The sequence below is a fragment of the Amblyomma maculatum genome, chromosome 1 (assembly GCF_055883805.1).
Source record: "Amblyomma maculatum isolate TAMU_Amacu chromosome 1, ASM5588380v1, whole genome shotgun sequence".
Classification (NCBI taxonomy): Eukaryota; Metazoa; Arthropoda; class Arachnida; order Ixodida; family Ixodidae; genus Amblyomma; species Amblyomma maculatum.
This window is the reverse complement of record NC_139344.1, coordinates 149,068,806-149,185,950: the sequence shown is the minus strand read 5'-3', so window position 1 is coordinate 149,185,950 and position 117,145 is coordinate 149,068,806. Positions and strand designations below refer to the sequence as shown.

Below are 117,145 nucleotides of genomic sequence, written 5' to 3'. Positions count from 1 at the left end.
CGGCCCGTTACCTTGCAGCTTACCAGATGGCACAACTTGTCGAATCCGCTGATTCGCTTGTTTTGAAGTTCTGTCGCAGCTGGCTGGAGTCTTTCATAGATTCCTAAAAATGGAGGCAAGTTCAGATATTACATTATTTATCAAAGTACAGACCAGGCGTACAATATTTTTTTTTTTTTACAACCCAGATAGATAAATATGGAACTATGTGGCTAAATACCCTTTCAGGGCAAGTAAGACATGGAGGAAAGCTTTCTGTGGGAATGTGCCTAAAGCCTGTTCACCATGGCCGGACTCCAGCGGCGGCCTAAAGGCGTCAATCGCCTCAAGTGTCTCGAAGCTGCACTAGTACTGCTACTCCGTGCACGCAGGGCAGCTACCCTCAGTGGAGCCCTGGATTAGGGGAACCGACCCTGAAGATGAAAGACTCCATCAAGCCGCAAAAACCACTGTAAAATTGAGCAAACGTTTTCCGTCCATCGATCCATCTGGGTGCAGCTTTGGATTTCCCCTCAGTTTATCGCAAGGAGGTTATATGAAGTTTTATCACATTCTACATGACGCTGGCGGTAACAAAGGACGTTCCACGTCCGCCGCTATGGTTGAGGGTGTCGTTGGTGAACACTCTCAAGGTTCGTATACAGACAACTTAAATACCCAAGCAAGTAGCAGGGGGGACAGCGGCCGATGTAGCTCAGTTGGAAGAGCACCGGATGCGATATTCGGAGGTCGTGGGTTCGGTTCCCACCATCGGCACGTTGTTTTTTCTTCTACTTTGTGTTTAATTAGCTTTCCCCTAAACAGATTACATTACTAATTTCTGTGATTATCCAAGTAAACAGAAAAAAATAATAAAAAAAGACAAAGTGCCATCCCCAACGCTTTCCTTGGCCTCGCCGACTGTTGGCTGCTTTCCTTCATGTATTATAACGAGCACCCTCATTTCCCCCTTAATTGATCTGCATATATATATATATATATATATATATATATATACACTCCTTGGTTTATCGCAATGACATAACCTTTAACCTCAATTTCCCTAGCTTCCCTTACGGCGTAGTTCGCGTGCCCATTGAGAACTGTGCCAGATACTGCGCTTTCCTTCCCACAACAACCAACTTAAAAAGCAAATCGCGGAGCGCTATCAAGCTTGTGCATCCAATCATCTGTCATCACGAAGTTTTGATGGAGGCGAAATGAAGTGACGTTCCTGTACTGTGCGATGTCGTTAAAGATCCCTAGGGGGGCCGAAATTACTCCGGAGCCCTCCACTACGGCACCCGCTTCTCTCTCTCCACTTTCACTCCCATCTTTCCTTACGACGCGGTCCAGGTGTCCACAGAACAAGTGCGACAGATACTGTACCTTTCCTTTCCTGTGAGCAGTGCTCTGGGCCCCACGCGGGAGTTAAAATTTTGGTTGAAGTTTTGCTTATTTAAAATTATTGCTTGCTGACGTATGTACACTATTGAGATGCCGGCAAACGACGGTTTAATGCGTCGTGACGCTGGCCAAAAATCAATCATTACGGTCAGATAATCACGTAACCGCCGCACACAATTACCCCGTGAGAGAGTAGTGCTCTTTTAAGGAATTATTTTACCGAAATAAAAAGCTAACAATTCGACCAATTAACTGCGATGCCTCTGGCTCGTTTGGTACATTTATATATTAAAAACGAACCTTATTTACTGTTCAGCAAAGTAATTATTGAAGTAATACAAACGCACCAACGCTCCACCGTTCTTGAACGTTGACACCTCCATGGTTGTTCCTACAGTAGTTTACTTCACCACTGCATAGTGCTCTAGAACATTGGGCAGTGTGTCGACCGCGCCGCGAAATGCATGGGAGCGAGGGGCCGCTTTTACGATGACGGAGGCGCCGCAGAGCAGAGGGCGCCACCAGCAACTGGTAAGGTAAAAATTGGATAAATTCGATGAAAAAGAAAAAAAAAAACAGAGTGTGGAATCATACCGAAAGTGGAAAATGCAGATCAGGAAGGAAGATTTCTTTGATAACTCAAGAGGCAGTGCCCTACTTTTTGAAGCTAGATCAGGGTGCCTTAGAACACGCAGCTACAAAAGGAAGTTTAACAATGGAGATGACGCATGTGCTGTATGTGGAAACTCCAGTGAAACAATTGACCATATTATACTCGAATGCAATGGTATCCATCCGGAAGTTGATGCAGGCACAATCACTGTTCCTGAAGCTCTGGGGTTTAGAGATAACAGTGGCCGGGTGAAAAAACCGGCGGTGGAAACTAGCAAAAAACGGCTGGAAGATTGGTGGCTTAAAAGCAGAGAAGTGACATAATGTTAGTAATGTAGAAGCAAAATTTAATAAATAGAATGATGGTTTAGTTAACCATTCTAAATCAATAATTAAGATATATGGAGAAAAATGAGCATGATAGCTACTGCTACCACCCCGTTTCAAAGGGGACGCTCCTATATTCCATCCATCCATCCGTGTCAGCCGCCCGGGCGCTGTGCGGCAGGGCGGATACCGCGCACACTGTACGTTCTCGTTTGCTTGTACGTCGTCTCAGTATGCTGGCATCAAGATTTTACAAATATGCCGGTTAACGAGGCTCAGTACTGTTAGCAATCATCTAATCAATTTTCTATTTTGGCCGTCGGCAACACCTCGGGGAAGCAACATGACAGCAGTTGTGATCTAAAGGAAACAGCTTGGAGAGGGGCGTACGAATTCAGACAGCACAGCACGATTCAGTCGCCATACAGCTTTCTTTAGCATTCCTAAAACACCTAATTCTCATTTTGGAATGTACTCATTTTGAAAAGAGGGTAGTTTGGAGACAGGATGTATGAAGAAGTCAGAACGTGCAACACGTGCTTTAGAGCGCTGACTAAATAAAGCTGGTCATCGGTAAACCATTAATTAAAACAGTCCAAAATGGTATATTCCGTTTCTTCACGTGCAACCATGCCGACTACAGTTCGTCACCTGAAGTCACAATAAAAGTCGGCATTCAGTTCGAATGAATTAAATGTGGACTACCCCGCATGGAGGTAGATATATAGCAAAGACATGAAAAACGAGCGACACACCAGGTAAGCTGGCTATTAAATAACGGAACACAGTGGGTCAGGAAAGGTGGATGAAGTGGGAGGTGAAGGTAAAAAAAAAAACGTAATAGATAGATAGATGTATTTATTGAAAGGAAAAGGCCGAGATGTTGGCCGGAATAATTCAAATCTGGCCTGCTACTCTGCACTGGGGAAGGGGAAGGAGAGAAGAAAGAAGGTCATGATGGGTGACGATGTGGGAGAATGCATATGAAATATATATATATACAGACACAGTAGCTTGTTTTACAAGCGCGAATCAAGTCCGCTGGCGCACAAAAAACGGCAAAGAGCACGCACTGCCTGGGCACCCTTCCCCTTGTCCTGCCAAGCGCCCAGCAGCAGTTCCTCCGACAGAGGCCTCTTGTCTAAACGCTTCAAGGAAGCCGCTAGCACACTTCTTTCGTGCGCATACGCTGGGCACACCAATGATATATGGTCCACAGTCTCTGGGATGCCACAAGTTGAACATTCCGGCGAGTCCATCTGTCCAATTAAATGTAAGTACAATTGTGCATGAAAGCCACGTTTAAACGAAGTCTATGTAGTAAGCATGCCTGATGACGCGAAATATCACGCGGAACATAAAATTTTAATGTTTGATCGAGCCTTCTTAAACGAATGTGTCGGGCGTCTGGCTGGGCCCAGTAAGCTGCTGTAGAATTATTCACACAACTCGTAAGAAGGAACGTCGTATCACCTCTTGAAAAAGGCACAGCTGTTTGGAGGCCATTGATGAGTGCGCTTTTCGCTTCAACATCGGCCTGTTCATTCCCATGGAGCCCGCAGTGGGCAGGGATCTATTGAAACATTATCCTGTGGCCTTGCAGCTGGGCAGATTTGGGGAGCTCCATAATGTTTAGTGCCAGGGACTGATAGGCAGTGTGGCGCAAGAAGTTTTCCAAAATTTGTAATGCCGTTTTTGAGTACGTGAACATACACCATTTTTGAGGTGGTTCCCCACATATGTAGCGAATAGCTTCCCGAATGGCTACAAGTTCAGCAGCGGTTGATGTAGAGGTATGTCCCAAAAGGAAATGCAGAGTCGTTTTCTGAGTTGGTATGACCACAGCTGCAGCGGATGCCTGTACGTGCTGACACAGATCCATCGGTGTATACGTGAATATAATGAGGATATTCTGACCAGATGTGCGCCAGAGTAAGTTGTTGAGTCCACTAATTGGTACCACTGATTTCTTTAGTATTCCGGGAACACGAAGGTGCACCAAAGGTTTATCCATCGTCCAAGGTGGTTGGGCGGGACGATATGGGAGGGCATATCCTGTCGGTACTTGCGACTCATGGCAGCGGAGTGCACTTGTAAAACTGCAGTCTGGCCTTTAATCCAGAATCTTGCTGAGTGGGTGAGAACTGTGTCTTGTAAGTGCTCGTAAATATACACGAAGTGGTTCGTGCGACAAGTATATGGATATTGGGCGAGCATATGCCTCTTCAATTGTACCTTTGTTAGAGGTGCATCATAGGCAGTCCAAGGCATATTTTCAGTGCCTGCGATTGTACGCTCTCTAAAGTCCGCAAGCATGAAATGCTCATACTAGAGAGTACAGGAAGACTGTACCGGATGTAAAACGTAAAACGTAAAAACGTAAAAAAAAACGCGTCACCTACCAAGGAGGGATAAAGAGGCGGAAGGCACGCGGCATCGTGAAAAGAGCGACCGCGAATGTGAACAACGCCGCTGAAAATGGAGATATATGAAAGGCAATAAAAAAAAAGGGGAAACAACCGAGCTAAGAACCAAATGAAGGCCTAGCTGGGAAGAGAAAAGCAGTGCACAAACAGGCTACAAGCGGGGCGTGCAATCGAACGAGTGTAAAGATATAAGTGTCGAAATTTAAGAGCGTACAATTTTGTGAAACTGTACACTAATATAAAAACAAACCTTTTTTTTTTTTCCGAGAAGTTGGAACGTTCTTGTAACGGATAGCTTTAAATACTCAGAGATGTGCGCAATATACTAAAGACATTTAATCTCAATTCGAGCAACCGGTAATATGCAATCATTGCCCCCAGAAAATCACTCTAGTCCTGTTTTGGTGCAAATACAAAATAAAAAAAAAAAGATAGATTAAAAAAAAAAAGAACAATGTAAAGATAAAGGACGCAGAGGTTATAGTGTGCGCTTATAATTCGCTTCCGCTAGATCATTCTTATAACCTCAAAATGCTTAGTTTACTATATATGGCGGGATATGCAGCTCTTAACATTGTGTGATTGAGAGGTTGCTCGGTTTGTCACCAAGAACAAAAACTGGGCCATAGGCTCGAAGCTACAGGTAGCAATTCACCCAAAAATTTGACTCGGGTGGTCCGAGGCCTTCGCACTTCAGATTTTGCAACCTTCCTGTAAAGTGCGGAAGTTCAAAAATTTTAGCGGGACCAGAAAGCTCACACTTGAAATAAATAAATTTCATGTGCTTTTGAGGCTTCGCTCTTTGCAAAGTCAGCGAGCTGCGACAAGAGTTCCCAAAGGGAAAAATAATTAAGTTCCCTTGAAAGTATTTCACGTGTAATATCAACCTTGTTATAGTTTTCCTGGGGGAGCAAATATAGCCTGATTAGTTCTGCAAAGAGTAGCCAGCAAGCAGTCCGATTATAGTTCTGTAAGCAGTAGTTGGCAAGTATATCTAATCGATTATTCATATTTCCGTACCACACACTCGAAAAATAAACACGCATCAGTGTCCGCATTTAAAATCGGCCTTATATTAATAGCTTCCGCATTCATTTTCTCTCGGTGCACGCCAAGAACTGCATCATAGAAGATGCGCAATTATAAGTGCTTTTATTTATTATTATTATTATTTTTTTTTTTGCTCCGCATATCTACCATTTATGCTAGTAAAGCGTCCGCAGTCAAGTGCCTACTATGAAAGTATTCTCTCGTACGTGATAGAATTAAATTTTCATATTTTATCTGAAGTATTGCCCAGCTATACTTGACTATTTTTTTTTTCATCTGTACAGCTGGTTCACCACTTGGTGAGCGGCACGTCAACAAATTAAATGTCCGCGATATATATATCTGTTAATCACTAACAAAGAATAAATGCTTGAGTCGCGTATACGTCCTTTTTTTTTTTTTTTGCGGTAAATACCGGACTGCTTTAAATTAGTGCGGTTATCAATAAATGTGTTTTCCTCGCACACTGTATTTGTCATTTCTATGAGCGGTGATTAGGGCACAGAAAGAAGACCGATTATAAAGATATATAGTACAGATTACTGACAATTTATGGATAAACGTTGTTATATATTGATAAGCACAAGCTACAAAATGTAAGCAGGTGTTCTTAAATAAGGTTCGTAAAAAATAAGGTATTCCTAAAGCGGCCTTACAAAGCACAAGCTTTGATTCACATGTATACTGTTTTTCTCCGCGTGTTAGTAGCGCTCACGGGAAGAACGAATAAAAAACACCACGCTCCGTCGGAAACATTAAGTACAAGTGTCTCATCTGGACGATTTATGACTGTCCGCAGGACGAATAAACGTTGAAAGTTTCAAATAGCGATTCAAACATCGCGCGCTGCACCGAAGAGAAACCCAAAGCGTGCACGGCGTCTCCAAGAGACGTAAAGGAATTTCAGTGATTATTTAAGCACCTGGAATAACTAGCTTCTTTATTAAATATCGCATTAATTGCGTAGCGTGTGAAAATAGCTGCATTGAGAACCGCGCCCCACCCTTGCCCCTCCTCTGTACCCGCCGCTATCCCCGCGGCCGCTACGCGCCGAGCGGCGATCCTGGCACCCCTGTTGCACGTCGCGTCCTCTTGCGGAAGCCGGTTGCTGTCATCGCAAAAGCGGCCCGCTCTCCGGCGCCGGTCGTCACACTGCCCAATATTCTAGAGCACTATAACCGCTGGAAGTGAGATGGCTTTCTGCAATACTGGGCTACTATTTTTCTTTTTTCTTAAACCGTGGATGCTATGCCTGTAAAGTTCATCAATTTCAAAAAGCTCTTTGCGTGTTTCTGTGTTGTGTTGGTGAGAAACTTTACGTTACGGCCGTGTGGGGCCGCTGGAACTTGAAGCTCAAAAGTACTTTTTGAAAATACCAACGACCGTGGTACCGTACTTGCACACACTGCACGTGGCACATGGTTGACGTCGGTGAACGAACTCGTGGTGAACGTCGTTGACTCGGTCAGGAAGCCACTAGCAACTTCGTACATTGTAAGCTGTAATCACTTTCTCGAGTGTGTGGTGTTAGAGACAATGATTGCGTCAGCATAATTGGAAGAATTTCCTGTTTACATTCGCCGGTGTTTTCGAACATCCTCGACGGGATGTACGGCAGTGTCATGTAAACTTGTTTTAATTTCTCGCAGCGAGCTGAAAACATCTTAAAGTAGCCCAGTTAACTGCATGGAACTGTGCTGATAATTGTAAATTCTGGGGTTAAACGTCCAGAAACGCATATATACTGGCTATGAGGGACAATGGACGCCTGATTAATTTACAGCACTTGTGATGAAAAGAGAATCAACTGTAGCATCAGCTGTTGCGGTATTTATACATGCCAATGTTAAGTACATGTGTGTTCTGCAAACATATTTTACAGTAGTTAAAGAATCCCCAGGCGGTCAAAATACATGCCAATGTTAAGTACATGTGTGTTCTGAAACATATTTTACAATAGTTAAAGAATCCCCAGGCGGTCAAAATTTCCGGAGTCGTCCACTACGGCGTCTCATAGAGTCGCTCCGATTTATATAGCGTGTTGCACAATTAGAGGCGCGATGTAGAATGCTTCTCCCAGCTAAACCGCGGAATCCTCGCAGTTCAAATTTTGCACAGAAATGGTATTTTGTTGCTAGTATTTTTTAATACCAAATTTGTCTGGGGTACTGGGGGGGGGGGGGGGGGGGGGTAAGAAGTCAGATGTTCCCATCTTATGCGGCGGCGACGACGCCAGACGAGCAGCTGTCCCAGCGATGGTACCGGTGGCGCCACCTCATGCTGCTTACAACAACTCAAACGTTCTGGTTCTTCCCCTCGTTTGCTGCTACAGAGTTGTTGTAAGCAGCATGAGGTAGCGCCACCAGTACCATCGCTGAGGCAGCGGCTCGTCTGGCGCTGTCGCCGCCACATAAGATGGAAACATTTGAGTTCTGTTGATCGAATCAGGCAAGTACCCCAAACAAATTTGGTATTAAAAAATACTAGCGACGGAATGCCCATTCTGTGCAAAATTTGAACTGCGACGATTCCAAAGTTTAGCTGGGAGAAGCATTTTACATCGCGCCTCTAATTGTGCATTTCGCGGAATCCAATAACCATCAGTGCTGTTTCCTGGGCTAGTCGGTGGAGTTTTCCCATTTTGGCGAAGCCTCAAGCATAAAAAAGACGGACACGAGATAGACACAAGACAAAGCGCTTAGCACTTTGTCTCTCTCGCGTCTTTTTTGCGCTTCAGGCTTCAGCAAAATCAGTGTTCGTGTTGTCATGGTAGCCGCTATTTGCTCGCTTTACAGCGCGAAGGTTTCTAAATAGGCACCGTTTTCTGGGGTATACATTTGAAATTGGTACGGTGAGAACGCCATGAGGTGGGACATTTGAGTCCGATCACGACAAATTCACATCACCCCATGGTAGAAGTTACCGAAGCCCCAAAGCGGCGAATATTGTCGTGGACAAAGTGTGTCCCGCTTTTGCGGCGGCTGTTGCGAGGCGTTCATTGGCGCGCGTTCAGGTGTGGGATTGCAGATGGCAGGAACGCCAGACAAGATGAGACTTCTGGAGGAAAGGCGCAGTACTGTCACACTTTCTCCGACAAGTGTGCATTTAAATGGTACGCCATCGCTCCTGTCGCGTGGCGTTCCTTTACGATATTGGCGCGCACGTTTTTGAGGCGCGCTTCATGATATGCAGTTACGAGTACCCGTAGGCGAAGTGGAAATTTAAAATGATTCGTAACTGTTCGAATAGCTGGCACTACAGAACGCCGCGGTTAGCTGCTACCACTCTCTCGAAGGCAGCATCAGCTCCGAGCACGTACAGCTTCCTACAGGCTTTTCAGCGTGGCCGCGACGCGGACCTTTCGTATGGAAACATTTATATTGCAGGCCTTTAAGATAACACATCTACAGTCGCGGAGGCCACTTCTCATAGTCGTATCATGGCTCACACATGTCTCTTCTGCAGAGAAGTGGTGCTACATGTTTATTCACTGAGAAGATTTAGCCGATCTCTCCTATAGTCATGATTGACGAAGCTGTGAATTGTTGTGAACTATATATCAAACAGCATTTTGAACAAAAATTTAATTTTAGACACTTTTTTAATGTTTTGTAATCAGCCTACAAATAATATGAATATAACTTGCAGAGTGTTTTATCATATTCAATTCCGTTTTAGCTACATTATTCATATTCATTTCGATAGCAAGGCTGTACTATTTGTATTCGATTCGGTTTGGAAAAAGTACTATTCGCACACCCCTATCCTCGATGTGTTTGGACTAGGACGTAGTGGGTATGCGCCATACTCATAATGATGAGTGCTTTCGAGATGGACTGGTGGTGACAACACTTTGTTGGCAAACAAACTTTTGGCCTTCACGTGGCAGATGAATTTGCCAAACAATGTGGAAGGGATTCTCTGCCAAGATTAGTATTGCCATTCCTAAGTTTGACACTCGTCTTCCAGTCTCTCCGAGCACTTGATGTGGTTGACGGTGGTGTTCACTTGGCATAGAAGGCGTTCCGGCTAGAGGTACCAGGCTATATGTTCATTGCCATGACATTGAAAGTTAGCCGCCTAATGCAGTCCTCGATCAGAGACCTGTGTATTGCACTGAAACTGTGCATGCCTTGTTTCAGACATATACGAGACTCCAAGCTAAAAATAAATGCTGTACTGTACGTAATTAAAAAAAAAAAAGCTACAGTTATATAACAAGCACGCAAATGTTTCAAAAACTTGAGATTTGAAATCAAGTTGCTTTTGCTGTAGAATGACCCTTGATGGCTAATGCAGCCTCAAAAACTAACATTAATAAAATGCCTGTTGTTCAAACGTTGCTGCCAGAGGCATTTATTTTGCATTTAATTTACAGCTATTTTTTTTCCCGTTCTTCATCATCATTTATCATTCATCATTTATTGAACCCTTAAGGACCCTTTACAGGGTATTACATAAGGGGGGGGAAGCAACATACATTTTAAAACAGTACATGAGGATAGTCCAAAGTCCAAGATGTTAAAACAACAAAAAAATCTTGTAAAACAGATATATATATAAGCATACAATGAGAGTAAGGAGTACAATGAATACAATCAGTAAAATCAAAAATTGCAATCAAGGAGAGCAAGTGAATATGGGTGGGAAAATAAATTTTAGACAAATTTAATGTTCAAAGCCCGACAGTAAGCATTGTTTGAATTTGACAGGATCACTTTCCATGACCGTAGGATCTGGCAATTCATTCCATTCCTGTATTGCTGTTGGCAAAAATGATTTATTAAAAGCAGATGTTGATCCATGTACGCACTGTACACTCAAGCAATTGAATAAACGTAGAGATGAACGTGCTGGTGGGTGAAGAAGAGATTGGCGTAGATGCGTGAAGTGATAGAATATCTTGTGGAAGAGGCATAGGCGTGATATCTTGCGGCGGAAGACCAATAGGGGAAGATCCAGTGACGATTTTATACTGTCGATACTGATTTTGTAGTCGTACTTTGAAGATATAAAACGAGCGGCGCGGTTCTGCACTGATTCCAAAGAATTGATGAGGTAAATCTGATGTGGACACCAGATTGCGCATGCGTATTCGAGTTTGGGTCATACGAAGGTTTCATATGCCAGTTTTTTAGAGCTCTAATCCTAGTGTTTTAGAGCTCTCAGCAACTATTTTAATTATATGTTCGGACCAATTTAAATTGCTTGCGATTAATACACCGAGGTAACAAAAACGCACGGACCCATCCTTTTTTTTTTTACCAAGGCGACCGGAGATGACCAAAGGCTAGCTGAGGACCGAATAATGTCATGTCGGAGCATATCATTCACATTATCTTCTATGATTTTACACTCTGATAAGGAAACAGGGTAAGGGCGGCGGCTAACAATAGAAGTACCTTCTGTAACGATGCAGTACTGTGCAGCAGAAGTTCGGCCCAAGGTCGAAGAAGTGACGTCAAAGGAGGCTTGGTGTTTTCGAAGTAATTCGTGCAAAGCTTGGCAGTGAGACGCAGGAAGGTCAGGATTGATGGTGCCAAAGAGAACATAGGGAGAGGCATCGGAAGAAGCTGCTGGTGAAGAAGAGGGGGCAGTAAGGGCGGTGAGGGACACTGGTTGAATGTCCAGGGCACAAGGAAAACATGTCCCTTTAGTCAGCACAATGGGCTCTGGGGAAGTGTTCAAACCAGCGACAAGCGATGTGCCGTGCTCAGACCGAACAAGACTTGGGGGAAACGAGATTCCACGGGTTAGATGGCGATCAGAAGGCACGATTAGCATGTCCCCGGTATCAATGTCAGTAGAAGTAAGCTTGACAAGTTCTTCGCATCCAGGAGTCAACACTGAGTCAGTAGCAGCAAGCAGGCGATGATGGGGCTCGGCAGGTTCAGAAGACTGATCGCTCTCATTGACCCTGTCACGACATGAAATGCTGGCTGATGCTGCAGACAGAAAATCCCAGCCTAAAATATTTGGGTGAGCCCACGGTGACATCACGGCAAATTGTACATGGTGGCGGACGCCATCAACAAAAACTCGCACAGTACACTTAGCAGAAGGCCGAATGATTGCACCATTAGCTCCACGGAGTTCAGGTCCATCGTAAGGCGTTTTCTCTTTTCGCAAGCGGGAGCATAAGTCAGTGTGTATAACAGAAACAGCGGCGCGCATGTCAATCAGTCTCAACAGATAGACCTTCAACCCAAACTAAAATTATATTGGAGGGACATTCCGGAGGATTTTTGGGATGGCCGAAGAGTGCAGTTTTCCGATAGGAGGGAGGGCGTCGAGAGGCTTGACGGAGCGGCGAAAAGGCGAAGGAGAATAGCGTCTTGAAGGCCTGTAACCACCAGGTGAAGCAGGACTTTCTGGCGGGCGTGATGAACGTCGGGGATAATCAGGGAATGAATGGTGGTTAGAGCCGGAGAAGCGAGGAGGGTAGTCTGTTTCAAATGGGTCGTAGCCGCGGCGTTCACTTTGGAGCCTGCGACGACAGAAACGGGAAATATGGCCCTTGGTACCCGCAGTAATAACAAACAGGGCAAGCTGGGCACCAGGTAGAGTATGTCGGCGCCGCGGCAGGTGCCAATGCGGCGACATGAGCAGTGGTAGGCGCCGGTGGCGAGGCGCTCCAAATGCAGGCGGCAAGGATGTGACCTGGGCGTACGCTGGCACATGACAGGTGGTAGGGGCGGCCGGTGTTGGGGGGGAGGAAGAAGTCATAGAGGCCAGCTCTTTCACAATGCTATGCAGGCCAGCACTTGAAGGATGGCTTAGATGCAGGGTGGCACGAATTATCTTGAGCCGAGAGCTCTTCACGAATTAATCCGCGGATAAGCGCGTGGAGGTCGGAGTCAGCAGTGGAGCCAAAGGAAGTGGGATCAGGATGCAGGCGTATTGACTGTAGCTCGTCCAGGCGTTGACAAGTCGATATAATGGCACCGATGGTGGTTGGGTTCCGCACGACCAGGGCGTTAAAGTGAGTGTCCGAATAGCTTTAAGGACGTGCCGAATCCGCTCAACCTCTGGCATGCTGTCATTTATGCGCCGACAAAGTGCGAGAATGTCTTCTATGTAAGAAGATTCAGGTAGAACGAAAGGAAGAAGATGGTTTGCACGGTATGAAAAAGAACTGAACAAGGGTAAATGGGGTACGCCTCAGTTCGCAGATGAACCAACGTTTCGACAAGTGGACTTGTCTTCGTCAGGGCATAGCGATCATCACTGGCAGGGGTTTAAATACACTTTTGCTTCTGAAGAAGAAAAGCTGGGGAGGGGAAAGTGGGTGTGAAAGATGGGGAGGAGAGGATGGGTAAGAAGAAAGTGGGTCATGAAGTGAAAAAAACTTCAGTATGTACTTATCAGCCATGGAACCAGGGATTCTGTGGCCTGCAAAAGGAGTAAAAGCGGCAGTACCAGGAAAAACTACAATGCTGGGTAGGTGATTAGCCACCACTTAAACTGGTTTGGTGCAGATACACCTTACAAAGGGACAGGCTATGCATAGGGCCCTGATAAGGCATATATCTAGGGGGACAATTCTTAAAAGGAGAGGGTAGGGGGGGAGTACAAAGTCACAGGATAATAACTGCATAGTGAAAAATAATAATAATCTTAAGTATGTATCTCAACCTGGAACCAGAGGTCCTGTGGCCTACAAAAGAAGTAAAAGCAGCAGTACCAGGAAAAAAAGAAAGTCACAGTACCTGGTAGATAATTAGTCACCACTTAGGTGGGTTTGTTGCAGATACACCTTACAAAGGGAGGGTTTGCGAAGGGCCCTGATAAGGCAAATATCTAAGGGGGACATTCCTTAAAACTTTCTGCAAGGGGGGGGGGGGGGGGGGGAAATACAGTCACAAGATAATAACTGCACAGGGAGCCGCAACTAACATGGAAAAAAAAAAAAGAAATAAAAAATAATAATAAAAAAATGTTTGAAGACAAATTCAAGCAACAAGTAATAAGGAGGAAATGTGTTTAGAGGAATTTGTAGGGTTATGCTATTGCGGAAGGGAATAGGGTGTGCATGCGTTGTGAATAAACTGTACAATTAACGCTATGTGAGATTGTTTTCCCGAATAGTTATGATGGAGAGGAAATATACCTAGGGGATTCTAACGTTCCCTTAGATATATTTATTCCTGCTGGTTCCAATGTTCTAAATTTATGAATTAGATATGCCTCTCTATATTTTCTGTCCCTTGCAAATTTAAAGCCTGACTGGATAATATATAATTTAATTTCTTCGAACTTATGTTCTTTCTGATTGAAATGCTGGGAAACTGCTTTCGGGAGGTTTTTGCCTACCACTGCCCGATGTCCATTAAGCCGTATGTTCATTGGTTGTCCTGTCTCTCCGATGTACTGTTTATGACAGAAAGAGCATTCTAGAAGGTAGATAACGTTTGAAGATGTGCAGTTAAAGCCTGATTTTATGTGAAAAGTGAAATCGCTTGAATTGCTTTTAACCGTGGTGTCTTTGTATATGACTGCACGTCTTACATCTAGGTCGAGAGCAAGGGTGTGGTTGTGTTGGATGCTTGTTGTCGAGTTTAGAATATACTAGAATATCTGTGAGGTTTGCGTTGCGTTTGTATGTTACCCTTGGTGCCTCCGGAAATATTTTTTTTAGGTGTTCATTACACGTTAGCATGGAATGGTATTTCCGCGGAATATTGTTTATGTTTGGAAGGGCATTGGAGTATTTACTTACAAAAGAAGGCTGGCGTTCAGTGTTGGCCTTTGGTCGTTTCGTGAGCACATTGTTGCGGTTTAAAGTGCTTGCTTTTTCTAGGGCCGTATTAAGGGAGTTACCGGGATAGTTTCTCTGGATTAGTGTTGCTTTCAATGAATGTAGTTCGTTTACGTAGTCACTATCATCGCTACATATTCTTCTAAGCCGTGTCGCCTGTCCTACAAATATTCCTTGCTTACAATGTCTCGGATGATGACTCGTAAAATCTAGGTATTGTTGCTTATCCGTTGGCTTTCTGTACAAAGAAGTTTTAAGTTTTCCATTTTCCACTGACACCGTGGTGTCGAGAAAGTCGACTTTTAATTGCGACGACTGACAAGTGAATTTAATGCTAGTGTGGCGATTATTAAGATGCGAGACGAACGACTGAAGTGATTCTGATCCATGCTGCCATATCATGAAAATATTGTCAATATAGTGAAGGTATATAAGTGGCTTTTCCGGGAATGAATTTAGTATATTGGATTCTAGAACTCCCATGAATATATTCGCGTAAGTCGGCGCGAATGGAGTACCCATGCTGGTTCCAAATATCTGCAAATAATAGGTTGAATCGAACTCGAAATAATTTATAGTTAGGACTAGTTTAAGGAGCGAGAGACACTTCAGAGGCATGCAGATGGTGGTTGTTGATTAATACTTGGGAGAGGGCGTCGATACCTTCATTGATAGGAATATTAGTGTAGAGTGCCGCGACGTCAAGTGTGACAAGTATACAATCATCTGCAAGATTGGTGGTGTTATTAATACGCTCAATAATTCGGAGAAAGTGAAGTGTGCCCTGCACAAACGAAGGAAGCTGGGTCGAGAGGTCTGCTAGGTGGCGATTTAGGAATATTGAGGAGCGAGAGACACTTCAGAGGCATGCAGATGGTGGTTGTTGATTAATACTTGGGAGAGGGCGTCAATACCTTCATTGATAGGAATATTAGTGTAGAGTGCCGCGACGTCAAGTGTGACAAGTATACAATCATCTGCAAGATTGGTGGTGTTATTAATACGCTCAATAATTCGGACAAAGTGAAGTGTGCCCTGCACAAACGAAGGAAGCTGGGTCGGGAGGTCTGCTAGGTGGTGATTTAGGAATATTGAGAGGTTTTCTGTGGGTGTATTATTGTTAGAAATAATTGGTCTTCCTCGTATATCTGTGGTAAACAATGCTTCTGCGGAAACCTTATGGATCTTGGGCGGTAGGTAAAATCGACCTGCTTGTTTGTTTGACGGCTGAAGAAATTTATAGTCCATCTCGGTAATTAGTTCCCTGGCTAATAGATCTCGTTTTATTCAGGATGACTTCACTGAACTGTTCTGTCGGGATGGTATTTAACTTTTCGTAGTGGCAAGAGTTGTTAAGCTGTCTATATGCCTCTTTTTTGTAATTTTCAACAGGGAGAATCACTATGCTACCACCTTTGTCTGCAGGCTTGATAACTACGTCAGTTCTAGAAGCTAGGTTGTCAAGAGTTGCTCTTTCAGTTATAGAGGTTTTTGGGCTTTCGAGCTAGCTTTGTTTTTTCAATAATTTCTTTTGAGACGGATTTAATGTATAGGTCTAGTTCGGGGCTGCGCTCAGCATCAGGAAACCATGTGCTGGGGGCTGTGAGTAGGTTAGAAGCTTCCGGTACATTGTTTGGATTTTCAGTGAAGAATTCCTTAATACGCATTCTTATTGCAAATTCAGTTATATCTCGGTGAAGTTCATATTCATTAAAGCTGTTATTCGTTGGGCAGAAGGTCAGGCCTCGCCTTAGAATCTGTGTATCATTATCGCTTAGAGATTTAGAAATGTCAATGATGTTGCTATCATCTGTGTCCTGTCTTGTAGGTGATATCCGTCGTTGTGGAACTGCAGGAGGTATTCTTCGCTGCCAAGGTGTGTCATTATCTACCGACTGCTGATCCCTTCTGAATTTACGCTGTTTTTTAACCTGAAGCTTTTGTTCTTTCCTTTTCACGAATTCTTTTAGTACTTGATGCTCGTCCGCGGTTGGTGCTAGTTTGGCCATTTGGTCGTTAAGTTCATCTACTTTTTCCTTGACAGTGTTGTTTTAAAATGGCTGTTAAAGCTAATGACGCATCATCTAAAATATTTTTCCAGCAAATGAATAGTTCAGGGCGAAGTGTGCCGAGAGCGCACTTTACATTTATCTTAAGTCCTTTCGGTACCATTGCTTTCGTTAAATGTAAGAAGTCACATTTAACCGCTGAAGTCGGGCATCTAGCTTCTTGGTGGATTCTGTACGAACAGTAGGAGCGCAGAAAATCTGGCGTAACTTTTGTTTGAAGGTAGCCCAGTCCGGAATCGTCTATTCATGGTTTAGGAACTACGTTTTGGCCACATCCGTCAAGTAAAAGGACACAGTAATTAGTTTAGGAGAATCATCCCACCGGTGAAAGCACTGACCCGGTCGTAGCTGTCGAGCCAGTTATCAGCGTCGTCGTCGCGGAGACCGGCGAACATCTGCGGGTCGCGCTGATGGCTGCTCACAGTCCAAGTGGCAAGGGGAGCTGGGATGGAGTTGGAAGAACCCAGAACAGCGGGGTGGCCCTCTTGGGTCGTGACGATGATGGCTGGGGTCAAACAGCGGCCAGAACGAAGCTCCAGGTAGATGCAGGTGACGAAGCAGTGGGAAATAAAGGCGCACCTCCACCATATGTAAGGTCGGGCTTGGCGGATCAGGTTTTATTGCAGACCTGAAGTCCTGATCGCACACTGTAGTGAACCACACTCCACGATGACGATGGGTATCTTCAAGAGAGAGCAGGATGAAGATGAAGCAGCACGTTCACCTGTGTGAAAGATGAAGCGCCATACAGTGCTCACATAATGGAGGACCTCAGTATTATTCAGTAGAGCTGTCGCAATGGTAATACTAACCGCACTCCATTACACCAATAATGTCTTACTCTCCCCTAACACTGTCATTTTCTCCTCCTCCAGAAAACTCGCTGCTTCACTAACGTTCCTGGCTACCGGTCATTTCACTCTAAAGCTTTTACCTTACTCTTCTATATTTTCCTCCATGACCTCTCGGTAGCACCACCTGACATTCATCGCTCCAATCCTACTTGGCAGGCACCCTCTTCTATTTTCCTCAAGCTCACTACAGCCTGGCACATTTGTCTTTCTACAACTCCCTTGCTCACGCCACACATTTCACAGCCCTAGGTAAATTTCTTGGCACGTTTTTCTCTCATACGGCTGTACTTCTCTGCAGTGACTAGTTCCCCCCACACTATAGGGTTATCTGCAGACCCTTCGTGCCGGCCACCTACTCAACTCTATGGCCCAGCAGGCTCACCTCACCCTCCTCAGCACCCCTGGAGCACCCACTAGAGACTGCACACATTCCCAGCGCCCGGCAATCCCTGACCTCACTTACTGCTCTGGTCCCATTTCACCTCGGTGGTCAGCCACTACAGATACCCTTCTCAGTAACCACTAAATTATTTCCATCTCCGTCCCTTTTCAGATCCCTACCTGCACGCAGATAAGACAGATGTGTATACTGAATGGAAAGGCAAAGAGGTTGGCCAGATAGTTGAGCATCTGGCCTGCTACTCTGCACCATGTAAGGGGAAAAGGAGAAGAGGTATCACATAAATATACAGGCATGGTAACTTTTCTCACAGGTGTGAGTCCAGTCCAATGTCGCTCAAGAAAGGACAAAAAGCCCGCATTGCCTGTAGAGCTTTCCTCTTGTCCGGCCAAGCCCCCAGTAGTAAATCCTCCTAGAGAGGCTTGCTATCCAAATGCTTCAAGGAAGTAGCCAGCATTATTCTTTTGCACGCATACACTAGGCAAACCACTAATATATGCTCCACAGTCACCATAGAGCATACATATTGTAAGCTTGATGTTGCACTTCTTGTTAACGCCACCCCCAAGCAGCGCATTCGACATACCTACTGGTGTGTTTTAGAGCGCAGCTCTTTGGCGGCCGTTCCTGGGTTTCGCGGCGGCGTCAGCATCGGCCTCGTAACCAGTTCCACCCCCCTTTCAGCCCCCCCGTTCGAGCCGGCGCTTTAGCCACCGGAGCCTCGCAGGAGGAGGAGGGGGGGGGGTACACTCAGCGGCGAATGATGGGGGCAGGAGCGCGCGCAGCTACCGGAGCACACGAGGAAAAAAAAGGGGGGGGGGGGGGTCGCCGGAGGCAGCGCTAGCAGCGACTGACTGACGTCGCTAGCTAGTCAACACAACATGCTGCTTAGAACACCGTCGCCGCCATGCAGAAAGAGGAGAACCCCCCCCCCCCCCCTCCTCTTCCTGAGTGGAGGCGAGGGTGCGCAGGAGGAGGAGGGGGGGGGGTACACTCAGCGGCGAATGATGGGGGCAGGAGCGCGCGCAGCTACCGGAGCACACGAGGAAAAAAAAAGGGGGGGGGGGGGGGGTCGCCGGAGGCAGCGCTAGCAGCGACTGACTGACGTCGCTAGCTAGTCAACACAACATGCTGCTTAGAACACCGTCGCCGCCATGCAGAAAGAGGAGAACCCCCCCCCCCCCCCTCCTCTTCCTGAGTGGAGGCGAGGGTGCTCTCCGGTTGCGGAAACGCCGACCCGCTCCGCAAGTATGCGGGCACACCGAGACGACCGGTCCGGAGGGGGATACAATAGCGCTGGCATCCTTCATCCGCTGAAAGCAACCGTACAGCGGCGGATCACGGTGCGTGCATCCCGTTCTCACTCGCTTCCATGCTCGCTTCACTCGCTAGCGGCGTCATCGAGTCGCTGCTATCTGTTCGTTGCGCAACGTTCCTATGGACCCACGCGCTGCCTCCCGCAACCTCCCGATAACTCAATTGCTCTCTTCATTTCTCGGACCACAAAGCTTCTTTCATGACAGCCAAGAACTGTTAGTGGAGTGTTTCTTGAAGGAATACGTGTGAAAAATAAAAAAAAAAGAAGTATGTAATTGTGCTTATGTGCCTCGCTCGAAATCCTTGCCTCTTTTTTTTTCTCTATTGGTTCACAGGAAAGGAAAGGCGCAGTATTTGTCACATTTGCTCTATGGACACCTGAACCGCGCCGTAAGGGAAGGGAGGAAGGTGGGAGTGAAAGGGGAGCCGTAGTGGAGGGCTACTGAGTAGTTTCGACCCCCTGGGGATCTTTAACGTGCCCTGACATCGCACAGCACACGGACGCCTCTTCGTTTTGCCTCAATTTATCGAAAAGATGAAACAGCTGATGAGCTGCGCTCAAATTTCGCATTAGGAAGTAACATAATCGTGGGCATTTTTTTTTTTTTTTGGCTCTCCTCTCCTTCGCCTCCTTCATGTTCCAATGAGGAATGGACTCGTGCCCTTCTCCATGTGACTTAGTCCTTTCCTTGGTCAGGGACCGCTACATATTGCACTTATGACCCAGACCCTCCATCTCATGAGACTATGGAAAAGTCACAAAAAGCTTTTCCATACAGTCAGACTGCAACCCCGCAACCTCTAATTTGTGAACTTCCTTTCAAAGCTACACGTCAATATTGTGGTATATTGTGCTGCTCTAGGCCCAAGCAGCACGCCGTCAATGGACCGCCAATGGTCCAATATTGGGATGTATTAGTCCCAATATTGGTCAATATTGGCGTCTGATTGGGGCGCACAAAGAGCCAAGATATATGCCAACCAATTTGATCGGCTCTCCTATCAAAACCAGTATTGGCATACTACCTTGTTTACTGGCATTCAATGGCACTCAATGGCTACTCAATATCTTCCACCCAAGCTCACTCACTGGTTGTTATATCACGGCCATCCCGCCAAGCTCACTGGCCATCCAATATCTTGTATCCATGCTTATTCACTGATATTCACAACTGGCATCCAGCCAGATTTATCGGCTACACAATATTTCCAATCCAATCTTGCCCACTGGTTTTGCATTATTGGCATCCAGCCAGAGCAATTGGCAATCTGGCACCACGGCTAGTTGCTTTTTCGTGCTATGACTAATAGGCAACTGCAAAGCCATCCCCTACTTATGCAGTGCAGATATTTTTCATGCAGCTTTTTATTTAAATAAAGCATGCTGAGAATATCCATGCACAGAAAATAATACAGCTGAAAGGTTCACTGCATGGTGATTTATTAGGTGTGCACGTGTTACAGGGCATAGAAACATTTAGGCAGAACTCTTAGACTTCAGTGCTCCTCCTGTTTTTGCGTCCCTTGGCAAGGTGTTCTCAGGTCCCAGGATGGAGGAAGGCGCTGCGTTCATCGCAGCTTCTTTTGTGGTCGGTTGTGGGGGCAGCAGCTCCTTGAAGCCTTTAAAGATATGGACTTGAGCAGCGTGCATAACAATGTATTTCCTTTCGCAGATGGCACCTGGAAATAAAAGCAACATTCATAAATCCCATTAAGACAGAAAACGTTTGGAAAGTGGAGGTACAAAATAAAGCACTACCTGTTGGCCCTCAGGCAACTTTCTTGTCTGGTTTACTCAGGTTGAAATAAGCTGCATGCTTGGTGAGGCCGACCATATTAACTTGGTTACATTAGTTGCGACATCTGGCAGTGCACGGCTTCCCATGTGGATGTGTTGTTGACGCTGGAAACGTAAAACAAAATGATATTTGCCATTATCTATTCGTTAAACGGTAGTCAGTGCTTGCCCCCTTATACTTGTAGTGCCTTTGTGATCGAACACCTGTAAAAGAAAGACATCGTCATAACTGGAAGCTTCAAATCAATAGCTTTCCTTTGAATAGTTTTCGTTAGGATAGATTGCCGCAAGAACTAAAAAGAAACTACAAAAGAGAAAACAGACACAAAAAATAGCAGTCGCACTCCAACCGCGGCTGCTAAATTTAGTGTGCACCACATCATTACTGCAAACAGAACATTTTAAAAGTTTTCAAAGCTGCAGCCAAAACAGCGTACCACACAGATGCTTTGGGGTTTGTATGATACACTCGAACTGAAAAAATAAAGAAATCCGTATGTTGTGTTGTGTTGTGTTGGGTTTTATGGCGCATAAGCAACTAAGGCTATCATACGCCAAGAGCAAGGTTAATGTTAAATCTATAGTTTATTTAAAAAGTTTCCTTCTTCTAGGAAACTGAGAACGGATGCTAGGTTTACAAGTGCTCTTTCTCCTAAAAGCAAGGTGGGATGAAATGGGATGGTATGATTGTAAAATATAGTAAAATGTTTTCTCCGTAGTGCCTCAAGTTTCGAGCATGTAATTAGAATGTGGTTTACAGTGAGTATCTCGTCGCATTCTTCACAGGTCGGTTTGTTATGTTTCATCAGCAGAAAGTTATGTGTAAGATGTGTATGTCCAATACGAAGACGGCATACTATCACTTCCATAAAACGTTGTTGATGTGTGCTCGATTTCCATTCTCCTAGTACAGGCTTTATGAGACGCAACTTATTATTTTCTTGGTTGTTCCATCTGGACTGCCATTTATTCATCTGTTTATGTTTTATTAATTTCAAGCAATCACTATGTGGTATGTTTACTACCTGAATCAATTTGTTGTGGGCAAGTGCAGCACATTTGTCTGCTCTTTCATTGCCGTCAATGCCTACGTGACTAGGGACCCAACAGAACACTATGTTATGTCCTTGTGTCGTGATCATTTTTACATTATGTATTATGTCACCGATTAGAGGCATGGCAGCATTTCTGTGTTTTAAAGCCATCAGTACACTCAACGAATCGGTGTAGATGACACTTTTCCCAATGTCTTCATTCACTATTTTTTCTACAGCTGTCAGGATAGCATAAGATTCAGCTGTAAAGATTGATGCGCACTGAGGAAGCCTAATTATTTGTTCCCAGTTCTCTTCAACTACGGCACAGCCAACATAAGTAGAAGTTTTTGATCCATCTGTATAAAACTCTGTATAATTACTGTACTTTTCTTTTATTGTGCGAAATTCTTGTATTATATGCTCTTTAGGAGTTTGGCTTTTGTTGAAGTGTGTTAGAGTGAGATCACAGACATTTGGAAAGTTGTACCAAGGGGGCAGGGGGCTGTTTTTTGGTGCAGTGTCGGGCAAGGTGTCCAGAATTTCTAGCTCACTGCAAATGTCTTCGAAACACATTATCAGTGGCCTCGTTGCTTGTGGTTTATTTGTGAAAATTACTCGTGAGCGGCATGTTGAGACTATTGGATAGCAGAGGTGTTTTTTCTGTGACCTTATTCTAAGGACATAAGCACATGTGAGTGAAGCCCTTCTATCTTTCAGCGGAGGCTCATTCGTCTCTGCATACAGACTATCAACAGGGGATGTTCTGTAAGCGCCACAAGAAAGGCGTAAACCTAGGTTATGTACCGGGTCCAATTTCCTTAGATATGATGGTCTAGCTGACCCGTAGACTATGGACCCGTAGTCCAAGCTAGACCGCACAACAGATCGATATATATGTAGAAGACACGCCCTATCAGACCCCCAGTGTTTCCGAGAGAAAACCTTCAGTATGTTTAGAGATTTTATGGCTTTCCTCTTTAGGATGTTTATGTGAGGCAGGAATGTTAGTTTTCTGTCGAACGTTACACCCAAAAATTTATGTTCGCTCTTTACTGGCAGCTCAATCCCATTTAGGTGTAGCTTGGGATTGATCTGTATACCTCGTTTCAGCGAGAACATTACTGCCACTGTTTTCTGTGGGGAAAATTTGAACCCATTTTTAAAAGCCCATGAGTCTAGTTTATTTAGTGTTAATTGTACTTGTCTTTCACAAATTGATATGTTTGAGGATGTGCAGGATATTTGAAGGTCGTCGACATACAGCGAGAACATAATGGATTTTGGGATTACCTTGCTAATAGAATTCATTTTTACAATAAACAAAGTTGTACTTAAAATGCACCCCTGAGGTACCCCATTTTCTTGAATGAAGTTCCTCGAAAAGGTGGTACCGAGACGTACTTGGAATGAACGACCTGATAGAAAGTCCTTCAGAACATTAAGCATCCGGCCTCGGATGCCCAAATCTGCTATATCGCGTAGGATCCCGAACCTCCAAGTCATGTCGTATGCCTTTTCCATGTCAAAGAAAACGGCCAGGCAATTTTGTTTATGTATGAACGCTTCCCTGGCAGTATTTTCAAGACGCACTAAGTGGTCGGTCGTTGCGCACCCTTTTTTAAAACCACACTGATGAACATTAAGAAGTTTATGAGATTCTAAGATGAAAGTTAGTCTGATGTTTAAAACACTTTCAAAACATTTTGCTAAACAGCTGGTCAGAGCTATGGGTCTGTAACTGCCCGCTGAGGTCGGCGGCTTTCCTGGTTTCAGAAACGGAACAATAACGGCTTGTTTCCAAGCCTCTGGGAGTTTACCCAGAGTCCAAATTTTGTTAAAGAATTTCACAAGTGCCTCTACAGAGGATTCGGACAAATGAGCCAGCATTTCGTAATGAATTTCGTCAGGGCCAGGCGCAGTCTGCTTTCCAGCAGCAAGGACGTTCTTTACTTCTTGGAGTGTAATAAAACTATTATATGATTCATTTCTGCCACCACTTGTTGGGAGTTTTTGTTTCTCAGCTATGTTTTTGTATTTTAAGAATGTTTCTGTGTAGTGTGATGAACTTGAAACGTGTGTGAAATGTTCGCCTAGTATATTGGCCTGTTCTTCTATGCTAGTCTGAACACCAGGGGCTGTGAGGATGGGAATTGTAAACGGGGAAAAGTTTCCACTGAGTTTACGAACTTGTTCCCACATTTTCTTAGATGTCATTGAGCTATTTATTGACATGACATACTTCTGCCAGGATTCTTTTTCAGAGTTGCGACGAATGTATCGAGCTTTAGCTTTGGCCTTTTTAAAAGCTGCAAGATTTTCGTGTGTAGGGTACCTTCGGAAAACACCCCATGCTTTATTTTGCCGCTTTTTGGCCTCCTTACATTCCTGAGACCACCACGTCTAGTGTTTTTGTCGCACCACACCTAAGGACTGTGGAATGGTGAGGTGAGCGGCAGTGATAATGCAAGTTGTGAACAACTCATTTAGTTTGTCGACACTAAGGGCATCTGAGAAAACTGCTCCTAGATTCGCCTCTACTTTAAAAAGCTCCCAATCTGCTAAGTGAAGTTTCCACCGTTTCGGTTTGGTCGGCATGACTGATGGTGAGGATGATAAGCTGATTATTGCTGGCAGGTGGTCGCTAATATACGGGTTGTTCAGAACATCCCATTTAAAATCATTAAAAAGGGAAGGTGAACTAAAAGCCAAATCTAAAAAACTCACTTTTCCTGATCTTGGTGAACAGTACGTGGGCTTACAGGAGTTCAATAAGCAAATGTCTGAACTAAGAATAAAATCCTCGATAAGCTGTCCACGTGTATCACTTTTTTCACTTCCCCACAAAGGAGAGTGTGCATTAAAATCTCCTACTACTAGGTATGGCTCTGGTAGTTGGCAAAAAAGGTTTTCTAGATCATGGAATGTTATTTTAAGACTTGGTTCAAGATAGACAGAACACACAGTAAGAGTTTTAAAGGCAATTATTGTGGCTGCTACAGCTTCTAAGGGAGTGTTTAATTTCAGTTCTTGAGCTGGAACTCCACTTTGCAATATGATGGCCGCACCACCCGAAAGCCTGCTTGCTTGCTGTCGATCTCGGCGGAAGACTTGATATTTTTTCAGTATATTAGTGTGCATGCAACCTAAATTTGTTTCCTGTACGCACAGTGCAACTGGCGAGACTGTATCTAGAATGTCTTTTATGTCATTAATATTCTTTAGAAGTCCTCTACAGTTCCACTGTACCAGGAATGCCATCTTATTTTGTTGAAAGCTTGGAAATTAAGTTAGGTTTTTTCCAGGGCCCGTGATTCGGGCCTTGTCTGTTTTGGTTCGTTCCAAGGAGCTCCGCCGTCTCTGTGACGAAGACGGTAAAGAGCTGTCCTGGCCTATGTCCATTACCTCGTCTGAGGTGCTGGATGAACGTGCCAGAGGCACGTGTTCCTTCTTTTTAGACCTTGCCTCGTGGGCGGAGGTCTTGTGGCCCGCCGACCCTGAGGGACGCGTAGCCTGTTTTGGGGGTGGTGGAGGAGCGGGAGCTGCTTCCACCGGGGCAGGGGATGGCACTACCTCAGCCTCGTTTGAGGTCTGGGTAGGTGCCGAAGGCCGTTGTGGTGCCCCGCCCTGTCGCACCACATCGGCGAGATTTGGTTTCGCTGTGAACTGAAATGTGTTCTTGGTTTTGTTGTACTGGGTACGTGCCTCTTTGTATGTGATGTTCTTTGTTGTTTTTAGTGTTATGATCTGCTTTTCTTCTTTCCATTTTTGGCATGATCGAGAGTATGCGGGGTGATCCCCCTCACAGTTTGCACAGCGTGGGTCTGCGGTGCAGTTATCAGAGTTGTGGTCGTTCGCAGCACATTTTGCACAAGTTCTGCGGCCACGGCAACTTTGCGAGCCATGGCCGTATTTCTGGCAGTTGAAGCATCTCCTCGGATTTGGGATGTACGGTCGGACGTTTATTTTGATGTATTCGACTTCAATTGACTCTGGGAGGGTGCAGCTATTGAAAGTCAGAACCAGATGTTTTGTAGGGATCTCCTTGATATCCTTTCGGATTTTTATTCTGTGAACCGCGATGACGTTTTGGTCTGCTAGTCCTTCTGCCATTTCATCTTCAGTGAGAGCAATGAAGTCTATCTCAGATATTACTCCTTTTACAATGTTCAAGGATCGGTGGGGGGTGATGACGACGGGGATGTCCCCAAGCGACACAATGTTTTTCAGGTTGGAGGACTGACACTTGGTTTGTACTTCTAGCAAGAGGTCACCATTTGCAAGTTTTGATACTTTGTATCCAGGGCCGAGGTCTTTAGTGAGACACTTTGACACTATGAAAGGGGAGATTTTTCGAGCGGGTTTTTCTAGCTCCTTGCTATGTATGACATGGAACTTTGGGAAAGTCTCTTTTGTTTTCACAAAGAAATGGCTTGTAGCATCGGTCCGCCCTCTTTTGGTTGGAGGGCGATCATTTGTTTGGGAGAAAGAATCCATGAAAGGGTTTGTGTTTTCGGTGGTTGTGCCTGCCACCCACCATGGAGCCCAACGAGGGGACGGGACAGGAACTTGCAAGAAGTCCTGTCCACGCCAGCAGTACACCGCTACTATAACCAAATATGGGCAACTCAGGGTAGCTACTCCACACAAGGTTAACCCTCGCCGCCAAGAAAAAAGGAAAAACAAGAAATGAGGAGGAGACAGGACAGTGCTGAGAAAAGAGATAGGAAAGTGAAAGATGAAGTGGAGGACAGGAAAAGGCGACTGCCGATTTCCCCCGGGTGGGTCAGCCCGGGGGTACCGTCTATGGGAAGCGTGGGCCAAAGTGGTGTGTTGCCTCCACCGAGGGGCCATAAAGGTCCAAACACTCGGCATCGGCTCAACCACCAGGATCCCCTTTTCCCCAGACACGGCGATGCCACGCACGGCTAAGCGTGGGTGCTGGGGTCCGTGGTGTCGCACAGTACACGCAAACACCTGCTTTAACAGGTGCCCCCTGCGGGAAAAAAGAAATCCGTAGCTTAGCATCACGTTTGTTGCGGGAACACGTTTGTACGTGTGGTAAAGTATAAGAACTATGGTAGCAACTGTAAATAACCTATTTTAAGCGGCTATATTATGACACTTCTACTACTCGGGATTAGCGCAAGAGAAAGGTCAAACACGTGAATAAGCTACGCGTCGTTTAGACCATTCCAATAGCGCATTCATAACGGCAAATTACAATATTAAATATTCGCTCGCAACTAAAAATCATGTCCCAGAAAGTTCAACTTAACTCTGAGTTTTGAATATAGTATGTAAAAGAAACTGATCACTTCAGACACTCAACACACGCGCGATGAAGCTGTAACCCGAAAATCACACAAAACATGCGTCATGTTTTACAGGACCACGTTTTTCTTTTGCAATACAAATTGGCCACCTCTGCGCTGTAAATTTTGTCATTATGACCAGAGTTTATGCATACAAATTAGTGCGCTGAAAATACAGTTCAGAACTGACTGGCGTGGTGCGGTCGAAATAAATGACTTTCCGTTCTCGCAAGCATATCGGTTATTGACATGATGATCAAGGCTGGCAACATACAGCACCAAATCATGCAAAAAAAAAGTATCTTACCATACGGCTAGCGCAGATTCCCAGACCTCAGTTGCAACAATCCAAAATGAATGTTGCCACGTCAAGTACATCCCAGGGATCTGATGCTTTATACACCTGGTAAGAAAAAGTAGCGATCTTACAAGGAGACAAAGCAAGAAATAATCTCAGAGAGCTCAGTTATGAATAAACAACTTAAAATGCTGGTGGTACTCACAAATATCCTCTTTCAGGCATGGCCATTAAAACGAATCGGAACTTTCACAAGGCTTGGTTTTTCAGTTCTGCTATAGAGGCTAGAAGGTTTAGTTCTGCTGTCCAAAGCTGCGGGAGCTCGAGCAGCTCGAGCGGGTGGGGATTGTGTGGCCGACCAGGCATGGTTGGAAGGGGGCAGAAGGATAGTTGTGTTTTCTCTCTCTCTCTCTCTCTTTTTTTTTTCTTGCTTGAGATCTATCGAAGGAGTAGGCATAAAGCTCAAAAGGGGGTGAGAGAAATGAAAGAGGTCCCGCAGGACCGCATGAGCCCAGAGGCTGCCGGCCAGGAACGTTGGCGGGAAGGAAGGAAAGAGTGAGGGGGAGTAGAGTGAGGGGGGGGGGGGGGGGGGGGGGCATTGTGAGCAACGCCTGCCTAGCCGGGAGGAAAGAGAGGGCAGTGAAGGTCGCTGCCCTTCCGCGATGACTGCTTCACGGGGAGAAAAGGCTACAAGACGGGAAGTTGAAAGCGGTTTGGAGAATTGCTTTAGTCAAGGCCCTCGGGCGGAAAGGCGACGAAAGGACGAGAGAATAGAAACCATATGTTCTTTGCGCCAAGCTTGTGAGGAGAATTGCGCAGAGTTTTACCCTTGGCTTCGCTAAAACCACGAGTGCGTTCGGAGCTCTTTGGTCGCTTCGACTGTTGGCTAGGTAACATTTTCAGTGGAATGATAATTTCGCTATATTTGTTTTGTTAATGCGAAATACGTAAAACAATCTTCAGTTTTCATGAAATCGTCCTCGGTTCGAACAAATGGACATATTTTTTTATTAAAGATGACACACAGGTCGCTGTTCATGACGGAGTGCTCTTGAAACGTCATCACGCGCAACTGAGCGATGCAACAGCCTGTATACTTGCTGTATTCCTATTAAGGAAAAGAAAAGCGAAAACGACCATAACTACGGGTACTTCAAGGTTAAAAATTCCCATGTTATTCGTTTTTATTATTATTATTTTTTTTTTTTCAAATCAGGTGGACATTTAGAGCAAGAAAAAATCCGCGTAGAACTAAGCGTGGGCATATAAAGCAGCAAGAAATACAAAATACTGGACGAGCTATGATCTGAAGAACTAAATTGGCAGTAAAGAAAAAATAGAAAGAAAGCAAGGGTCAACATTGAACCTATATCTACGAACTTGGGACAAGGTAGTCCTCAGAAAGCAGCGAGGTATAATCATCTTTCAGCCCGCGGAAGCAGCGCTTGTGAAAGCGGCAGAATATTTCAGAGAGGAAACCTAATTCTCAATCATGTGTTAAATTCTTCGAGAGTGGTGTTCTCTAAAAATGCCCCAAAACTGCTAAAGTAACGCACTCGCATTACTTTTAATATATATGAATTGCTATTAGCTGCCTGGTTGACATGATGGGATAGAATTATTTAGTTCTCTGAAGGGAAACGCCTTCGGTGCGGTGATTATATGGTTGGATAATAAGGCAATGAATGTTTGAAGAATAGTTTCTGAATAATGCTTAGGAGAGCGCTGTCAAACGCTGTGGTCAAATGCATCATTATGAGCCATATATTACAGCTTTCGAACAAAAATAACTTCCGTAAAGAACATCGTTATTATGCAATTTCAATTTTGTTACCATATATGCTGGCGACACATGTGCGCGCATTCATTACACTGTAGGTAATTGTTTTAAATTTTTATTTTTTTTCGTTTGCCTTGCCCCATGCAGTGCTGTTGACTTTTTTATTATCTTTTACAATCAATCCCCATTATTGGGCCGATGAAATGTGCTGCCTGGGGGGGATTCTCGATGGAGTACTTTGTACAATGATCTTGACTCTGTGCTCCATAAAAAATAGACCTGGAGCCTATTTCGAACCCTCCTTGGTACTGCCCCTGCCCCAACTCTCGCTAAAGCCCTAGCCACAAAGTCTCCTGATGAGGTCTTTATTTCCCACCTCCTCTCTCCCCACCTTGCCCTGAATATGCAGGCTATGCAGACCATGGCCTTAATGCCCCTTTTACACTGTGCTAGCTTGAGGCTGCATTTCTTGCTAATGCCATTCGGTCAGCTCCGGGTGAAGATTGAGTCACTTACTCCGCTCTTCACAATCTTCCCGACTACACAAAAAAGCATCTTTTCAACATCTATAACATCGCCTGGGAAGAAGGATCTCTACCCTTGCCTCAGATTTCCTCAATTATTTTCCTCATTTCCAAACCTGCCAAGCCGCCAGCCCTTTCCCCATTTCTTTGACCTCTTATGTCTGCAAGACAGTGGAGAGAATGGCGCTCACCAGGCTTGGTCAGCATTTGGGAAGCTTTCAACTCGCTTCCTCATGCCCTCATTGCTTTTCGTCCCCATGTGTCTGCATAGGAACTCTTCCTCATACTTCAGCACACTTTCTTCACCTGCAGCAGCTTAGCTTTCAACTTCATGTCTTGGTCAGAGTCAATGTCCGTTAGGCATTCGACTTTCTCATGGCCATATTCTTAATTGCCTTTCCAACACCCACTGTGGCTCCCACATGTATAACTACGTTCGAGCTTTCCATTCTAATCACGAGGCTCGTTTCTGAGCATTGGACTTGACTTCTAAACCCCATTGTTAGCTGTGGTACCCTACATAGTGCTGTTCTCTCACCCACCCTTTTTAATATTTCCATGGCTCCTCTCGCCGTTCAGTTATCCGTTCGAGACTTTCATCACTTTTTCTATGCCGACACAGATTTGTAACGTAACGTTACACAGAAGGCGCTCTGGCACTCTGACACCGAAGGACACCAACAGCCAGTCAGGGCAGCACGAAAGCGGAGCACTGTTTCGCTTCGTCGTCTTCTCCGAATCGCCGGTTCAAATCTTCGTAGTCTATGAATGGCATGTGTCATTGCCCCCCTTCTTGGCAGCATCGCCTCGATGCTGCAAATGCTGCTTGATGCGGTGAGCTGACAGATGTTATGCTAGGTTGGTGTGGGATACCACAACACAAAACGGGGCACCATCAGTCTCAAGAATAGTCAGCGGGGCGATCGTGGTAGGGTTTCATCCGGACGACGTGTACAACATCAGTGAACTTGCGTCGTCTGCGGCTTGAGGGATCTTGGGTCGCGGATTCAACTTCGTAAGTAACGTCGCTGAGGCGGCGGAGGACACGATATGGGCCGAAGTACCGGCGCAGCAATTTTTCAGACAGCCCACGATGACGAACGGGCGTCCAAATCCAGACATAGTCTCCAGGCTCGTAGGCAGCGAAGCGCCGTCCCTTGTTGTAACGGTCAGCGTCTAGTTGCTGTTGTAGGTATATGCGCTGCCTTGCCAGCTGCCGTGCTTCTTCCGCACGCTGGGTAAAACTAGCGATGTCCAGGTCAAGCTCATCTTCGTCGTCGGTGTATACGGGCAGCATTGTATCCAGTGGAGTGGTCACTCGACGGCCGAAGACAAGCTCGAAGGGTGTGAGCCGCGTCGTCTCCTGAAGTGCCGTATTATATGCGAACGTGGTATATGGGAGGATTTGATCCCAGGTCTTATGCTCTATATCCACGTACATAGACAGCATGTCAGCCAGAGTTCTGTTTAGCCTTTCCACCAAGCCATTAGTTTGTGGGTGGTATGCCGTGGCCCGTCTATGGCTAGTGTGTGTAAGGTTCAGTACAGCCTTAGTCAGGCGGGCCGTAAAAGCTGCCCCGCGATCGGTAATGATAACAGCCGGAGCGCCATGACGCAACACGATGTCGTGGACAAAAAACTCTGCGACTTCGGTGGCAGTTCCATTTGTGAGCGACGCAGTCTCAGCATTTCGGGTCAAGTAGTCTGTCGCGACAACAATCCAACGCTTTCCATTACTTGACTTCGGGAAAGGACCAAGAAGATCCATCCCCACTTGTTGGAAAGGAGTTTTCGGTGGAGCGATCGGCTGAAGAAATCCAGCTGGTTTCACGGGTGGAGTCTTTCGGCGTTGACAATCACGGCAGGTTTTTACGTAAGATCGCACTGAAGGTAATAATTTCGGCCAATAGTATTTCTCCCGAATTCTTGCAAGCGTACGACTAACTCCCAAGTGGCCGGAGGACGGTTCGTCGTGACAAGCGCTTAAGATGTCAGGCCGTAGGTGCGTAGGCACTACGAGTAGAAATGTCTGTTTGGATCTTTCAAAATTGCGCTTGTAGAGAACTCCACTTCGTAAAGCGTATGACTGCAAGCCACGACGAAAAACAAGCGGCACTCTACCACCGTGTCCTTCCAGATAATCGATGAGCGGCGCCAGCTCCGGGTCCTTGCGTTGAAGGTCAGCCATATGTGATTGGGTAATGGCCCCAACAAAGGGAAAATCGTCGGCGTTTTCCACTGCAGTGGAGTCCAATGGCGCGCGTGACAAACAATCCGCATCTTGGTGTTTATGTCCCGACTTATACACAACAGTGACGTCATACTCTTGAAGACGGAGGCTCCAACGAGCTAAGCGTCCAGACGGGTCTTTAAGGCTTGCCAGCCAGCACAAGGAATGATGGTCGCTGACAATACGGAAGGGTCGTCCATACAAATATGGTCGAAACTTGCTGATGGCCCAGATTACCGCAAGGCACTCCTTCTCTGTTGTCGAATAGTTCGCCTCTGATCGTGAGAGTGTTCGGCTCGCGTAGGCGATAACCCGTTCTATTCCGCCTTGCCACTGAATGAGTATCGCGCCGAGGCCAACGTTGCTGGCATCAGTATGTACGTCGGTTGCGGCGTCTTCATCGAAATGGGCGAGTATTGGGGGTCTGTGTAGGCGGCTTCTAAGCTCCTGGAAGGCTTGTTCTTGATCGTCTCCCCACAGGAAGGGTATGTCTTCTCTGGTTAGTGCTGTCAGTGGTTCAGCTATCTTAGAAAAATCTTGGACGAAGCGTCGGTAGTATGAACAAAGACCTAAAAATCGTCGAAGTGCCTTTTTGTCGGTGGGGCGTGGAAAATTTGACACTGTGGTAGTCTTTTCGGGATCAGGGAGAACGCCCTGTGCACTGACAACATGGCCGAGAAAGCGTAGTTCGTTGAAAGCAAAGTGGCATTTCTCAGGCTTGATCGTTAGTTGCACGCCTTTGAGTGCTTGAAGCACGATGCGCAACCGGTCCAAGTGTTGCTCGAAAGTAGGCGAGAAAATAACGACATCATCTAAGTACACCAAGCACGACTGCCACTTCAGACCTGATAAAACCGTGTCCATCATACGTTGGAACGTGGCCGGTGCAGAGCAAAGACCGAACGGAAGCACCTTAAACTCGTATAGGCCGTCGGGCGTCACAAATGCAGTCTTCTCTCGGTCTCTCTCATCCACCTCAATTTGCCAGTATCCGCTTTTGAGGTCTAATGAGGAGAAGTACCTGGCGTCGCGTAGTCGGTCGAGGGCATCATCAATCCTGGGCAGCGGATAGACGTCCTTTTTAGTCACGTTATTTAACTTTCGGTAATCGACACAGAATCTCAAGGTGCCATCTTTCTTTTTGACAAGGACCACTGGCGATGCCCATGGGCTCGTCGAAGGCTGGATCACGCCGTCCGCAAGCATTTCTTCCACTTGCATTTTAATGGCGTCACGTTCTTTAGGAGAAACCCGGTACGGGCGCTGGCATACCGGTAACGTGGTCTCATCGGTGATGATTCGGTGCTTGGCGACAGGAGTACGACCAACCCTAGAGCCTGTGGCGAAGCAGTCTGCGAAATCGCTCAGAAGAGCCGAAAGAAGATTCCTCTGATCGGGCCTCAAGTCGGGGTTAATTTTAACGGTCTGCAGAGCATGACAAGGTGCGGCCTCCTCTTTAGGGTTCGCTCCGGTGGTGCATAAATGAGGCAAGGCAGTAACATCGTGAAGGACGGCAACAGCCGTGTCCTTCGCGAGATGCCGCATCTCCTTAGCAAAATTTGTCAGGAGGACAGTAGCACAACTGTTCTGGAGTTGTACGAGTCCTCGAGCAACGGCTAATTCCTTCTCGAGTAGTAGCGGAAGGTGCCCATCCGCGATGCCCTCGTAATCGTGGAATAAGTCATGCTTTACAAGAACCAACACACTAGAACGTGCCGGAACTCTCACGTCATCGTCGACTATACGCAAAACGTTCAGACCCGGATCTTCGTTTTCAATGCGCGCCACGGCTCGTTTCGTCGAAAAGGAAACACGCGCTTCTTTCAGGTCAATGACAGCGCCGTTGGTCTGCAGGAAGTCTAGACCGAGGATCAAGTCTTTCGAACACTCAGGAAGCACGATAAATTCTCCGACATACACAAAACCACGGATGCCGATCCGCGCTGTGCACTTGCCTGCAGGTTCGATCAAGTGGCTTCCCGCCGTGCGAATTTTCGGGCCGGACCAATGTGTCAAAACTTTCTTCAATTCTCGGGCGAGACCACGGCTCATTACTGAATAATCGGCACCAGTGTCGAGTAACGCGGTGACATCCACTCCATCGATCGTTACACATAAATCGGAGGTAATATGCCGGATGCTGTCGCTACCTGACACAAGCGAAATCTCGTCGGGTCGGCCTGACGATGACGGAGGATCTTCACATTTCCCGACATCAGCGACCCTGCCTCCGAAGGCCGCTGGTATTAGTTTTCCCGGCTAGGGCTGGGAGAGGAGCGGCGTTGGGAAGAGTGGGGACTTGTCGAGCGGTAGCTCGTCGGGGACGTAGACCGACGCTCTTGGTAACCGGACGTTACGGGATACTGTCGCGCTGCAAGGTCGCTTGCAATCTCAGTAGGCCGTTCGTCATTCCGAGGGTGGAGTTCCACCGAGGCGAAACCCCGCATGTTGACGCGGCGGTACGGGCACGCCCGGTAGAGGTGACTGGCTTCCCCGCAATGATAGCACAGGGGGCGACGGTCCCGGGGCCGCCATACTTGACGGGGTCGCTGGTAGATTGGCGGAGGGGAGTAGTGAGGCCCCATGCGGCTCCATGCGAGTCCCTCCATGCGAGGACCCTGCGGCTCCATTGCTGGAGCTGCGGCGTTGATACTATGATCCGGCGGGGGAGCCCTACGTAAGACGGACGCGTAGGTGGGCCTCGCGTCGATCGTCTGGTGGGGAACGCGCTGCTGGGGAACGTCAGCAACTTGCTGAGCTGCCATACGCACCTCGTCCCGGACGACTTCAGCCAGTGAAGGAAAAGCTGTTGTGTTGCAAGGCATCCGGAGCGCTTGCAGTTCCTCCCGCACGACAGAACGGATGAGATTTCGTAGTGCGTCCATGTCGCTGCCGATATGCACAGGAGGTGCGTCGGACCCAATGATGTTCACGTCACGGTTGTACTGACGGGCTCGGTGTTGCAGCGTTGTCTCCATGGTCGCTGCCTCGCTGAGAAACTCCGCCACAGTGCGCGGTGGACTGCGCACCAGTCCGGCGAAAAGTTCTTGTTTAACGCCCCGCATCAGGTGACGCAGTTTCTTATCTTCAGGCATTTGTGGGTCTGCACGCTTGAAAAGGCGTGTCATGTCCTCAAAGAACATACGCACGCTCTCGTTCGGGCGCTGATTGCGCGAGTGTAGCGCAGCTTCTGCTCGCTCCCGGCGGTCGGCGCTAGGAAAGGTGGCTTTGAAATCACGACTGAAGGCCGCCCAGGATGGGAAGGCAGCCTCATGGTTTTCAAACCATGTCCGTGCAGACTCTTCAAGGGCGAAGTACACGTTGTGGAGCTTGCGCTCATCAGTCCACCCGTTGTAACGAGCAACTCGCTCGTAGTTCTCAAGCCAGTCCTCGGCGTCCTCGAACACGTCGCCATGAAAGGAGGGGGGTGTTCGCGGCTGATGACACAGGATGCGGGTGGGAAGCCTGCTCTCAGATGTCATTGCAGCAGGTTCGACGGCCGTCTGAGGATGCGTCGTCCTGGTAGCAGCCGGAAGGGGTCCGAATTCAGGGGGCTCTCCACGTAGGCGGCGGCCGAGGCGTTGATGTACGGGGGTAAGCTCCGTATTGGCAGGTTGATTCTGCAGGACTGGATCGATACCTGGCAATTCCTCCACCAGATTTGTAACGTAACGTTACACAGAAGGCGCTCTGGCACTCTGACACCGAAGGACACCAACAGCCAGTCAGGGCAGCACGAAAGCGGAGCACTGTTTCGCTTCGTCGTCTTCTCCGAATCGCCGGTTCAAATCTTCGTCGTCTATGAATGGCATGTGTCAATATCACACTGTGGGGCTAAGCACAGCTTTCTTGGCCATGTTTAAGACATCATTCAGCAAGGATTATATATCAATTATCCCCGTTTCTTGACCCATGTGGGCCTTTCTCTCACACCTTAGAAGTCATAAATCCTAACCTACTTCACCTATCAACGAGCTCATAACTCACTGATCTCACTTACCTTGGGTGGCTCCACCCAATGTTTCTCAATTTCATATTTTTGGCATGCCTCTGCATGCCGCCAAGAATGTCTACGCTCTCCGTGCAGCTGTTTCTACCTGTCACTCTGCCACCCACTTACTTCACCGAGTTGTGAGGCAGCCCTCCATCCTGAGACAAACTAACACCTGTCGACTGGCTGACGTGCTGGCTCTTAAATTCCTTTACTTTCTACCACATCTTTCATTCACCCAGGTCCAGCTGGACGCACTTGCCACACCTCTTCACGGCCTTTATAAGGCTGCTCTCAGTCTTCCCATAACCACTTCCACCAATAAACTTTATGCCAGCAGGCTCTTCCATCCTCTTTGCAGTCTCCCTTCTCTTCGCCGCAACCGACAGGCGGCTTGCCTCTCCGGTACAGTTAAGAGGCACTAGCTTCTCAACTAGTCTAATATTCCCCCCATTCAGTCAGTCCGTCTACCTACTCCAACGCCGGAGGCTACTAACCTCTGTATACTTACTCTTCCGGCCAATATGTTGAATGTCGCCGGACCTGCATGCTGCCACCAACATGTTGCTGCCTGTCATCATAGTCCACCCTTCAGTACTCGCAGATTCACATACACGGATGCCTCTTTGCGGCTCCTTGTGGCTACAGAAGCCAGTTCCTCTTTCATCCTCTTCTCTTTAGCCATGTCACTCACAATAGCGGCCCCTTCCTCCATCCTCCAGATATTATCTCAGTTGAGGTCCTCTTTATTACTTATGCCACTCAAAATTTCCTTACCCTCTCACCTGTAACTCGGTATACTAGCTACACTGACGCCCAGGCAGCTGTCCGTGCTATTCAATCTAAAAAACTCCCACCTCAACTGTCTGCAGAACTTGAGGCTGCACTTGCTTCGCTGCAGCCTTGTGCCATATTCCTCTGATGGATCCCTGGACACTTAGGGATTGATAGAAATGAGTTGGCTGACCAGCTCACCCGTGAAATTCTTAACTGGGCACTGTTCATCCTTTTGACCGAGGTCCTTGGATGGCGGATTGAGATTTGTCTTTTCGCACCGCCATCAAAAAATACAATGCCACCTGCCTAGAACAGCAAGCCAGCTCTATCCCGACAGCTGACTTATACTTTTTACTCCTGCACGGCTATATATCTACAAATTCTGCAGTGATCTTTCATGTCCCAACTTCCCTGCCCCACCTCTTATGCCAACCTTTCCACTGCCTGTTTTCCTGTCCAGTTGCATTGCAATCGGCCTTTTTTTCCACACCCTCCCACACCATCGGGATCTGTCTAGACTGGCTTGGTACTGGGGGTGAGGAAAAACGGTGCCTGCTCGTCCAGCAGGCCATCGTTTATTAGGTGCCTACGTGGTTGGCTTTAATAAAGTGCTCTACTACTACTATTGAGGGCTTGACTCAGCATCTGCAAAACAGCTTTTTTGTTTGCCAGCTTGCGAAACCTGTACTATTCTTGCTTTACAGATAATCTGTAGACTAAATGCGCACAACAGCCTTTGCAGGCAACCTGTCATTTACCAGAGGCCAATCACTGCATTTCCATTTGCAGCTCATTATAATGTTACAGGCTGAAATAAAAGCTCACAGAATGTGTTATTGCACACTTCCTTAGACCTGTAATTTGAATCGAAGTTTCCTGTGAAGTTCTGTGCTACTTTGCCATTATTTTCTACATGACTCTGACAGCTATTTCAAAGCACATTTACTGGTTGTATTTACTCACAATGTTACAAATTCCATTCACTTTGTTCTGCTATTTTCACTCATGTCATAAGTAGTTTTAACAACTGTTTTGACCTTCACATCTATTTTTTTTCTTCTTGGGAAACTATACAAAGCATGTTCTTGAAATTCACTTAAGGAATGCTAAAATTCTTATTTATCATGTTCACTGCATTGCGGAATGGATCGCTTCACATTAAAGTTCCAAATAGCATGCAGGCAAGGCCACTGCTGCCATCTATTGGGGGGCTCAAAGAAGCTGGTTTCGTTAGCAGCTCTCTGGCAGGTCATGCTAGTCACGGCATATCTAAGAAAATTTAAGCGTTGCCCACCAGGTAGGCTGTGGCGCATAGGAGATTAAGACTGCGAAATTTGCAGTGAAAATGATTCCTTGTGCAACGGTAAGAAAAATGACCTGATGACTAGACATCTTGAAGGTTCCATGGAAACTTTTTTTTGCTGTGTCATAGCCTAACCAAAATATCCTTTCTTTACTTGCCTTGTAGTTGAATAAACTTAAAAATTAAAAAAAAACAAACAAAACAACCAGATAACTAGATTGTACTGGTATTCCAAACCAAACTCCAGCGCTTCCCTTGACGAGCTTTGTCTTGTTCCCATGCCGTGCATTATCTTGGCCTGCTGCCGATAAAAGCACAGAAGTAGTGCATACAGTTTTTGCAAACGTAACCAAGCAGCCTGGTTTCCCTTTCGTTCATACAGGAGAGCCCTTATGGCTTACCTAAAGATTGAAACGTGTTTAAAGGTGAGGGCAGGGGTTCTTTCCTTATACAGCAAAATGCTTGGGTCAAGTCTTAAATACTCCACTATATGACGGAGCAACCCATACCACTTGGTTACTTTTAGCAAAGACAATACTTCTTTAGTTGTGCAAAGGTTTCCTGAAGGCACTGGATGTGAAGTTAGTTCAAAGATACCCTATTATCATGCGTATGATAGAAAACTGCATTTTCATGCTGCACAAAGCATAGCATTTTGGAAACAGCACTAGGAAAATACCTTACTGCCATTTTCTGGGTGTGTCATAACAAAGAAGAAGGCAAGGTAAATTCATAGTTTTTCCAGAAACATTGCTGTGCTATGACAGAGCGTAGCTTGCATGTGCTTCTGCAATGGATGTGGGATATAAAGGACATGATCGTGAACTTAAAGTTCACTGTAAATTTTACTAATGAGTAGCGTGCATTTTCACAATCAGAAGGTCACAGCCTAAAAGAACTAGACTATTCAAGCTAGAGACAGATAATCCCTGTTCACCCCGCCAGGGTGGTGCCGTGGTAGGGCACTCGACTACTGTGCCCAAAGATGCGGGATCGAATCCCGGCCTCGATGGCCGCTTTTCGATGGAAGCGAAGAGCTAGGCGCCCGAGTGCTGTGCAATGTCACTGCACATTAAAGAATCTCAGGTGGCTGAAATTTCTGGAGCCCTCTACAGTTGAGTCCCGCCACAACGAATACCGCCACAACGAAATTTCCGCGACAACGAATAATTTTTTATTCCCCGCGAGTATCCTATAAGAATTAATGGCCTAAATTTCTCTGCACAACGAACCATTTTTGCAGAGCGTTTCCGCTTCAACGAAATTTTCGCGTTCAAAATCGAAACCGAAACTAGTTTTATTGGCGAGAAGTAAGTCAAATCCAAAGCCACATTAAGCATGAAATCACGTGATTGCAGTTCCGCCATTTTGGCTTTGTGTCGTGGTCGCGTTGTTCACTCGCTGCCTTTCTCTTCGACAACGACGAGTTTTCATCCGCAGGACACGATGGCAACGCAAGTGAAAAAACGCAAAACTCTTTCCCTTGAGCAAAAAGCTCAAATAATTGCCCAAGCAGAAAGCGGAAGGAAGAAAGCGGCAATTGCTGAAGACTTCGGAATTCCTGCAAGTTCGCTGTGAACGATTCTAGGCAATAAGGACAGCGTGAGAATGGCACTTGCTTCAGGCACATCCTCGAAGCACAAAAAGGTGACGCGGCCCCTCCATGAAGAGTTGGACAAAGCAGTGCATGCGTGGTTTGTGGAAGCACGAGCCAGCAACGTCCCCCTGTCCGGAAGCATCGTCCAGCAGAAAGCCTTGAACTATGCATGCCTACTTGGCATTGATGATTTTAAAGCCAGCATTGGCTGGCTAAACCGTTTCAAGGCCCGCCATAACATCGTTGGAAAAGTGTTGTGCGGCGAGTCAATGTCAGCAGACGTGGACGGAGCAGCTGCTTGGAAGGCGAGTAACATGGCCGGAATTTTAAGCAACTTCGCGCCTGCAGACATTTACAACGCCGACGAGACCGGGCTATTCTACGAGATGTTGCCGGCTAGGACGCTCGACTTCAAGGGGCAGCGCTGTCACGGCGGCAAACACAGCAAAAAACGCATCACAGTGCTGCTTTGCACAAACATGGATGGCTCGGACAAGCGTCCGCCGTTAAGGTCTATTCACACTTGCGACTAGATGAGGTCGCGCGTCTACCAGTCGCGCGACCAGAGGAGAGGAGCTCGCCACTACCGATGTTCACACTTGCGACTGTCGCCTTCTCGTTCGTCAGGCACAGTTGGGGCGAACGTCGGTAGCGGCCGCTTGCCAGACACAACTTTTTCAGGCGAGCCCGTGCGCATGCCGCGCTCTCGCGTTTCCAGGAGAACGCCAACAACGAATAGACTGTGTCAATCACAGTGGTGTCAATATAAAATGTTGCGCCTGCGTGAAAAACCCATTTCTCAAAAGTTCATGGTACCTACCGGATAGTCCGAATATATTTCCAATCTCCTCCAAGGCCATATCCTTCTCCCTGCCTTTGAATTCCGGGTTCAGTTTGTTGAAAAGGTAGGGGTATTCTTTAATTGCATTGAGAATGTGCCCGATCGAGTACTCTAGGACCTCGCTGATTGGTTAAATGTTTTGCGACTAGTAGTCGCGCGACTGAAAATTCGAGCAGTGCCCGATCGGTCCGCGGCAGTCGCTTTTCGACCGATGCGACCATTTGCGACTGTCGCTTTTCGACCAAAACGGTCGCGCGACCGCTGCTAGTCGCAAGTGTGAACGGGCCTTTAGTCATAGGCAAAAGTGCCAAGCCGCGCTGTTTTAAGGAAACTCGTAGCCTACCTGTGCAGTACAAGGCGAACAACAAGTCATGGATGACCCGCGCTATTTTCACCGAGTGGATGATGACATTCGACCGCGACATGAAGCGGCAGGGCCGTAAAGTTTGCTTGCTTTTGGACCATTGTTCAGCGCATCACTTTGACGAAGTCAAGCTCACTAACACGGAGCTGAGGTTTTTCCCTCCCAATTGCACGTCTGTCTTACAGCCTCTCGATCAGGGCGTGATTCTTAGCCTGAAGCGCGCTTACCGCGGGAGGTTAATTCAGCGGCTGCTTTTTAACACTGAAACCGGCCGAGACACGAAGGTGGACTTGTACGTGGCACTGCAGATTATGTCTGCTGCCTGGAGCACACTGGGGCGCTCAGTAATTGTGAACTGTTTCAGGCACGCCGGATTTGCCGAAGGTCGACCCGTACACTCTGCTGGCCTAACACCAGGCGTTACAGACGACGACGAAGAGGCGTCACCGGCTCCGGGGATCGCGGCCGCCTGGAAAACGCTGGGAGAAATAGGAACCGTGCCGCCTAATCTCGAGCTCGACGAATACATCGGCGCTGACGCTTGTGTTGTTGTTCACGAAGATGTGAGTGATGAGTAGATCATAAAAGCTGCCCGGAATGATAAGGACTCTTCCGATGAAGAAGACGACGACGTACAGGAAGCGCCGGCTGCGGCAACCGCCGTACAGGTGATGGACGCTTTTGATGTCATCAGGAATTTCGTTGCTGTCCGAGACGACGATGTTGCAATGGGTTTGCTGACCGAGTGCGAAAATCGCGTGACGGCGTTGCTCGCCGTGAAGCGTAAGCAAACCAAGCTTACAGATTTTTGGCATTAAACGCCTTTGCTGCTGCTTGGGCAATTCTTTCTGCGTTTCACGTCAAATTTTTGCGATAACGAAGTTCCGCGAGAACGAATTTTTTTTCGTGCACCGTGAATTTCGTTATAGCGGGATTCAACTGTACTACGGTATCTCGCATAGCCTTAGTCGCTTTGAGACAATAAATCGAACAAACCAACAGAGATAATTCCTGTTCACTAACAAACAGTTTATGCTGGTCAATTAGGTTGTTCCCTGAAAAGTAATAGCGATTTAGTACTTAAATGCATTTTGCACTGCAGGGGAAGAACATAGCGAGTGGAATAATGTTTTGCACAAGAGTGATGATTTTTAATTTTAGTGTAATATGATATATGTTAAAAAAAATAGCAGTCTGTGGCCCATGGCGGCCTACACAGATCAGTTGCAGCAGTAAATGAAATCGGTTTTTGATGTTTGACTATATCATACAAGCCAAAAGCATCAAAATTCGTGAACTTAGCTTTTTGTTTGGATTACAAAAAATATGTTTTAACAGTGGGCCACTTTTTGTCACGAAAAAGTTATATGTAGCCGTCACTGCAAACTCGGGTTGTTTCCAACTATAGTAGCTCACTTGGATCAGTAGCTTTACCTTATGGCGCATTAGATTTGCAGAACAGGAGCACTCAAAAGCATCCCAAAAGTGTTCTTTCAAAAGTAGCTATGTTTCACCGGGCGAGCAGGAAAAGGGGCATTGTGGCTCAGTGGCAGAACTGGAGCAGTTTGGCAATGCCGAGAGCAGTTTGAGCTGCTCCTGTACGGAACGTGCAGTTGAACGAAGTCACTTGACGCAAACGCGTTTACTCTACCCATCGTACTGGGCGAGTATGGCAAGAAGATTGCTCAATAAAAGTAAATTCTTTTCTACGTAAACTCAACGAAGCTTCACTAATACATCTGTCTTCTTTCTTGTGTATCCAGTACGCCTCTAAAATTGCGCGCCCCATCTTATACAGACTCTTCCCTAAAATATTTTATTGAGCAATCTTCTTGAGTAATGCAAAGAACGAGTTTATTATCGGGCCTAAAGCTGTTATTCTTGGGCCTAAAGTTGTTATTCTTGGACACCTCACATATTGTGGCCATGGTAGTTTAAAGATTCTTTTTCCCTCAAGTATGGACTTCGTTGCTTCGTAGACATGTTGGCAGGTTACAGTTTATACAATAAATAGGGACTTCACAAGTGATGTTTTTGGATGGACATGTTGGCAGGTTATAGTTTTTCACTACATACGGACTTCACAAGGATGTGTTGTGGAGTGACATGTCCTACTGCATATGTGTGGTGGTGGTTATTAGTGTGTGACTATGTGGTGGTCTTTGTGACTGTCCAGCGTGGTATTAGTTTCTGGGCAAAGCAGAGGTGTGGAGAAGCAAGTGTGTGTAGAATTGGTGACTGCCATGCTTGGAAGATGTTCTGCGGGGAAGAAAGTGCCAATATCCCCTCGGCAAAGAAGAGGGAGATGAGAAGGTGTACTTGAGTGTAGAAGAAGAGGAGTGGTGAAGAGGAAGTGTTTTCAGAGTCATAATACAGTTGGTAGTGTGCGCATGTGTTGTGTCTCTTCGCTTGTGTTTGTTGCGCCACATTTCTGGGTATTATGCAGCACCAACTAGCCCCTCAAGCCGTTATTTTAATTGAAATAACCTCACTACATTCCAGTACTACATGGGAAATATAGAACAGGCTCATGGATTTTCAGTCCCGCCCATAACCTCCTTTATCCTTCTCATGTGGCTTTTCTCCCTTCCAAACCCAGGACCCTGTATTTATATTTTTAATGAAGGAATGATATTGTATGGGATCACTTAACCAGATCATGACCTCGCCAGACCCAGAATGCACAGTGATCAGTGGCTTTGGTCATTTCCGGCTGCTCATGTATCGCCGCACCTCTGCAGAAAGCTACGTGTATGCTTGTGGCCATGGACTGGAAAGTTTGATTGTGGAAGAGTATTTTGAGCTAGGGGTAGAGGCTTCCGCCAGTATCCATACAGCTGCATTCGGTCGAAAAAGCAGACAGCGTCGTATTAGTTTTAACAGTCGGCGCCGCGTGTCGTAAGTAATCGGGGATCGCCATGGGCTTCGGCAGCGGTGTGTAAAAAAAGCACTTGTCCTCCCCTCAAAGCCGCAACAGTCCTTGGCCCCTCCTCCACACGTACTTGCTTTTCCGCTGCTGACATCATTGACAAGAGGTGAATGTTTCTAGAATAGAAAGCCATTGCTTGCCGATGCTAAGTGTTGGCGATTAAAAATACGAAAAATTGAAGAAATAGACAAAAATAGTGAAAAAAAAAAACAAAAAAAAAAACGCGCGCGCGCGCGCGCGTGTGTGTGTGTGTGTGTGTGTGTGTGTGTGTGTGTGTGTGTGTGTGTGTGTGTGTGTGTGTGTGTGTGTGTGTGTGTGTGTGTGTGTGTGTGTGTGTGTGTGTGTGCGTGCGTGCGTGCGTGCGTGCGTGCGTGCGTGTGTGGAACGCTACGGCGTCATACTTTTTAAGGGCGGTGCCTAAGTGTCCCCCAGTTTTTCACAAGGTTTATACAATCCTCGCACCACACTTTTGCCGAAGCGACCGACTTTTCCCACCTATGCGAAATTTCACAAGTGCTCTTTGTTTATTTTTCGAACTAAAGTTAGGGTTTAAAAAGTTTTGTTAAAACGAGCGGATGATGAAAGGTTTTCTACGCGCGAAGGCTTTCCAACGCACACCGTCCGTCAATTTGCTATACGATCGTTTATCACAACAGAGGCAACGTCCTGACTGAAACACGCATATACGGCGCCCCACGCCGAACTGAAATCGCAGTCAGTGCATATTGTATTTGTAGCCTACAAGTTCGCGACGACAAAGACCTGAAAAGTACTGACTTACGGGCAGGAAGGCGCGCACAAGTTCCAATAAACTCGGCGCTGAGAAAGACTTGAAATGTCCTAAAGCGCTGCAGGCAGACTTCATTGGCGAAGAGAAAAAGGAAGCACTCTGTGATATGGCCCAGGGTATCCTTAAACAGTAGGGCATGAGATTTACTAAATAACAAGATGTTAGCTTTGAGTTCACAGCGTCTTGACCACGTCTTGACAGAACTGAACAGGCAAGGTGAATGTGATTACTTAGCGGTTGCGTAAAGAAGCACGGAAAACGAAAAGCCACCGCGCCGTGACCTCGCGCGAATGGTCACTAGTGGCAACGGTAAGAAATGCCGCCTTCCCCAGATAAGAGGGAGAAAAGAAGCAAGGCCGCACAGCTTGACGCTGGCAGTCGATGAAGTATGGATAAGCTAAAGATAAGCGAAGCCGGGCCGCTCCCCGAGTGCCTCGTTTTGCTGGCAGTGAGCTTGCACATTCGCTTTGCGCACCAGACGCCGGCGGCACTTCCGGCGACATTCTGGCTGCGGCGGCGTTGGTACAGCTGCTCACCGGTCTGTCCGAGGTGCCAAAAGCGACCATGATGGGGTGTTACGGCAACAGCTAGTGTTCGTTGGTACTTCTAAGTGGGCTGGCGTCGAATGCATGGCTCCGGGTATAATCGTCTCTCGAACCGCGTCCTGCTGCTGCGCTGAAGGAAACAGTTAATGCTGCTCTTTTTAAATCGTTCTTCACGAGAATGGGCTGGACAGAGCTCTGCTCATCGTATTCCTAAATTCCAAGTGACACTCCATAATACCTAGGATTGATACCTGAGATGCAGGCCTTCCACTGGAGGCCAGACGAAGAAAAACAAATATATGCCAGCTATGGATGTGTCGTTGGCTATTATACACATTCGTGACGAGAGCTAAAAGGGCAACTCCGGTGGTTTTTTCATCATTTTGTGTTTTTAATTGAATTACATTGCTCGGCACGTCCTGACTCCAACACAAAAAACCGTTTTCCAAAATTCCAATTAGAAGTATTTTTAAAAAAGAAAAACAGCAAATCGAAACTGAAACTGATTTCACGGCCAGAAACGACGTCACATTTGACGAAATGGTGACGTCACACTCAGTATTAGAAAAACACTCGTACGTGCGTTGGATGGTGAAAATAAAGTATGGAAATCATGACGCACTGCATAAAATGTCTGGGGTAGTTCAATATAAGCCTCACACTTTCATAATCACGCGGGAAGTAGACATTAACGCCTGTATACTGTTTGCGACGTCAGAAACTCAGTGTTGCCCGCAGAAATACTCTCAACTTAAGCCATGAAAATGGCATATTTTAAAGTCGTATTGCGCGTGAACGGATTATCGTACGGCACCCAAATTTTGTAGAATGCGCCAGGACGGAGAAAGGAACCTGTGGTAAAAGTTTCACTACAATATTCGAATGTCAAAAAACCCCCGGAGTTGGAACAGCGAGGAGGAGGAGGAACAAACTTTTTTTTACGAATAATTTGAGGCACATATGCCTCCTGGGTCTCCGCACGACCCCACTCGCGTTCTAAACGTTCATGTGATGTTGGTCCATGACGTATGCGGCCCGACTGACGACGATCTTCTGCCTGGCCGGGTCCGCTGACCGCAGTGAGGTCTCCCAGACCTCCCAGGTTCGGAGAGGCACCGGCCCGGCGGTGGGAGGAGGCGCCGGGCAGGATAAAAGAATGTGGGTAAGGGTGGCCTTGGGGTCGCAGCACAAAGTGCATATGGGGGATACCGGCTAACTTTTGACAGTAGAGCTGGTGTCGACAGCGTTTGTGTCTGCGACGCCAGATTAACTGTTCTCTGGTAGTGAGGGATGGGTGAGGTTACGAATAGATGAGGCGATCAACGCGGGTGTTTGCAGTGAACTCAGCAAACGAGTGCATGCGCTCCTTCGAGAAATTCCCCACGAGGTCCGCCTGTGCCCAGTTTCTAGACCCTCTTAGCTAAGGAGTCGGCGGCATCGTTGCCGGGATTTCCCGATTGCGCAGGTACCCAGATGAGCTCAACTCGTTGGGGGAGGTGGGGGGTGAGCATGTGCTGCAGGCGGTGCGCCGGAGGATGAACCCGGCCCCTGGCATAATTTATAATGGCAGTTTTAGAATCGCTGAGTACATAACTGGCATCTGTATATGCCAAGCAATAGCTATAGCGGTCTCCTCGGCTTCCTCAGGGATGGTGCCGGATGGAAGCTGGAAAGTTAGGGGGGAAATGTGGGGGTGCTGCAGGCGGTGCGCCGGAGGATGAACCCGGCCCCTGGCATAATTTATAATGGCAGTTTTAGAATCGCTGAGTACATAACTGGCATCTGTATATGCCAAGCAATAGCTATAGCGGTCTCCTCGGCTTCCTCAGGGATGGTGCCGGATGGAAGCTGGAAAGTTAGGGGGGAAATGTGGGGGTGCTGCAGGCGGTGCGCCGGAGGATGAACCCGGCCCCTGGCATAATTTATAATGGCAGTTTTAGAATCGCTGAGTACATAACTGGCATCTGTATATGCCAAGCAATAGCTATAGCGGTCTCCTCGGCTTCCTCAGGGATGGTGCCGGATGGAAGCTGGAAAGTTAGGGGGGAAATGTGGGGGTTGTGGACAACCGCTGTGGCTCCGTTCTCATCGCAGGCGGCATCCTCCCAAATTGCATCGGGCTCATTCCCGTACCATTTGTGCTAAGTTTGAGGTTGTGTTTCTGTGTGGCATATCGTTTAGTTAAACTACGGTGGGCTTCAAGCAAATGTGCCATTCTGGCATCCAACATTGGCTCCTCTTCGTTCGTATCAAAGATCTGCGTTTATTCTCCTGGTCCTGGAGGAATTGTTTCACCCATAGCCCTAATTCTATGTGGTCTTCAGCAGGGGTGTTTTGACGTTGTTGTCGGAGTTTTTCCCAGTTCACCAAACGATACTTATATGACTTTGGCGTGCAGTGTGGTCCTTCAATGGCTTTCGCACAAGAGGGGAAGTATACCGTACTTCCACAAGCGGTCACTCCAGCCTACTTCAGTTCACGCCGCAGGGGTGGCTCAGTGGTTATACGGCGCTCGACTACTGTTCCCAAGGACGCGGGATCGAATCCCGGCCTCGCGGCAGTTTTTCGATGGAGGCGAAAAAGCAAGGCGGCCGTGTGCTGTGCGATGTCAGTGCACGTTAAAGAACCCCAGGTGGTGGAAATTCCCGGAGTCCTCCACTACGGCGTCTCTCATAGCCTGAGTTGCTTTGGGACCCCACAAACCAAACAACTTCAGTGCTGTCATTGCAACTGTCTAGGCTGACGAGATGACAGGTGAGGCCTCGATTGCGCGCTCTTGTCAGCACCGTCAAGGACAGTAGTTGCGTGATTTTTTTTTTCCCCCGCACGGGCGAATTCTCGAGCGTTTTGAAACGGAATGGTCATTCATTTGTGAACGCCGCTATATATAATCACACCGGTGACAACTACTTTTCACGCACGTTCCTTGAGTCACTTCGATGTGTACTGCGATAAGGCGAGCCTCCGTATTTGCTTTTGACGATGCGATGAAGGCGCTGCGGTATGTAGCGGGTGCAATGGACAGCACGCTGCTTCCCCAAAGAACCTTTGGGAAGAACCATGCCGCAGTAAAATGCCGCGCTGAAAAAACAGCATCTCGCCATTTTTTTCGTGAAGTGGTGGCACTTTCTTGATTCGAGTGCTGTCATTTTTTGACCAGCGCAAAAACGTCAGATTGCTTTTGGGCTGTGAAATACTTTTTTAACAGCTCTGTCCTTTTTCGCCGCGGCGTATTCACCAGCGGCGCCGAAGGTGGCAGGCTGGATTGTGCAACAGACAAACCTCCCGTGACAAGGCGCCGACAGAAGAGTCAAAACTATTCGGACCGAGGACAGCAGAGTGCTCACTTGAGCGCTGGCTTTCGGAATGCCAGAAGCTGGGGTGCAGAAGCAGCGAAGGGACAGCTATAAAGATGTCAGATATAAACCTGAGAACATACAAGTCAACGCTGCGCTAAAGTGATCCTCTAAATTTCGGATTCAGGCATCACAGTGCATGTAGCGTGTAAAAATTGACAAAAATCTGGTGATTACAATAGATGATGCTAAGCCGTGCTTGCCGACAGTTTTACAGTTTTCTAGTCATCTTCTCCAGCCTTGCTTTCCTGCCACCCTGCCTTGCCCTTTTCCTTCCACAGACTGCAGCTCAGACGCCTGACTGCAAATTCCATTTGACTTTCTAGACAATATTGGTCCACAGCGCATTCGGAGAGCTATCCGAATCGCCGTTTGGAATCCATAAGATAGCAGACAACAGTTGCCGCACCCATTCTTTGACTCAGTCGTGATATCGAATAAACCGCTACCGCTAAATCACAGAGCACGAAGGAAGCCACTAACACCAGGAAAGCATAAGGGAATGCCTTTTTTTTTTCATCAGTGTGAAATAATAACTACAAAATGTTGCATACGAAGGGATCCAACAGCTACTGACGCAAAATGAAAACACAGAATTTTTTTTTGTGTGTGATTATTAGTGTGAAATAATAATGTACTTGTGCAGATAATTGATTAGTAAGTAGAAGAAAAATCAACCACATGCCGCTAGTGCGAGCCCACGACTTCCAAATTCCGCGTCCAGTACTACAGAGCTACGGCGACGGCTGATCAATCTCCTACTTTCTTAAGTACTTATGTTGCGTGTAGCTTATATAGTTTGGTTTGTGGGGTTTAACGTCCCAAAGCGACTCAGGCCATGAGAGACGCTGTAGTGGAGGACTCTGGAAATTTCAACCATCGGGGGGTCTTTAACGTACACTGACATCGCACAGGACACGGGCGCCTTGCTTTTCGCCTCCACAGAAAAGCGGCCGCCGAGACCGGGATTCGGTCCATACCTTTGGGCACAGTAGTCGAGCGCCGTAACCACTGCACCACCACGGCGGGTATGTTGCGTGCAGCCTATCCCTGAATGTATTCGCCAGCTCCGCCCTCTTCCATAACGGTTGATGATTTCCACTGGTTACATGTGGTTTACTTTCTAATCAGTTATCTCCATTCTTCGTGAGTAGTGCTGTTTTACACCGATCAACAACAACAAAAAAGACCCCTACGCTTTCCTTTGTGGCTGTTGGCTCCTTGTTACATAGCGTAAGTCGTTCGAATTCATGCATGTAGGAAGATTCTCATAAATGGGTTTGCATAGCGCGCGTGCACTGTGCAACGACATTTTCACACAGATGTTCAGCAACTTTATTGTACCGTCTTTCCGTATCATTTCATAGGGAAGAATGCTCAAAATGCTTTATTCGTCTGTGGGTTTATAGTACAACGTTTAAAAACCGCGGAGCTTCATCCCGCGGTTAAGCCTAGTCATCCGAACGTCAGCTCTGCGGACTAAGCCTGCGCCGGAGCGTTGACGCACTCTGACCAGTACGCACCTTATCCATGGCGAGACTGAGCAATCAAGCGCCGCGGCGAAGCAACTGTTAAAACACCACGCCTAGTCACGTGGTCAGTGCACGTTAAATAATCCCAGTTGGTCGAAATTTACGGAGCCCACCACTAGGACGTCTCTCCGCTCAAGGTCAAACGCGTTAGTGAATGACCGTGGGACTGTGAATACGAAGAGCAGAGCTTGCCAATAAAAAAAAAAAGTTATTGGTAACTATGAGTATGGTCCGCGGCGTTCTTTATTACTTCGCTGACCAGTGACAGGTGCAGACGAATTCAGAATTCTCTTCTTGAGTCCGTAACTTCATTTGGTGGTTAGTTTTCATGTTTGTATACTAACTAGAAAAGCTTTAACAGGGAACTACTTTTTGTCACGAAACGATTCTGGTGGCTGTCGACAGATTAAAGTTGTATCTGGTTATACTAATATCGTGAGGGCTGTACAGAGTACAGAGCAAATGTGCGATATGCAGCACAGCACGTAGCCAACGCTTTTCGAGTGGAGGGTAGTGAAGATAGATTATTTTCCGCCTTCTTCTTCTTCAGACTTCAGGGTTTTACGGAAACTTGAGAGCGCTGGCAAACCATTTGTGGGCAAGAAGTACGTAGAGGGTATTTAACGACTTCACAGTAGGCAGGCTTTCTGGTCGCGCCACGTACCCTCTCCGTGAGTACACGAGCATGGGTGGACTGGTTACTACAGCATAGGGTCCGCCCACGTAGCTCCAGACATGTCGACACTTGAAAAGCAGTGCGGTGGAGCTTAAGTAGGAAATTATCCCCCACCCTCTCCCACATTATGCATAGAAGTAAAATGTATAAACTAGAGCTCTCCGTAACATCACTTTGAAGCTTCCCAGTTCGCCGTATATGTAAGCGATGTTAGGGTTTCTCGTTCTTCTTCTTTTTTTTTTTTTTTTTTTTTTTTTTTTTTTTTTTTTGTTGCAGTTACCCTCCGATTGCATAATATTGCCGCAAACCATTCAAATCTATATATTGTCACGGACAACAGGGATAGACGTAACAGACGACAAGACGAAGCTGTACCAGCAGGCAAAACGTTCGGCGCTCAGCACGCGAGTCAACTTCAGTGTCCTCTTCTTCCAGGCGCAGCAAGAAGATGGAGACACCAGGTGGCATTACTCCCCCTCTTAAAAAAAAGAGAAATAAGGGACGGAGCGCGAGGTAAGGTGTCCTACGCAACAACGAAACAAGCGCATAGCGCACTACCGCGTGAAATAGGGCTTCATGCGGACGACGTGCACGACCTCGGAGCGTGGTTGCCGACGCGAGGGCTGCACAGTACCCACTGGAAGAACTTCGTATGTTACTTCCGTGACTCGGCGCAGAACTTCGTAAGGTCCGAAGTAGCGGGAAATCAGTTTATCACACAAGCCGGGCCGACGCACCGGGGTCCATACCCAAACTTTCTCTCCGGGATGGTAGGCGACGTGTCGATGACGGAGGTTGTAGCGGCGTGCATCCGTGCCCTGCTGTTGCTGAATGTGAATTCGGGCAAGTTGACGTGCTTCCTCAGCGCGCTGAGCAAACTGTTCGGCGTCTGGCATGAGTGGATGATCATCTGTGCAGCTCGGAAGCATAGCATCCAACATCGTCTGAACGTCACGTCCGTAGACTAGGCGAAATGGTGTAAAACGCGTCGTCTCTTGGGTGGCCGTGTTGTAGCGGTGGCCTTGTGGTAGAGCATCCGCCTCGCATTCGGGAGGTACGGGGTTCGATCCCCAGTACCGCCGGGTACCCACCGGTTTCCAATGGGTACAAGATTTCCCCCGGCCTGATGCTCGGCTCTTCTGGGGTGAAATGCTTGAGAAAAGGGGCCATGAACCAAACATGTTGGTTCAAGAAAAAAAAAAAAGGGCCACATAATGGGCTTTTGCCGCGCGAGGCGGGCTTATTGTTGTCCGATGGCGGAACGGGTCACTGCCACATCGGCGCAACTACCCGCTACCCCGTCTACGTGGTAGACGTAGACGTCTACCCGCTGCCCCGTATCGACGATTCGCTCGACAAGCTTCGTCGCGCCCAGTACTTCTCCTCCATTGACTTGAAGAGCGGGTACTGGCAGATTGAGGTTGATGAGCGGGACCGCGAAAAAACAGCTTTTGTTACCCCAGATGGACTGTATGAGTTTAAAGTGCTGCCATTCGGCCTATGTTCAGCGCCGGCTACTTTTCAGCGCATGATGGACACCGTTCTCGCTGGCCTCAAATGGCAAATCTGTTTAGTTTATCTCGACGACGTTGTCGTGTTCTCTGAAACCTTTGGAGAACACATTGAACGCCTTCGAGCAGTATTAGATGCCCTCCGGTCAGCTGACTTGACGCTCAAGCCCGAAAAGTGCCACTTTGGCTACAAAGAGTTGAAGTTTCTTGGTCATCTCGTGAGTGCCGCAGGTGTTAGGCCAGACCCCGACAAAACTGCCGCTGTCGCAAAATTTCCCGTTCCTACCACGAAGAGGAGTTTAAAACGTTTCCTGGGTTTGTGTGCGTACTACCGCCGCTTCATCGCCGACTTTTCCAAGGTAGCCGCACCCCTGAACCGCCTCACGCGGGATGATACACAGGTCGTGTGGGCCGCCGAGCAACAGGAGGCTTTTGCGGAGCTACGCAGACGACTGCAAACTACTCCTGTTCTTGCGCACTTTGATGAAGATGCTACCACCGAAATCCACACCGACGCCAGCAACATCGGCCTTGGCGCTGTACTCATTCAACACCAAGCTGGCGTGGAAAGGGTCATTGCGTATGCCAGCCGCACGCTCTCCCGCGCTGAAACAAATTATTCCACTACGGAAAAGGAATGCCTCGCAGTTGTGTGGGCAGCTATGAAATTTAGGCCTTACCTCTATGGACGCGCGTTTAAAGTCGTTACTGACCACCATTCTCTGTGCTGGCTGGCCAATCTCCGTGATCCATCAGGGCGCCTAGCACGATGGAGCCTTCGCCTTCAAGAATTTGATTACTCCATTGTGTACAAGTCTGGTCAGAAGCAGGAAGATGGAGACACCAGGTGGCAATATATATATATTTTTTTTTCTTTTCTTTTTTTTTTTTTTTTTTTTTTTTTTTTACAGCCGCCGGCATGCGGCCTTATCGCCGTAATTCTAGCACACGGATCGATTATGTATTCCTTGTTTGTTCATGCTCGTTATCGCAAGAAGCGGCTTTATCACTTTCCTTTGTTGCGGAAGATGCTTCGAAATGTATCTCGAAGGGTTTCAGCCACGCTCCTGAGTTTCTACAATGTTAGTGGTTATGCTAGTCACCGTTCGCAGTTTTATCTGGATGTTCCTTCGCCTCCTTTAAATTGAGCGCTGAAGAGTGAAACGTGCACTCGTTGATCGACGACCGCCGAGCACGCTCGCTGCTATCGCCGCCGCCAATTGCTTAGTTCTTCTGCGGGCGCAAGTCAGCCCAATAAAGAGTTTATTCCAGTGAATTTCAAGCCTTCTCATTTGTCGTCAACGGCCTTGTCACCACTACGTGACATCTGGTGGAGGTGCTGGCCTTCGTGTTTCGGACTCCTCCTACAAGTCGAGACGACAGCCCTGTTCGTGTCGCCCAGGTAGACCTGCCTGCAGCCCACTGAGCTAGCCGCCGACTTTAAAGGTTCCAATCCTAACACAGGTTACTATATCGGGCCCCATCAGAACCCGGAAGGAGAATCCTGCAGTGACAATGGCCCAGTCTACAGTTGATTTTTTTATTAGAAAAGCTAACAGAATATATAGGATACAAAAAATTATCAAATACAGGTAATAAAGTGGTGAAATTGACAAAAATTGACAAAAATGTGGAGAAAGGCAAGTCTGCAAAGATACACACGTGAAAAAACTACTTGACCACTGATTCTAGGTATGTAATCTCTACTTTTGTTAAGTTAATAACAAAAACAAAAAGTTCTAATAAAAAATCAGTTGTAAGCGCTCGTGTGTGTTTCCTTCCTTTTTTGTCCTTGTCTTCTTTGCGCTACGTTTCCAGTCTACAGTTCCCGTTGTTATGCAGCAGCTCCGAACGCCGCCCGTTTTCCATGGCATCCATAGAGAATGTGCCGAAGAGTGGCTTGGTTAATACAAGCGAGTGGAAGCCTTTAACAGCTGGGACGACGTTGTGAAGCTCCGGAACATCTTCGCGCTTGATGGTACTGCCCGTATGCGGTTCGAAAACCACGAGTCTTCCCTAACGACATGAGAAGCATTCAAGAAAGCGCTGTTGGAGGTATTTGTGAGCGTCGTGGGGAGGGAAATAGCTTAACTACTCCTTCAGTCCAGCTAAGTAATGAATCCGCCCTCGCTTGCCTGAAAAAAAAAAAAAAAAAATGAATTGCGCCTTTTTTTGTCGGGCCGACCCTGAGATGAGCGAGTAGAAAAGGGTGAAATTTCTGATGTGAGGCGCAAAGAAGTCTCTTTTTGCCTGCCTCGTCAGGAACCCGCCGAAAACCGTTGACGAATTTGTCACCGAAGCCTCCAACATCAAAGCTACCCCCGACACTCGCACTCGACAATACAACCGTCCAGTGCAAGCCTGCGCTGTTTGCCCGCACACTACGTCCACTGCTAACAACGACTGGCGGGAACTTGTCCGTGAAGTGGTCCGCTGACTGCGCTGACTCTTGCCATCGCCCATGCGTCGCTTGCGGACGTCGTCCGTGAAGAAGTTCAGCAGGCATTGGTGTTCCTCAAGCGACGTCTCCGACAGCTGCAACGCAAGAAGCCGCGGCAATAAACTATGCTGGTGCTTTACGCCTTCCTGCGTTCCGACGAGACTACGTGACCGTAGCACAAGCGCGGTCCTGCACGTGGCGGATTTGGCACCCCGCTGCTGCAGTAATCTGCACTACCGCCGCGCTCGATGACCGATGCAGTCGTTCAGGTTCCATGCCGTTCACCGTATACAATATACGTCTACGCTATGTACGTCTCCGGTATGGTAAATCGCTCTAGATGGATTTAGCATACCGTAGAAGCATACCGGTTTGTCGGACGCCCGCTGCACGCGCGTTGGCAGGGGAGGGGAGGGAAGGACAAGTAGTGGCCACTGCGGGTGCGTTGGAGCACGGCCGGTCTCGAGGGAGAGAGCGCGCGCTCGCGCTCTCTCCCTCGAGACCGGCCGTGGTTGGAGCTACTGTCCTTAGAGAGAGAGAGAGAGAGAGAGAGAGAGAGAGAGAGAGAGAGAGAGAGAGAGAGAGAGAGAGAGAGAGAGAGAGAGAGAGAGAGAGTACACGTAAGAACTAAATAAAGTGGAGGGAAGGCGTATCCCGCTCAATCAAGGGTTTCATTTCTTCTTCGGTGCGGTTCTTGACGCATTTGTGGTGACCACCAAAAAGCGAAATATTTTATGCAACATTTTTTTTGGAACAGTGCTAAGTGTATGGTGGCTTTTCGGCGGAACGAGGTGTATGATCTAATGGGAAATAAAGTCCCGTGTCCCGACGTCACGAAGGCGTGAGTTATCGCGGCTGCGTGGCGTACGCGCTTCGCTGCTTCGATTCCTGCGCCTCTTGGAGCCGATGCTGCACGTGGGGCATAACCGGTGCCCATGTTTGGGAATCGCCGGGTGAATGGAATGTCATATCGCAGTCTCGTCCGTCGCTCGGTAGCCTCTGTAAACCTTATTTTATATTCGACGCGGGCGCATAGTTTTATTATTATCTTTTTTCTTCCGATAAAAATTAAATAAAATGTTCCTGCAGTGATCAGGTTTTTTGACGAGCGAACCTCGTACGTGCCTGAGCTGCACTTGCGCTCGGCATTCTGGCCATTGTACGCGCGTCAGTGTCATGTCTCTTCATTAATTGTTCTGGCTGCCATGCATCGGTAGTGCGAAACGCTAGCTTGCGAGGTCGTTTTTTTTTTTTTTTTTTTTTTTTTTTTTTTTTTTTTTTTTAACTAATGCCGAGCGCGATACACGATGCGTCCGAACATGATGCGCGTTTCCGTCGGCCGATTCCGTCCTATTCCAGCGAGAATAGGAATGCGATCCCTTCGGCAACTCTGCAGAGCCTGCGCCGTAGAGTGAGCATGACATCCTCTTGCAGGGCTCCTTGTCGGCAGTCTAGCTGCGGGGACGGAGCGCGCCAGGTGAGTTGGAGAGCTCTGTCCTCTTCGCGCTGCCCATTCCGGATGCTGTCGTAGACCGCTGGCATTTTGGCACTTGTAGTATGAAGTTGGAAGGTTCGATTCTCGCGCCTCAAATGACTTCAGATTAACGTCTCAAAACGGGCAGTAGAAGTGTGTGGCACCTAGATCTCCAGACTTGGTTAATATATATATATATATATATATATATATATATATATATATATATATGGTGCATTATGCTAGTGCGCGGCTTGGTGAGTGAGGTGTTCGGCCACTCAATGAAGTGTTTCTGTATTATGTCCAGTTAAATAATCCGTAAAACTTACTAAACGTGTCAAGTTGCAAATTACAAGAGCGCAGCTTCTTAGAGCTCCCACTAAAGTTATCGTTCAGAAGCGTCCGTCTTATAGTTTCTGGTTCGCGGATTCCGATAACGAAGCCCGCATGGTATGAAAAAAAAAAAAAAAGAAAGTGACGTCCGTGTGCTGCGATATTAGGGCTCAGAGGGCGCTAGGAAACTGACAGGACAGAAACATATTCAAGGACGAGAAATTGGCGCCAGGCACCTCTGCACAGTTCTTTCGTCTTCGCGAGGCTGGTTATCGTCTCGCGAACTGCCATCCCCGGTATTCAGTCAGCGTTATTGAAGTGTTTTAGCAGTACGACGAAGACGAAAGGTATTAGTGGTGGACGACTCCGCTAATGGAGGCTTTAAGCATGGCGGCAACGTACCGTAGTCGGATAAGTATGCGGTGACCACTGCCCAGAATTCCTCAGTGAAAAGCGGTTAAACCTTTCAAAGAAAAGACTATAACCACTGGACGAAATTAAGCTCGAGAGTTTTGACCCGTCTGCTTTGATATAATCGAAGACAAAAAAAAAAAAGTTATTTCGTTTGCCTTTGTGACCGACCAGCGGAGTGATACAGGGTGTCGCGGACCATGGCCCATTGTTGCGAACTGCTGTTTCTTCAAGCCGGCCAGTTTACCGGAAACTCCTGCGCACGCGCGGAGTTGGCGCCCAAGGTGTACTTGCACAGCCGGTATCCGATAAACCAGAAATCGTCTACGAGTACCTCTTCGCACTGCTAAAAGCCCAGAATACGCCTGCGCTGGGCTGAAACAATGACAAGATGGTTTGGTTGGTTTGTGGGGTTAACGTCGCAAAGCGACTCAGGCTATGAGAGACGCCGTAGTGGATGGAGGACTCCGGAAATTTCGACTACCTGGGGTTCTAGCTATAACGTGACAAGAGTCCTGCCCGTCTTGAGGCAGTGCTATTGCGGCGCGATAGCCATTATTAGATCTAGTCGTTCCCAGGTAGTTCCAGACGCCTTGCCTTCGGGAGGCTTCGCTGCATGTTGTCTTGGAGTCCGCATGAGCGGGAAACAGAGTCCTCAACTCTCTTTCAATTGTAAATATGGCAGCCTACCTCGCCCCGCCGTGGTGGTGCAGTGGTAGGACGCCCGACCACTATGCCGGAGTACCCGAGTTCGAACCCGACCGCGGCGGCTGCGTTTCGATGGAGGCGAAACGAAGAGGCATATCCGTGTGCTGTGCGATGTCAACGCACGTTAAAGATCCCCAGGTGGTCGAAATTACTCCGTAGCCCTCCACTACGGCTCCTCTTTCCACTTTAACTCCCACCTTACTTTACGGCGTGGTTCAGGTGCCCACAGAAACAAGTGTGACAGATTCTGCGCCTTTCCCTTCCTGTGAACCAATTTATAGCCTACCTTTGCTGCTGTTTTCAACGGCCCCAGTGAATGCGGAGGAAGTCCGTTCCCTCAAAATTGCGAAAATGTCGCATGCTGCTAAAGTCAAGTGCCCGATTCTCCCCAATCCAATAACCACACTACTTGTCTTAAGCATATCCTAGACATTGAGGATTGCACTGTGGTGAATTCCACCCTCTCTGTGGCATTCTAAGGGCGACATGAGGCACGGCGAGACGCAATGAGCTTAGGTCCGCCGAACCACTGTCGCTCATGTTCTCGGTTTGCGGAAAATTTCGCCCGTAAATGGCGTCGCGGGTCCATGCATGATTTCTGGTCTATTTTGCGAGCGATATACGTTTTTTTCAGGCACTGTTTCAGCGGCAAAGCTACGCTCGCTTCAACATGCATTTAAACAGTTAATTGAAAGGCGGAACAGATAGGGGGCCCCTCTCACTTATTACGGCTGAATACCTCAGAATACGCGCCGCTTTGCAATCGTCAGATAAGGCGCTAACTGCCGATAATTCGCGTGCCGTGTCGAGCGGTGGGCTGAGCACCGAACTTCGCTCGTCGGCCGGAAGCAGCTCGCTATAGATGTAGACTAGCCTATCACAGAAGGCTTTATGGGCATATTTTACCACTGAATTTCGTCTTCCTACCGCGATTTCGGCGAAGAAGCCCCGCATGCTTGCTTCGTCTGAGCGTGCATAGGTGAGCATCGAGTCAGTTCAGTGAAAGCTCTGTGGAATAATAAAGGATAATGAGAAAAGCTATTTTGGATAGACGTTAATTTTTATCAAAATTGTGGGAGCAAGCAATTTCTTGCAAGTCTCTGCACCTCAGTCCCCACTGAGATGTGCCCCTATTGCCAGAATTTTCATCGGTGCTTATACTGTACACCGTGCTTAACTTAGTCCTATTATCCTTTGCTGGTTGTCCGAGGAGACCGAACGACGAGGCAGTGCAGACAGATCAACACTGAAAGCATGGCTCTCTATCGCCGAGTCCCGTCGCTTCGTGCGGGTGCGGCAACGACAGGCGATGGCGTCGTTGTGCGTTGCCAAGGGACATCGCCTCATTGCGGTTAGCGCTCAAAGAAGTATGACTGAACACAACACTGGTGAACTAAGTCCCGTCGCCTGACGCTGGTGGCACTAGCGGCAGCGGTATATAGGCGATGGCCGTTGTCATCGTCGCCATTGTAGGCCGCGTCACAGGGAACGTCGCCTCATGCGGTTACTGCTTGAGCCCGACCCGGATTCTGGGTGTGGTCTCATTAGACGCGTGCAATTAAATGCCGCAGCAGGAAATAATATCAGAGCAATAAATTATGTCCACATGCTTCCCTACCGAAAAAGCTATAAGATGTCAATAAACTCCTACATCATTTCTCACGCATAAATCGTACAAATTTCAGATCTCATACAAACAGCATTAAACATATGAGAAATATACGAGATTGTATTCCATTGAGAAAGTCTGCATCAAGTTGTGGTGACTCGGTAGTTTTTTTTTTTTTTTTTTTTTAGTAGGGTTGTATAATTATTTCGCATTGATCAACATCAAAACAATCACCACTTTTCTCCTCTCCCGCCTGCGCCTAATTCACTTGATCGACGCACGGGTGTAGCAGCGATCTCTGCCCGACACAAACGAGCTCATGTAAACCCGGACGGGTCGGGCTGGCTCAGCCCGACAACCGGTTCCCCTATACTTGACCCGCTTGCGTCGGGCTCATGTATACAAGGCTACAGTGAACTCCCTCATATATAGTAAACACTCATAAAGTGCAATTCCGCCTGCAGTAAGTCGAAACTTGACTGAATCGCCGTGCATTCCACGAAAATAGTAAAAACGACATGCTATGCAACCAAACTTGGTAATTTAGTCATGTTGCCGATGACGTTGGCGCTGCTATTAAGTGCCAGAGACAACCTATTCTAAACGCTTGCGGAGCCTAAATCCGAGAGATAGGACCGCCGCGCACGTCGTCTATGAGATCATCCTGATTCGTCTATCCACTCCACGGACCCTGAGGTCGGCAATAGCCGGGGGCTGCACCTGAGCCTCTTGACTGGGGCACATTCGTTTGTCGATAAGCCCGAGAGGGGATGAACCCGACTGATGACGAATACAAGACCTAGACAGATGTTCCGAAGGCGCATTTGCGGTGATTGATCACGCGCATCCTGGGAAAGGAAACAGCGGGGATGTTTCCTTTGTCGGCATCGACTCATCACCGGTTTCAGAGGAGAAACGAATATGATGACATCAGCGGCTTGAGTATAGCGTCATGGATTAAGGAAGTTACTGCGAAGGAAAAAGGAAAAACGAATCAAAAGTGCGTTTCGATAGTTAGGACTGCCACGGCTTTCGTGGTGTCCCGCGTGACTTTAGACAAGGTACAAGGTTTAAAATCGTAGTAGTGCATTATGGGAAGCGCAACTTAACGCATGCGTTTGGCCACTTCAAAGGAGGACTATTTTCGCACGCTCTCTGATTGAAATTATTTTCATTGGCTTCAAAAGTTTTGAACTGAAGTCCTTTAATATTTGCGGAGCGTCCTAAAGAATCCGCCCGTGTCAAGACTTTTTTGTGCTACCTAATGCTAATTGATTATCTCCGTTCGCACAATAAATGCAGCGAAATATTAAATTCTGCTCGCTGCTTCGCATGCGTGGCGCGTTCTCGTAAAATTCAGAGGAGCAGCTAGCTCGACCAACTGGAGGGGATTGATCGCCTAGTGGTACAGAAAAGAAGAAGAAAAAAAAAAGGGGGGGGGGGGGGGACGGGACGGGAGGATGGGAAAGTAGAGGAAACTTACATCCATTACGAATGGCTAACAAATGTATAGGCTTCACAGTAGAAAGGTTGAGGCCGTGGCCAATAGGAAGTGATACGCTAACCGTCGCGACTCGATAAATGCCCTGCGCATTTCTCGACTGAGCCGCCAATTAATGCTCTCTTAGCGCATAGTTTCGTATGTGAGATAACGAACTGCGGACCTCGGCTGAGTGGTCGAGTAATGGTTGAGTAGTTGTTTTGGGGCTTACTCGACAGCATAGTTACCGGCGAGGTTCACCGAGGCTTGGTGTTGTCCTTGAAGCGCATCTGTGACAAAGTGCCTTTCCTGGTTATGTCGAAAATCACGAACCTTTCGGAAACGGAAGTTGCGCCTTTTGCTTTTGCCGCCGAGATTTCTGTGCTATATATATATCTTGGGGTTAACAAAGATCTCCGGATATCTGGATAATAATTGTCAGGCTGCAAGGCTTCAATATTGAAGGAACAGGAGAGTTAGTGGAATTCGCTAATGTATATGAAGAGTTGCATGCATTGGGGCTAATGGAAACTCGTGTCTCAACGGCCGCTTTCGTGTCCTGACAGCCGCTTTTTTTTTTTCTTTTTTTTTTCCTTTTTTTTTTTTTTTTTTTTTTTAGCTCGGCTCGCGACCGTTCACGATCGCCAATTTATTCTGCGTAACATCGGAAGAAAGGCGCCTTCGGGATGAGGGCGCTTAGAACGACAGTCCGCACACAGTCGCTCGGCCGGAGTGCGCCTGGCGAAAGGCATCGGCGTGGCGCGCGCGCGATGTCAGGAGGAAGTTACGGTATCGTGCACGGGGGCGGCAGTTATCGGCGCGCTTGGGAGGAGGCGTTGCCGACGTCTCGCGAACGCTCTTTGTCCCCGCGGGCTGCGCTATCTGTCCTCATAAGTGACCGCAGCGCGTACGGCAGTGCACGCACGCCGTCCTACTACGCACACTGCCTGATCTCGCGGTAAGTGGTCTCCTCCTGCTGCTGCCGCCGCTGGTGCGGAGGTCACGCAGCGGCTGTGTACGCCCCCGTGCGCGGCTGCTGCGATCGTGACGGCGCTTGTCTCTCAGCGCCTCTCTCGCTGCGAGAGGACGTTCCTAATTCACGCCGGATGCGCGTACCGGCGCAGCTGGGGTTTTAAAAACCTCCTTTATGATGCGCTTGGGCTGTTCACTTCGGGGTGGCTCTCCGTTCCGACTAGTTTCATTGTATGGCGTCGGAACGCCCGGGTGCGGTGGTTGTATTTAATTGGTTTGGTTTGTGGGGTTTAATGTCCCAAAGCGACTCAGGCTATGAGGGACGCCGTAGTGGAGGTCTTCAGAAATCTGGAGCACCTGGGGATTTTTGACGTGCACTGACATCGCACAGCACACGGTCGCCTTGCTTTTCGCCTCCATCGGAAAACGGCCACCGCGGCCGGGATCTGATCCCGCATCTTTGGGTACAGCATTCGAGCGCCCTAACCACTGCACCACCGCGGTGGGGCTTTATTTAATTGGATTCATTGTACTTGATCGTTATGGGCCTAATGGTAGTAATTAAATTGATGACTAGCACGAAACGACCGAAGACTAGTGAGTGTTTTTAGCAGTAAGTGCTATATGCCGCCGTCGTAATAGAACTCGTGCTAGAGGCTTGTCTTACTAAGCTGATATACGGTGCATGGCGTTTCCTTTGCAAAGCAACGGCGCTTGTAATAGATTCAGCTAGGGGAATATCCAAAACGCGAGTTTAGAGAAGGTGCCACAGTAAAGATCGACCCTGAACAAGAGATCATGCATACTTCGTTATCGAACATTATCTTGTCGAATGCAACCTCACTGGCGTTCACTTTCGATATGTCCGATATTAGTTTTACTGCTGTCGCACACCGTCGGGTTGGCACTGTGCTTCTCGAGTCCCAAACTCCTTTGCTTAAACAAAGTTTTATCCATCCATCCCTCTTGTCGTGGGAAGCTCGCTTCGTGTTACGCTCCTCGCTCGCGCAAACTGCCTTCGCTTCCGGGGGAGTTCAGCGGTTAGCGCTCTCGGCTACTGAGCCGGGGCACCCGGGTTCGACCCCGACTGCGGCGGCCGCGTTTCGATGGAGGCGAATCGCAAAACATGCCCGTGTGCAGTGCGATGTCAGTGCAGGTTAGAGGCCATCAGAAATTATTCCGGAGTCGTCCTGTACGGCTGCTCTTTCTTTCAGTTTTCTTTCACTCATCCTTCCTCCGTCGCCTCAGGTGTTGGACATTAATGCGACTTTCACTTCCTCGAAACCAATGCGGGGATCGAACTGTTTTTTGTTTTCTTTTCTCGAAACCAATACGTAGATCGCACTATGTATGGGGGCCACGCCGCCTGATTATTTCAATAGACTCAGTTTTCTCTTTGAGGATGTGATTGCGAAGTTTTTGTCCCATGTCCAGGAATGTATGTTCGAAAGAAGCGTACGTGGTGACTTTATGTTATGAAGAATGAACACCTTTAACTTTGTCCTAAAAGTACGCAAGAAGGTTGAAATTTCGTCCGCGCAGTTCTTGCATTCGTTTGTAGCATTTGAACGTGTAAAATGTCAGAAGATAGCTGGCGCATGCGGAAAATGCTTCATGTCGTTGTAGCCACGAGGAGGAATGTAGATAGACTTGCTCCCACTGTTCTAGAACAGTGGAAAAAAAAAAAAAAAAACCGTAGCGGGAGCAGGGCTGGGAGCGAGCCTGTGTGAATTGGGCTGTCTAATCGACAAGGGCAGAGCGGACTCCGGCGCACGGCCCGCAAACACTCGCGCATATGTCCCATTTAAGCCGAGACAAAGGGTTTGAAATTGCAGGATGCAATCCGGAGAGGCTAAGCGACTGCTGCGTTCTATGTGGCTTTGTTGTGCGGACAGAAGCATGCTCTCTCGCTCCCTTTGTAGAGATGAAGCAGTTGGCTTCAGCTGGAGTCCGAGTGATGAATGTCCGTTAAACCATGCGATAAATCTCATTACGTCGAGAGAGAAACCTCACGTGCATGTGAGGTTTCTTACTCATACACTGCCTTCAAAAGGGCACAGGTTTTGCTTTTAGCCCTGGAGCGTGACTCGTTTTGCGTCGCCAGATTTCCACATACTCTCGATCCCATGCAGAAGTGCCTAAAGAGCCCCACTACGCGGCCCTACTTGGTAGTCTCGCGGCCTGCGTATTTTCGGCAAAAGCTGTTGCATATCTATGTCAGAGAAGTGACAGACCCTGTCTTAGCGCAGTAGTATAGTGCGTTGTAGAAAGCCACATTACTGGTAGCGTCCGTGTTACTTAAATTTCTGGCGATTGCTGAAGTTCCTTTTGACGCATTCCTTTAAGAATGAACCACAAAGTATTGGCTCACGGTGGCGGAGAAGGGCGTTCGCGACAGCTTCAGAAATCACGTGCACGCTTGCATGCGAACCTCACACGAGACTATCGAGAAGGCCTCGTGACGTCTCTTGGTATCGCTTAGCGGGAGATCGCAAGGGAATAACAGGTATGCCCGTTAAAATAGGATCATCCGTGACACAGGGCGGATTTATGTTTCGCTCCCGGAGAACGATTTGACGAGGGGGGGGGGGGGGGGGGACATTTGAACAGAGTTGATACGTGGGTCAGTTGGTGCATGTTTTTGACGAATGGTCGTTGTATGTGCCTCGTCTTCCTCTTTGTCCGTGTCATTTGAACCATGCAGTTAACATTTTTCCGAAAAAAAAAAAAAGCGGGTCGGGTATTCCATTTAAAGTTTCTCGGAATAAGGGCTGACGGCCGACTCCTTAAATCCGCGCCTGCCACGAAATCATGACAGTCATACGCGATCACCGCCATTTTCAGGTAGGCCTTCTTTGATGGGCATATTTGCCCTAAGTTCTAGCGTTGTATCTCATATGAGGGCAGGTCTTTCGTGCTCTTTGCTCTGAATCTGACCACGAATTCCTAGCAATGCGGCCCGGGCCGCGTTTAGGCCCTCTTGCTGGTAGGTATGTGAAGCACTTGCTGCTGCATTTTCTTCGTTATATACTTATCGCTGTCGAAGAAGCTAGTGCCAAAGGACCCGTTCTCCGGAAAATCCGGCGTTGTGAGCGCAAAATCACGGACATGCCTCTGGCAGGTGGTAGCTGATTGGTTGTCGAATTGTTTGACGTCACGAGACCAAATGACATGGCCGATTTGGCAACTCGGGCTTCGCTTTTGAGATGGGAAGGTGTGATCAAAATCCAGCCCCCTAATCCACGCAACACGTTCGTACGGCTTGGTTAGGATTTACTTCAAACTCTGTCGGAAGGTCTTTCATATATGTGTAATGTGGTAGTTTACGACTCTATGCTAGTGAGTATGCGTGAGATAAGCACAAATTGTTACTAAGCGCGCGACAAAGTTACGCGAACGAGAGTCCTCAACGGGAGCCGGCAAACGAGCGTCATCAAAGGCGGATAATAACTGTCTCCCGAATGTTATCATTTATCCACTACCAATCTGTGTCAGCGTAAAGCCGCCTAATATCAGGAGACTGGTGACCGTGCAGCTCACTGCTCCTGAGGCGCGGCTTTCTTCGTGCTAGTGCGTTTGCTTGGCCATTGAAAATGTGCGCAATTTGTGCGTGTTGAACTGCTCGCGTGGTGCACGTCGCACGAAAACGCGGTGATGCGACGCATTTATGAAAGCCTGCTGCTGGAGCCACTGCGGAAGCGTGTAAAGCCAGTGAGCCTCCTTTTTCACGGAGCCGCTACACAAGTGCTTAGCTTCAGACGGCTGGGAAAAGTACATTCCGCTCGTTCATGAGCATCCGCTGCACAGTTGACGTCGCGTGGGGTTCATGAAACGAAAAACTGTTCTTTTTCATTATTTGTGCTTCGCGAGTTTCCAGGCGCGATCACAGTATCGACGGCCACACTTCGATAGACGCAGAATGCGAAAACGCCCCTGTATCCTATAACAAAGTGGGGTTGGTGAGGAGTAGCGGGGAGTTACAGGGTATAGTTACCACGTGCGCTTCGAATTGAAAGAAGGGTATGGTCGTTCCTGCTGAGACAATGGCTGATATTGTTCTTTCGTTGCTGGCACAGCGCACGCAAAAAACTCTCACCGCGGTGGCTTAGTGGTTAGGACGATTGAATGCTGTACCCATGAAAACGGGATCGAATCCCGTCCATGGCGGCCGCTTCTCGATAGAGGCGGAACGCAAAGGCGTCCGCGTGTTGTGCGACGTCGGTGCACGTTATTGAAAACCCCAGGTGGTCGAAATTCCGGAGCCCTCCACTACAGCGTATCTCATACGGGACATAAAACCCACAAACCAAACCAAACAAGTACACAAACCGCGCCGCGTGCTTGGCCGACGGCAGGCAGCGGTGGCGAGGCGCCGTGTGATCTAGACAGGACTCAAGTCGCCCAAGGCCCGTCGAACCGGCGTGTCTGCAGCAAAATGAGATGAGTTCGTCCATACTTCCGAGGCCAGATTCTCGCATGTGGTCGTGTCTGCTCATTAGCCCCGGCCTGTGAGGGGCGCAGATTCGGATATAGGGAGTGGGTCGTCCCTGCGAATATTAATCAAAGGGCTACGCTCGCAACGGAGACAGGTCGTTTTTGTTTTTTGTGTACCGAATCTGCTTCTTTTCTTTCTGAGTACCCGCAAAAGCGAGCTGTGGGGCATTAGAGGACAGTTGAGCGAAGAAAAATCCATCCGACAGGAAAGTTTCTGACGAGCGCTGTGGGAAAGGGCGGGACGTAGGGGGAAATAAAACGATAGCTTGCACTGCGCTGTACGTGGGAACGTGTTTTTGCTCAGCGCGGTGCCGGAGGCGCGTACGCGTTACAGAGCGTCATAGTTGTTAGCTCGGTCAACTTAGTGAACGACAGCGTGAAAGCCGTGGCGACATGTTTCCGAACCAGAATGCAGCGCTGTTTCTTCGCATTTTACCGATTCCCACGTCGCTCTTACGGCCAATAGTCCCACTTTTCTACTGGCGCTCGTTAGAACACCTTGAAGCGAGGTTTCTAGTCTACAGTGGCCTTCTGTGATCTCCTGGTTGACGCCGGCACACGTGGTTAAACTTTTTAAAACGAAATATGTCATATAATTGGTTCAGTCAAATAACCCTGCATTCTGTCCTGGAATTATAGTAGCGCCAACCGTACAGCTTTAATTACGTAGGGAATTAATTTAAATTCCACCTTCCATAATGGGCAGAGAGGGAAATTCTCCTCTCCAGCTGTAAAGGAGGCGACATGGAGGGAAAGTGCGAAGATGATGAGGGAAAGAATGGTAGCACATTGGCTCGGAAGGTTACGGTGCGAGGAGGAAGCTATGACGAGGGCGGTCTCCAACGTTATTAGAACCAGCTGGGCGGTTGCTAAGGCAGAATGCGGGCTAAAACCTAAGTTTTCTTTGATTCATGCGCTTGGCTGGTAAAACTAACTTTACTATTTTTAGTGTAAAAGCGCTCATGCGCACACAAGAGCCGAGCAAGAACCTTGTCAACCGTCGCTGTGCCTTACTCTCCCGACCGATAGTGAGGTCACGATCCACGTGTGTGTGTGTGTGTGGGGGGGGGGGGGGTGATTCAAACTGTACTATCGCATGACCTAACCAGGTTAAGCCCCAGATAATTTCAGTCCGAAAGCATTACTGCACAGTCCTTAACCAAGAATGTTGTGGCTTGCGTATGCCGAGCTCGGACGAAAAAAGCAAACGTCGGAGTGGAGCGGATTCGAACCCAGACACTTCTCGAAAGATGCGAGTACGGAACGTCGTAGCTGTCACCGCTTTTTCTTTTTCATACGTGGTACTTGTTACACGCAGTTATGTACAGAAATACTCTAAACAGCGCATACTGTTAGAGCATGAATTGCTACCAACTGACCAACCTGCCGTTCTATGTAGAGAAATGCTATATATACTGACTTTTACAAAGCGCTGTGCCGTTGCTGAGCTGCTCTGTCTTCACAGAAAAAAATGCAATTAAAAGGGACTCGGGAGGCGAAGATAAACACCGCGCCAACGCGGCCGATCACCCCGCGTGCAGACTGCAACACTGCAACGCGCACTCTCGCCCTGTTCGTTGTACGCGGTTATCTCCGTCAACATCCCTCTGTGAGCAGAAACTTTCGCACAATGGGGTGTGCATGGATCCGCCCTCGTTTTTTCCTTTGGTTTGGTTCAGTTTTGCTTTCGCACTTCCTACTGGGTTTAACTACGTTAAAACCGTACCATTTCTTTTAAAATTGCTGGTTTTCAAAAGAGCGGTTCTTCGTACAGTGGTAGTTAGCGGGGAATACGGTCCGCGTCCGGCTTTTGAGTTCTCACATCGATCCCAAATGGTCATGGCTGCCTCGCTTCCAGCGAAAGCGGCTGATATAAACAGGCGCGCCTTTATTCGTCATCCACTGGTTCTCAATTTTAATATTTGCTTTAAAGCATGACTAGTACACACTCAACAAAGGTCCTCGCTCCTCCACTGTTTTGTGAATCAATATAGAACTTGTCGGGCTAGCGCATTTGTTTTCTTGGCATATCGTTTCGTGAATGTCATGTCATTTTCGTTCTTTTTTTTTCCTAGTGGATTCTTGGTTCGTTTATTACAAGGCTATATTTTGTCAGATGTTATCGCGAAGCTGTGGGTAAGCAGAGGCGACGATTGCATAAGCAACCTTGGAAGCGAATTCGTGGTCGTAAACAGCGTACCCACCGGCAGGTAAAGTGCCACACATCGTCTTCCTGCGGGCATCATGGCAAACATTTCCGATTATTCTCAGCAGCCCCCCCTCCTCCCTCCCTTCCTCTACATTTCCGTTTCTCCAAGGCTTTGCGATCCTCCTCGGATAAACTATAGCCAGGTTTTGTGAACTGGATCTTGGTGCCCACTCTTGTGGCGAACCATGCGGCATAGCAATGCAGGAACGTTAATAAAAATATACAGAAACTCCCACCAATATCGATGATGATAGCCAAAAAGCTCAGTGGCCATCTCACTCGTTCTGCGTCTGCTGCACTTTTTCATGCCCATCTTTCCGAAAGCCGTGAAAAGGAAGAAAAAGTTCATTGTTACATCCTCAGATTCTGTGCTCGCACTTATGGTCGGCAGTCTCGCGGTGCACGTGACCTCATGTTCGCTGTCCAGGGTGCATGACGCTTCGGGCACTACCATTTGTCATTGTGCGCGCCGTATCTTTTTTCAACTATTTTTTTTTAAGGTGGGGTTATCTCACTGACAATGCCGCGCCATCCGTCGTGTTCCTGTCTGTTCCTCAGTTTACGCAGCTCGAATGTGCTGCGCGCACGAAAAGCGTATCGCATATAGTCGATGGACTTCAGTGCTGCAGTCCGTCTCACCAGCTTTTGGGAATTATTTTAAATAGAGGAGGAGGCACGTAATCAGGCGTACTACGGAAAAGGGGACCACAAATTGCTCACTGGAGGCGTATTCGTAATACTTGTTTTTAGCATCTGGAAGCTAACCGGGGAGGACATATATACACGTGCGGTGCACTCACGTACGGCGATCCAGTTGCTGACGTGACTTGAACCTCCATTGCAGCGTAGTGAATTATTTAGTGGAAATGAGCGAGCTTATATGCGTACCCTGGGTATAGCCTGGGATCCCCCTCAGCGAGACAGCGTCGTTCCGGTCGAAAGCTGAGGCAAAATAAAAAATTTCCGAGATAACTGCAGAATCTGCACTGGAGAAATGTGTAAGCCTTAGCGTTGCTGTTTGTCCGCGAGAAGTGTCAGTGGGATTCCGCGAGAGATCGATACTGGGCCTTTCCTCTTCTGCAAGCCACTTAATTGTCTCTAATTACCCAATTAAACCACACCAACCATTTTGTTACTTGCACATCTTTCCTTGATGCTCTATCCGATGTTACCATTCTTTTTCGATATACCAACTAGTTCCTCTTCCGCGAGTGACACATACTGGGCCCTTCCTCTACTTAACTTGCTCTAATTAAGTTTAAGGCGGAACCAATAGGCGTCCGTGTGCTGTGCGATGTAAGCTCACGTTAAAGGTCCCCGGGTGGTCGAAATTACTCTGGAGCCCTCCACTACGGTACCCCTTTAACTCTTTCCGCGTTCACTACCATCTTCCTTCCTTCCTTTACGACGCGGTTAAGGTGTCCACAGAACAATTATGGCAGTCATTGCGCCTTTCCTTTTCTGTGAATCAATTATTGTTATTGGCTCTAACTAATTACATAATTAAACCTCATCAACCATTTTGTCACTTGCACATCTTTCCTTGACGCTCTATCCTATGGTATCATTCTTTTTTCGACATACCAACTAGTTCCTCTTTTACAGCGCCGGCAATGTCATGCCCACGCGAAACCCGATTACATAGTCATACAATGCTTACGCATTAAAAAAAAAAAAAAAGTGCAGCGAAGGCGATACCGCGCCCACGGGATGCGACTTCGCCGCTGCTGTCCAAAGTGGGTGCCCACTCACAGCGCAAATACTCGAGTACCGTGCTTAGTAGCCTTTTCGTGTGTATCGCCGACGCCCGAGATCCAGATTTTGAACGATGTGACGATGGTTTGCCTGCTCATTCCGAAACACTTTCAGTGTAGCAGTTTGAGAGCGGCTATTAGGCGGGCAGTGTATTGTCGGCTCGCAGAGAGATGCAGAAGCTGAGCGGCGGCAAAGTCAGTGTTGGTTGTCGAATCAAAATGACTGCGGCCGGATCCGGCTTTGTGTTTTTAGAATAGTCGGGCTGTTTCGAACACGCTCGCACCAATGCCTGTGTGATCTCCGCACCTGCAAATAACCGCCCAGAGAGCGACGTGGCGACGCGCAGGGAGCGTTTCGTGCAGAGGTCTACGTCTTCGCACGCGTCGCACTCGTTGCGCGCAGAGGAATGGCAACGATACGCGCGACAGGAGACAATTTCCAGAGGTGTGCTGGTGTTCTCACGCGTTCGGCAGGCACCCACGTGGATTTCGGAGGCCGTCGCCTCGTATAACATCCACCGGGATAAATTTGCTGCTCTCATCACTCACAATCAACAAGCTGGTGTTATAAATGCACTCTGCGCCGAAAGTCAGTCGGTCTCGGCAGGTGGTCAACGGTCCTTAGCGGAGCAAGCGCCCTAGTTTTTTTCACGGGACCTTAGCTGCTGTTGTTTCCCTCGCGAGTGAATGGCGCGTACTCACTAGGGAGATTGGACATAACGAGGCAGTGACTGCCTGTTTATTTTAGCGGAATTAATGGAAACGCGAACAGAATAGACATTATGAGGAAAATAAAATATCTTGGACTTAGTAACAGATAGTTCAAGTTGGAGTATTGCCTTTTGGAGTAGATATAAACAGAGGAAACGGCATAGAGATTACGTAGGTTGGCGCTTTGTTTCAAGAAGAAAGTTCTGCATGGCAGACCATATATGTCCGTTGTGACCAAGCATAGATGCACTAATGAATAGAACTACCACAGAAGACAGATTACAGACCGAGTTAGTGAATTGGAATTTCTGAGCAGTGCGACGACAGAAAACGATCTGTTGTTTCAGGCTGCGCACAATACGGGCGCAATGGGGAGAAATCACTCGACAATGTAGTCGCGTAAAAGATACCTACAGCTTGCGCGATTGCCAAACCTTGCTGCTCCAAGAGGCTTTGAATATGCTCCTAAGAAGTGAGAGCAGAGGGGGTGAATTCTCGCATTAGCGTGTACCTACGAAACTATAACCTCTGTATATAGTGAATGCATAGCTTGGAAGAAGCTCACTGATTGAACCCCCCCCCCCCCCCCCCCCCCTTTCTCCTTTAAACTGCTTTCGATAAGGCGTCATAGCATTTTTTGAGGTATCAGGAATCTTGAGCATGCGAAATGTCTGCAACTCACAAGAAGCGGGTAAAAAGAGGACAATGAGTCTGTTGTTAATATTACTTTTAAAGACCGCTGCTAGTAGAAACTTGGCCAAATAAATAAGGGTGAGATCTGGAAGATGGAGGGGAAAAGATCGATTAAGGTATACTGTGAAGAAAATCCCACGCCTGCCTTTTCTTCGCGCAACGTGGCGTCAGTCGCTGTTATAACATGGGAGCTAAACGTGAAGTACTTCTGTAACATATTGTTTAACAAAGCGAACGGAGTTAGTTTGGCATACCGAGAAAAAGCGTCATAAACGTAACTTTAAGAACCAATTATCGGTCCGCATTGGGACGTACAGGTGCGGACAAAAGTAAACGGAGCACGCTATCAACATTTTTCGCGTGGCCTAACTTTCCGCTTTGAAATCGTCGCGAGGAGAAACTTGCGACCGACAGTTGCAGCACGGCCATTCGATCACCCGTCAGCCTCGGAAAGTACTCTTTGTTGTGGTCACGTGTGGTCGATATTAGCCTGTGAAGACCTCCTAACGGCGCTGCGATTGTTCGAGAAAATCCGCAGAAACGGCTTGTCTGCCGGGATGATGCGCCCTGCACGACTTTGCGAGATAGCCGCTTGGGCCGCGACGAAATCGAAACGTTTCAAGCGAGGGGAGAGAAACAAACAAACAAACAAACAAAAAAAAAAAAAACACGCGGGATGCACTCATGGTGTAAACGTCTCAGCATCAGTTACGTATTGCTTTGCTCTGCACTTTTCATAAGCCACCATGCGGTTATGTCATAGGTTGGGTTTGAGGTTATAAGACCTGCAGTGCCGTCTTTTTGGCATGCTGTTAGTACGTTCTAAATGTTCCGTTCTAAATGTTCATCATTATCGAGGCTTCCTGGAACTGCACTTTAAAGGGGGAAGTGCAGGATTCGGCATTGCCGTTCAGTACAAAGTATTCCGAGTGCACAAAATAACTTCTGTTTGCATTAGAACTGAAGGTATTGTATCGAAGTTACCTCATTCGTTCGTCTTCTTCTTCCAAGCACCCCTGAATGGCATTTTAGTTTATCTGGGCTGCACAGGACTTGAGGAAACCAGTGAGGTGTTTGCCCCATAATGAATTGTTCAAAATTTAAATTCAAACGTAGCATAAACCAAACAGTCTGGCCAATTGCCTTCGGTTTACGCGGCAAGAAGCTTTTAAATTTACGCCAATTGCTCACTTTCCCGGGCTTCTTGCTTTCTTCCAGCTTGGAAGTCCGGTGAACAGTGCAGTGGTGAAGGGAACGTTCCTGCACAGTAGCTGCCGCCTTTACCTGTGCGCTTGGGCCCGCCCGATAATACCATTATTACCAAGGAAGAAAATTCGCTGCCTGCAGAGTATTGTACTATGTACAGCTTTCGCTGTGCTCCCGTTTTTATTTTTTATATAAAATATGCGCCAAAAGCGCGCGTGTTTTTCTTTGAAATATGGTTGCCCTCCAGGCAAAGTGTACATCCACCTGTCACCCATCACCTTTCCGAGCCAACCGTGTCGCGGCTTGGAATCTGAAACATCGCCATTTCTTCCTTTAGTCACGTATCTTCGCACGTGCTTGCAAGGACTTGGATTTGATTGGAGCCGGCTTATACTTTTCACTTTCATTGTTTGACCTTTCACGGGATGCATTCTCATGTGTCAACACACACGAGGAATGCGCCCGCAGTGTTGTTTTTACCTTCCGTCCCTCATAAATACACTCGCATGGCGCTTTCCGCAGATTTTATCCGCGTTGCCTCGGTCCGCTGCAAAGCCGATCGAAGGGTTTTTCCGACGGGAAACTGGAACGCGGATGTTTTGTGCAGGGCACGGGAAAGCGACTGAACGAAGAATACCTCCGGCAGCCTAGCACCACCAGCCGCGGCAGCCTAGCAGCAACGACGCTGATGGAAGCCGTGGGTGAGATGGCCGGGTACGTCTCTCAACTCTTCCTCTCCTAAGGGCGCGACCTCGGGCGGGTGAATGGCACGCGCGCTGAGACTTTTCGAAAGAGCCGAGGTTTTCGCCCCTGCAGCAGAGGTTAGAAAGGGCAAAAACTTTAATTGAAGCAATTGAGAACCCCCGGGTCCCTGGACCACCGCACAGGTCCGCGCTACGTCCGTTTAATTCATGTGCCTTTTGTTGATGACGTCAGCAGCCCCAGTCGCCACAGCAAACTGCGATGTGGGGTCCAGGGACAAGAGCAGGACCTCCCGGTCCTTCCAGCTTGAGACAGCAGACGTCATGGGGAGTGTCAGCGAGGCAGCCGAAAAGGATGTGCGGCGTGGAAAAGCAGTGAGAACTTTGGCGCGCTTTAAAAAATTTCAAACCCCTGTCGAGCGTCCCGACTTCTGTGCGGTTGGTGCGCCGTGGCTAGCTGAACGAGCTCACGCTGTTCGCCGGTGATCTTTTGAGCTGGCTAACGTAAGCGCCTTTGACCGAAGGCGCTTCGAACGTGTGCAGCCGCCACCGCGAAAACGGATCTCGCTCTGGAGCTTGCGACAAATATCGCTTTTCGTACCTGCGCGCGCCACGCCGTCCAAGGTCCTTCGTGTGCGTAGATGCGTGCGCGAGCGAGGCCGGGCGTTTACCTTTGCAATCGGTTGCGCTTATCTGCTGCCGAGTGAATACGAGGCGCCCGCAAACGAAGGGTGCTAGGGTGCCTCGATGCTGCCCGCGCATCAAGGGTGCCACAGCAGCGACGCTTTTTAAACTGAGAGCGAAACAGGTTTCTCTTTCCCGGCAGTGTTGACGACTGGGAGACACTCGTTAGCGCGGTTGTTCGCATGAATTCGTGGCATGGTTTTAGCCTTGCCGCTAGCGTTCTGTTGCACTGAAGGCTAGTGTTTGGCATGTTCCGCGGTAGCAAGAATTAGGACGACGGTTAAGCTTCGTCTTAAAAGTAGACGCCAGCGCCTTTAACATATACTTTTCATTCCGAGATTATTTCTTTGTTTCAGTTACTGAATTAAAAAAATATTTCTACATCAGTGCACATTCCAAACATACGTTAGTAAGTCATACGGACCACAACGCGTTAATTAGGTGCCCCTCTAAAACACTATTCATCGACCGCCTTACGTGGCCTATGCATTGCGTGCCTGTCTGGCGTGTAGAGGGCCTGAGCTCGAACCCCAGTTGCGACAGATTTATTTTATTGAATTCCTCCTTCTGAAATACCCCTCTTAGAGGAACCTCCTCGGCAGTTATGGCTTAATTTAGACCACGACCTACTGTATAGGCCGTGATTTAGACCTTCCCTCAATTCTTCTCCTTTATTCCAATGTGCGGTGCTTAAAATCTCGCCCGAGCTCTGTGGCCCTGTTGACCGGTGAATATTTTTTTCCCGACTGCCGTCCTTTCGGCGGAGTGAGCTGTATATGTAATGACTTAAGCATAAGGGGAGCATTGACTTCCTCTTTTCCTTGATCCACGGGAGAGCGTCGCCCAAAGAGTAATTAGTCATTAGTAAGCATAGGATGGAAAGCTGGACTAATCTGTAACAGCTACTTGTGCTAGGAACAGGGCAGAGACCAGACCAGCGAGGAAGACACAGATGAGCGCTGACTCGCAACTGATATTTAAATTTAACTGAAAAAAAAAAAAAGTCAAAACAAGTTTATACTTTAGTCACGTCGTATGACCGCGCACTTTCGTTTCTTAAGCAGTGCAGTCAGTCACGCTGCGAATTTATTTGGAATCAAGCTATACTTTAATTCATGGTTTAAGCACTTGGGAGTGAAGTATACGATCCACGGGAGTGTGCATGCGCGATAAGGCAAGGTTTGGAGCTTTAGGCCACTCGTAAATAGTTCCTCGCGATGCATGCTGGGTAATCCCGCCATGTTGTCGTTGTCAGCAGATGACGCAGCACAGCCGCGCGTTTACATGGTCGCGTAAAATCATTGGGAAGGTGTTGGTAAAATGCGCGCGGACGATGCTGGTGCTATCGGACAGGCCGACTGCGCGTAATTGTTCAGGATTCCAAGAATACGCTTGAGCGAGAAGGGAAGCTTTCTGGGCGAACCCGACGCGAATGGACAAACCAACTGGCGCGAGATCGACGTCAACCCGGGCAAGTACCAAACTAGCCCTCGGAACTAAATATTCATGAGTGTCGACGTGTGGCCACAAGTCCACATCCATAGTGCAGCCGTCCGCGCCGCACCCATGCTTTGCGTTTTCTTGATAGCGCGCCCGATCTTCCGAGCTCAACTAATCTGGCGACATCTTGTATGCACGCTGGGCAGCGCACGAGTCTTGCTGGGTAAACCGTCGAAAACAACAAGGGACTCGCGATCGATTCACTGCAGCCTTGCTGCGTTGTCTGTTGCCAGCGACGACAACATGGCGGGAGGCTTTGTGTGCCAGTGAAATGATAAACCAGAATAGCTGCATGCGCGGACTGTGTATACTGTTTGCACAACGCGCTGACTTCCGCACGGCGATAAGGCCGGTTGTTGGTGGGCGTCTTCACTGAGAGCGAGCTTGTCGCTCACCTCGTGACGGCTCTTTGTCGCCTCACTCGAATGATAGTGCGCTTATATAGACCTTTACATTTTGGGCTCTCTGGGCGCTGCCGATTATTCACTGGACAGTCGGGTTCGGCGACAGCTGTCTGGTGCTTTCAGTCTGCCGATGCGCTTTTGCGAACGTCAACAGCTTGCGGCTGTGCTGAGAGGCTCTCGCTATCAGTTTTATACAGCCAAAAGTGGCACCAATACACGTTGGTCACTTTCGGTTCAACGTGTCTCGCTATTTACGTCAACCTTTACAGAACACAGACGTTTTCGCACTCAGAGTGCGAGGGAAGCAAGAGTGATAAAATGGGAAAATACGAAGGCGCTTTTTTAAGTTGTTATCCTCAGTGAATTTCGGCGAGCTCGACTGCACATTAGGGAAAAACAAGACAGCAAGAAAAAACATCTTTGACGCTGTGCCTACGAAAGAGGGTGCCAGCCAACCGGTGACGTGCACAGGTCAGAGTATGTCGCTCGGGTCGCATGCCGAGGTGGATGAAATCGAAGCGGATGGGCGCTCGCCGGCGTTTTGCGAGTACGCGGTCGGTAGCTAGTAGAGGAACAGAACAGACACCTTGACCCGGACAAAGGGGGCTCATTAACAGTATACAGAGGATCAAGAGAACATAGAGCTAGCTCGATAGGGACATCTCAGTAGCGGGGAGGTATGGAGAGCAGTAAGTCAGCTAACAACGACGTCGGCAGCGGGAGCAGATGGGTTCACCAATAAAATGCTGAAGAATCTAGATTTAGTATAGGCTTCGAAAGCGTCGCGCGGTAGCGCTGCTACTGATGCTCAGGGCCATAACCTTCGAAAGCGGTCGCCACCAGAACTGGTGCACAGGCCAAAGATGAAAGGAGGAAATAAAAAAGAGACACGCAGCGGCGAACCGTAGCGGCAGGAGCGCGCGCAGCAATCTGAGAACATGCGCGGTCGCCTCCACGGAGGAAAAGAGGTAGGCGGGAAGGGTACACGTAGCGGCGAACGGTGGCGGCAGAAGCGCGCGCTGCCCCGGCTGCGAAGGGACGACGCGAAACGCAGAACGGGCGCCAAAGAGCTGCGCTCTAAAATGAGAAAAGGAATTTCTAAGGCGTCAAAATGATCAGAATAAAAAGTCGGCGCTTTAGGATGCTGAGAAAATTTATACGTAGTGTGTACCTGGTCAAAGAAATATTTGAAATAATAGAAATAAAAATGTGTTCAAAGATGTCAGACTTCTCAGGATGGAAAGTTAAAGTTTGCTGATGCTAAGTATCACTGTATGAATAGTTTTTGAATAAAAATGAATAAAACATAAATAAGAATTGAAAAAAAAGTGTAAAACGTTATCCCTGTGTGTGTGTGTGAAACGCTATCTGATGTGTCATACCCTTAACACAGAGCTTAATAGTCCTCCTAATTTTCAGTATACGAGTAAGCTCCAAATATAAACTCTATAAGCACTATGAATTGAAGCACAATGCTGCACTCGACTGATGTTTTTTGCTGTCGAATAGAGCACACTTTGTTTTTATATGGCATCCTTGTATAAGTAATCGTGTTCTCTCAATGGTGGTTAATGGCATGCGAGAAACGTTTTTCTATGGCAGTGGTTTCTGTCACGTGAGCAGCCTTGGAAAGTAGGAGACACACATTCTCCATTCATTGAAGTATCACCCATTGAATTGTTTATGAGATATCAGAATTGTTAAGCTCTGAAAGGCTAGGCTAGGCTAAGAAGCTAGCTCTGAGGAAGCTAATATGTATTCGAGTTTCACGCCATGCTATTTGGAGTTTTGTGAGAACGTGAGCATTACAGGCACGCAGCTGGCTGTGCAAACACAATGTTCAGTGCCAGTGGTGCCAACCCAATGCACACAATGTGCACGTAACTAGATCACAAACACATGTGAAACATTGATAAGAAATTTTAAAACAAGTATTAGTGCTTTACTATTTCTTTGTATAGCATTTGCTGAGGTAAGTTTGGGAAGCTAATAAAACTTTTAAGCCAGCACTAAGATTCAATGCTAGCTGACATTTGTTTATTCATAGCATGCGTGATAATCCCACGAAAAGTGAGAGCTTTTCTTTTAAAAGGGAAGGTGCCTTGCAAAGCTAGAACTAACGCTCACTGCAAAAAGAAGCTGTGGTGGCTTTCATATATATTATATGAAGTAAACTTGTGCACCAGTGGGGTAATAGCCAATGTTTCGACCTCTTCACCTGCGAGTTGGTAAAGCAATTATGCTGTATTATGCAGGGCTTCAATAATATCAATGGATCAGATCTGAACCCACAAGAAAGGCTTTCCGGTGAGCAACAGTTCATTGTTAGTTTAACGGCCGCTTTCGCTATAGCCCGTTCACCTTTCATTTCATCGTTCATAACAGGCAAGGAAACCAGCATTCTTGAATGAAAACCCACTGAATCAAATCTTTTTATCTTTTCGTGCAAAGGCATGCATTGAGAGAGCGCACGTGACTGGTGCCGCCCCGCTCGTACTGAAGGGTGCGTATGCGCGTGTGCTACTGGTGCCACCACCGCCGTCTGGCCATGGTCTGGCTGGCAGTGCCTGCCACTCCTCTCCCCAGTAGCCTCAATAACTCGCCACCAGGGGAGGCGCGGTGCTGACATCACTCCGAAACTTGAGCTTGGGCTCCCTACCAGTCATGGCACTCACAGACTTTTTAAATGGGCTGTGGAAACGAGATAGAATACCTTCAGAGGAGAAACATGCTAAAGTGATCTTTATTCCAAAACTCGGGAAGAAACTGTTAAAAACCTTGAGCCGATATTGCTAACGTCGTGCCTGGGGAAGCTGATGGAGCATGTAATACTAAAGACTTCAGGAATATGCAGAGGAAAGGGAGGTATTTTCCAAAAACAATGCTAGGTTTTAGGAGCAAGTTGTCCATGCAGGACATAATGATTCAACTCAAAGCAGACATCATAGACCCACCTAATAAAGGGGGTGCAAAAACTATACTAGACCTCAATCTTCAGAGAGCCTTTGACAGTGTCAAACACGAAGCCATACTGAGTAATCTGGGGGAGATAGCCCCTGGTAAGAAGATTCACAATTATGTTAAGGATTTTCTAGCCAAAAGAACAGCAGAAATAAGTCTTGGAGACATCAGGTCGGAAACATTGAAGCTTGGCGACAAGGGCACCCCCACAGGGCTCAGCGTTCTCCGAGAACCTTTCTTCTTCAACCTGGTGTTAAAGAACCTTCCGTTATTATTGAAGGCTGTTAGAGGGGTTAAACATACGCTATATGCTGACAATATCACAATATGGACACACACAGGCAATAATGGGAAAATAGAAAAAAATCTTGAATAGGCCGTTCACATTGTTGAACAATACGTGGAATGAGCAGGGCTAAAATGTTCACCAAGTAAATCTGAACTTATAGTGATACAGGGGACAATAAAACACTATATCAATGCGGGAGACATTTTGGTAGAATTAAATGGGACATTGGTAACCAGGGTGGGCAAAATCAGGCTCCAGGACTGATAGTCCAAGACAGTAGAAAGAACACAGAAACAATAAATAGACTGTAGCTGAAAATTAACAGGACAACCAATTTGATAAGGCGAATAGTAAACAAACAATGAGGGGTCAGAGAGGAAGATTTGTTCCGAATGATTCAGGTTTTTGTGATAAGCAGAATAGCGTACACTATCCCCTACCTCAGACTAGGTCTGGCGGAAAAGAACAAAATAGAGAGGTCAGAGGCAGGCATATAAAGCAGCACTGGGTACCCCACTTCACCTCTACGGAAAGGCTTCTTAAACTGGGGGTCTACAATAACATCACAGAACTGTGTGAGACACATATAATTAAACAGTTAAGGAGGGCATCCATGGGATGGAAGATCTTGGGTAACCTAGACCTACGAGGTAGAATCCCAGAAAGAAATGCACGAGTAGAACTCCCGACCAAAGTGAGGAATGCACTCACTATTAAAACCGCTACCAAAAAACATGCACCCTGATTTTCATGAAGGCAGGAGGAGAGCAAGAGTAGAGACTCTTGAAGCCAAGTTAGAAGTCTCTGAATACGTTTTATGTAGACGTGCCAGAATACGAAGGAGGCAACTCTTTTGTGGTCATAGGCATGACCGGCTCGGGTAAAACATTAATGGAAGGTTTGATAAAAACAAAGAACTCGGGGACGGCAGAGTAGGCAGCTGTCATCATGGCAATGGCCAGAACCAAAGCTGTCGCCATAATTAGAGACTCCACAGTTGCTATAAAAAGTTGCTATATTTCGCGAGGGGCACGATCTCCAAGGAGTCGAAAGATATCAAGACAGGAACCAAAGAGAGGTGGAACTAGTATTAGTGCCGGCACACTCTGGGAACAGGTGAAACGAGTTGGCTCACAGTATAGCTCTAGGTTATGTCAGTCGAGCAGTCAGTCAGGTTGAATCCGTCAATTCCTTGAGAGATGCAATCATATTGTTTACATGACTACACTAATCACTAGAAAAGCGGATATATCCTCTGCTGGACAAGAAGCTTGACAAAGAGCAGGAGGTAGCCTGGTGTCAGCTTCAGACATGAGCCTTCTTTAGCCCGTTTAAGCTAGCACGCATGTATCCAACGCAATGCAGTCCAACTTGCAAAGAATGCGGTGTGATCGCCAGATACGATCACATTTTATGGAGCTACAGAAAGGCGCCGCCACCAGCGGACCTACTACTGATGTGGCTGGGGTTCGGGGGCCTATCTTCACCACAGTCGAACCATGAGGAGCCGAGACGACGGAGCAGAAGCAGCCAGGGAGGACAGGCAAAAAAGAGCGTTTTATACAACTTTTTACATGGTGGGATATTTACAGGTCAAGAGAGGAAAACGGAGCTCTCTGTGGAGACAATTTTCACCGCTTAAATACAGTCGATTGTCCCCACTTCCCAAGCTGGGGAAACAAGGTTCAGTCGGTAAGTCCAATCACTGGGGCACAAGAGATCACTGGAGGTGTCGCCTACTGCCGAGGGTGGTGCTCGAACCTCCTCTCGCATCTCTCGGTGGCGAGGGCAAACTTCTCCGACGTCGATGACGATCTTGTGCTGGTGGTGGATATTCTGTACCAAGCCAAAAACATCCCGCGAAGTTGCCCGCTCGCGGCGGTCATTTCCCCCGCGTAATTCCAAGGAGGTCATCCGCTTGCTTCGAGAATGCGGCGAGCGGGGTCAATGCTGCTCGGCGACGTGCCTCTTGCCCATTCAGCACAAGGATAGGTTTCCTGTTGTCACCACCGTGGCGCCAAGGGGATTAAGGCCCGGAAGGCTACTCGTCTCTATCCCGAAGTAGGGGAGGCGGGAAGGGTTGGTCGCCGCAGCCGGAAACAAAGGTTACTCCGCCGCCATCGCCACTGCCTCGCTGCCTTTGACGGTGGTCGCTTGCCAGCGTCTAGGTTTCCCGCTGTTGCCGCCGTGAGTGCCAAGGGAGTTAATGCCTGAAAGGCGGGAAGAGTTGGCCGCCGCAGCCGGAAACAAAGCGTCACTCCGCTGCTGTCGCCGCCACTTCGCTCCTTTGGTGGCGGTCGCTCGCCGGTGTCCGCTAGGTACGCTTCAATTTCCAGCTGCTGGAGTCTGCGCATACCTCGGCCGGAACCCCGGTCACAGCACTACCAATTCCTCCTTTAGAGCAGTGGAAGGCAATATTGGCCAACTCAGACCTGTTGACGCAAGTTCGGGCCATGAGTGGGCTCATAACGTCGCTTAGAGCCACGGACTTGAGGGCTCAATGCTTACAATAAATATTTTCCAGTGCAATAGATGTTATCCAGTATAGTACCTGCATAGGGCTCAATGCTTAGAATAAATGTTTTCCAGTCCAGTGGATGTTAGTTTATTTTCAGTCTAAACTCTTTGCATATGATCCGCTTCTTAAGATTTTGTAATGGCAGTGAGGCAGTCACCAAATGATTAATCTTGTGTCAAAGTGCCCATGTGGTGAAATTTCGGAAGCTTGCAGCTATACCCATTGGATGCCGCAGGTGGCGTCGAGCACGGCCGAGACTGTGACGCATTAAGATGAAAAGAAAACAAAAAAAAGAAAAGCTATGGGCTTTGTTAGCACACACCTCAAATAAATGAAACCAATGGATCTGTGAACCACTGTATGTGCTTAAGGTCTTGCTTGTAGCTGTTATGTTTTTCTTTCTCATGTGGTGCATCTGCAGTACCATTTTTTGCACTTGCACATACCTTCTGAATATTCAAGGTGGAAGCATCAGCCTCCGTAGTATAGGTCGCTAAAATTCCTGATTACGAGTGATGTGTTTATTTGAAATATAGTCAATGTGCTCACTGCATTTAATTTCAACGTTGGCCTACCAGTTGAAACTGCAGGCTTCCACACCAGGATTCAGCATCTGAAATGTCACAGTGGACGAGCTCTGCTCCCATAGCTAGCTTATGGGAATAAACGACAGAGAGAGTGCAGCATTGCACAGCTGCGGTGTGATCATTTCGCTGGCAAAGCTCGAGCACCATTTTCGCACTGGCCACAATCCAGTGGGTTTAGGACATTATTACGAATTCCATGAGTGCGCAGCTTAACCTGCAATCACCAACCGAACTGTCCACCCACTTACTTAGCCGGATCCGCGTGAGGAGTGAGCGGCAACTAACCATGTGTGTGGCGCCCCTTTGTTGCAGAACCTTGCTTTTTACCGTCAAGGAAGGGAATGTTCCGGAAGCAGCCCACTGTGACTGTGTGGTCATCGTAGGGACGGGCCTCAACGAGGAGCACCTGCAGGGTGGCCTCCTCGACAAGTACCGGGGGCCTCTCCTCGCATACAAGGAGGCGAGTAGTATAGCCGATGCAGTTCTTGCATGGCATGCATGCGCCGGGGGTTGTGCAGCGATTCAGTGAAGAGGATTGCGCAAACGGGACAACTCGAGACCACACATCAATACACGAACACTGTTGTGGTTTAGTGGCTTTGGTATGCGCCAAGGAACCAAGGCCGCACGTTTTATTTCTGGCCACCCAAGTTCGGAATTGCAAAAACTTCCTTGCACTGAGGTTTTAAGAACCTCGGATGTTCATCTGGTGTGAGCCTTCTATTGTATGACGTATCACATACTTCTTGGATATTTTGGAACCACATGCAAGTTTCTTGCTCTCTGAAGAGGCCAACAGGCTCATTACCTAAACTGGCACTGAGGAGGTTTTGAATTGTCCTAGTACTCTAGATTATTGAACTATATGATTTGCTGATCACATCTGCCAGATAAATTGTTCGATTATGTATAAAATATCAACACAGTCGCGGAATGAAAATGCGCCATTCAAATCTCCTGCGCTCCGAGTGACCACTGCAGTGGAGAACAGCAGAGAGAGAAGCCTTGTTCATGCCGTCCGATGTGACATCACTTTGAGGAGGTGAAGGTGCACTGAGCCTCCCAAGAGAGCTTTCAGCACGCACTGTTCCTCATCTTGCATGCGTTGTGATCATACAAAACATGCCAACTTAGTATTGTGCACCTAATCCTAGACATCTCTGCACTCGTTCGAATGCAAGAGTGCCTGTGGCCACACCGATGTTGTCTTCTATCGTTTGTCATAATGTCCAGAACTCACAGTGCAATGGGGCATTACTGAGAAGAGAGATAAATTCAAGGCGACCAAAGGAAACGAATTTTGCTCGAAGCATTTCTATGACTGTGACTATGTGCAGAGTTTGTTCCTAATGCGATTTCTACTGGAAGGCACGGCTAAACCATGACGTGGTTCCTTTGATTTTCTCACTCTAAAAAGTCATGCCAGTCACGATTCCCAAGAACCTCATTTACTAGAACGAGGAAAAGGGTGGTAAGGGCTTGTACTTCTGATTTTAATTCTATTACCTTCCGACAGTTCAGGTCTCATTCGTATGTGAACTGTTGTGTTAAGCATTGATTGCAATCAGTTCGCAGAGTGCAATCTTTCGATGGAACCAGCAGACAGCAGCGGCAGATGGTTGTACTTGCGTTTCTTGTTTCGCGCACAGTGGTACACGCTATGCAGCTTCCATGCTACATTGCACAACTCATCAGCCGCACGCGCTGACAATCCTATGTAAATGAGCAAGTAATTAAGAAAAGTCCATTGTTGTATTGCAGGTTATGACGGCTTTTCGAGATTATTTTCTGCATGGGACGTGCCTTACATGCTCGTGGTACCCTTGCGGGGGTGTTATTAAAAGATCAGGCATGTACCGCTGAGCTGAGTATGGTGTGCACTGAACGACGTTTGGTTCGATGTGTCCAAGAGAGCAATCATAGAAGTTGTTCATATGTGGCCTCGTAATTTTGCACCTGTTGCTGCCTCGTTGTGAATAATAAGTTACCCAATTTGCACGAAAACATTTTTCACAGTTCTGTCTTGCTTGGGGATGCAAATTAAGTGAGAAATGAAACCAGTGAGGCACTTGTAAGAAAACACATTCCAAAACTTAGTTTTCTCATGAAAGTATAAGTGCGTTGAAGTTGCAGCTTGGCTTTTAACATATGTCAGCCACCTATTCACTAAATTTATACCATGTGCATGCGAAAAAGGAAGGGTTTCGTACGTCTGCTGGATGTGCCATGATTTGAGCAGCACTGTGCGCAGGCTGGACTTGGTCTCCAGCCAACAGTTAATGTGTCACAAGCATCGCAGCTCCGCAATAGTGCTTCGCTTGTTGTCCATTTTTGTGGTAGCAATTTTATACTGCTTCATTCCTTCCTCAAAATTCTTCATTTCCCCTACATATGATGCCGGTCACTCGGAGCATAGAATTTGGTAAACCATGCCTTTTGGCCCTTTTTCTAGAACACGGATCTTCTGGGTGGGACACAAGGCGTGTGATGGTGGTAGTCAGTTTCTGCATTGTTCACTGCCCTTCCTTTCAATGAATATGCGCACCAACGTTTCACTGATGGCCATGTAGTTTCTACTAATGACATGCACTACTTTTCAAAAAACCTTACTCTGTACCATAGCAAGTTTTCATGCAAAGCCGGTACACGCTGACGGCTGAATTCTGCTCTCCACAACTGAGATGCTGCACCGTCTTTAGGTGCATCTGGTACGGACACATACGGTCAAACCCCCGAAGGTCACTTGATTGAAAATAGTGCGCCTTAGTCACTTTCACAATGCTGCCGAAAGCTGCAATCAGCAAGCAGCGCAACACTGTAGCCACATCGGAAGCTTCCCCGGTCCTCGAAATTTCGTCATGCGACATCTTGACCAATCATAGGTGGCAGCGTGACCTGCGGCGAGCCGCGTGGCGCCGGTTGCGTATTTCTGGTAATAAAAGGCTATTTCTGCTTTTTTCTACCTAATTTCAATTTGATATTCAAGTTGTACGAAAAGCTGTAGATTGCTGCTGAAAACCCGATTTTTACAAAAGGTGCAATGTGTATGAGGTAATGAGCATGAAGTAATGATTAGTCATTGCGTCATGTATTTGCACTTAAATAACAGCACATGGTCTCCTCAGTTAACAAGGATCTCGCATAGGATTGCGAAAGTCCTGAAAAAAAAAGAAAAAATGTCTGCATGGTTAGTGACTGTCAAAGCATGTGTGGCCTATGGCATCGAGAGTTGTCCCTTTTGTGTTACGTCCTTAAATGGCTTGCATGATACAACTACCCTGCCCCAGCAAGCACATTATTAAACAGGGGTGGAAGTGCTGCTCCATTTGCTTCATTCTGCTTCAAACTGCTTCCCTGTTCCATTCTGCTCCAAAACTGCTCCAAACATCCGGCTGCCTCAATGTTTTGCCATCAAATTTTATAAAGCATTGGTTTTTGTTGCACATTGGGCCAATAATGGTATTGCCTACAAAAAATATGGTCCGACCCAATCTGATCAAGTGACCCACAACAGGTTGCTAGCCTGTTGTGTGCTGCGTGTCAACAATAGCTGCTGCAATAGTTGTAATAATGTTAGCACTCTGGTGGCAGAGGTATGACTCATATCTCCCTGGAGCTAATGCATATAAAATTTTCTTTAACTAGAGAAGTACGGCACATATATTTGTTTGGAAGTAAATTTTAAACGATCAACATTTATTTGAGGGAATTGTGAAAAAAATATTCTGTGCACATAACATAGCACCTTCTCCCAGCCTTTTGAATCACCGGTGGTGAGAGCAGTGAGTGAAGCAGATACCGCAAACTGCGTTAGGAAACTTGTCCAGCTACAAAGAGCTACACGAGTTGTTTTAATGCTTTTGCTATGAAAACAAGCAGCTAGGTACTTCACCATACCTCTTTGTCAATTAAAAGCATGTCAAGCCTACAAAGGCATACTTGAAGCATTATGGGGTGACATCGTGAAGGTGCGAATTACTAGAAACATACTCAAGAGTGTTGGTAATCCACATAAGCCGCACAGGGCCTATCGCCAGCGTGTTGAAACTAAGGAAGCACCAGTTAACGTTGCTCGAGCGAAAATATGAAGAACCACTGGCATAAGATAATAAAGTATATCTGAGAAATATATCTGAGAGGATGAAAAGTGACACGATGCAGTGCAGACAAATTGGCTTGCCGCATGGAAGAAAAAGAATAAAACATGTACTAGTGACAAAATAAAATCAAGATACAAGTTAAGGCAGAACTGCGCAAGGGTAGTATATTCCGCTCAACCTGAGCGCTAAAAAAATATATATATATTTATCTGCCTGTAATCCGTGTACATTTGTGGGCATACTAGGGAGATGTGAATGGAAGGGGAATGGAAAGTAACACGATGCAGTGCAGACAGATTGGCTTGCCGCATGGAAGAGGAAGAATAAAACATGTACTAGTGACAAAATAAAATCAAGATACAAGTTAAGGCAGGACTGCGCAAGGGTAGTATATTCCGCTCGACCTGAGTGCTAAAAAAATATATATATATTTATCTGCCTGTAATCCGTGTACATTTGTGGGCATACTAGGGAGATGTGAATGGAAGGGGAATGGCCGAGGATGGTGCCAGTGCAACATTGTTTTTCTGTCTTGATTAATCGGCGCTGAGGCCGAGCAAATGACACTATACAGAAACCTCACTTCTCTATGTCGGGGCTAATGGATTTGGGAGAAGTACTCAAAACAGGTGTGCGTGTCACTGGTGTTAACTTTTACGACTGAGGACATTAGTGTTTGTGTATTTTTCTTTGCAATATGTCAAGCACGTGTTCCGGAGAAGGCGTCCGCTTCATTTTTTGTTTCTCCCACCACAAATTATTGCAGTGTTTCTTGGCTTCCTGATGCGTGTAAGGTATGCAGATTACCCCAAAGCTGTGCCATGACGTGTGCTTAATTTTTGCTGTGCAGGTGGACGCGAAAGCTGACGATCAGGTTTTCATTGTATGCCTGCCGGATGACTATGCCGTCAGACGTCTCGTGAGTTCTCACATGTGCAGAATGGTGGAGGTGCAGTGTGCAAACGTGTTTTCCTTTCATACAGGTCTACTCGCCTACTGGGCCATTCAACCGGGACTACGACGATGTGCGCGTTTTTGCTGACGCTGCTTACAAGGGAGTCAAGCGGTACGTGTGTGCTAACTTTCGAGAGTGGTTACTTTTCATCCAGCCTTGCGGAGAGAGGCGGTTTTAGCGCACAGCCCGGCTGAGCTTTTGTAGCCAAGCACTACAGGTTTTGATGTGAAAGCAATTCCTGACTCATGACTGGCGTGGACAAACTGTCAATGAAGAAAAAAAACGTTGCCGCAATTGGGTTTGAACCCATGCCAGAACGAACAGATGAACTTCCATGGCCCATGCACGAGCGCACTATGCTATGGCCACAGCCGATCATGCATCATGTAAAACTGCAGCACACTTGCGCTATGCAGTAAACATCATGGCTTTCTTCAAGTTCCAGCTGCAACACATTATCGTGCTGTGCAGTGAACATCGTCGTCTTCGTGAGGTTCCATCTGTGCCGCTCCTTCATTTAACCTATACTTCGTCTCAGATGTTTGCAGCACTGCAAAAGGCAGAGACAACCTGGCCCAATCAGGATCGTGCGCACTACAGTAGGTAATTGTGTTCCTGTACGCCTCTCGTCCTATGAATGGGTGGGACTGCAGCAAGAGCACAGTAATCTATTATAGTGTGCAGGAAAAAGGTGCATTGGAGCACAACTGCCTAGGCCAGGTCACCTTGCCTTTCGAAGTGCTGTAACCATCTGATACGCAGTATAGGTAAATGCACCATACACATGCGCCGCTGTTCGCTAGCTACTGTCTGGCGAATCAGCCCGGCGGCATGACAGAACTCGCAATGCTTTTGCATCACTGCACCTGAGCAGACTTTTATTTTTTTATTTATTTTAAGCATACTGTAAGCCTTGTTAGGCTCTTACAGGAGTGGACAAACTAATGGGACCATTATACAAAATGCAAAACATCAGAAACACACAAAAAGTGGAAAACATGCGCACTGCAACATTATAATAGACATTCAATTTGTCGCATATGAAGGACTGAAAAGAACCGCGAAGCAACACGATATAATAACACGTTAGTCAATAGGTACTAATAAAACAAAATCTTAAACTGAACATTCGCACTGAATAAAGAAAGATATGAAATGCACCCCTGGATTTTTTGAGAACCAGAATGCCTGCCGTGCGACACTTCTGTTTTCTGGCATCGAGGGCATTCTATAATCAGTGCACCAGTTGTCCTGAGTTTTAGCGAGCGCTACACAAACACTAATTTGCGAATATCTGATGTTGCAATTAGCTTCAAGGCGCTGCACTTTTTTTTTTTTCTTTACAGTAAAGCCCAACGACGGACGAAATGCAATGCGGGTTGAGCGCACGTGCCATGCGATAATAGTGGTTTTGTTTATTTACTGAATGAATAGTTTGTTTTTGCAGCTTGGAGGTGGCAGCTATCTGAAATCTAGTGTCGCGCTAGACTTGACGAAATAAAAGCATCGCTGTATTTTAAATGGAGCAGGCTGGGTCTGTTAGATGCTTTCACACTTATCAGCGCTACCCGTATAGGGAGCCAAATCTGAAGTTTGGCTGCACGACTGTTGCGCACCTCCTTCTCTTGTGGCAAAATTCTGCTGCACTAACCTGGCGCGATGCCGTTGTGGTGCCTTGACTGACTGTGCAATAAGGGCTGCACGCACTTCCCTTCTCTGTGTGCTGCATGCGCCTGTTGCGCTCGTCTTGTCTCGTTTTCGACGGGTGCAAGCAGACGCTTGAAGGTAGTACTGTGCACCGATTATGTTCATCGGTGGGCAGTTTTGTGATATTGAAGCAACGTTGTGGTTGCCTAAAAGCGGGGATGAATCTTGCTTTTCTTCCTTGTTTGCTTCCTCTATGTTTTTGCTTGTCTTGCATTCACCTTCTGGCTTGTGTGTTATCCACTGAAACTGCAGGCAGATGGCAGGATTTGTATATGCAGGTGAAATATTGATGCAGTAGGTCAGGATTCTACAGAAGTAACTGGGAATAGGAATGATGCATCACCTGCGACAATAAGAGAGAGCATGCTGGTGGTCCTTCAATATACAATTTGCACTCACTCGGATTCTGTAAACTGGCAACGCAACAAATCCCAAAGGCAAAAGTCTCGTACACAAGGAGCAGCAGTGTGGCTGTGCAGATTACAGCCCTTGCACTTTGTTGACACCGGCATGACCGTGTTAAAGCGGTGTCTCATCGAAGCTACCAAAGCAGTATCATGGTCATAGTTCTTCAGGTTACCAACAACCCAAGACCGATTGTACAGAGCGGCAGAGCCTAGGTCAGTAGACATTTGTTAGAGCACTCCATGTGTTAAATACGTTACTTTGACCGTAAATTTAATTAAGGCAGCACTGAGTGGGAAAGCGCAGAAAAAGCTGGAATGGCAACATATTATCGTATTACTCGGCCGTAATTACAAGGCAGCCGGGTGCTGAGTCAGACGTCGGCTGCAGGCACTCGGATATGGGTTCTGTTCGGCAAAGAAGAGATGGATCAAGAGAAGGGGCTGGTGTAATCTTTATTGGCCATTAAAAATACATAGGTGGGGGCAGAGCCCCTTTCATGGACTATATCCCTCTCTTACAAGTGATGTGCCAGCCCCTGGAGGTCTAGCCTGTTACTTGCAGTGGTAATGGTGTTGCTGACCTTGTAGTGCAGAGCTCAACATCAGCTGTTCTCAGTGAGTGCCATCTCTGGGGGAGGGGAGAATGTGGGTAAGTGGAATAGCAGAATCGGCTGGTTTGCCACATAGTAGGCAGGAGGCAGAGAAGAGGCCGGGAAACACCTGTGCATGGATGTCGGGTATAGGAGTGTGCAAGTTTGAAGCCTCTGCCAGAAAGTTGATTACATGTTGGATAGCGATGGGAGAGGAGATGCGTATATATCTGTCTATTGGTACAGTAGTCTAGTAGAATGCCTGAAGTTTATCGGGCACTCCCCTTTTATGGAGGTGGCAGGTTGCTATCCTGACTTTAGGGTAAGATCTTGGGTGAGGGCGTGCACCTTCTCGTTTCTGGTGAAGCGGTCGGTGTTCGGGGGCCTATGTTTCAACGCAGACTGGTCAGGAGGAGACGAGACTTCGAGGCAGGAGTAACCAGGAAGGAGAGGCGAATAAGGACATTTATATACAACTTTCTTACGTGGCGAAATATGTACAGGTTGAGAGAGAAGAGAGCTGCTGGTGAATACGACTCCACCTTTTGAAAATCGTTTGTTGTCCCAGTTTCCTAGCCAAGGACGATACAGATCATTTTGGGTAGTCCAATCAGTAGTATGCATGCAAACCTTCGAGGTGCCGTTCACTGCCGGATGTGGTATTTGAGCCTCCTCACACACCTTCCTGTGGTGAGGGTGAACTTCCATGGTGGCGATGGCGATCTTGTGCTGGCAGTGAAAATTCAATGCTAAATTGAGTCAGTCAGGGAAGTCCATGAATGGAAAATGTCAATCGCCTACTGGTACTTTACAGAATGTCATGCATCTGTTTACGAGCGGTGTCAATGCTGCCTTCCTTCGCTGTGGGGAGGTGCATTCCTCGGCGGCACGCCTCTTCGTTCTGGCAAGGCGGCTGACCGTCCTAACAGCATGTGAATAGAACTCCCCGTCATACTTGCTACCACCTCAGCACTTTTCGCCTCGGCAGAACCCCAATCATAACATCGGGTATTCCCGCATGGTCAGGTGCTCAGATGAGTGTAACGGTTCTGGTTGGGGTCCAGCGTCTGAGTATAGTGCTGACTTGCTGAGAGATGCATCCAGAGCTAAAATTGAGGACGGCTGTTTGGGGTTCGGATATAATGTTGGTGGCGACTGAGGAGGAGATGGCTAGAGTGATGGCTGCCTCCTCAGTCATGGTTATAAATGAGGCATAAATAGTTCCTGCCATGATAGGGTGGCCGTAGCTCCGAACAGCCACTATCGCTGCCTATGTGCCAGATGCATAGAGCGAGGCATCAGTGCATGCCACATTGGGATCCTCTTCGTAGATTCTGTGCAACGCCAGGCTCGGGACTCCCTGCTCTTTTGGTCGCGTTCTGGAGCATGTGTTTAGGGAGTGGGGTATCTGGAGTGCAGCTCGTGTGGGAGTGAAAATTGGGTGACGGCTGGGTATTGCACGAAAGGGTGATATGTGAAGGGACTGTGGAAGAGCTCGTCCTGCAGAGGTGTGTGTGAGTCTGGCTAGTTGTGCCATTTTGCTACTTCACACAGTTACTTGAAAATGTTATGTATTCCTAGTCGAAGAAGGCTGTGAGAGTGCTCGGGGGAAGGCAAAAGCGGTGCACGCGCTGCTCCTAATAGGCTGTCTAAGCGTTCTTACGCTAGGAGGGGGAGGCATGGTAGTGTGTATGTGATTCTGCTGGTGATGTAAGCCTGTGTTAGTCGGATAAAGTGTTTGATTCCCGTAGAGCCACGAAAAAAAAAAAAAAAAAATGGGGACACTGTTACTGACGCCATGGACATGGGGCACTATGCCTCCAAGTCCTGGGTGGTTCATGCAGTGTGAACACATAAATGGTTACTGCAGGTCTTTCACTTGCTTAATTTTTCTCCTGGGCGCAGAACCACCGAGAGTGCTTGCATTCACTCACGTACAGACTTTGCTTGCGCCACGGACATGCACACCAGTTGCTCTACTGCAATTCCTCTGTTTGTGAAACATTGCCGCACATGTTTTCATTACATTTTATTCAAGGCGTTTTCTACACATTATTAAACGATGAATGTGAAACTACACAAAAAAGGGTGAATTTGAGGCCATCATGAATTATACGGGGTGTCCAAGCTAACTGCTGCAACGAAAGAGCATGCAACTGCTGTCGTGACACAGTCTGGAGTAAAATGGCTCATTAGGTCAGCTAGAATATATTACTATTACTCTTTCTTTTTTTATTTTTACACTATGTGTACCATATTGCGAACCGTAAGTTCGCTGAGGACAGCTCCGTCCAATTACTGTTGTTGAAGACTTATTCTGCATGCTGCTTTCTATGGGTATGTTCACATTTGCTGAGCAGCAACAGACATGTTTATTGTTCTGAACATTCCATTTTGTTTTCTCGGCAGTCAATTAAAAAGGGCTCCGTGATCATATTTAGAAGTGGGTGGCAGTGTATCCTTCTGCAGAATTCAATGTGCATGGTTTACTTGCGATATCGGCAGATCATGATGACATATTAATTTCACTTTGAGGCCTTTCCTGTAGCGTATAAAAGCTCTGGTTTTAGTGGTAGTATATTTGTTGTTAGAACGGGGGTAGTCTTTTGATACAGACCGATTTTACTTTGTCTTCAGTATACCTTGAAATTCTTGCACATGCGGGAATGCTTTAGATGAGTGCCTGTCAAAGGCGTATAGAAAAACACTCGTAAGGTAGCGTTAGTGCGTCTGCGACAAGTAACACAGCTTCTTCAATTTCCTTGTGCCTCTTTTTTGACGCTGATAGAAAATAGCCAAGGGGCACATCTTGCAAACAACGTAGGTGATTAGCACAAAAGAGTGTCTTCTCAGCGTCTGCGTGTTCTTTCTGGTGCACTTTTGCATCTGATCGGAGTGATGCGGTTTGCAGCGAATGACTGCTCGTGTGTGCCCCACAAAAGCTTTGCCTTCTTTTTGGCACTCATGACAGGTGTACCCTGGTGCACCAGCATTCGTGCGCACTTCCACTGATGGAGCGTGCTCTTGTTGCAGGGCTGTGGATGCGGGCAGCTCAATGCCCCTGGTCATTCTTCCAGTACAGCATGGCCAGTTTGACGGATGCCACTTGGCCACGGTCCTGGGCGCTTTTCACGCCGTCTATGTGGTGAGAAAGCGGTTAATGCTGCGAGGCTCTCAGTCGACTATCGTGGCTAACTAAACAATGCTTTTCAAGCTGACTGGTGAGTAGTCCAATAGCTAATTGCAGGGGCGGATGGGGCAACTGAATCTTGGTTAACAGTCCCTGATGGCTACACCCCTGTCCTTTGTACAAGGTTCATTTCTTGAAAGAAGAAGAAAGCATAAGCACATATGAGAAAACCCACAGCGGTGCAGTATAAAACATTTAAATGGGTACACATAGGTATAATCAGGCAAGCCGCCGGTTACGGTTCAGCCCAGCCCCCCGACCCATGGAGCTTTGCAGTGGGCACTTAGATATGTGCAAATGTTGGTGAATAGCACCCCTTGAGGAAAATAGTGCAAAGGAAACTCCGGCTCATGACTGTTGGTTTCTGGAGTGACGCTCTGTCGTTCACTACATTCGTTTCGCAGCCCCTGGAAATCCGCGAGGACATTCCGGCCCGACAGCGGAAGGTGTCAAGGCTGACCTTTAGCGTTGTTCTACCAACGATGTCCTTTGCGAGGACCTTGGAGGTAGCTCAAGCCATAGAGGTGGGCAGGTAAGCTTTATTCTCGGGACAATTTGCACGTCACGGCTTGTCTTGATGCATGTATGTTTAAAGCTACTGTGGGGATACCCAACACTGTGTAAATAGTATTGGTGTGTCCTTCTTTTAGTGCATTTATTTACCTTATATTTAAACGGATGCGGCAGTGGCCATAAAGAAATTATTTTTGTGAAGATGCTCCATTCTGGAAGGAGTGTTCGCTTTTGTATTTATATTATTTATCTAAATCACAGCACGTTGTAATAAGTACAGAGGAGGCAGAGTTTATGCCCAGAAGGATGCAGACGTTTGTAAGCAGACTGCCTTTTTTGGCGAGAGCGCATTGTGCAGCATGAAATCCAAGTGGCCTGTCGGTAGCACGGTATTACCAGTACGCAAGGTGATGAAGAGGAAATATGGCGCAGGATCGTGTGCCGAGACATCGGCGGCAGTGACCCGGAGCGCATGGCGGCCCCACAAGTGGCCGAATATATCTTCAGCGTGTTCCAGGATTCTCCCGTGAGGGTGCAGGTGATGATGAACGAGGAGAGCATTCAGGCAAACTACCCGCTGCTGGCTGCTGTCAACAGAGCGACCAGAGGTAACTCCGGCCGTTGTTGGGGGACTTCCATCTCAATTGCACAGGAGATGCCTTTTGCATGCAGCGTGGAGAGCAAAGGAGGCGTGAATGCTGCCTTTATTTGTGTAAATCGCATTACATGCATGGTGTTTGATTACTGCTCGAGATGCTAACTGGATTGCAGTTATTAATTTGAAATGTGTCAAGGTGGAATAATTCCCCATCAAGAATGTATCAGCAAGTTTAACCTAAAACAAAGCTTTACAGGGTGAGAAAATAGCTTGGACATCAGGTAAACTTGGCGGCTCGCCATAGACAACTGCCCGTTAAGAGTAAGTCGAACCTCTCTATAACGAACACGGATATAGCAATTATCGGATAAAACGAACTAAAAGTAAAGTTTGGTTGGTCTATGGTTTATTTCTATGGGAGTTCTTTCTGTATAACAAAAGAAAATTTTCAAAATTTTACGCTAGATCGGTTATAATGAAGCAGTTTTTTTAATATTAAACGGCAAATAATGCGTAAAGAAGCCGGAAAAAACATCAAGAAATGCAATCCAATCGCCCGCCGCAGAAGTGTTTTAAATCGCCCGCGTGCCGCGTCACGATGGCTTATGGCCTCCGAGATCACACCCCTGATCTCGGAAGTCATGAATGGCCTTTCGCGGCCGGGCTCGAGCGTCACCGCCGCTGCCGCTCGACTCCGGCCATGCAATGGCTGACAGGCATGTGGCTGGCATGTAATCACCATTGCCTCGTCATGGTGCAAGCCCCTGCCATGCCTCTGCCACTGCACCCCGACCGACTTATGCACCCACCTGTGCTCGCGCGCTACATTCCCCGAGTTCGTTGGCTCCATCGCGAAAATTGTGCGCGGAGTTAACGTCCCATTTTAGTATTCATTTTTGTCCTCCAACGTGGAACGAAAGGCGAGATTTCATGCTTATACCAAGCTTTTAATTTTTAAAAATTGTGCGTTTTTGCAACTTTGTGTTGTCCATATAAGTGCGCATTTTGCTTAATTTTATTAGCAAACTTATTTACAGGGATTTTGGCGTGCACTTTTATAATGAATATCAGAAATAACGAACAAATTTTCGTGCCCCATACTACTTCGTTATAACAAGGTTCGACTATATCTGCCACATTCCAGGACTAGTTCAGATTCTCACCACTGCTTTTAGCCATAAAAATTCAAATGAGATACCAAAAAACGCTGTCACTATTAATAATCCACATGCATTTTATATCACACTGGTGTTATATCTTCTTTCTAGGCTGCTGATTTGTATCATATTCTTGAGTGTATAGAAATGCCCTCCCCCTCCCCACACCCCCCTTCATATAATACTCTCAGTGAGTGTTAAGAGTACTGTAAAAAAAAAAAAGCAATTAGGGTGAGGATGACTTTACAACAAGCAGTTTGATCAGCTGTGCCTGATAAATTGAACTGCTGAGTGGTGGAAATGAATAGGTAATGTACGATTTTTGCATGTTCATATGTGTGAGGATGTATTTTGCAGCTGTTCTTGTACAAGAGCCACATAGCATAGCGAGACGTGACTCTGAATGAATAGTAATAGGAGTTCAAAAAATGAGGCATCGATCCCAGCAAGAAGTAGTGCACGCACATGCTTATTTGGAATTTGGGGCATGTTTCTTTTGAAAGCCCAGCACATGATGAGTTCATTTTCCGTACCATGCTCACATAAACCACTACATCCCGTAAGGAATGTAGTAAGGGATGTAGTGGTTTATTTTTAATTCTTTTAACTGTCCCAGTGTAGTCTTTAATCTTCTTGCCTACAAGTATGAAAATTTTACAATTTATTTCTGTCCCATGTGCTGCTTTTGTGCTCCTATATGCAGATGTTTATTAATTTACTTGTAGACCATATGCACAGTACGTGGGAAGTAAATTTCTTCTTGTTCCAGGCATTGCAAGGCACCGGTGCAGGGTGATCCACCTTAGCTATGAACCTGAAGGGCCTGTCAGCACAACATTGTTCTTGGTGGGAAAGGTGAGAGACTGTTGGTGCTGCACTGTGCACTCGGTGAATTCGCTGCCGTACGAGAGAAACCTCACCAGAAAATTGGTTTCCACTGAGCTTCACTGTGCAGTTGGTTTCTTTAGCCATGCGTTGCATTGCTTATATTGGTACGTCTCAGCTGGATGGATGCTGATGTAGTTGGCGGTCTATAGATTGACATGCTTCACGGCTCTTGTTTTGTGATGCGAAGAATTCACGTTGCGTAATCCCTCGACTACCTGTATTTTGCCTCGCTAATGGCATAATAAAAAAAAAAGCCCTTCTCGTTCACACTTCCATGAATCGTGAGATGAAGGATAGCCGCCACAGCTATAGATCTCTTGACCTTTTCGTGTGCTGAATGCCGACTGTTGCTCGCATAACGCACCAGTCTAAAAACCATAGTAGCTTTTTGGGCTGTGCCAGTTCATTCATTTGCGGTTTTCCTCCAGTTCTTGTCATTTGAATGGTTCCCATTGTCTGCTGGGTGCGCACAGTAATGTGCTACGGAGTGTGAAGTGCCTCACTGCTGTGCACGGCATGCTGACGCTGTGCTACTTCGCAGGGCGTGACATATGACACGGGTGGAGCTGACGTCAAGGCTGGTGGCCACATGGCCGGCATGCACCGTGACAAGTGCGGCGCAGCTGCGGTTGCTGGCTTCTTTCAGGTGTGTCACAGTGCTGTAGCAAGACCAAGTCTCACGCTGGCTCATTGAGGGTATGCAGTAAAGTGGAGTGAACAGTGGTGCCTTTAATAACGCTGCACCGCCTGTTGGCAGCCAAAAGCTGTCTTGGTTTCATATCCTTTTTTTCTTTTTTTTTTCTTTAATCAGTAAGAGTGTCCGCTCATCAGGTGCTTGGTGGTAAAACGCTGAGAAAACATGTCCCCTGGCCTTAAACCAAATCGCCACTTGCGGAGTAGTTCTACACTGGATCTAGGGCAGTATGCATGTAAGAGTGAATGTTCCTGTTTTGCATGCTTTACGACATGCCCCTGTAATGCGGGTTCTCGAACGCAAAAGTGTGGCTGCCTTATTCATCTAATACCAGGCGGCCGCCTCGGCAGGCATGGAACGTTGGACAGTTGCTGACTGGAAGGCATTAAATTGAACCTGTAGGGAGCTGAGTGTTCGTCAGCCTCTGTAATTTCTCCTCTTCAACCTTGGCTTTCATAGGTGCTGTGCCAACTTCGTCCCAAGAACATCAGAGTGTACGGTGCTATGGCGATGGTACGAAACAGCATTGGGTCAGGTGAGCAGTATTCCTCGTTTGACTCGCAATAGGCGCACATGTGTTGTGCCATGTCGGTGCTCTTGGCAAACTTCAGGTGGTCTAAATAAAGTGCAGTCCACTTATAACAATGTTGAAAAAACCGGAAATTTTGATCCCAATTATCATTATATCTGGACTGGCAAAAAAAAAAGAAAAAAACACCCCGCATATATTCCCATGCATGTAGATTTGCCTACTTACTAGGGATGAGTGAATCTAGTTGAACAACGCTAATCATCGTAAAGAGCACTAAATACTTTATTACAGGCTATATCAGTAGCCATTAAATAACTTAGACATGCTAAAAAAGAATTGGAAATTCACGCTTGCTTTAGCAGCAGCTGAAGCTTGACATTCGCTGTGAGCATCGCTTTCAGTAGCGCGTACGCTGGTGGCAGTTCTTTTTGCATGCACGAAACCGATCAGTGACTGGATGAAGTGCAGGACATCGCTAGCCTTGATGATCATTAAAATCTTGGAGTGCGAACGCCCATATTTTGTTGCGAGGCTTCCAACCTTGAAACCCTGCCAGAAATGGGAAAATGATAATGCCCAACAATTTGATCGTTGTAAGCAATATATCGCTATATCTGGTATCGTTATAAGTGGACTGCAATATAGTTCAGAGCTCTCCTCCACGGCATCCCTCGTAGCCCATGAATCGCTTCAGGCTGTTATAAACTCTACAGTTTACGATTCGAGTTGTCAAAGGAAATTTTGGAAACTGCATTTATTTCAATATTCCATGCCTTGGTTATATGTATATTTGCACGGTTCAAGGTTCAGTCGGCGCTCCTCTAGCACAGCTGAGTGCAAGCAGTCAAGATCGAAACATTAACAGGTGACCGTCAGCCTTGGAAATCACAGCGCCACCTTTAAAGCTACGAGCGAGCACTGTGCTCAGTCAGCTGTAACTTTATTATTATTATTACTATTTCCATCACCACCATGCGATTGAATAAAAAGATAATGAAAGCTCGTTAATTCGAACCTCGATAATTCGAATTTTCGGATAATTCGAACTACACTACTTGGCCCAGCCAAGCTCCATAGAGATCTGTGTATAAAAAAGCCCGTTAATTCGAACGCAAGTCGGTTCCGCTACGGATAATTCGAACTACGATGATGTGCGCCAAGCCGCGTCTGGGCGGCTTGGCGCACATCACGTGGAAAAAAAAAAAAAAAAATAAGGTAAAGAAACACCTCCGCGATCGGTAGGCATAATTAGAGGCTGCGCACATACAAAACGGGGACAGAATAAGGAACCAGGTAAAACCATGGAAGAGTGGGTAAACATAAATGGCGCCATGACCGGCGTGGCGGCCGGCGGCGTTGAAGGGAGGGGACGCGGCCGCAGCAAGGTCAGTGCATGGCCGCGCGGCGGCGGCTGCCTGCTCTCTCTTCTGCGCAACCTCCATAGCTCGCAACTAAATACTCGTTAATTCCAACCCTGTTAATTTGGAAATAGGGATAAGTACTGTCGGCGCGGTCCCAGCCAATGCCCATGAAAGGCTATGATCTCGGACAGGCACTATGGGTTAAACTTTTTTTTTTTTTTTTGCGATAGCCATCCATCCTTCCACCCATCAGTCGTCAACGGAAGCACGCGAGTCAGCCGCGATCATGACGCCGGCTTTTAGCACCGTTCGCTCCGATGATTGGAGTGGCAGTGGACGGTGCCGCCCGCCCAAGTCGCTCATAGCACGATAAAGCGAACCAACTGAAAAGGAGGCTTGCACAACCGGATAAGCGCTGGCACTTTGCCAAGTTCGCTTTCCTCCCCCCTGCCCGAGCTAAAGTCAAGATAAACACGCCATTATCGCCGCGAGCATCTTGGCGCACTGCCAAGAAATGTGTTATGGACCCTGAAGGCGCGAAACAGAGGGACCCACTAACCACCGACGCCTTTATTATTATTATTATTTTTTTTTTCAGATTCGTAGGCACAAATTGGGGCTGGGTGGGTTCATTATGCGAGCGAGTTCGTTAGGCGACTAAATACGGTACATTTATTTACCATAGTACAAACGGTTTTGGTCAGTTTTTTCGATGCTATTCGAACATCGGATAATTCGAACTTTTTTCCCGGTCCCGTGAAGTTCGAATTAACGAGCTTTTACTGTACTACATCTGGATAGAAGTTAGGAATAACCTCTTCTACTACACTGGATAGAAGTTAGTAATAACCTCTTCACTTGGAGCGTATCACAGTAATAGCAGCTGCTGTGGTCTATGTCGAAAAGTGATATCTGCTGGGGAGAGAAGACCATCAGACCCCCCACTGGAATGTATAGCTTCTTTCAGTTCCATCTCTTCATAAAGAAAGTTACGTCCTAGAGGCAGCGCTTACTGAGCATTCTTTGTAAAATGACCTTTGCACTCTAGGCAGTTGTAACAGAAAAAAATAACGGACTCAAAAGGAAAATAAAAATTCGCAGACACTAAAAAGCGCTACTTGCCTTTCTCTTGCAGACTGCTATGTGTCAGATGAGATCATTACGTCGCGTGCGGGTGTCCGCGTTCGGATTGGAAATACTGATGCCGAAGGACGCTTGGCAATGGTCGACCTTCTCTGCGAGTTCAAGGAAAAGGTAAGGCTCATGCAGTGAGGACCAACTGTTTCATTCTTTGCTGTTTACTTTTTGCTGTAGTGATTGGATTTCTTGTCGTTGCTGCAGGCTCTCAATGAGAAGAACCCTTACATATTCAGCATTGCTACTCTGACAGGACACGCATGCATGGCTGTTGGGGACGGCTACTCGGTAAGGATTTTGTGCGGATTGTGAGACCTAATGGTCACAGTACTAAAGAACGGATACTTTTTTAGATCATCATCGACAATGGTCCTGCTCGTTTGAAAAATGTCAGCAAAGTCGTGCAGAGTGCTGGGGACAAGATCGGCGACATGTTCGAGGTGTCCACCCTCCGCCGAGAGGTCAGTGTGAAAGCTGCTCTCTTTAGCACTGAGTGTACTGGTAATGCGTCTGCATGCAGAGGAACATGGGGGTGAGAGTAGCGCCAACTCAATTTGCGGTAGAACCATCTCAGTGTCACTTTGCCCGAGTCCCGTCGAATAATGCTTTTTTGCTAACATGAGTGGCGTCTTTTTTGAGCGCAGTGTTTTTGAGTGAAGCTCAGTATCTATATCGCAGTCGTTCTCTATGCCAGGCAAAATAAATCGGGCCATTTAGAGACTGGCAGCTATGAGTGGAGAAGCTCAATGCCAGCTGGCAGCCTAATACAACTGGCTCTCATCTTTTAAAGTCCAGCTTGCCAGTTTCCAGTGTAATTTCATTGGGACCCTGTTCACGTTCCGTGGAAAGTTGTCTCGTCTTTTTGGCTGGGTTGCAGCGATTTCGCGCTTGTTGCTGGATCGCAGTTGTTCCTCGTGTGCTTGATCTGTAGCAGTGGCTGTCTGCGCTAATTGGACAGTGCCTGATGTACAGAATCTCTGGGTCTCCGCGCAGGACTACGACTTCGTGCGGGGTCAGTCCGAGTACGAGGACGTGCTGCAGTGCAACAACGAGCCATCCTCGCGCACCCCACGTGGCCACCAGATGCCGGCCGCCTTCCTCACCACGGTGTCAGGCTTGGCCAAGGTTTGGTGTTTTTCATGCTTTGGACGCATTTTCTACCCTCTTGTCAATAGGCTGCTTGAGAAAGCAGCAGCATCATGTCAGGATATTGGTGGGTGGCTGGTCAGTTGGCCGATGCTGAAATTATAATTATTCTGGCCAACCTGCACACCGTTGCACTCTCCGTACATTGGAGGGTGGAGAGACAAACTTCTCCTCTGGTCAGATTCGGACGCTGAATGGCGATAGGGGCCACGCCTGATTGGCCGTTGGCCGGAGACATGAACGTACGCAAGATTGGAGCAATGAAATTTACTGTATACACGCACGAAGAAAAAAAAAGAACTGTTACAATGCACAACAACAAGATAACAATGTGATAAAGGTATCGGAAAGAAAGATGAAGCAGGCAACAGCCATTAACATAAAACGAACAAAAACAGAGATGACAATACAACTTTTCATGCGGGAATGACTACAACACCAAACAGCTAGATGAGGCCAAAAGAGCAAGAGAGATAAAGAAGAAAGTTCGAGAGAGTGGCAGGAAACGGTGGCTTAGCTGCGGCGGTTTGGCAGGGTCCGGTCACAGGGAACATTGGGCTGCAGATGCTTGCTGGGGGTTGAGGTGATGTTGTGGACTCAGGCGGTCTGGGGCTCTGTGTCTTCGGGGCCGCTGTCACTGCGCTCATTGCGACAGACCCCCGCCTAAACTCACTGACCGACCCTGGTTCGCCCTCGCACACCCTGGCTGACCTCACGCACCCGTCCGCACACATCAATTTCTCAAAACCGACTTGCGCGCGTTTCTGTCCCCGCTGCCTCCTCGCAGCAAAAGCAGCTGGTGTAATGCGAGGCCAGAGGCTAGTAAGCGAAAGATGCGCTCCACTCAACACCTCCAAGAAGCCAGCTCCACGAAACAAAAAAAACAGGAAATGACCAAGACAAAAGCCTCACCGAGCGCATGGACAGCCCAACAGTAGGAGGCCGTCTATTCTCCCTCCCTGTAAGCGACAGTCGCTGCGGTCCACATTCCAGGTGGGGCGGCCAGGACCGAGTTTCCTTTTAAGGCCGGGCCCAGTCGTCACTATAAAACTAAAGTGCTCAAGGCAGAAAAGAAAGGAAACGGAGGGAACGCGGTGAAAGCCCCATTCCGGACAGGGGGTCGAACTCGCCGCCACCGCGCCGGGATCCTCACTGCCGCAAAAGAGAGGAAAGAACAGGGCAGGCACAATTTTGTGACACATTGTAACCAGCAGGGCTAAAAGGGGCATAAAAAACACGTCTGCATAGGATGGGCGCTGTGGACTAATAAACATTCAATATTCAACAGATATTCTCGTAAGTACTTGCCATAGTCCTCTAAGCCCTTTCACATTCTTGTGAACCATTTTTAGAGCACAGCTCATAGGCGCCTGTTCATGCATTGCAGCACTGTAGTTGTTGACGTAACGGCCCACATGTCAGCCTTGGTAGAGTGAAGTCCCGCGTGCCATCTGCCACTCCTAGCAGGTGACAATCTTCTCCCTACATATTTAGTGAGACCTCGCTTTTCGCCTCGCCGTGGTGGCTCAGTAGTTAGAGGTGACTCGCCTACTGGGCCCAAGGAGTGTGCGACATTAGTGCACTTTAAAGAACCCCAGGTGGGGCTCAGGAGACCTAAGCATCCTTTGTAGTCTGAGTCGTTTTGGGACGCTTAAACACCATCTTTTACCCATCTGAAAAATTCAAAGGGCTGTCACATGGTCCGTTTTTGGCAGTGTCGTAAAGAGCCATAAAGTTTTCTGGGATTAAATAGGGGAGGGTCGAGTGTGAACTCATGTGCATTTCGTGTGAAATTAACCCATGAGGAGAATTTCATACTGACAAATGGACCTTAATCTGCTCAAAGTGGCATGGCAAATCTGGCTCTCATGCCCAGCTCTAGTGCCGGAAGCGCATTGCAAGTTGGCTTCGTCGAAACTTACCAGCATGCATTTCACCGCGTGAGGCACACATCAGGATGAAGCTTCCCCGTGTCGATTAGACTCGTGCAGAATATCGGGCACTTCCGATGACCAATTCTGTAGTACTGCTTTAGTGCCTTCAAAATGATGCTTGTCAGTGACTTTTTTTTTTCCTCCACACTGGCGATATCTTTTATACTCAGTGCAGTTGCTGTTATCCTGCCTCTATGGCATGGGAACACGCAAGGTGTGCAAAAGCACATTGCAGAAGCTCGTCACCTTCATGCTTGCTGGACCCAGTTTTTAAATGGTACAAAATAGTCTCGATAAAAGCCTAGTCTCGTTGGGCAAACATAGTCGTGCCAAGATTAAGATGGTCAGATTGGTGATTAAAAAAAAAGGAGAAAGGAGGCAGGCTGCTGTCAACTGGGTTTCTTGCTAATGAAACGGAGAATCATAATATAACATATATCTCAAGGCTTTTATAGTAGCTGCCATGCAAATGGCTGCTGTTGACTGGATTCCTAGCTAATAAAACGGAGAATCATAACTTAGCATCCCCGCAGGGGGCACCTGTTAAAGCAGGTGTTTGTGTGTTTTGTGCGACACCACGGACCCCGAGCACCCACGCTTAGCCGTGCGTGGCATCGTCGTGTCTGGGGAAAAGGGGATCCTGGTGGTTGAGCCGATGCCGAGTGTTTGGACCTTTAAGGCCCCTCGGCGGAGGCAACACACCACTTTGGCCCACGCTTCCCATAGACGGCACCTCCGGGCTGACCCACCCGGGGGAAATCGGCAGTCGCCTTTTCCTGTCCTCCTCTCCATCTTTCACTTTCCTGTCATCTATCCTACAACTCTCCTGTCCTCTACTCTCTTCTTGGTTTTTTCCTTACTTCCCGGCGGCGAGGGTTAACCTTGTGTGGCTGACTACCCTGGGTTGAGCCATATTAGGTTATAGTTAAGGTATACAGCTGGCGTGGGCAGGGCTTTTTTTTTTTAGGCACCTGTCCCGTCCCCTTGTTGGACTCCATGGTGGGTGGCTGGTACCATAACCGAACAATAAAATAAATTTTATGGCTTCTTCCCTTTCCGCAACTGATCGCCCTCCCGCCAAGAGAGGGCGCACCGATGTGACGAACAAGTTTTTCACTAAAAATGTAAACAGCTTCCCCCGCTTTCATGTCATTCACTCCGAACAAGCAGAAAAAACTGCCCGTCAAGTCTCACCGTTCCTTGTGACAAAGACTCTCACAGACACAATAGGTCCAGGCTACAAAGTCAAAAAGCTACCAAATGGTGACCTCCTCTTAGAAGTGCTGTACAACCACCAGTGCGAAAAGCTAGCAGCTGTTACATCATTCGGTGATGTCCCTGTCACAATCTCACCACACCGCTCACTCAATACAGTTCGTGGGGTCATTTCAGATAATGACCTCAAGTTTCTGACCGAAGAAGAATTGCTCGAAGGACTCAAGGACCAAAATGTCATCAACGTTTACCGAATCAAGATCAGGCGAGACAACAAAGAGATCCAAACTAAGCACATCGTCTTGACATTTGCGCTGAGCACCCTTCCAGACTCCGTTGAAGTAGGATACACAAAGCTGCAACTCAGACTGTACATACCTAACCCACGTCGCTGTTATAACTGCCAGAGATATGGCCACAGCTCCCAGAGCTGCCGAGGCCGACTCACCTGCGCAAAATGTGCTTCAAATGAACATGCCACTGACAACTGCCAAACTGAACCAAACCTTTGCGTAAACTGTGAGGGCAACCACCCAGCATACTCAAGATCCTGCCCAACATGGAAGAAAGAAAAAGAAATTGTAACCTTAAAAGTCACTGAGAACATTACATTCGGAGAGGCGAGAAAGCGGCTTTCATTGGTCCAAAGCCCAACTTACTCCGTTGTGACGCAACAGGGCGCGGCGTCACAGCGTGCTTCGGCACCCGCCCAGGTCACGGGTAGTGACCCTGGTGTGGAGCCATCCGCGCCCACGGTGGCTGCAGCTGGCGCTGCTCCACCACCCCCAAAGCAGGCTTCGCGACCTTCCAGGTCTGCGGGGCCCAAGGCCTCTTCTCACACGGGGAGGCCTACTTCAAGCGTTCCGGTGTGTTGTCCGCGGTCATCCAGCGTGTCTGAAGACGCGATGGACACGACAACACAGGGTAGTCCTGTGCCGTCAAGACGGCGGGACTCCTTAGAGCGTGCAAAAAAGGACAAGCCCCGAATCACGGGGCCAAAAACAACGTAGTCTCTATTTTACTCATATAGCTTAAGATGGCTTTTGTAATAAACTGGAATTGCAGGGGACTGCTTAATAACTTAAGCGACATAAAAGACATTTTAGCAACATATTCACCTGTGGCCTTATGTCTGCAGGAAACAAACCTGAGTCCTCTACATGTGAATATTCTTAAAAAATACAAAGTCTTCCGCCGTGATCGAGAGCAGGCATGCAGGCTCTCGGGCGGTGTTGCCATCATAGTTAAAAACAATATTGCATCTCGTGAACATAGGCTCAAAACTCGGCTAGAAGCAGTAGCTGCCACACTTATCACGTATAAAACAATCACAATTTGCAGTATTTATATAGAGCCACACTTAAAAATAACACTCCATGATATCGAAGACCTTTTCAGCCAACTGCCAGATCCATGCGTAGTAGTTGGCGATTTTAACGCCCACTCTTCTTTCTGGGGCAGTGAAAAAACTGACACGAGGGGCCAAATTTTAGAAGACTTTATTCTGTGCAATAATATCTGCTTACTTAACACCGGAAAACCCACTTACTGCTCCCCGAGCTCCGGTAAACTGAGTTTTATTGATTTATCTTTCTGCTCATCATCGGTTCTTAGCGATTTTAAATGGGATGTCTTAGATAATCCGCATGGAAGTGATCACCTACCTACAACAATCAGTCTAACATCATCACCATCTATAATTCAAACCAAACCAAGATGTTGGAAGCTGCATTTAGCAGACTGGAAGCTTTTTAAAGAGAAAGCCGACTTGAGAAAACTATTTGCCGAAGATTTTAATGTCGACGAGTTAAATGAAAGATTTACCTCTTGTATTTTAGCCGCCGCACGCCAAGCCATCCCTCAATCATCTGGAGTTGTGAGACAGAACTGTAAAGTGTGGTGGACAAAAGACTGCAGGGAGGCAAAGAAAAAACAAAATAAGGCGTGGAGTATATTTCGCAGGTACCCCACACAAGAAAATCTCCTAATTTTCAAAAAGGCTAGAGCTAAAGCCCGCTATGTGCGTCGTACTGCTGAAAAAGCTTCATGGCAGCATTACATCTCTTCTATAAACAGTCGTATAACATCCAAGGATATGTGGGCACAAGTAAATAAATTAAATGGCAAGTACTCCCCGTTTACAGTTCCTCTCCTTACAGACCCAAATACCCAGACAAGCATTCAAGAGCAAGCGGACATTTTAGGTGAACATTTTTTCATGGTATCTAGCTCATCACATTATTCAGAATCATTTTTAAAGTATAAAAGCCAAGCAGAAAGACAGAAATTACCTACTACTGGCAGCGTTCACGAATCATACAACAGTCCCCTTACACTACAAGAAATAAATACAGTTCTCTCTTCCGGCAAACGTACAGCACCAGGCCCAGATGAAATACACTATCAAATGCTAGCCCATCTTTCTGAATCCTCAGTTGAAGCACTCTTAAAATTTTTTAACAAGGTATGGATGTCAGGAGAAATACCGCAGGCCTGGAAGAAAGCCATTATTGTTCCGTTACTGAAACATGGAAAGCCACCAACATCCCCAAGCAGTTATAGGCCCATAGCACTAACGAGTTGTATCGCTAAATCGTTTGAAAGTGTTCTAAATATCAGGCTCATGTTTACACTTGAATCTCGCAAACTTCTCGACACACGCCAATGTGGATTTAGAAAAGGATGTTCGACAACTGATCATCTTGTGCGCTTGGAAAATACGGTACGAGAAGCATTTATACGCAGACAACACTGCCTTGCCGTATTTTTTGATTTAGAAAAAGCTTATGACACGACGTGGAGGTATGGAATCCTACGTGACCTGGGAGACCTTGGCATCCGCGGCAGAATGTTAAAATGCTTGAAAGAGTTTTTGTCCGACCGTTCTTTCCAAGTTCGTCTCGGTGCTACTCTGTCAAAACGTTTCACTCAGGAGAATGGTGTCCCTCAGGGGTGCATCTTGAGTACCACGCTGTTTATAGTAAAAATGAACTCCATAGTAAAAATAATCCCAACGACCATCATGCATTCAGTCTATGTCGATGACCTACAAATAGCATGTACATCCTCTAATGTATCAACGTGTGAGAGACAAATTCAATTAACAGTGAATAAACTAGCGACATGGGCAGATAGAAATGGTTTCAGGTTCTCTGCACAGAAATCAATAGCCGTTTTATTCTCACTTAGACGAGGTTTGCAAGTGGACCCTACAGTTTACCTCAATGACATTGCTCTCCCAGTAAAACACGAACATAATTTTCTAGGCATTACTTTCGACAGAAAGCTTACTTTCCTCCCCCACATAAACACCCTTAAAAAGAAAGCCTCCCAATCTTTAAATATACTCAAAGTGCTGTCACGTAAACGCTGGGGAGCCGACAGGACATGCCTTCTGCAGATTTATCGTTCAGTTGTACGTTCGAGCTTGGACTACGGTTGCATAGTCTACGGTTCCGCAAGACCCTCATACCTAAAACGACTAGACCCAGTCCACAACCTAGGTCTGCGTCTTTCGACCGGGGCATACAGGACGTCGCCTGTGCGAAGTCTGTATGTAGAAACCAACGAACCATCTCTTGAGGACAGAAGAACCATGCTAACTTGTTCATACATTCTTAAGATCTGTTCGCTACCAACACACCTCTGCTACCCCATAGTAACAAAGTGCCCGTCCAGAACCCTGTTCAACAACAAACCGCAAGCAGTCAGACCCCTCCTCCTCCGCTTCGAACAGATGTGCGAAGAAATAAAAATACTCGATACACTCCCCGACATTGCACAATGCCCTGATCCATTACCCCCTTGGTATAAATTTCCCTGTGTATGCGACCTTACTTTAACACAGTTTGACAAACAACAAACTCCACACGAACACATATTACAAGAATTCCTGACATTAGAGGAAAAATACAAAGACCACAATACATTTTATACCGACGGTTCTAAAACTACCTCATATGTTGGTAGTGGTGTCGTAGAAAACAATCGCCAGAAAACAGTTAGGTTGCCCAATTGTGCATCAGTGTTCACTGCAGAAAGTTATGCCATATCCATAGCTGTGGAAAAAATAATAAAATGCAATATTGAAAAGAGTATAATCTACACTGACTCCCTCAGCTTAATCACAGCATTACACTCTAAAAATGCAACAGAACCTGTAGTGGGAAAAATAATACATTGTATAACATCAGCCGAAACACGAGGTTACAAAATTAAATTCTGCTGGGTACCTAGCCATGTCGGAATCGTAGGTAACGAGACAGCTGACGAATGTGCAGCAGCTGCCCGAAAAGCAAAAATAGAAAAAGTAAATGTACCACGCAAAGATGTTTTGAAATTCATACAAAAAAAGCTCAGGGAAAAATGGCAAGCCTCATGGAAAAATGAAATAAACAACAAACTACACGTCGTGAAACCAGTTGTCGAAGAATGGAAGTCATCCAGTCACCAGAAACGCTTCATGGAGGTAATATTATGTCGCCTTCGAATAGGACACACGCATCTTACTCATAGTTACATTCTCAAAAAAGAAGATGAACCCATATGTGAAGACTGTGGACATGGACTGACGATAAACCACATTTTAATTTCATGTAAAAAACTCGAAAAGCTACGGAAAAAGCATTTCACTCTATTTTACACCAAACAGATACCATTCCATCCATCACTTCTCCTAGGAGAGAATGCAATTGTAGACATTTCATGTGTTTTTAGTTTCTTAGAAGAAACATCCTTCCTGAACAAACTATGATATCTTAACACTTCATTCCTTTTAAAAAAAACCATAATATACCTTGTGCTTGGCGCATGATAGCCTGAGTTGCTTATGCGCCATAAAACACAACACAACAACAACATAACTTAGCATATATTTCAAGACTTTCATAATAGCTGTCATGCAAATTTGTTTCGTTGCTCTGGAATTTGTGGGGATTGTGCTCCCGGAGCACGCAGAACATGTGGCCGGTGCCGTCCGTTTTTCCCCGTTGAAGACTATGCCATCCTCTTCTGAAGGGAGCATCTCTAAGAACTGCTGACATTCACCGCTCGCTTTTATTCTTCACATGTCAGTCTCGCACTTCCCTGTGACGTATTGGACGGTTTTGACGTGAGGTTGCACATAGGAAGCGATCGGGAAGATCGCCATTGACTCGGGCAGCAGCAGATGTGTATGTTTTTCCTTCCTGGTTCCCTGGCCAAGGCCGAGGGCCGTGAGTTCTGAGCACGCACCTTGTTACGACTGGTCTCAAGTGGAGCGCACACTTCCAGTTGAGACCGGCCGTGACCTTGTATGCTTGCTGAAGTCTAGGCCCGGAAAAAGGAAGTCCGACGCGTGCCTATATGGTGCCGACACTCCTGAGTAGGTAGGGCCTGATTTAGCATGGTTCTCCATTATTGTCGGCCAGTGCCGGTGGCGACGCGCGATGGGCAATCTATGTGCGGAGTGTGTCGTCAAACGGAGCTCCACGCATCCATCACTATCTCTTTGGATGTGTCACACGTGCTTTAATCCTTTATTTGGCCATGCGGCCTGCGAGTTCCCCTAACTGCGAACAAGAAGTACAGCAACGCAAACAACATTTATTTACATTATTAAGCTCAGTACTCGTCATTGCTGAGTTCCTCGTAGAGTGCAGTCTTCGGTGCCATCAAGTGCACTGGAAATGCAGCACTTGCGGAATGCGCATGCAACCAGGCTTTCAGGGATATCATCCTAAGCTGCAGAAATCCAACTGGCCACGACTCTCAGCGATGCAAGCTTTACACGACCTGTTGGCGTAAGCTCGCACGCTTCACCAAGCCAATCCACGTAGTATTTGCGCAGCCGATCCTTGAAAGGCATATTAAGGCGTACATCTAGAGGTCTAACTGGCCTGTCATGCCGCCAGGCATGATAGCAACGTCAGTACCTGTTTTGGCAAGTGCAGCTTTTATGCCGTCAGTTAAGTGGTCATGGTAGGAGTCCAGGATGAGGAGTGAACGTCTCACCAAGAGGGCCCCTGCATGCCACTCCCAAACTGTTCTTATCGACTCTTCAATCATTTCGTTAGTCAGCCACCCATTTTCATTAGCACGGATGATCACAATCCTAGGAAACTCCTCCCAAGCTGGAAGCGCCTTTCGTTTGAAAATTGCATAGGCAGATAGCTTGTGGCCATCCGCTGTGCAGCACAGCATCACTGTCATGCGCTGCTTCTCATATCCGGCCAAGCGCACTTTCACCTCCTTCGCCCCTTTTTCGTTGGCGGTGTATTCCACTGGCATGTCAAACCATACGGGCGCTAAGTCAGCGTTTCCCATTTGCCTTAGGGCATAGCTGTTCTCCATCCTCTTTTTCACAATGAATCACTGAAACGAGATCAGCTTCTCTTCAATGTCGCTCGGCAGCTTCTGACAGATAGACGTGCGACGTCGGAGGCTGAAGCCAAAGTGCTCCATGAACTTTTGCAACCAACCCCTGCTGGCTTTGAACTGATCCCGTGGAATGCCTCGCACTCTTGCCAGCTCTCTTGCTTTGGCCTGTAGCACTTCCGTGGTCACTGGAAGTGCCGCTGCTCTCTGCAACTTGACGAACTCGGTCAGTGCCGACTCCACTTCGGGATGACGGCCTTTCTTCAGTCCTACGAAAGTCTTTCTCGTTGCGGTGCAAGCAAAAATTTTATCACGCTGCTTCCTCCAATGGCGAATATTCTTTTCATCCACGCCGAAATCCCGCCTGGCTTGAAGATTTAACGATTCTTCTGCAGTGGATATAACTTTTCAATTGAAGGCAGTGCTATAGTGACCTGCTTGGTGCCATGGTGTTGGTGAAAGAACTGCACGTCTAAAAACTCCCGGAATGCACTCAGGACACCACACGAGTTCACGAGAAGACAAGGCCAAAATGACAGCCAGTGCTCGTGTGTGCTTTGGCCGGCATTGGCGATGGCTTGTCTTCTGTTCGCGTTCCGTGGGGGCACCACCTGAATGCTACTTTTTTTTTCCTATTTCATGATTATGAAACCCCAAGACAAAATCTTCGAATCTAAGCCAACCCCAGAGTTTTATATCTCGTTTCTTTTTTGAAAAAACTACCGGCCTAGATTCGAATAAATAGGGTAGCCTGTGCATCAAGCATGCAACGCCACGACACCACTTTTGCGTGCTGCAGCAGGGCTATGGGTTTGTACTAATGTGTGGAGAATCAATACAGTACAGTGTTCTATAAGGCAGCGGAGTTATAACGCGCCTCGGGGTTTCATTTTCGTCAAACCACCTTCGAGGAGTGAAGAGGTGTCCTTAATATAAAATAATGTTTTTTTTTTAATTGTTGTTATTGATGCAGTTGGCATTGTTTTCTGCTGGAGAATGTTGAACCTTGTTTCCACTTTTGTTCTCCAGCTCCTAAGCAAGCCTCAGTTCGCAAACTGAGCCAATATTTCGACAAGGGGACTTGTCTTCATCCCCCCCCCTGTCAAAACGCTAACTCGGCTTGCGAGCTGAGACTCCTCCTCAACCCTTGTTCAGTGCTCCATCTTCCATCTTCTTTATCTTGTTCTACCCGAGCTCATAGGACATAAAGCAAATGGTACATACAGTGAAACAACTTGCTGGGGCATATTACGTTGCTCTCCACTCTCAAGGTTGGGTGTGCGAGTGGGCTGCAATGCATGAAAAACAGTCTATAAACAAATCTGCATTGAAGACAGCTTTGTGACTTTACATCGCCATATATTCTTTCCACGCAGCACGGCGTGGACTCAAAGAAGCCACTCTGCTACTCTCACATCGACATTGCAGCTAGCTCGGGCCCGTATCCGGGTGTGCCGTCAGGTGCGCCCATTGCTGCCCTCACGCAGGCATTTCTCGACATCTGAGTCTATCGGTTTCTTTGGGTTGACTCTGTAAATTAATTCTTAATTAAACTGAGATTGTTCCTGTTTTGCTCATTGACGTTTGCGCCTTTTCAGTTTTTGCTTATTCTGGTCGAACCTTGATATAACGAGCCTCAGTTTAATGAAATTCGCAATGTAGCACATTTTTTTACTCCCTAATCTCTGCCCAATTCAAAACCATGTATTTTTTTTGCGATTTAACGAAGTAATTTTATGCCTAAATTTCGATTTAACGAAATCCTCGCGCATCGCATGCATCAGCAGCCACCTTGGCAATTGGATGAGAACTAAAACTTTAGCTGAGACACACTGCATGGTGCATTTGCCTGACATCGACGCCAGTTTGAGGGGAGGGTTCAATATGCGGGAAGAAGTAGACTTTTTTTGTTAAACGACATTTGCCTATCCTTCCAAAAGAAAGTATGTGGTCAGCCGCGATCATGACGCAGGCTTTTAGCATTGTTCGTTTCAAAAGACGTTTGCTGCTGCACACTTTACAGTGATTTTGCGGCAGCGGACCGCACCGCCCTAATCGTTCCGTGATATAGGGAAGACACTGAACTGGACGAACCCAGCAAGCCACCTCCACCCCCCCCCCCCTCCTTTTACCCTATCACTGGAGCTAACTCGCACCGTGAAGTTCTCGCTGTGCAGAATCTTGGCACTCTGCCAAGAAATGCATTGCGACGGCGGGCAATGGTGGAACACGCTAACAACAAGCGTCTTCTTTTATTTTTTTTTTTAAGTTGGCAGTAAAAGTGGGAGCAAATTCATTACGCATGTAAATACGGTATGCTTATGTGGGGCCTGAACAAAAGATTGCCGTGCGAAGACAGCCATGCCGGCATGGGCGATGCCCTCGCGCTTTGCTCACATGAGCAAAAAAAGATGTGTTCGCGTCGATTTGCTATCACCCATTGCTCTCCTGATATACAAAACAACATCTGGTACCCTTGTTAGCGTTATTATTGCTAGAATTTCTTGCTTTTTTCCTGAATTCATAATTTACAAGTTCCCATCTACTAGCAGCGTTCCATTAACCTCTTACTTTTTTTTCGGCATCTAGAACATGGAAAGCTCTGCGTAACAGAATTTGCGATTTAACGAAATTTTTCGCTGCACGTAAAACTATGTTATATCAAGGTTCAACTATGACGCATTCATGTATACATTAGCGGTTGTTTCAAGAGTTTGAGTTTTGTTGTGTTTCCCTGTTTCATTGCTGCCCTCACTTAGGCATTTCTGAATATATATGAGTCTACGGGGCACCTGCTTCGGATTGACTTTTGAGATAAATTCTATTCGCAGGCCAGAGGACGAAAGTGAGATTATTCTTTTATTGCTTTCTTGTGGCAGTCATCGACGTTTGCCGCATTTTAGTTTTTGCTTGTATACATGATGGGTTGTCTCAAGAGTTTGGAGCTTTGTTATGTATCACCTGCTCTTTGGCAGGCACCTCAAATTCAAATGTACAATTATTTTGTATGTTCTGAGAATAAAAATCTGAAACTTTGTCAAAACGGTTGCCGTGTGGTATTTATGTTTTTGAAGCGAAATCTTTACTATGCCAGGTAGTTCAAGCCGTCGGGTATGAACGGTTTTTGCCTTGAGGGAGATTTAGAGGTCAAACTTGTGTGTTAAGCCTGGTGGTTGCCATGTGACTTTGGGACATAGATCACTAAGAGGCCCGTGACTACTGTCAAGTGCAAAGTCACGTGACCTGGTTGTCGACATATGACTTTGGGGCATAGTCACGTAGGCAATCAAGTGGCCCTTGACAACAGTCAAGATCACATTACTGGTGGTCGCCATCTGACTGGGGCATAGTCACGTAAGCCACCAATTGGCCCATGGCCACTGTAAAGGTCAAGGTAATATGAGGTGACGTGTAAGTAGAAGGCACTAGAAGCGCGATGTGTGCATAATCAAGAGCCCCCAGGCTCCTGCCTAGGTTACAACACCGCGAGATGGAGGAGGACAAGCACCCTGCTACAGTAGCGTGTCAGAATGCGAAGGCACGTCTGAATGAGGCCCTGAAAAGGCGGCATGCCGAAGAGACTGATGAAGAACAGGCTTTACGTTTGGAGAAACGCACAGTGTGTTTAATCCAAACTTGGCAAGGAGCATAGCCATGCACATGAAGCTTTCGCTTCCCTCTGGGATTAACCAAAATTAAACCACCAGCTAATTTTTATTATTAGTTTGTTCAGTTGTTTACAAGTAATAAATAGTTTGCAAAAAGGTGCCTGCAGCTCCAGTCGAAGTCTGAGGAGAGGCAGCTTGGGATCTCTGGCCCATAACTTTTTTTTTTGTGCTGATGACTTTTCGTTAGATTTTCGAGTTTTCCGAAAATTGCAAGGAGAAAAAAATATATTTGAGGTAAGGCACTTTGTGCAACGTGGAAGCATTTGAGGGTGCTCTTAGAGAAGACTGGACACAAGTTTGGAAGGGACGAGGAAGGGTGACCAACATGGTTAAGCACACATTACAAATAGTCTCCCTGTGTCCACAGTCAACTAACAGCATTATGCTGATCTGTGCCAGCAGATTAGGGTTCGGCAAGAGTAGCATGTTCTGTCTCGGAACAGAACTGCAGGTGGCAGTGTGTGTGTCTCGCGAGAGGAGAGGTAAAGACTAACACCGATCTGTGACGCAAACAAGATGCGGTGGCACTACCGTTGCTTTGCTGGTGCGACTAGAGGTGAAAAGAGGGCTTAGCGCCTATAGGAATACATGAAACCAAAAGGTATTAAAGCAATTATTTTGCTTCATAGTATGCCTATGATGTCTTTCACTGCACAGTGGTCATGAACATCGTAGAACAGTTTGTTAAACTATTGTATCTCATTACATAAGTGGAGTATATTTAAAACACCGCGAAACGTAGGCGGGTACCAGTAGGTAGCACGACCGATAAAAACGCAACTATTTTCCATCTTCAGAGAGCGCCAATAAATGAGGAATATGATTGTTTTGGTGAGTGATGTGAAGAAAAATATGACAAGGTATTTTACGTCATTTTATATTAAGGCATTTTTAAAATGCCTCAATATACAGTTGAATCCCTTTATAAAGGACATGCACTGGAGAGCAGTTTTTGTCTCTTGTATGAGGTGCTTTATAAGCAGGGTACCACATTCCCGTTTGCTAACCAGACCTTATTTCGACGTGGGCATCCTATGGCTAACATACGAAAAGGAAGGGTATATCCTATAGCAAAAGCGTTATTATAGCTTTCACTTGCATATTGCATTTGCTCGGTGGACTACCACACACTGAACACACTTTGCAACTTTCTTACATTTATTTGCTTTGAAATAGTTGCAAATCTTTGCTTCACGGCTGCTTCGAAGCTATTTTTCAACACAGCTTCTTCAAGCTTGACAATCAGGCCAAGAGCCTCATGGCTGTTAGGCCAAAGCTGTATATGTTGGCAAACTGCGTTTGCAACGATTGCATAGTGCCATCATGATTTGACGCGGCACCGCAACTAGCCTGTAATGTCGTGTCTGGTAATGCTACAAGAATTCAAGTGCCATGAAACCGTAAAAATAGCCAGCTTACCACCAAGGTGCTAAGCCAAAACTATAAAACATATCAGCAGAAATATCGCTCAGAAATTTGTTTGTTTGACAAATGGTAACAGAGGTTGTGAGTAACAAGCCTGTGAATGTTGCTACTCTGACAAAAAATAAAAAGCAAATGAGGCTTTCTGACTGGAATTGAAAGTGGTTGAATAGCAACCGGAGCAGTTTATATGTCCTCGCCAAAGCAGAACCACTTCTTTTTATGTCGTCTTTTTTTTTGGTCTTGGCTTGGCTATAGACCAACACTGATCAGGTGTAAGCACGATGCGATGCGGTGGCGCTTCTGTCACCAGGCTGTGAAAAGTAGGGTTAGTGCCCTTTGGAATACATGGAACCGAAAGATTTCAGTTTTCTCATTTCATGGGGCGCCTATGGTATCTTTATTAGGTGCAGAGTAACCGTGAACATCCTAGAACAGGTCGTGAAAGTATAAAATCTCATTACCGAGGCAAAGTATTTTTAAAACGCAGCGAAAAGTATGGTGCGATTTGTGAGGGCTACCTGTAGAAGCACGTGCAACATTTTTCTCGTTTTGCAGAGCACTAGATTGAAGTAGTGGCCGGTCGTTAAACGTTGGTCAACACTTGTAAGAAGTGTGTGACAAAGTATGCTGCGTCATTGCAGAGGCAATCTACTTCTCAAACCCCTCGTTCTCTAGAATCTGAGGTAGAAATTCATTACGGTAGCGCTGCCCATACAAAATATATGTAAAGAACGGTTCGCAAAGAAACTGACTTCGCGTTTATGAATGGGTAGGGTGGCTAGAACGGGCCTGTCGGGGTGGTGCAGTGGTAAGACTCCCGACCACTGTGCCGGAGCACCCGGGTTCGAACCCGAACTCGGCGGCTGCATTTCGATTGAGGCGAAACGAAGAGGCGTCCGTGTGATGTGCGATGTCAGTGCACTTTAAAGATCCCCAGGTGGTCGAAATTACTCCGTAGCCTTCCACTACGGCTCCTCTCTTTCCACTTTAAATCCCACCTTCCTCCCTTTCCTTACGGCGCGGTTCAGGTGTCTACAGAAACAAGT

General features: G+C 47.2%; 1 protein-coding gene across 5 annotated transcripts; it reads left to right on the top strand.

Annotated features, from left to right (window-relative positions):
- Positions 1 to 6,942: 6,942 nt before the first annotated feature.
- Dip-B (Dipeptidase B) lies at positions 6,943 to 114,049 on the top strand. 5 transcript variants are annotated; one of them, XM_084589252.1, is made up of 17 exons: positions 6,943 to 7,295; positions 56,265 to 56,307; positions 73,492 to 73,598; positions 82,841 to 82,988; positions 87,479 to 87,547; positions 87,612 to 87,694; positions 93,321 to 93,432; positions 93,882 to 94,009; positions 94,423 to 94,598; positions 96,515 to 96,600; positions 97,175 to 97,279; positions 97,787 to 97,862; positions 100,356 to 100,474; positions 100,562 to 100,645; positions 100,711 to 100,818; positions 101,351 to 101,482; positions 112,383 to 114,049. In XM_084589252.1, exons 3-17 carry the CDS (start codon positions 73,573 to 73,575, stop codon positions 112,509 to 112,511), a joined length of 1,581 nt encoding a protein of 526 aa, XP_084445378.1. In that variant the 5' UTR covers positions 6,943 to 7,295; positions 56,265 to 56,307; positions 73,492 to 73,572; the 3' UTR covers positions 112,512 to 114,049. The 5 variants fall into 5 exon arrangements, with proteins under 5 accessions (XP_084445378.1, XP_084445376.1, XP_084445374.1 ...); XM_084589250.1 differs by lacking the exon at positions 56,265 to 56,307 and adding an exon at positions 16,388 to 16,435; XM_084589251.1 differs by lacking the exons at positions 6,943 to 7,295; positions 56,265 to 56,307 and adding exons at positions 8,164 to 8,249; positions 16,388 to 16,435.
- Positions 114,050 to 117,145: the final 3,096 nt, after the last annotated feature.

Bases quoted from the DNA above. Each gene is read 5' to 3' on its own strand.
- Dip-B (XM_084589248.1), top strand. From the start codon at position 73,573: ATGGAAGCCGTGGGTGAGATGGCCGG. The intron at 82,989-87,478 runs GCGAGTAGTATA...TTTGCTGTGCAG, and splicing joins CTCTCCTCGCATACAAGGAG to GTGGACGCGAAAGCTGACGA. The intron at 93,433-93,881 runs GTGAGAAAGCGG...TTCGTTTCGCAG, and splicing joins CTTTTCACGCCGTCTATGTG to CCCCTGGAAATCCGCGAGGA.